The sequence below is a fragment of the Urocitellus parryii genome, chromosome 3, assembly GCF_045843805.1.
Source record: "Urocitellus parryii isolate mUroPar1 chromosome 3, mUroPar1.hap1, whole genome shotgun sequence".
NCBI lineage: Eukaryota > Metazoa > Chordata > Mammalia > Rodentia > Sciuridae > Urocitellus > Urocitellus parryii.
This window is the reverse complement of record NC_135533.1, coordinates 151,577,419-151,720,664: the sequence shown is the minus strand read 5'-3', so window position 1 is coordinate 151,720,664 and position 143,246 is coordinate 151,577,419. Positions and strand designations below refer to the sequence as shown.

Genomic DNA, 143,246 nt, shown 5'->3' with positions numbered 1-143,246 from the left:
GCTTGCCTAGCACGGGTGGGACCCGGGTTCAATCCTCAGCACCACATAAAAAAAAATAAAGGCATTGTGTTGTGTCCATCTACACCTAAAAAAAGCCCAGCCCCAGAGTTCAAACTTTTGATCTGACTTTTCACCACTGGGACAGCAAAGCACCTGAGTCAGAGCCGGACTTCAAAAAAAATCTCTGCAGTTTGGTGTGAACGTAAAACTAAACAGACTGTTGTGTGAGAAAATGCCCTCAATGAGGTGAGATATATAGAAAGGCAGAGAGAACAGTGGCCAAGGGCACAGAGCTGGGGCCATATGGGAAAAGTTCGAATCCAGTGTGGAAGCTGGGCGCACCTGAGAAGGCAAAACAAACACCCTGTGCCTTAGTTCCCTGTTTGGAGACGTGGAGATGTCTATCTGACCTATGTTATATTAAAAGGCTAACAATAATTAGGTACAGGCAAAGCTTTAAGAAAACAGGTGCTTCTGAAATGCACTAAAATACTCACTAAATGTCTGGAAGAAGGGGCTGGGGTTGTGACTCAGCAGTAGAGTGCTCGCCTAGCACAGGCAGAGCCCTGGGTTGAATCCCTGGCACCCCACATCAAAATAAATAAATAAAATCAAGGTATTGTGTCCAACTACAACTAATAAATAAATAAATAAAATGTCTGGATGATAAGCGAAATCTTTGATAGGGGTGGAACACAGACATGGCTACAGAGCAATGGAGGATTAAAGTCTGTTCTTCATCCTTCACACGGGAGTAATCTTTGTAGCTCGTGGAGAGCACCTCTTATTGCCTATGACCCCATGTCTTACCCAAGGGATAGGCAGAGCAGAGACTGTAACCCAAAATTTACCATTTAGGGAATTGGAACTAGGAGACTTTAGGTGATTTTCCCAGATTCACCACACTGATGGGTGATAGATCTGGGGCAGAAGTGGAAATGTTTCCCTTGGATGTTTTCCCTAGAGATCCCAGAACATCTGCATCCTCGAGTGGTGGCTTAAAACCATGAACCAAGAGCCCTTCTTTCTTACTCTCAAATCCTCCTACCCCAAGGTTTCCTAGTGAAGTCTGAAGCCCCGGAAGATCTGACTGAGCTAAAAGAAGTTGAAATCACAACTGTCTTTAGCTTTCATCCCTCACCTGAAATATGATCATTTCATCCAAATGAAGCCTCTCTGAAGGACAAGGGGGAGGTCCACTCTTGTGACCATCCTGCCCCAGCATCTTCTCGCTGTTAACTGCCAATCAGTGGACCTTCCTGATGAGCAGTTGACAACCCCGCGGCTCCCAGCCTCACTCAGATCTCGCAACATTCCAAACCAACTGCCACTTCTTGATGGCTGGTTAGAGAATTAACTTGCTTCCTTGTAATCACTCCCAAATGAGCGTATAATGCTTATTAATGGGTCAAGGGGCCCCCTGGACTGGTTCAGAGTAAGAAGTTGGCATGTGCCCATGTCTAGGGACTGTTGATCTAAGCCACTGTCTGAGTAGCTGGACAACTGCATGGCTGAGAACTTGCCCAGTGGCACCAGCTCTCATTGGGCAGATTCCTGCTCATGTGCTTCCCCATCCCCCACCAGATCCTGCAGGGCCAGCGGACAGAGTCTTATCTACCTTAGAGTGGGCCAACCACAACCATAGTCTGTCAATCCCACCCCACTACCCTCCCAGAGGACCACCCAGGATTTGGGATTTTGATGTCTATGTTCAGAAGAGTTTGGCCTTTAATTCTCCTTTTGTAGGACATCTATTGCCAGATATAGCATCTAGAGTCTCCTGATCTGATAAAGCAGTTGGGTGTGAGTCCTGGCATTTCATTCTCTTAAAAAAATGTCTATGAAATTGACATTAGAAAATGTACATTTTTCTAAGTTAGGAAGCTATTTAAGGCAACCAGCTGATGGAAGAATGAAAAATCCAAATGGGGAATGATAATACAAAATCATAAAACACACTTCAAAATCAGTAGAGAAACCAGAGTGGGGGAATGAAAGCAATAGATTGAGTAGGAGCTAGCGGGCCCATTAGAAGAAACGGCCTTCAAAAGCTCAATGGTGGTATACCTCTGCATCAGCAGTTCAGGTTTCCCATCTTGGAGGACGCTGGGTAAGAACCTGACAACCATCAAACTCCTCTCAAGTTTGAACCTCCTCAGATCACAGATTGACAGAATGGAAGGCAAGATACGCATCCCCAATTGCCAGGGCAACAGGTTCTCACAGGACTTTTAGAGTGAGCACACAGCATGCTATCCAGGATGCTGCTCCTCTGCTATCTAGACAAGTATATTTTACAATGCCTGGTGTGTTGTGTAAGGGAGCATGTTCTGCTTAAAAACCTGAATCCCAGACCCACACATTTTATCCTCTATATATGAAAACAAGTTAAGTGAGCAAATATTACTTCCCCACCACAAATATTTTCCTGGATCATAAAAGCCCATGGTACAAGGGAGTCAAATCTAACATATTGAGAGCCAAAAGCAATTCCATTCCAGATTTGAAATACCAACCATACACATTTCCCCCTATTCCTGAATCTCCAGAAATTTCTTGATGGAAAAAATGTAGACTCTTCTTTCTTTTTTTCTTTACAAATTGAGCTGAAAAACATGTAAATGTAGCTGGGGTTAAAGCTCAGTTGTAGAGTGCTTAACTAGCACAGGTTAGGCCCTGGGTTTGGTCCCCAGAATCTCAAAAAAAAAAAAAAAAAGGAAACTCATTTAATTTGATTACAAACAAAGACATAATTGTATCCCTTATATCAGAAGAGCCATCCTTTCTCACAAATGACAGGAGGATCTCTAAAAAACTCATAAAATCAGTATGGTAGATTTAATCTAATATAGAGTGATGGCAATTTAATGGTATCTCCCTATTAAAGAAAAAGACACTATAAGGATTTGACTTAAGTCGATTCAGTGGGAGAAATATTACCAAACAAAATCTCTTCTCTGCTATAATTAAGTCAAAGTCTGAGTAGGTGAAGGAGGGGTGACAGGACAAGACCAGGGAGAGAAGAGTGAAGTCAACAATGAGAGACCCTGTTGTATCCCTGAGATAGGTCTTGAGCCCCTGTGGAAGCCCTGGAGGATGGTGCCCAGGAGATGACTCCACTCTGGTAGTAGAGTCTATTATGATCTTATTTCTTGGGTATCACTTGCAATGTCTTCTCCTTCATTTATAATTTTTGAGTTTTCTCTCAGTCTAGCTAAAGGTTTGTCAATTTTGTTTACCATTTCCAAAAAACAGTTTATTGTTTCATTGATCTTCTCTATAATCTTTCAAGTCTGTTTTATTTATTTTTGCTCTAATCATTACTTATTTCCTTCTGCTACCTTTGGGCCCAGTTTGGTCCTGCTTTTCTAGTTCCTTGAACTCTGCAGACAGGTTGATAGGTTGCTTATTTCCCTTTTTCTGAATCTTAGAACTGCTACTACTGATTCCCTAAATTGTTGCTGGGACTGGGGACTGAACTCTTGGGCGCTTTACCACTGAGCTAAGAGAGGCTTTGTCAGTTTTCATCAACTAGAGTCCCCGACCCGCAGTCTGCATTACTCAGCACGGCCAGAAGTGGCGCCAGGTGGCAGAGTAGCGCCTAGAGTGGGCGCTACTTCTGGCGAGGGGGCGTGGCCGCCCAGCCGTCTGGCCCTGATTGGCTTAGGCAGGCTTGGGGGCGGGGCCCTACGGGGCCGACGACTTCCACGCCTGTGTCTTTTGCTGCGGTGCTGGGGCAGGAACCCGGGCTCTCCCGCCTGCTGGGCACGCGCTCCACCACTGAGAGGCTTCGCTAGCCCTGCGCGCGTGTCTCTCTCGAGTGGTCTCTGCGAGGAGGCGGCGAGGGGCTCCTCAGCAGGGACTTCTGTGAGGTGCAGTCGACCGACACTTTTCAACGTGGTGGGCGGGGCTGTCTGTCGCTGGAGGTGTTCACGGGACGCATCGTCCTGTGCGCGGAGGAATGAAGACTCCCTTTCCCCAAGTCCCTGTCTAATGATCCTGATGGACTGGAGAGAAAGTGTCAGGGCCCAAGTAGGAGAAGGCGGAGGTTTGTCCGCCCTGGAACCGGCCTCCCAGGGCGGCCCCTGGGGATCCCAGTTCAGGTCTTAGGGCAGGTGCGTAACTCATTGAGCCCAAGGATTCCACGTGTCTGCTAATCCTTTGATCTGAGAATCTGAAAAGGATGAACTCACATTCGAGTCGGACAAATAGTGCTCCCTTTCAACAGGTGAATGTTTTCTTCATAAAGAAGTTTGTGCAGTATTTAAATTTGAGAAACTGCAGACACTGTTTCATATTTTATGAGTGATTGATGTTAGGATACGTGGTCACGGAAAATGATAGTTTTCTGATTGCATTCAAGTGTGCATGTAATTTCTGCTAGTTTTTGAGATGGCTACAAACCATAAAAATAGTTGTTTAAAAGAGTGTAGAGGGGCTGGGGTTGTGGCTCAGAGGTAGAGCATTCGCCTAGCATGCGTGAGGCACTGGGTTCAATTCTGAGCATCACATAAAATAAAATAAAGATATTGTGACTACCTATAACTAAAAAATAAATATTAAAAAGAGTGTAGAAAAAAGCAGAACAATATTATATGTTCCATTTCTATGAGATACCTGGAATACACAACTTTTATAGAGGCAAAAAGTAGATCAGAGGTCCCTGGGGGCTGGGGACAGAAGACGTGGACTGTCCAACAGCTATGGAGTTTCTGTTTGGGATGATGAAAACATTCTGGAAAGGAGGTCGTGATCACACAATGTTGTGAATGTACTTAATGCCACTGATGTGTACATTTGCAAATACTTAAAATGGTAAAATTTATATTAAGGACATTTTACCACAATAACAAAAGAAAAATTATCTGGTCAACATAATTTTGAGATTATATAAGAGATAAACTTTTTAAAGGGCTCAGAAAGGTTAAAAATAAAGGGATGTTGTAGCTGGGCACAGTGGCATGCACCTGTCATCCCAGCTACTTGGGGCAAGAGGAGGACAAGAGGATCCCTTGAACCCAGGAATTAGAGGCCATCCTCAGCAATATAGTAAGATCCCCGGCTCAAAAAAAAAACAAAGAAAGAATAAATAAAGAGATGCAAAACTGTGGAATAAGCAGATACAAGACAAAATGTAGCTGGTGTAGTTGTAGGAATGTCAAATAGCTAAGTGAGTAGAGTGCTTGCCTTGCCTGCACCAGGCTCTGGGTTCAATCCCCCTGCACCACAAAATAAATAAATAAATAAATAAATAAATAAATAAATAAATAAATAAAATAAGGAGTAACAACCATTAATAAAAACAAAAGCAGAATAATAATCCCCCCTTATCTATAAAGAATATTTCCCCAAGAGGATGCCATAAATCTCAGATACTGTTGAACCCTATGTATACTATGACTTTTCCTATATATACATACCTAAATTAGGTTCAATTTAAAAATGAGGCATAGTAAGAAATTAACCATAATAACTTACCTAAGAAACCCCAGAATATGAATTTTTTTTTCTTTCCTTATTGAGAACTTTCACCTTTTAACTTAAAGAAGCACTTTGTGACTTCTCTTTGGTATGTCCAAATTGTCAGCGTCCTTACTCTTGTGCTTTGGGGCCATTATTAAGTAAAATGAGGGTTACTTGAACACAAGCACTGAGATGCCTCCATAGTTCATCTGATAATTGAAATGGCTACTTGGTAGGTGGTATAATAAACAGTGTAGATTCATATCCTTTTCAAAGGAATGATTTATGTCCTGGTCAGGGCAGAGCAGGATGGCATAAGATTTTATCACATACTCAAAATAGCATTTATTTCTGGAATTTGGTACATAATATTTTTAGACCCTGGTTGAGCTCAGGCAATTGAAATCTTGGAAAGCAAAACCAAGAATAAAATGAGACTACGTAATGTATCTTCATTAAAGAAATTTTGGAATGAAAATAAGTATAAGGTATAAGAATGAAAAAAGTATAAGAAATCTCTGTATAAAGACAAACACTGTTAACATGTTCACAAGTATTTTTTTAATATTTTCCTTTTTTGTTTCCCTAGTAGGAAATAACTGTTTTTTGTATTCCAGTACCAAATTAATAACATATGATAATGATAGAGAAATTTGGACAATGTTGAAGAGTAAAAAAGAGGAAATAGAAACCAGCCTGATATCTAGAGATAATCCTATTATTTCAGATATATTCTTCCAGATGTTTTGATGCACACAAAAAAATACAAATTTAGTATAAGTGGGATCATATGAAGAAGATGTGGAAAACAAGGAACACTTTTATACTGTTAGTAGGACTGTAAATTCATGCAACCACTATGGAAATTGGTATGGAGGCTCATCAAAAGACCAGGGATGAAACCACCATATAACCCCTATATATACCACTTAGTTCTAAAGAATTAAAGTCATCAGGGCTGGGGTTGTGGCTCAGTGGTAAAGCGCTTGCCTAGCTCATGCAAGGACCTGGGTTCGATCCTCAGCACCACATAAAAATAAATAAATAAAAATAAAGGTATTGTGTCCAACTACAACTAAAAAATAAATTAAAAAAGAATTAAAGTCATGATGCTACACTGATACACGCATATTCATCTTTATAGCAGCACAATTCACAATAGCCAAATATGGAACCAGCCTAGGTGTCTAACAATGAAAGATGGATTAAGAAAATGTCATATATATATATATATATATATATATATATATACACACACACACACATATATATGCACATGTATATATATACACATATGTATATAGGCATATATATATATATATATATATATACACACACACACACACACACACACATGTACACACAAAGGAGATTTACTCAGCCATAAAGAAGAGTGAAATTATGTCATTTGGAGAAAAATGGGTGGAATTGACAGCAGTATGTTACATTAAATAAGCCAAACTCAGAAAGTCAAGGGTTATATGTTTTCTCTCATATGTGGAAGCCAGAGAGAAAAAAGGAAAAGAAAGGTGCCGCAGTCCGGCTGAAGCATTTTGATGAAGCAAGGAATGGGAAGCTAGTGCACAGTCATATGAAGACATCTGTTGACAAAAAGTTACTAATTTATCAATTCTGTCATTACCTGAAACTAAAGGTCCTGGAAGATTAGTATGAGCTCCTATGTGTCCTATGAAACATGGGTATTTTCACATTAGCACTGCCTTCTGTAAATTATGAAATAATTCAATTAACTCTTGTGATGAAGTATACCCAATAACTGAAGTTTCAATAGTTTTGGTAACTCCGACTGCATATAAGCTGTCAGAATAAATATTAATAGGCTCATTTGAAAAGTAATTTAAGGCACAAATCAGAGCTTGAAGCTCTGCTCTTTGGCCAGAAGTATAAGAAGTTTGTATTACCTTTGTGTGAACACGACTATAAAAACCTGCTTTACCTGAGCTAGAACCATCAGTGAACACCGATAAAGCTTCATCTATAGGATGTGCACGTACAATCTTTGGAAAAATAAGTGACGTTAATGATGCAAATTGGATAATCTTATCACGAGGATAATGGCTATCTATCTGGCCAGGAAAATCAGCAAAAGCTATCTTCCATGAGCTAGAAGTTTGAAAAAGCCAATTAGTCTGTTGAACAGAAAATGGAATAATTATGATATCAGGCTCAGATCCAATTAATTGTAAAATCCTAGTTCTACCTTTAATTACTAATTGAGCTATAGAATCATGAAAAGGAATTAATGTTTTTTGAGGGGAGTGGGATAAATAAATCCACTCAATAACTCCTAATCTTTGCCATATGGCTCCTGTTGGGGTATGCTCAGTTGGAAATATTAATAAATACACTATTTCTTTAGGATCAACTCTAGTAAGCTGTGCATTTTTAATTGCATATTCAACCCTCCTTAAAGTTGTTTTAGCTTCTAAGGTTAGCTGAAGTGGAGAGGTTGGAGAAGGATTTCCTTGTAATATCTGAAATAAAGGACTTAACTCAGAAGTAGTTAGTTTTAAGGATGGCCTCAGCCAATTAATATCTCCTAATAGCTTTTGAAAATCATTAAGGGTATGTAACTCCTTAACTCTTATCTGAAGATTTTGAGGACAGATTGTACGTCCTTGAATTATCTGACCTAGATATTGAAAAGAAGGTACCTTTTGAATTTTTTGAGGAGCGATGCATAAACCCATTGCTGTAAGCGAAGCCTCTAACTGAGTAAAAATTTCTGAAAATACCTCTGGATTAGCATGAGCCAATAATATATCATCCATAGAATGAATAATATACGCATCAGGAAAGCTATTTCTTATGGGATCTATCGCCTGGTTGACATATTTTTGGCACAGGGTAGGACTATTACGCATTCCCTGGGGGAGTACTTTCCAGCAATATCTTTTAACAGGTTCTTTAAAATTAATTGCTGGAACAATGAAGGCAAATCTTTCACAATCTCCAGGATGTAACCTTATAGAGAAAAAACAGTCTTTTAAATCTATTACCATCAAGCTATAGTCTAAAGGGATGGCTGTGGGGGAGGGAAGTCCTGGCTATAATGATCCCATAGGCCGAATTGCATGATTTATTGCCCTTAAATCCTGTAGCAATCTCCAATTTCCTGACTTTTTCTTAATAACAAAAATAGGTGTGTTCCCAGGACTAAGTGTTGGTTCTATGTGACCAGCCTTAAGTTGTTCCTCAACTAACCTATGAATTATTTTAAGTTTTTCCCCTGAGATGGGCCACTGAGAAATCCATATAGGCTTCTCTGTGAGCCAGGTGATTCTTTCAGCTATCTTAGGAATTGGGGAAGTACTCAGGGCCCCTAGTAAAAATTTTGGCTTGGAGCATTTACTAATCTTTGTCGTGGAGACTGGTTTGTAAACAGATACTCTCCCTGAAGGGTCTCCTTATCATCTCCAGGAAAATACCTCTGATTAACTTCCTCAACTGACCTTATAGAATTTGGAGTAACTAATAACAATCCCATTTTGGCTAAAATATCCCTTCCCCATAGGTTAGCTGGTAAAGACTCTAACACATAAGGCTTAAAGACTCCACTGTTTCCATCGGAATCTTCCCAACGGAGATAGTTGGCACTTTGCGCAGGCTGTGAAATCTGTCCTATTCCCTCTAGATTAGCTGGTGCTACATGTAAGGGCCAGTTCCTAGGCCAGAATCTACTAGAAAAGACCGAGATGTCAGCTCCTGTGTCTAGAATCCCTAGGAACTTTTTATTATTAATTTTAAGTTCTAATAAAGGGCATTCTTGTCACACTAACTGCAACCAGTACACTCTGTCCAGTGGTTTAGAAACTGAATTTTCTAGTGGGCGTTTCTCTGAATCACAGGGCAATAAAATCAATTGGGCAAATGCATCCTTTGGAGTGAGCCTTAGGGCATAATTGGACCTTGCAGTAACATTTAATTGTCCTTTAAAATTTGAATCTATCACACCAGGTATCACCTCAATGGCTCCCTTTAAATTATTACGTCCCAAAATTAAACCTATAGTATTATCAGGAAGCGGCCCAAAAATCCCAGTAGGGATTTGTTTTGGTCCTGATTCAGGATTCAATTCAACTGTCATTGAAGGTCCTAAGAAAACTGTCTGCGATCTCTGTTGCGGTAAAAATCGCAGGCTGTCCTGGTCGGCGCCAGTGACGTCACACTGTGCGACCTCTCCTCTAATTCCCCGTATTGTTGCTTGGCCCGGGGAGGGGCCGACCAGAAGTTTTTTGCCCTCCCGCTAGGAGGAAATGACGGCGAGAAGGCGGGCTGATTCTCGCCATCTTGATCCGCCACGTGGGGTTGAGTCCTGCAATATGTATTATCATCAGTAGATGGAGCCCTGAACTTAAAATTGCACATGCGACATTTGCGCACAAAATGGTTATTTTTCCCCGCAAACATAGCATCTCCCGTGGGGCTTTCGTAGGAAATCTTGAGGCTTTAACGTTTCTTTTAGTGCCGCAGCTAGGGCTACTGTCTGCAAATGGGTAGAGTCTATGTCAGAACATAAGCGGATAAACTCAGAAACTGTCCCTTTTTTACGGTGTGGCCTAACAACGTCCTGAAAATACTTATTCGCATTTTCAAGTGCCAATTGCGTAACAATAAACTCACATGCCCCCGGGTCTCCGATCGACCTGTTTGTGGTCTGGTACAATCGAGCTGTGAAATCTGAGTACAGTTCACTTGCACCTTGCCTGATTTGGGTAAGAACTAAATTGGATTGGTCTTTAGAGACAATCTGCTTCCAGGCACATTTCGCACAATCAGTTATTTGATCGTATATTACAAATTCATAATTTAACTGTCTTTCTAAATCAGCAAATTCACATGTTCCTAAAAACATTTCTACCGGCGTCTGTAAATTTTGTCTTCTATTTCTTTCTGCCTGTTCAGTACAAAAATCAGTCCAATAAGTACGCCAAAGTAAGAAATATCCTCCACTCAAACAAGATCTAGCTAAGGAAATCCAATCACTAGGCAGGAGGGTCTGGGAGCAAATATTACCTATCAGGCTCTGTACAAAAGGCGTATTCGGACCATATGTCTCACATGCACTTTTTAGTTCCTTAATGGTTTTAAATGGGATTACAGCATGAACCCTAACCCTCTGATCTTGCTCATTAACTTGCTCAAAAACTGGAAAAAGTTTAAAACCGCTAGTATCTTCCCCAGCTTCCTGTGCTTTCTTAATACCTCGCTGGAACTGGGTAAGAAAAGTCATTGTTAATTCAGAGTACCTGTTAAATTTTGTCCTTTTAGCAGGTAATGGCCAAATTCAAATAGCCTGGGCAGGCAGTGTTAAACACAGCCTGTTAAAATTTCTCTGTAAGTCCTGAATTTCAACGTCTGATTCTTCTCCCTCGGACTGCGAGTCATGGGTAGACTCTGCACTGTCGCCATTTTGAAATTGGGCTTCTAAGCCACGTGGTGGAGAAGAACTCTGTGCCCCTCTAAGAATCTCTTCCGGATTTTCCTCTCCAGGAAGATCGTCTATCTCTTCTGGAGGACCTTCTAGGACTGCGGAGGTTTCTCCTCTATGACCTTCTTCTCTATAATCTCCCTGTGGGCTAGCCTGATCCTGCAAGTTTAAAGTCACATTCTTAATCTTTGGTTTAGCCCCTAGAGCCTTTGTTTTTAAACGGTTCAAGGGAAAGGGAATTAACTTAGCCTCAGGTGGATTTTCCATTTGAATAGACCTAATAGCTCTTTGAATGCCTTTTAATAGGTCTTCAGGGGGCCACGAACTCTGCCCCATATATTCGAAAAGACAAACTTCCAGAGCCGTCCAAGTTTTCTGAATATTTTCTATGCCTCCAGGTAATTCATTAGAAAGACAAACTTTTTGTAACTTCCTTCCTAGTTTCTCCCAAGTAAGTAAATTTAGAGACTCTTGTTCACAAAACCAAGGGCAAAATTCGCCTGCAGTCTTTAAGAATTGTAATAACTGAGCTTTCTTTATCTGTTTTCCTTTCTGATTAATTATAGTGTCTAAAATAGTCAGATACATTTCCTTATCCATAGAAGTTGAATTTCCCATTTTAATTAATTTAACGTCTCTTTCCTTCAATATCTCCAGGTACATTTGTGACCCAAATTGTCACCACTTCCTTTATCTTTATAGCGCGCTCCCACTCAATCTAGCTAATCTAGAATGCCCCACGTTGGGCGCCAAATTCCACCATGCGACCAGCGCACTGGTTTCATTAAAGAGGTTCTTGGCATAAAGTTAGCTAGTGAGATCGTAATAAAACACACAGACTCAGTTACCTTTTTCTATGACCAGGTCCGAGACGGCTCCCCCTCTGGCTCCCACCTCAAACCACCCGGTAGGGCAGCAAGGATTACTCAGGGCTAGAAGGAGAGAGAGAGAGGGAGCATGCCAGGGAGTAGCCTTTTATTGGGGAACAAGAAATTCAGGGGAGAATTCCATCCAATGAAGGTTGAGGAGGGCAGCACTCCAAGGTCAGGGTCAGTGATTGGCCCCCGGGGTCAGTGGTCAGTCACACCCCCCACATGGACAGGCTCTCACACCAGGAGAGGGTCGGGAAAGCTCTGACACAGTTTAGCCAGAGCACCTCAGACCCAAACCGGGAGTTTCCCAGTCACGTGTGAGAATGGCTCCCCACACCTGGGTTTCCATCAACACATGCCCTAACTGCTCTTGGTTCCACTGGGGTGCCTTCTTCCCTTAGTAATTTACTTCTCACCCCTTCCATATTTTTATCACAAAGACAATACAATACACCAAGACAAAACAAGACACAAACATACTGTATCAATCCTCTCCATTTTCTCGAAATGGCCATTTTTCCTCTCCCCCTATCTGCCTAGGGACGAGCAGATTTGCTCCTGTCTTATCTATGGACGGGCAGCTTTTTTTCGTCACTTACCCCCAAATGTCCCAGGGCTCCCCGTACGGGCCACCATCTGCCGCAGTCCGGCTACAGCAAACTAACCGGGGGGTGACGAGAAACTTGTGTAGATTGATACAGCAGGAGTGGGAGCCGTTTATTGTAGGACAACAGAGGTATTTATACATTCCATACAGCTTATCTTAATTAACATAAACTAGATACATCAGTCAACCAATAAGGAATCTCCACACTTAATGGCTCGCTGGCATTACTTCACAAACCACTCCCTCTGGCAAAATGCCAGGCGCCATCCAGACTTGTTTACAGACTCTAACATTTGCCAGGCACCATCCTGACTTGTTTACAGACCCTAACAGAAAGGTAGGCAGAAATCTTATGAAAATTAAAGAGAGATAGGTAGAGTAGGGGGAAAGGACCAGGAGGAAGAGATGGAAAGGGGGAATAGTGGGGAGTGATATTGGCCAGATTATATTGTTATATTGTGTGCATGGTGACTATGTAACAACAAACCCCAATAATTATACCATTATGTACAATTGTAATGCACCAATTAAAAAAAGATGGAAAAAATAAATTAGGGGCTGGGGTTGTGGCTCAGCGGTAGAGAGCTCACCTTGAACATGCTGGGCCCTGGGTTCCATCCTCAGCACCACATAAAAATAAATAAACGAAATAGAGATATTGTGTCCAACTACAACTAAAAAATAAATGTTAATAGGATCCTATTTCAGTGTACTAGAGCAGGCATAGAAAAACACTACATGGGGCTGGGGATGTGGCTCAAGTGCTTGCCTGGCATGCGTGTGGCCCGGGTTTGATCCTCAGCACCACATACAAACAAACATGTTGTGTCCGCCAAAAACTAGAAAATAAATATTGAAAAATTCTCTCTCTCTCTCTCTCTCTCTCTCTCTCCCTCTCTCTCTCTTAAAGAAAAACACTACATGATCTCACTTATAAATGTAATCTAAAAAAATCAGACTTATAAGAGTAAAATGGTAGTTACTGGTGGAGAAGATGTTGGTAAAAGACAAAACTTTAATTAGGAGGAATAGTTTGCCACTGATCATTGCCTTGATATTAGAGAAAGAATTCAAAATTTGAAAGGACAGTAACTGGAGAGCCTGTTGCTTGAGTAAATTCCAGCAGTGACTTACCGACCTTAGTACTCAACCCCTAGCTAGTACTCAACCCCTAGCACCCAGATTTGTGTCTGAGGTCACAGAAGACAAACCAGGGTTCAAAGTCCGACTGGGTCTAACTGACTCCTTTCCCCAGAAGGAGAAATAGGAACCCTGGTGCTTGAGCCAAAGGACTGAGTGAGACAGAGAGAGGTGAACCCCACAACCACACCGTAACCTTGACCTCCCTCCTGCCATGTCCAGGCCACTCCAGTAAGCTGTATCTCTCTTTCAACTGGCTTTGCCAAATTTTTAGACTCAAAGGAGTGTGAAGCCCAGCACTGTTGACATAGAACAGAAGACACCCTTAGTCTCTGTTAGTATGTACAAACAGATGCATAACCTTACTCCAAACCTCCGGTTCTCAGTAGAGGATGTGCATAGTTAACCCAGCAGTGAGTTTCTGGCGGGGCAACATTTACACCAGGCATGAGTATCATCTCATTTATCCCTTACAGCATCCTTCCCAAGCAGGATCTGTGGTTATATCCATTTTAGAGAAAAGAAAACCAAGTCCCAGAGAAGTCAAGTCACCTTGTCAGAAAGTAACAGGGTAAGTACTTGAAGTTCACTTTCTAACATCTCAGCTCTGGATTCCATGTTTATAACCACTTCGTTCTAAATATTGCTTAGGGCAGTGTAGGGTAGAGAAAGAGGAAAATACTTTCTAAAAGGAAAATTTGAAGCATGTAGTAATGAAATTGATGGTGTCCGGCAGCTTTCCAGACCCTGGAATAGATACAGAAAAACTGTAACTTCAAGACACATAATCCAGCGGGTGATCACTTGCTTGCCAATTCCTGATGCATGTCAAATATCTCATTTAACTCCTCAAGTCTGGGATTTAATGTATCCTTTAGTCACTCCTTCAGTGAAGGAGTCAACTCTATTCATCATGATCTTGAGGCAAAGACAGTACCGGACACATCCTCTAAGGAAATTCTGAATGCCCAGCAGGAGCAAAAATCAGCGTAATTTTTGATGTGTTCCAAGTAGCTGTGCTCAAGTGACTAAGGACAAAAGTTGCTGAGCTGATGGTTTTAAAATTAGGATGTTGATGTAACTAAATTCGACCCTGTTACAGACCAAAAGAGCATAAATGTGGTTCTTTCTGAGGGGAAAAAATGGAAAAAGACAATCTTAGTTACCAATTAAGAAGGCAAATGGTTCAGAAAAGTATAGCTGCTTCCCTGCTGTTAATGTAGGTGAAAATACACAGCTTGCAGCTATAATTTAAATATAGAACATCTTTAAAAGCCAGTGTCTTCTCATCCTCTGACACTCTGTATCCAGGGTTTTAACATTTTTAAAATATGAAGACAAGTACCTGATGCATCCTCTAAGGAACTACTCAACACCCAGCAACATCAGAAATCAGGGTAATTTCTTCAAATACCGTTGCCCTTGACCCGCCGTCTCCATGGGCATGAATGAGCCTTTTCACACAAAGGACACGAGGGCTGTATGGAATTCTGATTCATGTCAGCTGGTGGTACAAGGGATACCTAAATGCAGTATGGAAAACTAAGGACGTGAGAAGGAGGGATTGAAAGCGAGGATGATCGAGTCCTCCTTCAGGCAAAGCAAAAGGACAATAGTTGAAGCAGCGATTTCCTTTGATGAGATGGTTCAACTCAAGTTTTTACAACTCTCTCATGTCAGGATCTTTTTGGGTGAAAATCAGAGCCACCCAATCAACTAATAAGCTAAAGCAAAAACTAAATTGATTGGCTCATGTGACTTCAATGCCTGGCCCAAGAGTGTGAGGCTAGATGCTCAGTGTCATCAGACTTTGTGCCATGTTATCTTCTGATCCCTTGTACCTCTTTGCTTCTGTATTGGCTCAATGGGTGGCAAAGATGGCCCTTAACAACTTAGGCAGAAAAAATATCCTCCTCAAGAGCTGTGGAAAAAGGCCTAGAGATACCTCTCATGGGTCCAACTTTGGTCACATGTTCTGTCCTGAACCAATGCTGCAGTCAGAGGGATGGAAAATGCAGGTTGGCCAGGTGCAGATCATATGCACACCCCCAGAGCAAAGGCATGAGGACCCCATAGGCTGGGAGGAAGGGGTGCTTTCCCACTGGTCACCAGCTATAGCTGGAGGAAGAGGGAACAGGTTCCGGGCATCCAAAACCTGACAGCGTCAGCTCTGTGGTGATGATGAGATGTCTGGAGCTTTCTCTAGCACCACTGAGCTTTCTCCTGGTGGTCACTTGTTGCCCAGTACTCCTTCTGTATCTTCTCCTGGCTCCTGGTGGTATCTTCAACATTCCTAAGGCTGAAGTTCATTCTGAAGGTGACTCACCCCACATACAGACACAATCTCCCCCTTTCACTCCCTAAAGCACTCTTAATCTAAGGTGTTGTACATAATCCCCTTTTACCAAACTTTTGGGGTTAAGATGGATTTGGAATTATAACAGCATAGGAAGCCACAGAAACCCAGATACCAGGTATCACTGACTGTCCATCCTGTGAGCCTCCTGATATCTTGATGCTGGATTTGGCCTCCTCCCTTCTCTTCTCCCATCTCTGATATCATCCTCTCTCAAGGCCCTCACCACATGTCTCTTATTATATACCAGGTAAAAATCAGTATTACACACAATAAAAATGTGGAATAATTTAGCTGTCTTTAACTTTCTGTTCCAGACTGTGTTCTGGGCTTTGCCTTTATAACTGAAAAATCTGCTAAAAGTATTTTCCTATGGGCTGGGGCTGTAACTCGGTGGCAGAGCATTTGCCTAGCATGCATGAGGCACTGGGTTCGACCCTCAGCACCACATAAAAAATAAATTATTTAATAAATAAAGGTAGCATGTCCATCTACAACAAAAAATATTTTTTAAAAAACTATTTTTCTAAGCCACAGTTACAAACCATTTCTTTCCTAAGTTAAAATTGGCACCTCTGAAGTAACTCAAATCCATAAAGAAATACCATTCCATACCCAATATGATGGCTATAACTTGAGAAGAAAAAAATAAAAACAAGTCTTGACAAAGGATATGGAGAAACTGGAACACACATGCATTGCTGGAGGGAGTGTAAAGTGCTACAGTCACTGTGGAAAACAGAAGTTGAGATATAGAACTACCACATGACCAGCAATTCCACTCCTGGGTATATATTTCAAAGAATTGAAAACAGGGGCTCTAACAGATATTTATATGCCAGCGCTCACTGCAGCATCATTCACAGTAACCACCCAAGGGCCCATTAGTAGTTGAATGGATAAACAAGATACGTATGTGCACATAGCAGAATAATATTTAGCCACAAAAGGAGCGAACCTTTTACATATGCAACAACATGAATGGACCTTGAAAACATGCTTAGTGAAATATGCCAATCATAGAAGAATGAATATATATGATACCACTTATACAAAGCACTGAGAATAGTCAAATTCATAGACACAGAAAAAGAAGTTTCTAGAGATTGAGGGTAAGGAGGAAGAGTTATTGTTTAATAGAGGGTTTTTCTTGGCAATAATGAAAGGTTTTAGGTCTAGATAGTGGTGATAGTCACACAGCGTTGTGAATGTATTTCATGTATTTGATGCCATTGAATTGTTTGCTTACAACTAATGAAAATGTAATGTTTTATATATTTATTTAACATTAACTAATTAATTAATTGGAAGCTACCACATGACCAGATTCTCCATTTTTTCTTTTGTTTCTATAGAAAAAAAACTATAAATGGGAGTATGTCTCCTGAAATGTTGTAACCTGAATATAAGTCCCTCAGTCTGTAGTCATGCAATTATTCATTGCACAAGAGTTTATTGAGCACCTACTGTGTGTAAAACACATGCCAGCTTGAACATGGGAAGAGAAGGGTAGAGAGGTGAGTGAGTCCTAGATTATGCTCTGAAGGTAGGGTCGCCAGATTGAGCAAATAAAAAATATGGAATATGTTACCCCATGCAAATCTTTGGGATGTACCTTTACTAAACGTTTTTTATTGTTTATCTGAATTTCAAATATGGATGTCCTGCAACCCTGATAGAGGGAATTTATTGTCCAGTTAGGGAGATAAGGGTTGTTCTGAAATCACCAAAATGCAAGGTATAATGAACCAAGCATCAAAAGATCAAGAGCGATGAGAATTTTGTAGCCAAGATTATTATATTTAATTCTGAGTGGTCCACTCTGTTGGCAGTGTGCAAACATATGTGAAGTTCATAAGTGGAGAAAACAGGCTGTTTTTTAAAATATATTATGCTTATATTTTTAATATCTTTATTTTATTTATTTATTTCTCTATTTCTATGTGGTGCTGAGGATGGAACTCAGGGGCTCACACGTGCTAGGCGAGTGCTCTACTGCTGTGCCACAGCCACAGCCACAGCCACAGCCACAGCCACAGCCCCTCCTTCAACCCTTTTTGACAAACATGTTTCTCTTTTACTTCCTCAACATTATTGCTTCACATCCACTCAACACATATTTGAAGATATGCTGTATTGTAGGCATTGCTCTGGCACTGAGGACAGAGTAGTGAACCCGATGTTGTCTCTCCCTTTGTGGGGTTCAGAGGTAAGAGAGGTAGACAATGACAACAGAAAAAAATGAGAGAATAAAATGCAGACAGTGGTGAAAACTAGACAGAGTGACTGCAGGGCTTTGAGGTTTGAGGCATGGGCACCCTAAGGAGTGCTTCAGGCAGAGGCCTGCTGGGTACAGTTCTCAAGAAAGAGCACTGTAAGTAAATCACACTGCATGACTTTTCTGTTCCCACCTCAACATTTTTGAGGTGGGAACAGAAAGGTCATGCAGTGTGCTTCCATATAACACATTTTCTTTAAACAACTGCTTATCCTCCTATGTCTCTTTTGCACATCCTTTAATTGAAGGGAATTTGAGAAATAGTTCAATGATGGGCAGCACACGAAAGAAAAGAAATCGAGGCATCTCAATAAGACACAAACTATTTGACTACATGACTTCTAGGGTCCATTCCAAACCCAGTTTTCTAAGGCATATTTCCCCAAACAAACAAACAAAAATGAGAGCTAACATGTAAGCCACTTACACTGTGTGATGTCAACTACAAGCATTTTCTTAATTCAGTCCTCTAACAGAGGTCAATTCTCTTATCATCCTCATTTTCTAGATACAGGCACTGAGGCTCAGAGAGGTGAGCACTGTGCTCACTTAACTACTAATGCTTAGGTGTTACTCTGCTCCACGACTTGCTTCTACTTTTAAACACATTAGAACCCAGCATGAAATAACTGAGCTGCCAGGAAACATCCCAAAGAAGTTAAAGAGGGTCCTAATCTTGTCTAAAGAGAACCATTCTCCATCCTCCTCTCAGACGGAGGTTCTTTTAGTGCCCTACATTCCACCAGTTCCCAGGACCAGATCTCACAAAGCTATTCCACCAGTCTGATGGGAATTGCCTCCCTGATGTGTAAATTCAGTACCCTGTTGTTTATTTCTCTTTATAGCATCCATTGCCATTTTGAATTATATAATTCTCTTTGTGATCCTTGATGATCTGCCTTCCTAACTAGACTAAAAGTTACATCAGGACACGGAAGTGGTAAGCACTTAATTTTTCTTTTCGGTACTAGGGATTAAACCCAGGGCCCTGTTGCATGCTAGGCAAATGCTCTACCACTGAGCTACATTCCCAATCCAGTTTTAAAATAAATATATAAATGAAGACCTGTGATATCTCATGCATTTGGGTGTAACTAGTTAGAGTTGGCAGAACGCTTTCCATTATCTTTTTTGCATGGCTTGTGTTTTGTGAGGTAGATAGTACTAATCCTACCACAAGTCAAGCCTGAACAATGACAGGAGACAGTGTGTGAACTGGAAAAGCCTCCAGTTTGAGAATGTATAATAACGGGGTCAAGTTCTAGCGCTGCCACTTACAATATGTAGCCTTGGGGCAAACACTGTACGCGCAGTGTCTGCGTTTGTTCAGCAAACATCCATTGCACATCCTGTGCTACTCTTCTCTCTGCGATAGAGCAGTGAGCAAGAACAAAACCTCTGCCTCCTGGACTTTACATTCTAGAGTGGATGGCAGGAATATCACAAAATGTACATCAAGTGTAAAAGGTAAATGGTGGTGAGTTTAAGGACTCTGGGGATGAAAGAAGGAGGGTAGGAGTGTGCATTCTGAGGCAGAGGGAGGGTTGCAGAGTTAGCTAAGGACTCCCTCAGGTGGCATCTGTAAAATGGGAACTCTATTTTTCAGGTCTGGTGGAGATTTAGTAAGAAAAGGCATGGATTGGTACACACACAGACTTCCATTCAGAATGGACCTAAGAGACTCTTGCAGCCCAACGCACGAGGCGACGTGGGTCCCGGAGGATCGGTAAAGACAGTGGAATGATGCCGGGAACGGTAGATTGATCCGTGCGGAAAATTTGCCTGGGCGGAACGTTAATCCATAGGGAACCCTTGCAGGTTGGGAACAGTAGCCTGGAGGTACTGTCACCCTAGCAACGACACGCGCCGGGCGGATGCAGGCAGCGGAAAGCGGGCCGCGGCTCGAAGCAAGGGCGGGACTTACGGCGGAAGTGGCCTCTTTACCACTAGTGCCGCGGAAGATGCTGCGTTCGGTGTGGCTGTGGCTGGGTCTGGGCCTGTGCAGCCTCTTGCTGGGGCAGGCGAAGGCCCCAAGCCCAGTGGAGCCGTCGGAGCGGAGCCGGCCGTATGCGGTGCTGCGCGGACAGAACCTAGGTGAGCAGCCGCGGGCGACAGGCGGTGGGTCGCACTTCCGCTTCTGCAGCTTCCGTCCACAGGAACCTGCCACACAGGGTGGGAGGTGCGTGAGGGCCCCGGGGCAGGTGGGGGCTCTCAGGAGCCTCGAGACCCTGTCTCCGAAGGCCTGATGCTCAGCACAAGGCCCGGTAACTTGTTATTTTCCCGGAATATGCTGGTTGTGCCTAAATGAACCGGAATCGACAACAGCCTGCGTCCCAGCCTGAGCCCCCTCCTGTGTGGTTGCGAGGGCTAGGCAACGAGGCGCGTCCTAAACCCCTGAGCACCCTGCGGGATTTCTTAGCCTGGACACTACTGACATGTTGGATCAAAAGATTCTTTCTCAGGTGGAGGGAGCTACCCTGAACACTGTAGGTTGTTTAGCAATACCCCCACCCTTTACCCTGTGGATGCCAATAGCCCACCCTGTTTAGATCATCGAAACGTTTCCAGTGGTTACCAGTGACCTCTGGGTGAACATCCCCAGCGCTGAGACTAGTGCTGTAGATCAGCACTCCTCGGAGGATGGTCTGCAATCTAGGTTATCTTCAAAGAGATGACTGCAGAAATTGAGTGTTTCAGAACTTAACACCGTGATGTTGTAACATCCCAGCAAGTGGAGACCAGTTCTAGGTATCTCTGACCTGAAACGCTTCGCAGGTGAAGGGAGTTGTAGGTCTGGGCCATAAAGCATAAAAACTAGTCCTTTACCATTGGTAGTACCAGAAACATGGCCCTAGACAATCCTGTGCAGTGGGTATTTTTACCTAATTTTACAGACAAGGAAAAGACACAGAGGTTGGATGACTTGTGTAAGCTTATGTAGCTTATAAACATACATGGAAACCCAAACCTGTGCCATGTTGCTGATCTTTACAATAGTAACAGTGCTTATTATATGTCCAGCAGTTTGTTGAGCACTTTTTTATTTGGCCCTCAACCTTTTTAAGTGGGTGTCATTTGTCCCATTTGATGGATGCAGAAAACCATGCTCCCTTATGGGAACTGACCATAAGAATGGAGTGAAATAGTCTAATAGGTTCTGTCTGGAGCTGCCAGTCAGATAACTGATTACATGGAAAGTGCAGAGAGAGGTGGTGAGCAGGAGAATCAATCAAGCCCCAGATGGATCAGTAGTTGTCCCAATGGACATTGTATACCTCACAACACATGCTTTTAAGCTGTTTTTAATTTATTTTAAGTAGATTTCCATCCCCCATTCCAATCCTCAGAATTTCTGATTGGAGTTTAAATTTTTTAGATACCTTCTAAATTCAAGAAAATGGCTTGAGCAGAATAAGACGGTTTTGAATCTAATTACAGTCGGAATTTTAGGAACTTGGTATTCAAGACTTTTGAAAATTGAGACAGGTGTTTAGGAAACAAGGGCTATTTGAGATATGACATTTAGCTCACATAAGATTTAGATTTTGTTTAATAAAGACATTAAAGTTACTTGTGACCTTTTGGAGTTACGGCACACTGTCTTTGTCATCTCTTCCACCCTTCTTCTTTCCCTCACTCACCTAAAAAGATGACCTTCCCATGCAATAATTGGGTTAAGTGTGGATGATGATGGGGCACTGGGGGAAATACTCTGAAGTTACTGTTTCGAAGAAAACTGGTGAAATGTTGGTTTTCCAGAGGAACAGTAACTTGATTGGAAAACAACCATGGTTAGGCCCCAGCTGGAATTTGAGTTGGGCCCACTTACTTACAAGCACATATAAATATACTTGCTTATTAATGGTAATAGCATTTTGAATGCTTCCTAAGATCTCTGTTATTGAAACACGGTTGCACATCACTGCTGCTGTTGAGTAAACCCTCTGGCAGGTGACTGGTTAATATTTTAAAGCACAGGTCCTTATCATCCTGTACCAGCAAAGCTCAACTTGAGTAAATCGTTGTAGATCCCACTTCTCACCTGAGCACCTTGAAAATTTTAGTTGTGAACTTTATTCTCAAAAACATAATAGGTTTGTGCAGTTGGTTAATTGCTTCTTTGGTGAGAAGATCCTGGTCAAGACAATATTAAGAGACTGAAATATTTTATTCTTTACTGAATTTCCAGGTCTTACTAGTGGCTTTCCAGACATAGTTGGGCTCCCTGCACCTGTTACCTGTCTGTAGTCAGATGGTTCTCCACACAGCAGCAAGAGGGATCTTTTCCCCAGCAAAATCAGAGCATGTCTCCCTTCGCCTTCAGTCCTCCTGAAGCTCCTCTTTAAATTTTGGGGGGGGAGTCCTTATTTTCTTCATGGGCTCCAGGGCCCTATGTAAACTGGCTTCAGCCTTCCTGTCTGGCCTCTTTCCTTTCTCTCTTTACTCCTTCATATTTGTCTCCTTTTCTTCTGGCCCTTCTCTGATCCTTGGGAGGGCAATGCTCTCCCTGCAGAGCTGCACACAGCTGCTCCTTCCTGTTATCAGGGGCTCAGCTTGTGTGTCACCTTTGAGCTTCCTCCTCTACCTTACCTGCTGTTGCCCACCATCCCATCACCTTCACAGCACGGTTTTCTTCACAGCTTATCAAGGTATGTGAAAGGCTTTTACTTATGTCTCACAGCACAAGGGTTTCTTCACAGCTCTCTCCCCTCCTCCTGGCACAGTGCCTGGCAGTAAGTGGCATTTGAAAAATCATAGTCAACAAATGCATGAATTGCAGAATCTGTGTGCCCTTAGGAGTAACATATTTTCTCTTTGCAGTGTTGATGGGAACCATTTTCAGCATCCTGCTGGTGACCGTCATCCTTATGGCATTTTGTGTCTACAAGCCCATTCGGCGTCGATAACAGCCAAGAAGCGAGTTCCGCCACAAACTTTTGGGAACAGGATAAGTTGTGTTGCACATGGGCCAATGGAGAAGTTGGAATCAGAACTTTTCTATTTGGAAATGACCTTTGGTCATTTGGTAAAAGCTAAATGGTTTAGAAAAAAAATCTACTAGTGATTTTTTTCCCCTAACATCCTAATGCAAGTAATTTGGCTGCTGAGCTGCTTCTTGATGTTTCTTTTTATGTCTGACTGTACTTGTAAAAGACCTGATGCTCCAAGGTTCAGGGCAAAGATGGAGTATTCGCAAGAAAGAAAACATGGTAACCCTGTACCCATAAGAACCACACTGGAAAGGACTAACCATTAATGCTTGAAATAGTAGTAAAGAGGAAGGCTTAACCTGTAAAGACACTGCGTGCACTAGAGCCATCTGCTCACAGCAGATTAAGAATCACAATTTTCATTATACTGAGTTGACTTAGAATGCCCTGGTTGCAAAGCAGTGTCCACTGTAGGGAACTTGAGCCTGTGACTCTCTACCTGCATCCAACTCTGTATGTGGATGTCCCCCAATGAAGTCAGGGTCGCATCAGGTAGGCCTATTACTGTATGCACCCTTGGCATAGAAAGCTCTGGGATTGGACTGGAAGTGTTTAGCTGGACCCTCAGGAAAAGAACTCCATCCTGTTCAGACACAGTGACCCCTTTGTTTAGTACTTAAGTCTTTCCAGCCCTAAAACTTGTGTTAGCTTTTCAGATGGGGAACCGAGACTCAGCAGGAGGGTTACCCTGTTCAGCCCTGGGTATGGGGGGGCTCAACCAAGAAGTACATTTCCACTGTGGGCTGCTGTGTGTTTACATAAATTCAATCTCAGTTTTGAAAATGCTGAGATTAGTTAGTTTGCACTGCTGGTAAACTGGATTTTTTTACCCCTGTTGAAATGATACTTCCACACTTATAGACTGGTTATTAGTATTTATTTTAAAGGTGCTAGATTTAATTTTGTTATGAAGTTGAAATGCTTATCTTGTGCTTTATTTAGCACAGCACTGATATTTTCTTTTTTCAACAACCTACACTTAATGTGAAATAACTGATGAGGCATACTGTAACAATGAGACCTAAGGACTTTGTTTAACCTTGTAACATTGAGCCATTGAGATGTTCTTTGTTCTGTACTTTTGAGCAAACTGTCAATTAAAATGAAAGCCAAACCCTATGTGCTGTTTTACTCTTGGTAATTATTTCCCAAGTGTTAAAGTGCAGGTAGGGGTGTGTGTGGGTGGGTGTGGGTGTGTTTGTATGAACCTGATTTCTTAAGGAAGCACTGAGAAGTAGAATTTTAAATTCATGTGAAACAACTTATTGCCACTAGACAAAGGTACTAATTTTAAAAAACTGAACCATGTACTTCAGGGTCAAGATTTAACAGTTCTCACCTTTTTGGTTTTGATTTCTACTTTGACTGACTGTACAGGTACTTAGAAGGTATTTTTAATGTTCAAATGTATGCGTTTTACCGAGGATTTAAAATTCAAACTTTATGACTTTGTGGTTAGAAAATGTGATCTGAATACTGCTAATTTCTTGGAAAAAAATTGATTTAGGTTTCTGATCTCCGTGGTGACCTTAGGAAAATTAATTCTAATATTCTGTATCTGTTAGATCAAGTTTATTTACAGCCTTTTGCTTTATGTTATCTTAGTGGGGTTTTTCCCTTAATGTTTATTTATTTATTCATTATTTTTATGTGGTGCAGTATTGATGGAAATTCAAAGTCCAACCTTGACCTATGTCTAGAAATAGGTAGGCATGGGTTAAGACTGACGTCCAGTCGAGAAAAGTATAATACACGAATAGTACCCAAGAGTCCTCAGACCTCAATCAGCACTGAAAGGCTTCTGAATCTCAACTTTTAAGAAGTTTATTTAGTGTTTGCTAACATTTTCTATTGGTGCAGGCTTACCAAGGGTTCATCTGGCTACACAGGTAGTATTCTGAGAATGGTTTAGTTATGTGGTCTAGGGTTGACAATACCTCCAGAGATGAAGACTAGGGAAGTAATCTGTTTGAAAGTACTAGTTGGCTAGTCTTGATTGCATAAAAGTCAAAAACCCAGGGCCTCACACATGCTAGGTGAGCGCTCTCCCTGAGCCACAACCCCAGCCCTTATCTTAGTGGATTTTTTAATTCATTTCATCTACTTAATCTATCGATCACCAAGAAAGATTTTAAAGTATCACAAAATGGAAGTCCATTTTTTTAAATTTTCCTTTGATTAACCAATTAATGCCTACTTTATGCATTTGAGACTGTGTTTCAGTAAATGTAATAATCTTAAAGAAAAAAAAGGAAAGTAGGCCATAATCAACTCTCAGGCTGGATCCAGGTAAGGCTTGGATTCTTGTCCCATCTCCAATTATAAACAGACTTAACCTCTCTAGAGCCTCAACTTTCTAATCTGTAAAGTGGTGATATACACACTCTCTTAATTATTGTAAAAATCCAATGATGTGAAAAATAATACAAATGGAGGAAGAATCACCACAGCTGGACCATCCCATAGAAGTCCTAGGTTACTGACTGAGGAAGAAGGGGGTGGGACACAGAGACTGGCATTTACAAGAGTCCAGTCCTAGGAATACACAACCATTACCATCTCATCTGGAAGAACATCTTCAAATACTGCTATGATGTTCATTGCCATTTTTAGAATTTTAAAATGAAACAGTAAAAACTTGTCAAACAATTAAATCTTGTGACTTGCTTTTCACTTAGAATTACCACTCATCTGTTCCAGTTTTCTGAAACAACTGTACAATAATGATATTCCACACACAAATCCAAGACCCAGTCTGCATTCATGTTCCAGTTTCATCATCTGTATCAACAAAATAATCTTTGCAGAAAGAGGCCTTTTGTAGAGGGATTCAAAAATATTAATTCTGGGGGAGAAAATTATCCCCAAAACTTTTATGCAGTCAAGACTAGCCAACTAGTACTTTCAAACAGATTACTTCCCTAGTCTTCATCTCTGAAGGTATGCTTGTCAACCCTAAACCACATAACTAAACCATTCTCAGAATACTACCTGTGTAGCCAGATGAACCCTTGGTTACCCTGCACCAATAAGAAAATGTTAGCAAACACTAAATAAACTTCTTAAAGTTGAGATTCAGAAGCCTCTCAGTGCCGATTGAGGTCTGAAGACTCTTGGGTACTATTCATGTATTATACTTTTCTCAATTGGATCTCAATCTTAACCCACACCTAGCCTATTTCTAGACATAGGTCAAGGTTGGACTTTTGAGTTCCCATCACCAGTCACTTGTAATTTTCATAGCCCATCTTTTTTAATGCCATCTGTGGTCAGCAGGAGGCTAGAAAATTTACCTTTCCTTTCGATATTGAGAACAGACTTTTCTATTTCTTTGACACCTCACATCATGTGCAGTGTGACAGGCTTCTTTATGGAACAGAAAGTCTTAGAAACTTAAAAGTTGCTTAGTTAAAGTTTCTGCTGATATTGGGTCATTCAAACTTGAATGAACCTAGAGTTTAAAAAAAAAGAAAAATAAAACTATTGTTACATCATCTGATCATCCTTCTATCAACTATTGTTAAATCATCCATCCACTTGACCTAAGAAGACTCATTTTCTTTTCTTCACAGTGCTCTCATGGCTCAGTGGATTGGTATCTACTTTCCCACAAAAGCAAAGCAGCTTTTTCACATCCTCCCAGAAATATCAAAGCCTCATTTCCAGAACCCAAACAGTTTTTACTGGCCGTAAACTACCTTTTTTGATTTAGTAAAACGTATTAAGTGTAAGATGAGTCTGGAAGCCCTAAGTATCATCTGAATGTGTAAAAATAGCCTCCAAAGCACACCAGGGAAGGAGTGTTCAGCGGGCCCTCCTGTCCTCCTCCAGAGCCAGTGCACCTGGGGACACTGCTGCAGGGCTGGCTGAGCAATCCAATGTGCATGCTTTTCCTTTTCATCTGGAACAAGTTGTGTGGCACATTTGGTGTGTGTGAATTGGTAGGAAGGCTGACAGAAGTGTGCCATCTTGTCATGGTATACAACCGAGCAACTTGTTCCAGTGACAAGAAGACAATGCAAAAAAAGAGAGACAAGACTCAGGGCTGGGGTTGTGGCTCAGTGGCAGAGTGCTTGCTTCGCACATGTGTGGTACTGGGTTTGATCCTCAGCACCACATAAAAATAAACAAACACAATGTGTCCATCTATAACTTAAAAAAATGTTTTAAAAAAGAGACAAGACTCAGACTGAATAGGATACTGGATGAGCATCCTCTACAGAAGCAGTCTTTATTTGCATTTTAAGAGAACACATAGGAAAAACGCTTTGACAGGTTGACATGTTGCTCAGTCCCTTTTTAAGTGACTTCCTAGGGAGAAAGTCAAAAGACTTTGGGAAGCAGAGCAATGGAATGCAAACACAGAAATTGCCTACGATTCACCTTAGTGAGTAAATGACGTGGCCTAACTAGAGCCATTCCCAAAAAGTGTCTTCGCTCACAGTAAATGCCAAGTAAACAAAACGCCAAGCTGCATATGAAACAAAAGTGAGGTTGCCTGTACTGGCCTCGTGTGCAGAAAAGGAATTTTGGTCAGACCGTGACAAAAAGGCAGATGGCAATATGGAATTAAAAGCACAATTCGTTGTGTGTAGAAACCTTCTACTGGCAACACTAACTAGGATACAGACATTAACTGGAACGGTAGTATGTTTCTCTTCCTATCCTGAAAGAAGCGCAACAGGAAATAGGTGTGGAACAGAGGAGGATATTGTTTACCAGGTTATTTCAGTGCAGCCTGTGGGAATAAATACATGGGCCAGAGGGAGAGGTGCCCTCAGCTGTATTCCCCAGGGGTCTGTCTGTTATGCGATGGGTATTTACAGGAGGGTTAGACAAAATAGTTAACTACTAAAGGTATCCAAAAAAGGCCTGAGAAAATCTGGTTAAAATGTATAACCTTGTATTGCTACTGATGGGAGTAGTCATTTTTTTATATCTTTTAAAAATAATAAAAAGATTCTGTTAAAAAATATATTTATCCAGAAAGATGTTGATTTGAACTCTAAAAAGCAACATGGAATCCCTTTTTCCCTTTTGAGTGAAGAACCATTTGAGCGCTACATTAACTCCCTTTCTAATTTCAAATCCATCCCTATCCTTTGGGTGACATGTGGCCCGTTTTTCCTAAGTGTCTTTCTGGAAATTCTTACCAGACGAGGTGCAGAAGTCACCCTGGTTTAGTTCTCTGCTGTTCTGATACTGTGGCCAGCTCCCCCAGTTCAAGAACGAGCCATGGCTTCCTCTAGCAGCTCCTTCAGGGACAGGATTAGCTGCCTTTGATTTAGCCTGGAGGATCCTGCTCTCAAAGGAGCTGCCTTTACAAATTCAAATCAGATCCCTCAATACATGGAGTGAGGTGGTTTCAAACTATTAGTGATTTTTAAGGCTAAGGCAACATCCGTGGTCATCTGTATATCTTAATTTGATGCAAATAGTTAACCATAATCTAAAATAGATCCTGTACATATCTCCTCTTTAACTTTAGCTGGGGATGGAAGGAATGGAATAAGGTGGAGATGGAGGAGGAATAATGACAATGTTCTAGAAACCCTATATATAAAGGTAAAAATAAAGAATAGATCCGCACAACCCATTTCTTTGGTGAACAGTAAAGAAGGTCTCAGATTCTCATAAACCACTCTACAGAGGCTGCTGCTGCTGCTGCCGCTCTCGTATATAAAAGCACCCTGACTCTGCAATAACTTGTTTTGTTATCACTCCTTGATAAAAATCTATCTACAGACCTGCAGGGATTGGGTTTTTGTCTAAAGCTGGTAGTAAAAATGTGACCTGCAAGCCATACAACTAATGGAAAGTGACGATGTTCTTCTCCCCTTAGCCTGGAGATGGGGCCTGCCAATCCCCAACTCTTCTCCACTCTGGGGAATGTCCTGGATGGGCCTGGTAGTCCCTGGTCCTGCACTTCTGTGTAAAGAAGGGGCAGCTGTCATCTGCAGAAGTGTAGGTCCTCAGCCCTGAGGCCTCAGTTGACACAGCACTAATGTGCAGCCCAGAGCCTCTGCTTTGTGCAGCCCACGGGCAGCAAGGTCTACTTCTCAGTGAGTGACAGTTGTAAGACTTGCTGGAGCTCAGCCTCCTCCTCCTGGAGACGGAGCTCCTGCTCCTCCAGCTCTTTGGCAGAGAGCTCCATGGCCAGCTGCAAGTCACTGTCGAACCGGCTCGTGTCTCTCAGGGCATCTGCGCACAGGCCTTCTGTGCTGGTGAGGAGGCTCTCCTGGATAGCTCTGTGTTGGAAAAAGAGAGATGCTTACTACTAAGGTCATGGTGACAGCTGCATTTTGTAACTGCTTCCCAGGTTCATGCTGTGTTTTGTGTGCACAACGCCATCTTAACCTGAGGGGTGCCAGTGCTGAACACGGATGAGAAACCCAGTACTCAAAGAAGACTGCCTAAGCTTATCCAGCTACTAAGTGATGGGGCTGCAAATTAAATTTGAGTCTGTTGTGAGGCAAAACCCAGGTTCTCCCTAACAGTTTCTCATACATCCTTAAAGTATAAGAAAATGAATCAGTTTTTCCCTTAAAAAGTGCTTCTAATCATCTCTGTAGCTCTTACTCCAAGTGTGGTGATCTTTAACACTGTATAAACTTCCCACTGGAGAAACTTCCCCTGTGATCAGACGTTCATAGAGGATCAAACCAATCAGAAAACATTCCCTTGATCTTTTTTGCCAATGGCGCAGACCTGGGAACCAGTCGGCATTACCACCCCTTCCTGGAAAGGCACTGTCAAGGGTTCAGAGCTGGTTTAACGACTAACTGCCAAAGAGGAAGCAGCAGAGCTTACACATTGTCTCTCCTGCTAGGGGCTGGGCCATGCGTCTGCCTGCGTTATTAAGTGCCTTTGTCAACTTTGGTTTGACAAGAGCCACATCATTAAGACTCGTGTCAATTACCTCTCGTACTGGGCCTCATAGCTCTGTGTTGGGCTGATTCCTCCATTCGAAGCTGGTCCAGAAAGTTCCTAGCAAAATCAAACACAATTGACATGAATACCTCTTAGAAGGAATAGTTACCACACTGATAAGGAAACCAAAGCAGCAAGAAACAAAATTTTAAATATTTACATGCCTATTATTGGTAGTCTGGTGTGAAATACTGGCAGGGACTTGGGTTACCTCAATAATGACACCGAATGTCAGGTCACAACCGGTACCACCATGCAGTGCTACCCTGATGAACAACTACCACCATACTCTTCACAAAAATCAATCTAATGAAAACAGCTAAACTTTGGCAACATTTAAATGACCAAAGCAGGTTTTTAGGGCAGAAGACATAATTCAATATTTGTCGTATGGAACTTTGGCTACTCCCCTTGTCAAAATTTACGTCAATAAAGTTTCCATAGATACTGGGTTTGGAAAAGCTAATCCTACTTACAGAAGGGACAGAAGGAAGAGTGTGCTGGGCTGGCACTGAGGTTTGGGGCGGAGATCTACCAGGGAGCCTCCCAAGGGAACATGCCTGTTCTGGAATCTGGCCTTCAACCCAGCAGCCTCAGAAAACTGAATGGGTCTGTGAATTGGTCTATGGTGGTAGCAGGGGACGTGAAGGAGGGGACTCGGATTACTCAAGCTTAAGACTTGAGGATAAACCATAAAACCCCAAACCTCAATAAGCAGAGGTGCTAAAATGTGGGTACTACTCTCCAAGCTTAGCAGCCCCAGGAGGATGGGGCAGGGCCGCCTCACCAAAGAATTCCCAGCACACTCTGCAAATACCTGCTGAGAGCACATTGGGAGGAAAGAGAAAAGCAGCGACCAAACCAACGGACAGCAGGAGCCCACGGGTTCCATCAGAAGGTGGAAAAAGCAGACCAGACCCAGCAGAGAAGAGAGAGGACAGAAGGAGCCAATGATGGGGGAGGAGCTGAGGTTCAGACTGTCCCAAGCAGGTGAAGTCTGAAGACACCACCAACAGGACATAAGGCCACTATTCTTACCCAGGTCTCTCCTGTTCCTAGCTCCACTTTTTGCTAGAGAAGCAGAGTGTTTAAGGGGATGATGCCTCTCATGAGTCAAAAAATTTGCATACTTTAGAATCAAGAGCCATTTTCATCACCTACTTACTGGGGTACCACCACCCCATGTTGTCCTTTCTTGGGGAGGAGGTGGGGATTAAAAGCCCATTACTACCTTCATCTAAGTCTACTGATAAATAGTATCTCAGGAAAAAGACAATAGTGTAAGTTACCCTGAAATTACTGCTTCAATACTAGAAAATTATAAAGCACACCCTTAAATGTACATAATCATTAGTTACACAGGTGAACACAACAGAAAAAGGAAAGCCTCTCTGAAGGCACCTTGTGAGTGATGCTGACTGGGATTACATAGATGGTCTCGAATATGACGAGCTTTTGTAAAAGACCTGGTTTGTAGAACACTGAATGATCTGTGTGTATACTCGATGCACCAGACTTGCTATTTAGACCAAGTCTCTGGTGATAGCTGAAACCTGAGGGTAACACTTCCAAAGCCTTGTCATTTATCCTGCAAACTCACCGGGCTCCTGCTGGACTCCAAGAGGCTCTGCTGGATGGCAAACTGCATTATCTCATAATCTTCATCCTGCAAATGCACATTTCTGCCATTGTCTTGAATGTGATAAGATTCGGGAATTTCAAACACAGACTGATCAACCTCAAAATTGGTGACCTGGGAAGCTGAAACACAAAAGGCAACCATCCAGCGTCCAAGTTAATTATAACAACTTTCCAGTCAAACTCCGATGTGGGTAGGGAGTTTGTTTTGTTTTGGAGACAGGGTCTCACTATGTTGCTCAGGCTGGCCACAAACTGCTGGCCTCGAGCAGTGCTCTGGCCTCAGCCTTCCAAGTATCTGGGACTATAGGCACACACCACCATGCCAACTTAAAAAAAAATTTTTTTAATTAAATAAAAGAATGAAAGTATCAAAGTTGAATAATCAACGTTTGCTATTATGTAAAAGATTTTGAGAAAAAAATTATGACGATAAAAAATAACATAATGCACCTTTTTCTTTTGCCTTGATTTTAGCAAACAAATTAATGCAGTTATAAAAAATAAAATACAGCACAGTAGCACATGCCGGTGATCGAAGGGACTCAGGAGGCTGAGGCAGGAGGGTTGCAAGTTTGAGGCCAACATCAGCAACTTAGCAAGACCCTGTCTCAAAATAAAAAATAAAAAGGGCTAGAGATGTTAGCTCAGTGGGAAAGCGCCTCCGGGATCAATCCCAAGTAACAAAAAATTAAAAAAAAAATAGAAGACTACAGTATGAAAAGTGAAGATTTCTCTCCTTAATTCTATTTCCAAACTCCAGAGGTAACAAGGGTTTCCTTGTGTGTCCTTTGAGGATTGCGCTGTATGTATGTCTACATGGGAGTGTTTATGTGTCTTTATACAGAGAATCACACTAATGTGTTTTTCCTTTTAAAATAGGAAATATGGTAAACATATTAAAAAGGGAGTATATAAACTATCTAATAAACACTTAAAAATGACAACCATAAAACAAATGCCTGTGTCTCCTTCCCTAGCCTAAGACATGGAATACTGCCCATGTATATCCCAAGTGTACATCCCTTAATATCCCCTTCCTCCAACTGCAGTTTTCACTACCTTGCTCTTCTATGGAATTTTACTACATGTGCAAAATCTGAGTGGTTTGTTTAACCCATTTTCAACTTGACTTAAATGGAATCATACAGAATTATTCAAACTGGTTTTATTTTTCATTCAACACTATGTTTTTAAGTTTTGCTACACTTGGCTATAAATTTTTATTTTCACTACTGTATTTTATTCTGTTGTATTATATAACACAATTAGAACATTCTGTGATCTCATGACATCTATGTAGTTTTCAGATTTTCACTATTGTAAGCAATTCTGTTGGCCATTACTGGGGGTCTCCAGATGCCCATATGAATGAGTTTATCTGGGGTAGATACCTAAAAATTGTTAGATCATAGAGTGTCACATCTTAATTTACTAATTAATGCCAGGTGTTGTTTTTTTCAAGAAAGTATTCCAATTTACACTTCCTGCCAAAATATTACCCAACTTTACTGCCACATGGGAGTATAAAATTGTATATTATTGTTCACTCTACAACTTTTTTAATTTCAAATTTTAAGTTATGTACACTAAAATGCTTCATCAGACTGGTAGACTAAAAGGAGAAAAACCATATGACCACCTCAATAGTTGGAGAAAAAGCATTTAATAAAAATCAATTAACAATGGTAAAAACCCTCAATATTTTGAGGTATTGATCCCCAATACCTCAAAACCACAACAGAACAAAAACAACTCTCAACAAACTAAGGATACAAATGGAGAATCTCCTTAACCTACTCAAGGACATCTACAAAGAAACCTACAACTAATATACTTAATAATGAAACAACCCTTGCTCCACTAAAGTCAGGGACAAGGCAAGGATGTCCATTCTTACCACTCTTATTCAACACTGTACTGGATGTCCTAGCCAGTCTGACAAAGCAAGAAAAAGAAATAAACGGCTTAAAGAATGGCAGGGAAGAATTATAACTGTATTTATTCACAGACAAAATGATCATGTACATAAGAAATTCTAAGGAATCTACAAAAAAAACTACCAGAAGTCAAGTAAATTCAGTAATGTTACATGATAACAGGTCAAAATTTAAAAATCAATTTCTATATAATATAACTGAACAAAATAATAAAACAGATCCATTTATAATAGTATCCCAAATATGAATTGGATTGACGCAAAGGAACATGAGGAAATAAATAATGGAGGCACCTAGGAATGCTCTCTGTCTTGACTGTGGTGATGTCCAGATACACATTCATTCAAATCCACTTTAAATGGGAGCATTAGACTGTACAGACATCACTCTTAATAAAGCTGATTTTTAAGAATATACAGTCTTTTTAATACAAGTGGGGTCGTACATATTCTACAAGTCATTGTTTCATTTAATTTAAACTAAATCTAATTTTTCTTATCCAACAGAGATTTACTTCACAAGATAGCCCCATTTCAAATTGAATAATTAATTTAATGACTAATATTGAACTTCTTTTAATCACAAAACAACTTTGCTTTCTTACCTGAATCAGCCTGAGTCCCTTCATTTTGAGTTTCTTCAGCAGTGCTGCAACCATTAACATTTCCAAAAGTAATCCGTGCATTTAAGACGTGAAACAAGGGAATTTCTATAAAAAGTAAAAATTCTTATAAATAAACTTCTTGAGAAGAATACTGAAAGCATTCCCTTACTATGTCCTTACTAACTGGTACTATGCCAAGCACTTCTTACCATTATGATTTCACTGAAACCTCCTAACAACATACAGGGAAAACAGTAGATTCAGAGTTAAGCATTTTCTTCTCGATCACAGCGATTAAGTGACTGACCAGATGTCAGGAATGTTAAAATTCCTCACAAATAACATAGATTATATAAAACATTATACATACTAGTTCAGGCCCTAAAATATATTTATGTTATCAAAGGATCTTGGTGTCAATTATCTTAAGTAATTATCAAATTTGAAGTTTCACTTACAGTTGACATTAACACAATGAATTCTTCCATGTCTTTTTAATCTGTCAGCACCATATATAAATTGAACTGATGGTTGGAGATCTCCAAATTTTGATATGTAAAATGAACTTATTAGCATCATGACACTTCTTTAAATCAAATCAAACCAGAGAATAATTCAGATCCCTGCATTATGTTTATTGTGTGCTACCCTGTACCAAATGTGCTCCAGTTCTGTGATTCTGTCATCCACAAAAATGGGCAGAACTTACAAGTGTTCCTGAGTTTTATTTAATGATACCTATTTTAACAGGAAATCCAGGTGGGAATTCCAGCTTGATGAAATCTCTCAGTCTTGCAAAATGAGCACTAGTTCGAGCCATGAGGTCAATGATAGGAATGACCTGCTCCACCAGGGAGAGGGGAAACTCTTCGCACATCCACAGCATTGCTTTAAACCTGTAGAATTCGATCAAAGAAATACTGAGGCCAGGGCTGGGGTTGTAGCTCAGTGGTAAAGCACTTGCCTTGCACGCACGAGGCCCTGAGTTCAATCCTCAGCACCACATAAAAATAAATAAATAAAAATAAAGATATTGTGTCCATCTACAACTAAAAAAAAAAAAAAAAAGAAATACTAAGGCTACCTCCACCACGTGGGGAGAGCACTTTATTGCTATGCAGTAAGCTAGACAACACCAGCCTCCTTATTCCACATTCTTCCCCATTATCTCTTTTTTTTAAAAATTTACTTATTTGTTTATTTTAATTAGGTATATATGACAGCAGAATGCATTTTGATTTGTTGTATACAATTGCAGCACAACTTTTCATTTCTCTGGTTGTACACAACAGACGTAGCATCACACCTTATGTGCAGCCATACATGTACTGAGGGTAATGATGTCCATCTCATTCCACCATCTTTCATGCCCCTATGCCTCCTCCCCACCCCACCCTGCCCTTTACCCAGTCAAAGTTCCTCCATTTTTTCTCTGCCCCCCCCATTATCTCTTAATTCAGAACTACTGAGGGACTGGACCCACGAGGAATTCAGATCACCCTGGAATTGGGCAATGGGGAAAATTGTCTATATTACAACCTACTCTTACAGTAGCCTTAACTGATAATAAGCATGAAGAAATTGATAGCTGATGGAAATAATTTCATTTGATTGGCCAAGATTTGTTCATAATAAAAAAATTAAATAAGAAAAAATAATTCTTTTTCTCTTTTCTTTTTTGGTACTGGGGATGGAACCCAAAGGCACTTTACCACTGAGCTACATCCCCAGCCCTTTTTATTTTTTTATTTTGGGACAGAATCTCTCTAAATTTCCCAGGATGACCTCAAATTTACGATCCTTCTTCCTCAGCCTCCCAAGTAGCTAGTTTTACAGTGTGCACCACTGCACCCAGCAGAAAGAATTCCTATATCTACTCTATAGTCCATTTGGAAAAGGGACAATCTACAGTTAGTTTTCATCAGACAAAGTAATTTAAAAATTCTTTTGAAAGGAAAGGACAGAGGAATGACAACCTAACACCATAAAACAGCACCTCTGAGAAAAATCCATCAGTTCAAAGTAGCAACCAAATCATTCTTACTTTTGTGTTCTAATTGTCAGCTCTTTTGGCCTTCCAATATCCCTGTCTTTCAGATCAAACTCTTCACTGAAGTACTCTTCAGGCGTGATGGCCGTGGGGTTGTTTGCAGTGGCACACTCTGTGGTGAGGTCCTGCTGAGCCAGAATTCAGGAGAGTCAGAAGTGCCAAGTAATACAGGTTTCCACCGAGTGTACCAGGTCTCTGAGGCAGACATGTTAACCAACTACAGATCAAGAGGTTCCAGTCATTAACCTTTTAAAATTAAGTTACTGCATGGAACAAGAAAGTCTATAAAGATATTACCATGGCAAGTCTAATGTTTCCCAACTTTAAATTTTTCTCTATTCTCCTCCTGCTTATGAAAAGAAAAGAGAGAGGGAGATAGAATATCTGAAAGTGTGTACAACATGAAAGACTTGAAATTGAAGTGCTAGTTCTATCATTCTTGAGTTTCATCACTGGAAAGAAAATTTATTCTTTTTTTTTTTTTTGGAACCTCACCCAGTAACACAGATTGTACCAACTGCACATAGTTTATTGTGAGGAACAAATCAGAAAATGTTTGTTAAGATGCTCTATTACAATACAGTCCCAAATCCTTTTTTAAGTGCCATTTTAATAGAAAGGACCATAGTTTATACTGGATGAGTGACTGCAAAAGCGAGAGCAAGAACACCTGATTTCTATACTCTTAGCCCTCCTCCAAAACCTTTATTTTCAAGGACTCCCTCATCTAATTCTCATCCAAAATTATACCTCCAATTCCAACTTGAGAGTTCTCTAACATTTCTGAAGAGAGCAGCCTAATCAGGATCCATCACAAGCACACATAATGTGTTTTTTTTTTTTTTTCATTAAACTGAGCTGAAAGCATGTGGCTTCAACTTACCCCTTGAGCACCAAACTGGTGTTCCACAGTTCCCAGCAGAGATTCCAGTGGATTCCTGTCCGCTGCAGAGGGAGGGAATGTTTAATGTCTAATATTACAATTGACTATGACTATAGAAAAAGTTCCTTATCATATTTTAATGTTTTGGATCCAAACTACCTGCATTAGGAAACCCATTTATAGTCAGGCTGATAAAAATCATCCATAACTCTAATTTATCCTTTACAGAACATGTTTTATTAAGATCACTAAACCAAGAATTCAGCAGAATAGTAGAAAAAATTGAGCAGAATAGTAGAAAGAGTTGTGATTTAAGAGTGAGCCAGATCTGGATTCTAATCCCGCCTTGGTCACTCACTGCCATGTGTTCTGGGCCTTAGTTTCCTGTCAAATTGAGCAATGGGCACAGTCATGGTGGTGCTGGTGGTAAGCGGCAACCACATGCTTACCACATGCTGCACGTGCCGTACTAAAGGTTTGCACGTGGCTGCTCATCTCATTCTTCTCAATAACTGAAAAAGGACCAGTATCCCCCTCATTTTACTACCAAGAAAATTTAGGCATGGAGCATGTGTAACTTCACAAGGCCACAGAGCTGACAGAGTCAGGATGTGGCAACTGTTTGGCTCAGAACCCAGGTTCCATCCAAATCTTTCATTGCAATAGTTAAGACTAAATCACTTATTCCCAAGATACTATTCTCCCACATCCTTATCTACATTTTTTGGCTGAATATAACAATTGTTCATCATAATACATAAACAAACCCTCATGAATGGCTTTAATTACAGCTGAGACAACTACGGGGAAACACTCCAAGAATGAGTCAGTCTCAGGAAATTTTCATAAAAAAGAAGTCTGGCTTAGGATTAGCATGTCCAGATCACATTACTGCAAACTTAACAGAACAAACAAAGGCTCTCTCTAGAGTGAAAAATACAAGGAAAAAGAGAAGAAGAAAACCAAAGAGGCAGGAGGGTGGCGGTGATTACCTTTGTACCTCTTCTTTTCCTCCTCAGTCAGATGTTCTGTGCGTATTTTGGTTATCACATTCACATTGTTTACTGTGTAGACCTTGAGAGATGTGTGCAAAAGAAAATAGTGACACAGGGAATCAAATCTCAAAAAATAAGCACAGCAAGAGCAAGAATGCTGAAGCCAAAAAAAAAAAATCTAGCAAAATAAAAATGATAAATGGTTAACAATCATTAGGAACCTTTAAAGAAAATATATAACTACCAACTTAGAAATGCATCAGCAGATACTTTCCATATTTGACAGTTTAACACCGAGGAGTGAACAGCGACAGTCTGCATCTTCCTACTTGGCCTTCTTGTTGCTAAACAGTCTCAAATGTCCTGCAACTAGGATTCCCACCTGGGCTCCTACTGTACTAAAGTACCCAAATCTGACTCCCAAACTCCCACTGATCTGTGGTAATCTGCCAGTACTGCCTTAAAGGAAAGGAAAGAACACAGGTTCTCTAGACCTGCGAGAGGCAGGGAAAACCAGCAAATCACTACTGGAAAGGTATTCTGTGTACTGACAAAATATACACATAAATCCGTTTTATAACTGCCAGAGGAAATGCTGTTAACAGGAATGACTGAGGAAAATCAAATATAACAGTTAACAGACAATTAACTGTAGATGCCATGTGTGGATTCCCAACATTGAAAGCTGCAGAAAGTACACTCAGCACCAGAATGACTATTTCTAAATGCATCTTGCTGAGCATGACATAAGCTTTCTCTGCTCACTCAGAGGCCACCAGAGGACCTTGCAGCACCTGGCACCATCCCCACAAGCCATCAGTCCCTCTGTACTGCAAAACTAAGGGAAGGCCAGCAAACAGCCTTCCTTCCAGCTGACAAAAGGCCAGATGACTCAACAGACAATCATCTCCGCCATTACAGCGCTTTAAAGTCACTGATGTCATGCAAATAGGCTGTGAGCCTTTGGTTACAATTAGGCTGATTTTTTTTAAAATAGAGGCTTAGAATCAGCTAAAGACATAAGTTAAAAAAGAAAAAAATACAAGTAATAGAGACACAAAAGCTATCATGATTTTTTAAAAAAAGCACTCAGGTTATTTTAAAAAATGAAAAAGCATGTGAAATCTAATCCCTTTTCTTTTCTTTTTTCGAAGCATTAATGACTAGCTTGTCCTTCCCACTGGGACAACTGGTACCTATACTCATTTCTCTACAACATTGTTTCTCTTTGGCATAGCTACAGACCTCCTCAGAACATGCTATCCCTTTTTCTGAAAGTCGATAAAACAAACATCCAAGTGAGAGACACATTAAACAGTATTTAATCCCCAGAGGACCTTCATGGCACAGATGCATGAAAAAAATCTGAACAGACTCCTCATTTGCATAGAAGCTAAATAGCTATATTAAATCTTATTTTAAGAGTTTCCTTTTACCTTTGCTTCGTAACCATTAACAACTTCTGCTTTATCTGTCCTCCAGCCCCAGAATCCGGATTTAGTTCTGATAAAAAGTGAACACCACAAATTTCTACATGTACAATATGCCATTCAGATTTATCCCTGCAGCCTTTACAGTTTTTCCCCCAGCTTAAGTTAGTGAAGGACACTTGGAAATCATAGTCCTATTGTCCACAAAGGATGCTATCAATGACAGATGGCTTAAACACCCCCATCCCCCACCCACAGTTATTAATCAATTTGCCTCACTCCAGGCGCAAACAGCCTCTGTTCTTGGCTTCTTTACAAAAACTGCCAGCATAGAAGACAAGGGTGGTGACATTTATTGAACAGCTGTCCTAAAGAAGTGAGTGGAGATGACCAGCATTCAAGGACTTGCCACAAGGAGATATCTGGGTCAGAGCCTTTATCTGGGTCATCCTAACTATGAGTATGAGCAGAAGCTCTGTCTGCATTAGCAGCCACATCTCCATCGAGGAATCTTAAAACAGTGAAGCACAGAGCATTCTGCTCTTTGGAGGAACGTGGATGGGCAGGAACTCATCACTGCAGCGAGCTGCTTGGAGAAGCCATTAGAGCTGTGAAACGGCCTGTGTATCACACATTCTATCTGGCCCAGTACAACAGGGGCAAAGGACGTTAAGAATGGCTTTGCAGCCCAGCTGTTGACTCCAGTCTATGGAATTTCTTCTAAAGTAGCCCAGCATTCCAGGGGCAGCTGCAGCATTGGTTTCACACCCAGAAACCCAGTTATTCAACTTTGTACTCCTGGGAAGGGGCGTTTAGGGACCAGGAAGAGCCAAGAGGTTCTAATTCTTCTTCCAAGCAGCTTTTTGCCTGGGAAATGCTACCATTCAGAGGGGACCCCTGAGCAGCCCTGCCGTTTGTCTAGGACATCACATCCTAGCTCTACTTGGCCCTGTGCCTTCTCTGACCCCTAGTGAAGCAGGACATTGTGCAGGAAGCTCAGGGAACAGGCAGGTTATCCAAGTCACAAAGAACATATGTGGTCATTTACATTTTGTGTTTTCAGTCTGCTTTCCTCCTAATGAGATTTGGTAATTGACAACAGCTATCAAATTTGTCAGATGGAACATAATGGGATGTACGTGTGTATTTTAGCCCAACACAGGAGGAGGGACCAGGCTTCAAGATTCCTCTTGCTGTCTACAATTAGTGAAAAATGACCCCAGCAGGGATGGACAGGAATCCTAAAGGGATTACCCCAAATGCTAGCTCTAACTTACACTTCAGAAACAAAATAACAGTCACAGGACAGGGGACAGGCGCTATACCTGACTGATTCATGAACCACTATAATTGAAAAATCAAGATATTTCTTTCAATTAACTAATTCAACCCTTGGTTCCTCATCTTTACGATGTCACTTGACGTCTGAGGTGGGAAATCACTGCTCCCTGGCACACAGTCCTCTGAGGGAGTAAAGAGTGACACCGTCTGCTCCACCTCATCCTTCAGGTGTCTGAGAAGATGGAGCTGCGCTGTGCCCTGGAGGACCACAAGCTCTGCAGTCATGCACATCTACTCTGAGCGTCCTGACTCCCACTGCCCACTCTGACAGCAGTTTAGTTAATGAACTCAGTGGCTCTGCCTGATTTAAAACCAAGATTCTAATAACTCCTGGGCCTGGTTGACCCTGCAGCTCAGGCTTCTGAAGATGACAGAATCCCTGCTTCCCTCTCGTGCCCTTTCCATCTCTGCACATCTCCCCTGAAATAACCACACCAAAGGCCACTTGGCAGGCACTGTGGATTGGTGATCCTTCCACAATCTGAAGGAAAGCTCTGAAGGTGGCAGGGAATGTTTTATTTGAGGTGGGAAGAGCAGAATCTTTCAAAGAGAAAAATCCAAAGGGCAACCAGAGCACATGCTGCAGGCCAAAAATTCTTCAAGCATCAAGTCTTGAGTAACAGACTAGAAGAAAGAAATGGAGGAAAGTAACTATCATAAAATGGGAGAAAGCCACGCCTTCCACACTCAATCCATGAACACTCACAACTCAAGTTAGAAGGAGCTGAGCAGACTTTTCATATTAGCAAACCGCACACTCAAGAGTGGTTCAAATCCTTGCTCGATGCCTGACAAGCTCACTGATCACCATAAAAAAGCAGCTCCTTCCAGGAGCCCCCACTCAGCAGCCCACTATCAGCTGTGAAGGAGACTTGGCTTGGAAGGTCTGAGAACCCTGTGACCATGCTGTACACAGTGTACCTTCCTCCTCAGTACAAGTGGAATGGCTATCCCTTCTCATCTGTACTGGGGGGAGGGGGGGGGTAAAGCCAGTAACTGCCACACTCCCTTCAGAAATCACACTTCATGATAAACAATGACTCCAGCAACTCCACTAATGAGCTACTTTAGACACAATGGCTCTTAGTCACAGACTTTACACACTCCAACTCAAGACTCATTCATTTTCTTCTTTCAGCTAAGGAAACAGAAAAGCAGAGATAAGGCTACTTGCCCAAAGCCACAGTGATTTATCACTGCTGAAGCACGAATCTCTCCCACTCTCTTCTCAGGGGCTGTGGTGATGAAGGCAGCCTCCTCTACACCTGGGGTCACGAACACCCTGAACTGAAGGTACCCTCCTGTTTGCAGAGGCTCATGCTGAAGCCTAGAGATACCTTTCCAACACTCTTCCAAGTAAAGTTATCACCAGTCCCTAAACCCTACTGTCCTAGGACAACAACAGCTATCAATGGTGAGACTGGTACCAGGACGCTGGTGAGGGGACTTCCCTGCCTCAGGGGATAGTCCTACCAACTATGGGCTCCTACCAACACAGAAGAGTTGCTGGACACCACACAGGCTGCACATTCTGGTTTTTCTTTCTGCTATTGATACCCTAATTCCACAGCCTAATCGAAATTAGAAATTTTTTGACTAAACAGAAATCTCTTAGTTTATTAACTATTTTTTTAATTGGAAATGAAGAAAAGAAAAATTTTAAGAGGACAGTGAACATATTCATGAAGAGAATATAACACCTAAATCCAGGATAATAGTGTCCATTTTAGCTCTGGTTAAGCTACTTTGTTTTGCAGAGAGCTGGATGTGACATCCTAGGCAAACACTAAAGGCTCTTGTGGGCTCCCTCAGCTCAGTGTGTTCCACAGTAAAGACACTGTGACGGCTTCTACCTCCCCTACACTTCAATGTCCTCCATTCCCTCTGTGGGACCCAGACCTAGATAAACAGGAATGGTGCTCTCATCTGGATTAATGAAGACACAGACCTATCTAGAGAATTTTTTCCATAGAGTCTGGAAAAGAATTTAATCCCCTCCAAACTCTTGCTCCAAACTATCAGGCCTTACATGCAGAAAAAAGAACCATACTTAACTATATGGCATGTGTAAATCTGACTAGCTAAAATCAGTACAACAAAATTCAATACTGGGTCAATTCAACTTCCTGAAACTCAGAGCTCCACACTTTATAATTAAAGAGTTGTGGATCCAAAAATACTAAAAAATAAAATAAGATCCAACTAAAATCTACTAGGCAGGGCCCATAATAGAACATGAAGACACTTTCCCAAGACTTAACCAATGCTGAACTATAAAAATGACAGGCAAGGTAGGATACATCCACTACCGTTTATATTTGGTTAGCAATCAATCTTAAAACCCACTAGTGTTATTACATCATATGAGAAAAAAATCCTAATCTGTCTATAATTTCCAATTAACACATACATGTCACTAAAGATGGCAGCACAGGAATTAGACATTAAAATTTGGAGTCTAAATTCATACCTTTCAAAAGCAATGTTTTTAGTATCGAGGCTGGTGTTAATGACTGGGCTTGTGAGCCGCCTCTCAACTTCCCTGCTTTTAGGCTTCATCAAATCCAGAGTGAGGCGCTCCATTTCTTGGGAAAGATCAAAATGTTCAGAGGTGACCACTTTGTCATCGTGGTTGACTTCCATCAACTCTGCCCAATTGTCTGTTAATAGAAACAAAGACATAACTAAGGGCAATGCAAGGAAGAGGCACAAAAAAGGATGGCCGTGTATTACATGTATGATCAAGGCTGGGGCTGGGGCTGGGGCTCAAAGGCTCGGTGGTAGCGCGCTCACCTTGCCTGCAAGCACCACATAAAGATAAATAAAGATATTGTGTTCATCTACAACTAAAAAGTATTTTTTAAAAACGTATTATCAGGGCTGGGGTTGTGGCTTAGTGGTAGAATGCTCATGTGGCATGCTTGAGGCACTGAGTTCGATCCTCAGCACCTCGTAAATGTAAAATAAGGATATTGTGTCCATTGAAAACTAAAAAAGTAAATAAATATTTTTTTAAAATGTATCATCGGGGCTGGGGATGTGGCTCAAGCAGTAGCGTGCTCGCCTGGCATGCGTGTGGCCTGGGTTTGATCCTCAGCACCACATACAAATAAAGATTTTGTGTCCGCCGATAACTAAAAAATAAATATTAAAAAATTCCCTCCCTCTCTCTCTCTCTTTAAAAAAAAAAATGTATCATCATTCACTTTTTCCTCCCAGATGCTATCTGATAAAACCTAACCTAAAGAGTAATGATTATCAATTACTTACTGGCACTGGGATTATCTGGCCAGCTTTCCACAACTCCTAGGTGTCTCCAGGCCATCTTCCCCAAAGACATAGATTTTTTAAATAACTTGCTTTCTTTATTAGGAACACATTTTGTCTATGATCTTTATAAAATACATTATTACGGAATTAGTATAAACTATTTGTGTATCCCATTGGGTGATCCTCCATTAGAAGGAGGATCGGGCCTCATTATAGAGGGAATATAAAGAGACTCAAGACAGGAGGCTTGCACTCAAAGCCTTGAGCTGTCCCACAGGTCAGAAGGGTTAACTGGTGCATGACAAATCACATGTGCAAGAGAACTAGCCAGACAAGAACTAAGAGGGATGGAGAGCTGAATACTTAATAAGAATAACCAAAAACACAGGTCCCAGATAGGATCAGACAGATTAGGCACAGGAATATGAACACATTTTGATGGTGAGAAATCACTGTAATTTTAGCTCAAGCAGTGATTATTACAATGGAATCACTTACCTTCTCCCTTAAATATAAAACTACGCCTCCCTCTTATCCAGCTCATGTTTTCAAATCCCAGCAATGTGATATCAACACGCAGTTTGGCACCACTTTTCCAAATTCGACAGACATCATTAGGGCATATTCTGGAAACCAAGGGCACTGGAGGAGAGAAGTGTACTACTGAGAAAACCTAAGGGCCAAGCAGAACACCCAGGCCAAGAATTCAGGATTATGACTTTAATAAAAGGAGAGGAGTGGCAAGATTGTGACTGCTAAATAGAACTAGATTTCTTGCCCCTGTATCCCACTTATTATATAAGAAGTCACCTTTAAAAATAAAATAAAAATGGGCTGGGCATGGTGGTGCACACCTGTAATCCCAGAAACTCAGGAGGCTGAGGCAGGAGAATCACAAATTCAAAGCCAGTCTCAACAACTTAGCAAGGCCCTAAGGAATTTAGTAAGACCCTATTTCAAAATAAAATAAAAAATAAAAAGGCTGGTGATGTGACTCAGTGGGGTTAACTGCTCCTGGGTTCAATAAAAAAAATAAAATAATAACAGTAAATTAAAATTGGCCAGGCACTGTAATGCACATCTGTAATCCAAGTGACGAGAGACTGAGGTAGGAGGATCACAAATTCAAGGTCAGCCATAGCAATTTAGTAAGGCCCTCAGCAATTTAGTGAGATCCTGTCTCAAAATTTTAAAAAAGGGGGCCTGGGGGTGGGGGTGGGGATGTAGCTTCATGATAAAGCACCCCTGGGTTAAATCTCCAATGCCAAATAAACAAACAAATATGGAGGTGTGGAGGTGCAGCTCAATGGTAGAGTGTGTGCTTAGCATGCACAAGGCCCTCAGTTCAATCCCAACACCAAAAAAAAAAAGGAAAAGAAAAAAATTAAATTAAAAATAAATAAAATAATGGACCTTCTGTTCCATTGTTGAAAAAACTCTAAATGAATATCTCAAGAGTATTCTCAATTCCAAAGTGAACTCCACTTACTGACCCCCACCAGGGCTATTGAGTAGGTCCATCTGGCCTTTCTCACACATGTGCTACTCCTGCCAGATGGACTCGGCCTTCCATATTGACATATCCTCCATTCAAAATATCAAATGTCTAAAACGTATCACTCTTCAACAAAACCTGAAATCAGAATGGCTATCTGTATGAGAAAAGAATCCCTTAGTTTCTCAAAACAATCCCATCCTCTTCCTTTATATACTTTTTACCTCACTTACATGTTTCATTACAAATAGAACTTTTTGCCTGGAAAAAAAAAAAAGTCTAGAAATGAAAATAGATGAAATCCTGGGAGTTTGGAGTTACTGTTAATGGACAGACAAGAAGTAAAAGTAGAACATCTATGAAAACATACACCCAATTGCCTTATATAATATTCTGGAGAAATATATCCATTGGGTGAAACACACACCATTCCAATATTTGCCTCATCTTCTTCCCTAGAGTAAGTTTGAAAGAATCAAGCTGAACCACATATAGAAATGAGTAAGTAAATTATGCAAGTAAATTATCCAAAATTACTAAAATTTTAGCATTTTATAGTGACATGTTAAAAACTAATAAGATGGCTGCGCTGGTTGATGTCTCCCCTCAATTCCCTAATACCCAAGCCACATATGTTGCTCAGCTGGGGACAGCGGCAGCCTATCCCCACTGATGCTTTCTCAGTCTGCTTGCTGGCCAGCAGGGAACCTGGGTGCCCATGCTACCAGGGCACCCTCTGAGGCACAGTGGTCTGGGACTACACCCAGAAGAATGAGCCGCAGGAGCACATTGAATCCTGGCCCAGTCTTGCTTGGCTTCCCCTGCAAGCAGTTTGGGCATCAGAGAAGCAACTGCAAAGAGATTCTGAATTCCCTCAAATACATCTAACCTGGTGATGGGTTCTAGCCCAATTTCACTCTAGTGGACAAATGTGAGGTGAATGACACCAGGTGCACCCACTTTCCACACTCCTGTGGGAGGCCCTGCCGGTGTAGAGCCATGACTCCACTGCCCTCAGGACCAATCCTGGTTCATCATGTGGTCTCTGGTTTGCCACAATGACATTGCCTGGAACTTTTGAGTAGTTCCTGGTGGGTCCTGCCACTGTGCCAGTGTAGAGGCATAGCTGCAGAACTTGAATCATCAACATCCAGCCTGACAGCAAAGCTGTGCTGTCTCAGTGGCCCAACCATGCCTAGGGCAACCCTCCTATTCTGACTTTGCAGATGCCTGCTGCTTTTTTTTTTTTTTTTTTTTGCGAGGAGGCAGGGTGGGGAGGGTTACTAGGGATTAAACTCAGAGGTACTCAGCCACTGAGCCACATCAGCCCTTTTTTATTTTGAGACAGGTCTCACTGAGTTGCTTAGCACCCCACTTTTGCTGAGGCTGGCTTTGAATTCGTGATCCTCCTGCCTCAGCCCCCTGAGCTGCTGGGATTAGAGGCCTGCACCACCACACCTGGCTGCCTGCTGCTTTCTGTGAGGCTCTCATCCATGACATCACTTCCATAGGAAGTAGATTTCCCCTCCACTTAACTTGCATGGAGAACCACTTGATTTCCAGGAAAATCCCCTTACATGGGTACTAGTCCTGTCCATCTCCTCTTCCTCTCTGCCTAGACTAAAGTGATTTCCTCCACTAATGAAGTGCTAAATGCCACAAAATAAATAAATAAATATTAAAAACTTAAATAAAAACAAATAAGATAACTTGGCTTGGTTGAACATGCCTGTCATCCCAACTACCAGGGAGGCTGAGGTAGGAGCATTGCTTAAGCCTAGGAATTCAAGGCCAGCCTGGGCATGACGGAGAGACCCTATCTCTTTAAAAAAAAAAGAAAAGAAAAATAACTAATAACATAGATAAATGAAAGGAGAAGCAAATGTCCATATACTATCTGTGTACATGTTTGGGGGCAAAAGTCTAATGCTTGGGAATAAAGACTGGAAGGAAAACAAAAGGGGGCTAGAGGTGACCATTATTCCTTATTTTTCTGTATGCATTTCCTGGATCTGATTTTTTTAAAAATACGTAACTTTTACAAAGGAAAAATAAACCTAAACACAGGTACTGTAAATATGGAAACAAAAATAAATTATAAGCCCATAGTCACTCACCCCAGCTGGTGAATTCCCATTTCATCTGCACATAGAAATCCGGAGCCTGAGGACAGACAAAGGGTTAAAATAGATGACCTTTGGCACTATAAACCAAACACGAGCACAGCAAGGGTTAAGATGGCTTTTTAAAAAATTAAGGAAGAATGGAGAAAATAAGAAAAAACAAAGTACAAATCCACTGAAATTTTATATTCAAGCCATTACTTTTTATCTTGATATAAAATGTATCCATACAGTTAAGAATATTAACAGCAATGAAGTTGGAAGGGAATACAAGTCAAATCTGATTTGGGGGTTCAGTCAGCCTCCCAACAATTATAGAAAGATGGGCTCAGGTACTGCAAGACATCACTTCCATAGGAAGTAGATTTTTCCCTCCACTTAACTGAAGATTTTGCCCTAATTTTCTCTTAAATTTTTAGAATTAGGCTTTTTGAAGTTCTATACCAGCAGAGCAGCCTGTTTAGAGTTCTTTTCTTAGGAAATCCAACAGTTATCACTCAAGAAGAGAAATATTACGATTCCAGGTATGTTATTTGTTTACTTGTGCCCTCACAAGTCCAGGTTTTGCTGTGGTTTTTACAGACACACAGGGCAGGAAAGCTGTGAATCTACCCTGGAATCGTAAAACCAGCCAGGATTCAATGAGAGGCACGGACAACCTCCAAGAGTGGATAAGCAAGGCTGGCACAAGTTATTAAGGAGACACTGTTAAAAAACAGGTCAACAACAGCCTCTGGTGCCACTAACGACAGGAGGCACCTGTAGTTATTGTCTATAACCTCAAGCAGAGAATATAAATACATTCGGTCCACTGCTGTGAATCAATACAGGTGAAAAAAGTAAATCCTTTACAGTGAATTTTTTAAATGAAAGAAGATTCCACATTAAATAATTAGTCATTTTCTGCCCTTGTCAAATCAGCAAATGATGTTGTTCTTCCTACAGTTAGTTAAAATAAATTCATGTGATCCTTGCACACTCCTAAATTTACATTTCTTTAATATTTATGTTTTAGTTGTAGTTGGACACAATACGTTTATTTTATTTATTTATATGTGGTGCTGAGGATCAAACCCAGGGCCTCACACACGTTTTAGGCAAGTACTCTACCGCTGAGCCACAACCCCAGCCCAATACATCTATTCTTAAAACAATGCATACAACCACTTCATACTTTATGGGAAGTTTATTTGTTGTACATGAAAATAAATATATTGGTCATGACTTAGGTTCATATCAATGAAAAAAATTTTAAAGAGTGCTCAAATAGGAGCCAGGTGTGGTGACACATTCCTGTAATCCCAGCAGCTTGGGAGGCTGAGGCAGAAGAATCTCAAGTTCAAACCCAGCCTCAGCAACTTAACGAGGCCCTAAGCAACTCAGCAAGACCCTGTGTCTAATAAAATATTAAAATGGGGCTGGAGATGTGGTTCAATGGTTAAACACCCCTGGGTTCAATTCCTGGTACCAAAAAAAAAAAAAAAAAGTACTCAAATAGTGAACAACGATTATCTTATAACAAAGTTTTTCCTTTTTTCAAGAAATGTGCTTTACCCAAAGTTGTAAAGCTAATTTAACTAGCAAACATCTTAGGAGATATTTGAGAGAACTCAACTCTGTGCTTAATTTGAGAATGAATAATGTTGAAAACTGAACCACTGCGACTTTCTTGTTTCCTACTACCCTGGGAATACAGCACATGGTTGACTGATAAGATGGTTCTTTCAAATAACAAGTATTATCTGAAGAATGGCAACCATCATCCAAAACAACCCAGGAGCCTAGCAGGAATATTTTTTAAGAAAGGCATGAGAGTCAGAGAGCTCATAAATTTGACTCATAAGCCAGATAAACTTCCCCAAAGCCAGGAACTGTAAATAAATTGAGGCAATAGATTAGAAGTTGCAAAATACTAATGTCTAGAAATGACAAGAGTGGCAAGGAGAAGTGGCACACAGACCTCCAGGCCTTAGCAAGCCTGAAAATGCCTGCACAGTAACCAACGCTCATTCTGCTCCTCAGGTCACCTCTGCACAGGGCGCTGCTGCTTTTAAGCACCTAGACAAATTGACTGTGTTTGATGTCCGTTTTCCTTAGTTATAATTTCAAAATAGCACTTAAAAAGATAATCCCAGTGACCTAGAAGCCCCCACACTTCCACAAGTTGGACAGGCAATCAAAATATCATATTTGCTATCCATGAAACTCTTCAGGAAGATACATAACAATGTCAAACTGTCCCAAGACTGCACCAGCGTGGTGCTAAACCATGTACGGCCTGGCTGGTTTTATGGATACCTCGAGAATTTTATGTAGCAGTTCAGGAACTCCCTCAAGGGCCATGGACGTGTTGTGGTAGTCTCGATGTTGAAGAACTGTATACACCATCTCAGGGTCACCAGTGCTCACCGCCTCATGTAAAACTGGGAAACAAAAGAGTGAAACTTAACCACTGAGTATCCTCATACTTTCTGACAAATCCCAAAGCCCATTTATCTATATGGATCAAAGACCAATATTGCTTCAAAGAAAGAATGAGGCTGCAGTCCAACAGAGGTATGACCATGACTTCTGATGGCTGGCTCATCACTAAAGAGAAGCAGACGGGGCACACTAAGCCTGCTGATCAAACCTCTCCTCCTCTCCACTCCCTGCGCTCTTGCCACCGGTTCTGAAGTCCTAATAGTGTTTCCTGAGAGCTAGCTTTCCCTGTGGTTACATGTAGAGCTAGCAGGAGGACTTGCACTTGTGAGTATTTTTGCTTAGTCAACAGAAAATTACTCTGATAATAAGAGAGCTTGCAAACACCAAAATGACAGGATTTTAACAAAAGAGCCTATTTCTACCAATAATTGCTTTTTTTCTTTTTCCCTACCCTACTGGACTCAGTGGAGTCCCCACCATACTCAAAGGGCAAAACTGGCCTCCACACTCAACTTGGTGGGCAAGGTTTGCATGAAGGCTGTCTCTGGAAGAGGAGTCGAGTCTCTATGCAACAGACCAGCCAGCCAGCATCTCTGGCTCCCATCTGCTCCCATCCCCCATCCCTCCCAAGAAGGATACAGCTGACTCAAAGGAAAATCATGATTGAAACTAGTGTTTTTCAAAAAGAGAAACTGAAATGAGTGACTTTAAATTATTTTACAAGTATACTTGCCTGTCCATCCTTGGCCATTTTCTTTGGTCACATCTGCTTTATGCCGGAGCAAGACTCGAGCAGATTCCAAATGGCCCAAAGAAACTGCAAGGTGTAATAATGTTCGACCTCGTGGATCCAGAGCCTCCACATTCTGTGAAGTAAACACTGGTATTTATAAATTGAATGCATAAGAATATGAAAATGAGAGATACATTAAGTATAAAAAGGAGAAAACAATATTTATACATTAATTACAGAAATACATAAAAAGGTATGTTTGCATGTGAGCACAGTTGAAATATGAATTTGAGGACTATAAAGATAATAGTTCAAGTTCCTTTTTTAATTAAAAAATGTTTTAAGCAATGAGTTCCTTTCTCTATAAAGTTAAGTGCCTAATAAATAAGAATGATTAGGCCTCAGACCACCAAACCCAACCTAAGTTCTAAATAGCACTCCAGTTAAGCCTAAAAAAGGCTAGGGACTTTGATGAAATGCAAGCACCCTGTGACACAGAACATGGGGGATTTCTCAAGCACATATCAGCATTCAGGTCTAGAACAGGAAGTGCAGGACGTTAATCAAAACTGAAAGTACAAAAGATAATTCGGGTCAGAATAAAATTACATTGTGTAGCTGGACTGGCACCAAAACACCTCTCTCATGATTGCATACTGAGTTCTAAGTGCCCTGAAGTCACACACAATATCCAGCAGCACCTGGCAAGGAGTATGACTTGCCAGGGACCCGCACACGTGTGTGCTGCATCCCCTGGAAGGTTTCTTCTCTGTGACAGACATACACATTTGGCCTCGACCTCTTCATTCCTGCTCAGCTATTGAAGCCCGCCTTTCAGAAATGCTTCAGGTCGCCAGAGCCAAGCAGCAGTTTCTCTGGCATGAGTCTCCGACTGAGCACTGCCTGCAAAACGGGGCTCTGAAAGTTCTTCCAAGGACACAATGAACTGCCATGGGACTTTCGGAATGTAAAACCTTTCGGAACACCATAACACTTCTTAGGGAATGTGCTTTATCTTGATTTGAGATGCTAGTTGTTGTACAGGCACTAACTTCAGTCTCCAAAGACACACACCACACGCCACTGAGGAAGGGAGGCGAAATGGAACTGTGGGTAAATAACCATAATCCAACAACTATGGAACCTCCCAAGTTTGCTAAAATTATATCATAGCTATTGTGTAGCACAAGAACTATTGTCGCAGAATAATAGAAGCAGCTGAAAACATTCTGCTAGCTGAACACGGGGCTTGAGAGACAAATCCCAGACTTCAGTGTCCTCCCAGGTGCTAAAATACAATAGTCCCCCCCCTTCTGCATGGGGGACATGTTCTAAGACACCAGTGGACTCACGAAACAGAGGACAGTACTTGGTTCTATACGTACCACGGGGTTTTTTTTTATATTGTTTTAGTTGTAGATTTATGTGGTGCTGAGCCATAGCCCCACCCCATACCATGTTTTTTTTTCCTACATACATACATATGTCAAAATCAAGAATTTGCAGACAGGGGTGTAGCTCAGTGGCAGAGCACTTGCCTGGCAGTGCAAGGTCTTAGGTTTCATCCCCGGCATCACAAAACAAACAAACAAGAATTTTCACCTCTACACTTAATGGAAGCACTTTAGAGCTTTTCTTTGGCATATCTGAGTTGCCAACATTAATGCTCTTGTTGTGCTATGGAGCCATTATTAAGTAAAGCAAGGGTTACTTGAACGTAAGCACTGTAATACTGCCCCCCAATAGTGGATCTGATAACAAACGTGGCTATTAAGTGATTAATGGGCAGGTAGCACATACATCGTGGATACACTGAACAATTCGGTGATTCACATCAGAGTAGAATGGTGTGAGATTTCACCCTGCTACTTAGAATGGCATGCAATTTAAAACATATGAATTGCTTATTTCTGGAATGTTCCATTAAATATTTACAGAGTGTGCAAACCATGGGTAAGTAAAATTTCAGAAAGTAAAACCCTGGAAAAGGAGGGACTACTGTACCAAAAAGCCTTCTGGAACATGGTCCATAACACTGTCCCATCATTCCCTGACTTTTGCTAAGGGATGGCTTGTCTATCACAACAAAGAGATTGAGAGTTCTAAAAGGCAGAGTCCAAGCATTATATTTCTTAGCTTCTGTCACCCTACACACTAACTTGCATTAAATAATTGTTTTCTTAAAATAACAAGACTATGAACTTATGAACTATGTTTAGCAAGAAAGAAATAATTAGCAAAGTCATTACCTTCCTACACTTCTATTATATAAACCAGTATTCAAATTCAGTCTACATGAGAGGTGCTAGGTTTGGCACACTGCCTGCCACATAGGAGGGGCTTACCAACATTTATCACATGAAAAAAGAAATTCTACTTACTGCAATTCACATTCCAGGATGAAAGTAACAAATAAACTAAGGATTAACACTCAAACTGCTAGACAACTCTCAGATACGATGCATAAAATAAAATCCAGATATTTATTAAATCGTTAACTTTGTTCTACCTTGGACCACAGGGGGAAATGTATGCATAAGCCAAAGAGCTTTGTATGCCTGATTATAATTCTTCAGAGCCTCCTCCTGTGTCTGCCTCACTTGAAATGAGAGAGGCAGGGAAGAAATATATTATGGTGACAATGTGATTTTTTTAAAAACTGTTGTAAAGCTGAGCGTGGTGACGCAGCTACCAGCTACTCAGGAGGCTGTAATTCCAGCTACTCAGGAGACTGAGGCAGGAGGAATACAAATTTCAGGTCAGCCTCCACAAGTTAGGGAGACACTGTCTCTAAATTTTTTTTTTTAAATGCAGTGGTGCAGACTTTCAATCTCAGCAACTTGCAAAGCTGATGCAGAAAGACAACAAACTCAAGGCTAGCCTCAGCAACTTAGTGAGATTCTGTCTCAAAATAAAAAATTAAAAAAGGACTAGAAATGTAGTAACGTGGCTCAGTGATTAAGTGTCCCTGGGTTCAATCTCTGTTACAAAAAAAAAAAGGGGGGGAAAGGATGCTGAGAATGTAGCTCAGTGGTAGAGCACTAGCCTAGCATGCACAAGGCGCTGAGTTCATTCTCCATTACTGCAAAAAACAGTTGAAATAGTGGGGAAAAAACAACAAAGCCAAAAGTTGGTCCTTTAAAAAGATCAACAAAATTGACAAATATTTAGTTAGATTGACCAAGAAAAAAAGAACTCATTTTACTAAACTCAGGAATGAAAGGAGGAATATTATTATCAACTCTACATAAATTTAAAAAAGGTTATAAAGGAATACTATGAACATGCCAACAAATTTGATAACTTAGGTAAAAAAAAGAAATTCCTATACAGACACAAACCAGCAAAACTGATACAGAATAGAAAATCCAAATAAATTCATAATGAGATTAAATGCAAAATTTAAAAACTCCTACCCAAATGAGTTACAGTAGATGGGGTAGAGAGAGATGATGGGAGGGGAGGGGAGGTGGGGATGGGAAGGGGATAGGAAAGGCAGCAGAATACAACAGACACTAGTATGGCAGTATGTATAAACGTGGATGTGTAATCAATGTAATCCTGCAATCTGTACACGTGGTAAAAATAAGAATTCATACCCCATTTGAATCAAATGTATGATATAAGATATGTGAAGATCATTGTAATGTTTTGAGAACCAATTAAAAAAAATAATTCCTACCCTCTCCCCTCAAAAAAAAGACAGGCCTAGATGGCTTCACTGTTGAATTGTATCAAATATTTTAAAAATTAATACCAATTATTCACCAATTCTTTAAAGACTCAGAAGAGGAAGGGAAACTTTCCTATCTATTATATGAGCCCAAATTTATCAATCTGTCATGAAAAAAATTTATCAATCTCTCATAAACACAGATGCAAAATTTTTTCAAAAACACACTAGCAAGCATATTAAAAGGTTAACCATTGTATACTATAACCAAGGGAGATTTAGCTTATAATTGCAAGATTGGTTTATATTATAATTACAATATACCTGTCAATAAAATAAAACAAAAACCACATGATTGTCAACAGATAGAGAAAAGGTATTGACAAAATCCAATATCCCTTTAAAAAAAAACAAAAAAATGCACAACTCTCAACACTCTGGAAATAAAAGGCAGATCCTCAAAGAACACCTATAAAAACCCAGAGATAACAGCATACTTGAAGGAGTGGAATACTGATGTTTCCCTCTAAAATAAGGAACAAGACAAGGATATCCTCTTTCAACACTTTTAACACTGTCTGAGGGCAACAAAGCAAGAAAAAGAAATAAAAAGCATCTAGATTTAAAAGAAGTAAAAGTATTTCTATTCATAGACTACCTAATCTTGTACACAGAAAATCCAAAGATTCCTTTCTGTGTACATTTTTTGTTAACTAAAAAACAAATCAATGAATTCAGCAACACTGCAGGATATAAGATTAACATATGAAAATCAATTGTATTTCTATATACTTGTAGTGAACTCAAGAACAAAATTAATAATTATGATACACTTGTGATGGCATCAAAAAGAAAAAACAGAAATAATTAAACAAAAAAATATGAAGCTGAATATCATAAAGCATTGCTGAAAAAGAATATAAGAAAAATTGAAACAAATGTAAAAGCACCCTATGTTCATGGTTCAGAAATATTTATTATTAAGATGACGGGGCTGGGGTTATGGCTCAGTGGTAGAGCGCTTGCCTAGCATGTGTGAGGCACTGGGTTCGATTCTCAGCACCATGTATAAATAAATAAAATGAAGATCCACTGGCAACTAAAAAATATTTTTTAAAAAATGACAATACTCTCCAAACTAAGGTGGAGTTCAATTCAATTCCTATCAAAATCCCAGTTGTCTTTTTGCAGAAATTAACAAATTGATCCTAAAATTCATATGGAAATTCAAGGAACCCAGAATATTCATCAAAAAAAGAAAAGTTCAAGGATTTTTATTTCCCAAGTTTAAAATTTATTCCACAAAGTTACAGCAATAAGGACAGTGTGGTACTGGCATAAGGACAGACATTTTCTCAATGGAGTACAATTTAGGCGTCCTAAAATAAACCCACATATTTATGGTCAATCAATTTCAACAAGGGTGCCAAAATAATTCAGTGGGGGAAAACAGCAGTCCTTTCAACAAATGGTGCTTGATCAGCTGGACATTCAAATGCAAAAGACTGAAGTTTCTTCCGTTATACATGAAAATTGGCCCAAAATGGATCTTAAAATCCAAATATAAGAACTAAAATGATTTTTTTAATATTTATTTTTTAGCTTTAGGTGGACACAATATCTTTATTTTATTTTTATGTGGTGCTGAGGATCGAACCCAGTGCCTCACACATGTCAGGCAAGCGTGCTACTACTTGAGCCATATCCCCAGCCCCAGAGAACTAAAATGAATTTTTTAAAAAACTTTCAGAAGAAAATATAGGAGCATAGCTTCACAAACACAGGTTAGGCTGCCTTAGCTGTAACATCAAAAACATAGATCAGGTGATATGAACTGAATTGCATTCTGCTGTCATATATAACAAATTAGAACAAATTTTTCAAAAGCATTGATCAGTATAAAAGGAAAATGTATGATGATAGTATTTTTGGCAGGGAGGAGGCGGGGTGCTGGTGATTGAACCTAGGGCCTATGGCTCGGTTGGTAGAGTGCTTACCTTGTATGCACAAGGCCCTGGGTTCAATCCCCAGTACCACCACTCCCCAGCAAAAAAAAAAAAAAAAAAAAAGGAAAGGAAAATGTAGAAAAAATGAACTTAACAAAATTAAAAACTTTTATGCTTCAAATGATAACACAAAGAAAGCAAAAAGGCAACCCACAGAATGGGAGAAAAAAAAATGCACATTCTATATCGGATTATAAGAGCCCTTTCATATATTCTATCTAAAATATATGAAAGGGCTCTTATATATTCTATCTAGAATATATGGTAGGGCTCTTATAATTCAATAAAAAGTCAAATAACTCAATTTAAAAATGGGCAATGCATTTAAATAGACATTTCTCTGAAGATCAACATGTAAGTAGACAATAAGAACATGAAAAGATCTTTAACATCACAAATCATTAGGGAAATACAAATAAAAATCACCATGAGATACAATTTCACACCCACTATGGTTAAAACCTAAAAGACAGACAATAATAAGTGTTGCCAAGGACGTGGAGAAACTGGGACCTTTACACCCTGTTGGTGGGAATGTAAACTAGTGCAGCTACATATGATCCAGCAATTCCTCTCCAGCATTTATACACAAGAGAAATAAAAACATACACCATCTAAAAACTTATAAAGGAATATTCACAGAATTACTCATAATAACTAAAAAGTGAAAACAACCCAAATGTCCAAAGAACACAAAAAAATCCATACAATGGATTATTATTCAGTCATAAAATAGAATGAAGAACTAATACATGCCATAACATGGAAGAGCCTCCAAACACACAGCCTAAGGGAAAGAAACCAGACAGAAAAGGTCATATGTCACCTGATTTTATTCATACAAAATGTCTAAAATAGGCAAATCGACAAAGATTAGCAGTTACCTGGGGCTGAAGGGGCTGGCAGGAAATGGGGGCTGAGACTTCTTTTGGGGTGATGAAAATATTCTAGAATTGACAGTGGTGATGGCTGCACAATTCAGTGAACATACTAAAAATCACTAAATAGAATACTTTAAATGGGTAGATTGTCTGATAAGTGAATGATATCTTAATAAAGCTGCTGGAAGAAAACAGTAGTATTATATGTAATACATAAAATTAACCTATCATCTACATACTGTTTTGCTGCTTGACTAGTTGCTTAATTTCTCTTGAGCTCTGGTCTGCTAGCATATAAAATGAGAGCCAGAAATAAACACCCCCCCTTATAATTCTTTTGAGAGTAAAGGCTTAACTTGGCACTGTGCTTGACACTACAGTGCACACTAAGAAAAGTTAGCTCTTATTAGCATACACCCACACCATGGAGTTTCATATTAGCTGTCACTCTCTTCTTAAAAAACATTTGTTCAAATTTCATCACAGTAGCGGGGTTTAGGATCATCAACTAATGATACAGTTCAGACACAGGCTTTCAGAATTTAACTGGAATTCACTTTTAAAGATGACCATTTAGGTTTATCCATTTAAGTCTCTTCAGACACACCCTTTTAACTATGAACATTCAAAAGTCAAGGAATGAGGTGTCTATACATCTTCTTGCTTGCTAAGTGATACCCATGGACTTTTCTTACTCAAAAGCTTTCTCTACTATGCCACTGTCCTCCAAAAGGAGTAAATAACTAAGTATTGAGGATAGGCTGCAAAGCCAAACAGGGTACCCCTTCCTGCTTCCCCACCAGGCTCAGGTGAGTTATCAGCCCCTCCATACCCCTACCTAGCCTGCTGTAGGCTCTTCTTTTGGGGACCTCTGGCAAGAGGCTAAGGAGCCTTCCTTTCCCCCAACAGGGTAAACTCCCTCATTCCTCTTCACAGACAGACCCAGCCCCAGCCCTCCACCTCAACATCTCAAGTCAGCTGGGAAAAGGGATCCACAGGCCAGTTTCCTACGGTAAGCCTGAGTCCCCAATGCCCTACAGTCTACTTCTAAGCACTTCGTCTGGGATGTCTCCCCACTGGCACTGACTTGAATATATGCCCAGTGGTCTCATCTGGCCTGCCACAGGCTGTAAATGAGAACCCCACAGTGGTTCCCTGCTGGGTTCCAGGTATTGCTGATGCCTGGAACATTCTCTTCCTCCTGCCTGGATGCTATATTTTCACTTGCTGGCTTCCAAGGAGGGTATTGGAGTCTAACGTCAGGCCTTATCTGCCACCCTTCACCCCACTTGGTCCCAAAGTTTTCCCTATACTCCCTGCAATGCATGAACTCACCTTTGCATTTGTCCCCTCAAGCGATCCTGCAGTCCCCAGCATTGGTAAAAAGGCCAAAGGAGTTGAACAGAACACTCTAGCTAAATGACATAACCAGAACACAGTTTCCAATGTCAAGGCCCCACTGAACATTAAAGAGTGGATGGGTTAAGAGGCACTTTACTAAGTGCCTCTGCTGGACAAGCACTGGAGGCCTCAAACAATTGCATAGTTGGCAAAGTGACACCAACACCAGCTACTAGCAACACTGTGGGATTGTGGCTGAAATGTGCTCATCCTCTTCATCTGGATAAACTTGATTCTTTCTGTGCTGTAGAGGTTCCTGAAACAAATTAAACCCTTCCAGCTACCACTGTGCGATGCTTCAAGTCCCCCTATGTGATGGAAGGAATGAAGTAGATGGCAGAATCTCAACGGCAAACGAAACATTAAGGGAAACAGTAGGTTTTATTGCTGAGGTGAAAGGGAATTTTTCTCTTTTTAATTATGCAGCCAATACATGTTCCTTGTAGAAAAAAATAGAACACACTTAAAAGAAGCTAAATTCAAGGCTGGGACTACGGCTCAGCGGTAGCGCGCTTGCCTGCCATGTGTGAGGCGCTGGGTTCAGTTCTCAACACTGCATATAAATAAATAAATAAAGGTCTACCAACAACTCAAAAAAAAATTTTAAAGAATGTTTTAAAAAAAAGAGCTAAATTCCCAGGTTTATAAATGACAATTACAATTAAAAATAGTGGTAGCTACTCCAATTGGTACCGTTCCCATTTACTATGGGCCTGCACTTTCAAATCTGTTATCTTCCTTATTCTCCAGTTTTATTGAAAGAGCAGAGAGGTTAAGAATCCAGGATTTGAGCCAGGCGCAGTGGTGCATGCCTATAATCCCAGTGGCTCTGGAGGCTGAGGCAGGGGGATCACAAGTTCAAAGCCAACCTCAGCCACAGCAAGGCACTAAGACAGGGAAACCCTGTCTCTAAATAAAAATACAAAATAGGGCTGGGGATGTGGCTCAGTGGTTGAGTGCCCCTGAGTTCAATCCCCAGTACAAAAAAAAAAAAAAAAAAAAATACAGGATTTGGACAAACCCTGATTCAGACTAAGCCTCTCTTCACCTCGGTTGCCTCATTTATAAGGTGGGAATCATAGTAGCACCCACCCAGAGCTGGTGTGAGGATTAAATCTAAGATTACACATAAAACATCTCAGCGCAACACCTGATAAAACAGCAGGCTTTCAGCGTCCCCCATCTTAACAGGGGATAAAACGATTCAGCAAAGGTAACACACCCAAGCTCACAAATTAATCAGCATTCGTGGGGGGCCATTAACCCCCACTGCAGCTGGGTTACAGAAGCAGGTGGTTGTTTCATAATCAACAGACTCTGGATAAACAGGAGGGCAATAAAATATTTGCTGCTATGTATTTTAATGTAGTTTAATGATATTGATAATCCACTTCTTCACCCTGAACCAGTTATATAATTTGCAGGGCCCAATAAAAATAAAAATGCAAGGCACCCCTTATTCAAAATAGTCAAGCATTTCAAGACGGTGACAGCAGAGCATTGAACCACGCATGGAGAGGAGCTGTGCAACTGCCCTATCAGGGCCCTTCCAATGGCCAAGTTTCAAGACTGAAGTTGGATTATACTGACAGTCAACTAACTTTCCCAGTGGAGACCTGCCTTATGAATACATGTCAATTGTCTCCTCCTCAAATGGTGCACAATAATTCCTGAGAACCCAGTCAAAACCAAAGAATTTGCATGTATGAATATTCTTCCTGACCTCCATGACACTCAAGGGCATTGAGGACCCAAAGTTTACTTGGGGAAAGTCTGCGGCAAGATTTTAATTCCCAAGTTCTAGTCACAAATGTCCTAAGTTTTTTCAAGGTAAAAGACAAAAAACTTTCAGTAGACATTCTTATCATAGACTGCAGAGGAAAGAGATAACTTTGATACACTTAAAATTAAAAAACAGAGTTAGGTGCGTGGCCCATGCCTGAAATTCCAGCTACTCAGAAGGCTGAAGCAGGAGAATCACAAATTTGAGGCCAGCCTTAACAACTTGTCAAGCCCATTTCAAAAAAACAATAAAAAAGAGGGCTAGAGATATAGTTCATTAGTAGAGTGCCACTGGGTTAAATCCCTAGTACCACTTAAAAAAATAGATTATAAACCAAGACTTTGTTTAGACTTTTTTTATAAAAATTTAAACTTTTTACTTCACCTCCAATGAGTGTAGAGCACACTGTTTTCAGAAACTGGAATTGAAAGTGTGTGGTTTAATGATGATGACTCTTTTATGATACAGAATTTTCATTCGTGATAGGATCTTAATTCTGTGATTTTCTTTGTACTTTTTCTCTGCATTACATAATTGGGCAGCCACAATATTGAAAAGTGCAGATGCAAAAAGCAGACCCCTAAAAATCAGAACTGATTATTTTTAAAATGCCCCTCATGAGACTTAGAGCTAAAAGTAAAATGGTAGAGACTACCTCAGAGCCACATCTAGTAATAGGATATTAAATCATCAGGTATACTGGGATACCTAATGGTGAATCACTTTGTCTGGGAACATGTGTCATATCTCCTTAACTCTTAAATAGCTACTGTGTCATTTAATTAAGAATAATGACTCCTACAAAACTTTGTTCTGTCTGGAGTTCTTTTTTATCTTTTATTTTTATTTTTCATTTTACTGGGGAAGGAACCAGGGGTGCTCTACCACTGAGCTATATCCCAGATCTTTTTATTTCTTATTTTGAGGCAACGTCTCTCTAAATTGCCCAGAATGGCCTCAAACTTGTAATCCTCCTGCCTCAGCCTTCCCAGTAGGTGAGATTACAGGCATGTACCCAGCTGGAGTTCTTTTCTTAATTGAAAAAAGAGCAACTTTTGAATTCCAGTGGATGTTCAACCAACTTAAATATAGCAAATTGCAAGCATGCACTTAGCAGTAACTGTTCAAACATGGTAAGGCTGATCTTCCTCAATTCCTGCCAACAAAAAGAGGACCAATGCTCCTTTTCCTCTAAAATTTCTTGACAATTACAGGGTCAATTTTGAGGCATTCAAAAATTAGATCTTTAACACGCTGAATAAAATGAATGAAACCAACAAGAACAATTACACCAGATTGCAAAGGTAATTACAAATCCCTATCCTATTCACTAAATTTGTTGGTTTGTAACTTGAGGACACCAGAACTTCCTAAAATTGTCAGGATCCCTTAAAGAAAGATTTCTCAACTAAGACACAAATGACATTTGAAGCCAGATAATTCTGTTGTGGGTGGCTGTCTTGTGCATTGTAGGATTGGGCAGCCTGGCAGTCTCTGCCCACTAGATGCCAGTAGCACCCACTCCTCACAGATACCCAAAAATGTCTCCATACTTTCCCAAATGCCCCCCCCCCAGGAGCAAAGTCACCTCCAATTGAGAACCTCTGCTGTGAATAGATGGCAATAAATAAAAAAAAAAAAATTAAGGCACTTCGGAACAAGACGGAATTTTAAGGAGATCGAACACCAGGAATTCTCAAACTTTACTATGTATCAGTCTTTCTGGGGAGCTCGTTAAATGCTGATTCCCAGGCCGCGCCCAAGAACTATCAATATTGTCAAGTACTGGGTTCACCTACATCACTACCCACATCCTCATTCTATGGATAAATGAACGTGGACCTTAGAACGAAAATGCCTTGCCCAAGGTCACAGGGCAAGTTGGAGCCTGGACTATAAAACCAACCAAGCCCTTCTTCCCAAGGGTGGGTGGGGTAAGGGTGTGTGTGTTGTTCTTATGCCTTTGAGGCAACAGAGCTTAAAAATGGTAAAGGTGATGCATTCTAGAGCTACCCCCCCCCCAGTTAAAATTCCGGTATTAAGGGGGGGGGCAGCCTCAGGCAAAGCAAGTACTCTGAGAGCCTCAGTTTCCTTCTCTACTAAATGAAATAATAATAGTACCTACCTCCTAGCGTTATAGAAAAGGTCAAAAAGGATGACACACAAAATTCCCAGGGCCGGGCTGGGCCTGGCATTACAGAAAACACACGACACTTATCCTGTTATAATTACTGTCCCACGGCTGCAAAGCTGAAAGGGGCTGAGGGTCCCTGGAGGGAGAGCGCTGGAAATGGGCTCAGCAAGACCCAACGACCCCCCAACTCCTTCCGCCCCACAGCTCACCTGGCCCCGCAGCTCCTTCTCCAGCTGCCGGTAGTCGTTGTTCCAGACCAGGAGGTGCAGGGGGAAGTGACTGCTGGCGTCGCCGGTCGAGGACATGGCGAGGAGCCCGCGGCCGGGGTCTGGCCGTCCGCCAGGCAGAAGCCTCGGTCCCGGCGGGGTCTCCGCCGCCCGCCCGGCGGCCGGCAAGCGGAGAGAAGAGGAGGAGCGGGAGAGCGAGCGAGGGACGCGGTAGGCGGCTGGGCGGCCTAGCGGGCCGGGTGTGGGGCGCGTGAGGTCTGGGGGTCGCGGGCCGGGTCGGGGACCGGGTCGGCCGCGCCCACCCCGCGCCCCGCCGTGCTCGCGCCCGCACTGACAGCTCCCGAACCGACTTCTGCGGGCCGAACTGCCCCAAACAGGGAAGTGCGAGGGGCGTACCACCGCGCGCCGCGGCAGGAGGGGCCGAGGACAGGCAACGGGTCCGAGGTCCGCCAGGTCCCATCCACCTCCACGTCCACACCGCGAAACATAGTGACACACACAGAGTAGAGCTGCGGTTCTCTCCTTTGGCCTATGATCTCAGCGTGAGAAACTCTATCTCGCCGTTATCAGCCTCTCTCCCCCTGCTCCAGCGACTTGAGGTGGTTCGGCCCACAACTGGGCCTCTTCCATTGGCTCTACAGTCAGGGGGTGACGACAGGAGCCTGGATCAAACCATTCAGGCTACTGACTCCCTTGCAACCTTTTTGGACCGGGGCAGATCCTGCTACGATTGGTCAGAAGCCATTTTGGAAGTGGGCAACACCAAATAATTTTCAAGGAGTTACTACCAACCCTAGAGAGGTGGCTTGAGATGTTTGCATTGTAAGGGGCTAATTCTGTCTCCGGATTTCGTAACCTTGAAACATTTTGAGCTGGATAAATCTTTGTGTGGAGGTTATAAGATGCTTTGTGAGATACCGGGCAGCATCCTTGGCTTTTCTACCTACTAAATGTCAATAGCACTCCCCAAAACATGTCTCCAGATATTGCCAAATGTCCTCTGGGAAAGAAAAATCACCTCTAGTTGAGAATCACTGTTCTCTCTGAATTCCAAACCGGGTTATGACTCAAAGCTGCCTATAGTGGTGGTTTACTCCATTTACACACACACACACACACACACACACACACCCCACAGTGAATTGGACCCAGGCGTGCTCTACCACTGAGCAACAACGCCAACACTCCTTCCCTTTTAAAAACTTTTATTTCGAGACAGGATTCCACTAAGTTGCCAAGGCTGCAAGTGGTCTTGCAAACCTCCTCCCCAGCCTCCCCAGTTATAGGCATGGGGTTATAGGCATGCACCACTGTCTTAATGAAGAAACAATCACCATTTCTGCCCACCTGTCTACAACTAGATCACATAACTGGTCAAAGTTATTCAATGCATTCTGAAAACATTCCCTCTGTCTTCCTTGCCTATGTGCACGCAGCTTTTCAGATGCCTGCAGCAGCTGTTCAAAAATCCTGGCCTAATCCATTCTCCACACGTGTGGAGTGAAGCCCAGAAAATTTGTGAGTTGTTGAACCAAAACAGGACGCAAGAGCATCAGGATGACACCAGAAACTCTAATAGAGGGATGTGTAGGAATTACATGTTGATGTCCACATTACACATTTATCACAATGAAGAGAAGGACTTAACACCAGTGCTTCTGAGGCCTCTTTAGGAGTTGTTCTTTTAGAAGTCATGTGAAACTTGATCTTTTTTCTCTTCAACATCCCACGTTTATTGAACATTTCTCCTATCTCAGTCTGAAAATTTCACAGTGGCTGCAACCACATCTGTTTTGCTTACCAGATAACCAAAATAATACCTGGCCCACAACAGGCATCCAATATTTGATCAATGGAGATCATAGTTTTATGTTTACATGTACCACATAACAATAAACAGCCAATTACTATTAGAGTCACACCTGTTTTTTCCTTCATTCTGATTAACCTCACTTCATTGAATTCATCTCATGACATTCTGTGAATTACTCTAGATTAGCTATTATTTTCAAATTCCAAGTTTATGAAGAAAAAGCAGTAATTAGGGGCTGGGGTTGTGGCTCAGCGGTAGAGGACTCGCCTAGCACATGTGAGGCCCTGGATTCCATCCTCAGCACCACATTAAAATAAAGGTATTTTGTCCAACTACAATTAAAAAATATTTTTTTAAAAAAGCTACTAATTATTGAAGGCTTACTATGGAGCAGGCGTATCACATTTTCCCATAGCTTAATCCATTTCTCTAGCCAGCTAGTAAATATTTAGTTTTGCTGGTTACATACAAATTTTGTTACATATTCTTCTTTCCCATTCATTCTCATTCTCATTCATATTCCCTCTCCGACTCCCTCCCCTCCTCCCCCTCCTCTCCCCCCTCCCCCTCCCTCCTCCTCCCTCCTCCTCCCTCCCCCTCCTCTCCCCCCTCCCCCCTCTCCCTCCTCCTCCTATCCACCCTCCCCCTCCTCTCCCCCTCCCCCTCCCTCCTCCTCCTCTCCCCCCTCCTTCTTTCCAGCACCCCCACCCGCTTCTGTCCTACTGGGAATTGAACCCAAGGATATTTTATCACCTAGCTACACCAGAAGCAGGATCTTACTAAATTGCTCAGGGTGGCTTCCAACTTGTGACCCTCCTGTCTCGGCCTCCTGAGTTGCTGGGATTGCAGGCATGTGCTACCACACCTTATTTTTCTTTCTTCTTCTTTTTTTTTTTATGTAACAAAAAAAACCTTAGATGACGGGCTATACAAAAACATATTGTAGGCAACGCATTATCTACATTTTTAAAACAAAATTAATATTGCAGCCTACAGAAATTATCTAATATATCCTTATTTTACTTTTTTTTTTCTTTTGGCATAAGCTACCCTTAGTAGAACGTAAGCTCTATTAGGACCAAAAGTGCTATTCTCTTTGCTTACCGACTTTTCTCCAGTGCCTGGAACAGTGTGTGGAATATACATATTTCTTGACTACAGGAATGAATGATTGAACCTGATTTAACCATTTAATGCTTCAGGGAGGTCGTGGATACAGAGTTCTAATCATGAGATTTTGCTGATTCGACTGCTACTAATCAGTGCTGAGAGGAAGAGAATCTTTTCCAGAAAGGATGACGCAAATGCAAGAGGATTTTGGAGCAGGATAGAGGATGCTGGGGCAGGTACCTGCCCTTAATTGAGATGGCGACAAGGAAGACTGCCCTTTCCGGTCACATGACCTGCCAGTCGCAGAAGAGCCCCTCCCCGCGCTTGCGTGCTGCGCCGCGGCTGCGAGGCGCTGAGGGGAGAGGCGCCCGCCGCCAGCGCTGCTGAGGGGACCCGTTAGAGCGGAAGCGTCGCCGCCGCCGCCGCTGCCTTCGCGGTTCCCGGGCCCCTGGTTCCCGGCAGGTGGAGGCGGGAGCCATGTCGAAGAGGCTCCGGAGCAGCGACTTGTGCGCTGACTGCAGCGGGCCGGGTGAGTCGCACCGGCCGGGCCCGCTCCCCTACGCTCCCCTGGCCGGGACCCCTGTCCCGGAGCCGCCCCCTCGAGGCCGGCGAGTTCCAGAGATGGAATCCCGCATCCCGCGGCCGGGGTCGTAGCGAGCGGGGCCCCGGGGTGGCCTTGGAACCAGACCTGCCCGGGGCCTGTCAGCCAGGCGGGCGGGGGGCCGCCGCCCTCCGCTCCCTCCCTTCCCCTTCGCCCCCTTGTCCGGGTCCGGCCGGCGGCGGGGTTCGCGGCCGCTCCCCCGACAGGAAGGGGTTTGGGCAATCCACAGGAAGACCCGATTACAGAAGTAATGCGAGCGTCCTCCCGGCTGCGGCCCCCAGAGGCTGCAGGTGTCACCCCTCACCAGACCCCCGCCCCGCCAACCCAGGGTGGGCGACACTCCCAGCTCAGCTCTTGGACACTTGCCATAGGGTCTGGGTGGATGACGTCTCTGCTCCTGACATCCCGGCAGCCGCTCCACGGGTAGAATCTGCAGGTCTTGCACACACTACCAGCTCTTAGGAGTCAGTGCGAGTCTCAAGTTTGGAGATCCCAAGGGCCTAGGTTCACGCTGGATTTTGCCTCTGAATGACCTTGGACTGGTGACTTCACTTGTCCAAGGCTTGATTTCCTCATTTTGCTGATGAGAATAACCTGATGAGTACCATGCTCTCCGTTTAGGGAGATTCAGTGGTTCTTCTAAGAATCCTTTCATCTGAGCTGCTGCTTCTGTTTTTTCTTTTTTTTTTTTTTCCCCCTGTTATTCAGTTAAGAACCCTTGCAGTCCCCTAAAACTAGCGTGGAATTTCTAAATGGTACATGCATTACAGTTACCAGACACCCACACAGTCACTGGTAATATAAGCATATATGAGCACTAAGGCCCAAACCCTTCTCCCAACACATACTATTGAGATTTAAAAATCGGATCTGTTTTAGTAATTGGAACTCAATTGATTATTATATGTTGGTTTTGGTCCTTGGATTTAGCTACTTTGAGTTTGAAATAATTCAAATGCCAGATGATATATATATATATATATTTTTTTTTTTGGCTCCACAGGATCCGATTAGCAATCTTAAGTAAATCTTTGAAAACCAGTGGCTTTGCAACTGTTCCAATTTTCATCTTGTCACTTGAAACAAAGACTGATTTTAAATAGTATTGTGATAACTCAACCTTATATGGTTATTTCATGAGTTGGATAGTACAGGTGGTGTTTCCAATTTCCTTTGAAGATGGGAATGGAGGACTTTAAGAAGAGGATTTATACATCAAGTTTATACAGACTGTCATTTTCTCTAAAAATGTTAATTTGTTCCACTTCCTTCTTTTCTTGCACGTTTTCAGTCAAGCTTTCTGTGATCAGTTTGATTCACATGTGTCTGGCTTCAAACTTCCTCTTGAGATGCATATTGTTTGGTTCCTGATGGAGTATATGGGGCAAAAGCAAATTGCTCTTCTGTAGCCACTCTAAATACTATCTTGTATTTTTGCAGCATTTTGTGCATTTCAGAACATTTTTTCTTCCATTGTATCGTTTTAGTTGCCTTGAATACCAAACCTACAGAGACTTGAGTCATTTCCTTCCTGTTTTGAACATAATGAGGCTACCTTGAAGTGTTCTGTGAATTTGAACAGCTAGGGATTTGTGCTCCCTTTTCTACATGCCCTGGTGAAAGAGTTACCTACAGGATTAGGGAACCCTTTTGACAGTCTGATGAACACTAAGGCCTTCTCCCTGGAAAAATGTACCTATACTTACTCTTTCCCACAGAATTTACCTAAGTTGTCGGGGAGGATGCAGACATTTTCAAAGTCAATTTATAGTGACCATGGAGCCTAAGTTAAGCCCTGGCATCCAGATAAACTGGAAGGGTTTTATCCAACCTCATTACTACAAATTCAGTTTTAATTTTTCTAGGTTGTTAATATTCTGATATTCTTTCTGTGGGTTTTCTGATCCATGATGTTTAAAGAAGTACTCAAAAACCACAATTAGATGTTGTCTTGTTCCTGTTTAATTTCCTCCAAGAATACTGTGAATCCTCTGAATGATATGTGAAAACCAAAGCTCTGCTCTCAGCCTGTTGTGTCCTTAGTAGTGTTGTGTGATGAATCTTCAAAGGGATCTTTCATCTTGATGTTTCTGGTTTTTGCTGTTTAGAATAGCATAGTGGTACTGACACAGTTACACTTTGCTGAATTGTTGTATTTTACTTCTTTGTTTCTTTCATAGTGAACATTTAATTACAATAATATCCTTTTTTTTTTTTTTTTTGGTACCAGGGATTCACCCCAGGGGTGCTTACCCACTGAACCACATCCTCAGACCTTTTTATTTTATATTTTGAAACAGGGTCTCACTAAATTGCTTAGGGTCTCACCAAGTTGTCCAGGCTGGCTTTGAATTTGTGATCCTTCTGCCTCAACCCCCCAAAGTTGGTGGGATTATAGGTGTGTGCCAATGCACCCAGCAAGCATGTCTTCTTAAATATTGTTTTTTAGTGAATCTAGTTCATTTTAAATATATCATAGTCTTAAGTTGCCTAAAAACTGCTGAAATTTCTATTACAGTGGCACAGTATTTGTGTGAAACATTCGATGTTACAAGTATTTCAAATCAAAAACTTTTTCCAGTGATCATAAATTTCAGTGAGTTCTTTAAAATATTTGAATGATAATTAGAAAATAATTTAGAAAAGTTACAACAGCTAATATTTCTGAATACTTACCATAGGAGAGCTACTTTATATTCTCACACCCTGGAAATGTGTTTTATTCCCACCTCACCCATGGTGAGGATACTCAAGTAACTTGCCTGAGGTCATTGTGCAAGAAATGACAGTTATGGGGGTTCAAACCATGAATGTGTGCCTCCACAGCCAGCCCTCCTAACCACCACACTCTTTGGCTCCCAGTATTTGTCTTTGACTGGAATCCCATAACTTTTCTTTCTTTTTTTTTTTTTTTTGTTGGGACCGAGGATTGAACCCAGGGCCTGTGCATGCTAGGCAAGCACTCTGCCAACTAAGCTTATCCCCAGCCCCCTCCATAACTTTTTATTATATGGTTTTAAAGGGTTTGAATAAACTGTTAAAAATGGTAAAGATGATGTGTATGCATTTTAGAGGTTTTTGAGGACATTGAAGAATTTTAAAATAGAATCCTTAGACCAGACAGCTTGGGTGGCACCTGTTGTCACCCTATTGTGAATCTTTTGAAAGGTAGAGGTTTGTCTTTATTTGGGTTTTGGGTGTTCAGTTTACTTATGCAGATCCATCCTGCTTACTAAGTATGTATTACTTGTTGTTTGAAAGGATGTCTATTGAAGCTCTGTGGAATTTCAAAGAAAAAAAATATTAATACACACATCAAATATATTACTTATTTTTATCTTATTTTATTTTTGTCTCCGTAAAGCAGCTTCTTTTCTTTCAGATCACTTGCAAGCTTGGACTCAGTAGTTTGTTATAAACAACTAATGGATACCATAGAATATTTTCTATGGGAGGAGGCCAAATTTCCCTGTCCTTAGAACCCTAGCAATTCAGTACTCCTGTCACTCACAGCTTTCCATTAACTTGTAGACATGTTGATTTGTAGCAGTGCATTAGGACAGTAGTCATTTCATTTACTTTAGGTACCACTGTGTGGATAATTCACTGTCAAAATTATATTATCTTGCTCTTTGCAGAGATTCATCTGTACTCTCTCTGTTTGCTTTTCTTATGTTGAATGAAAGAGCTTCCAACTAAGATGGTAGATCCACATTAGGATTATAGATTATAGCCCTGAACCAGAAAGAAGGAAACTGTTCATTTAGGGCCCTTGGTGTCAGTTAACATTGTGCTTCATCAGCCAGGTAGGTAGTGTCATTGGGTGTGATTACCAGCACGATATGTTGACAAGCGTGCTAAAACAACAAAAATGGTTTGCTTTTCTGAAAAACCAAACATCATATATCTTTTGCCATTCTGTCATATAGCTACCAGCTAGTATTCTTGTCACTAAGATTTCATTATCTTTCCAGATCCTTCCTGGGCATCAGTAAATAGGGGAATTTTCATATGTGATGAGTGTTGCAGTGTCCATCGGAGTCTAGGGCGTCATATCTCCCAAGTAAGGCATCTGAAACACACACCGTGGCCTCCAACACTGCTTCAGGTAAGGGGTAAGAAGAACACAGTTTGTAATTTATGTTTTAGCAAATAAAATTTCTCAACTAAAATAAATGTTTATGTGTATATGTATATATGTGTGTATATATATAAATACACATACAGGGCTGGGGTTGTGGCTCTGCGGTAGAGGGCTGGCCTAGCACGGGTGAGGCACTGGGTTCTACTCTCAGCACCAAATAAAAATGAAATAATAATTGTATCCACCTATAACTAACAAAACAAATATTTTTTTAAAATAATAAATAAATAAATACACACACACACACACACATACATATATATATATATATTTTTAACCTGTGGATTTTGCCAAGTTGCCCAGGCTGGCCTGGAACTTTCAATCCCCCTGCCCCACCAACCCAAGTAGCTGGGGTAGCAGGCTTATGCCACTATGCATACTTTTTCTAGTATACTTCTTAAATCTTATAAAATGTTTGGATCATAATCCAATAGAGGTTTTTGCCCATTAATATAGAGTATAAGTACTCTCCATATTGAATTTATCATTTAAGATTGTTCCACTCCTAACATAAATCTTGTTCCAAAAGCTCAATTATAGATAGATAAAAATTAAAATTTTCTAGTAACATTTCACTGTTGACCTTCTAGATTATCCCCAGAAATTATTTTTAAATAACCCGTCTTTTCAACTACTACCATAAAGAATGTTTCCAAAAGCAGCTGCCTGAAAAACTTTTCATTACTTTACCTAATCCTGAGTACCTGCTAATATCTTTAGAACTTTTTTTTTTTCTTTAATAGGAGGACTGGGGTTCTTTAGAAATTTCTGAAGTGTCTTATTTACGTTTTTTGAAGCTGTCATTACTAATCAGACCAAATTAAGTTAATGTGTTTTGATTGCATGCCTAACACTTTATTGAATGTTAAGTGGGCTCTTTGTCTTATTTGGGGTCTGATGTCATGTTACATGTACTTTTATATGGGGTACACATTCTTCAAGTTCTCCTGGAACTTAAGATTAAGTGTGCTTTTTGCCTTCATTTGTCTTGAGTACACATCACTAAATCTGTGGCAGCTGCATAGCCCTTAAACTTGCTTGCACGAACCAAGGGGCACAAACAAATAGGTTTGGATCTCTGATGTGAAAATATCTCTATGAATATAAAAAGAAGATGGAAACATTTTAGGAGTCTGCTTTGAGATGAAATTGGGAGGTGTGAATTATTAATAATTTTTGCTTAGAAGTTTCCAGTAGCCCATTGTCCTATGAAAGGGATTGTATACTGTACCCAGGTCTGCGTTTACAAAGCCATACTATATTATAGAATCTGAATTAAGTTCAGAGATGAGTATTTTAATTAAAATGCCAGGGTTGATTCTAAAGCAATAATTCCCAAAATATGGACCATAGCCATCAGTGGTACTCAAGACAGATGTAGGTCATAATCCAATATGTATTTGTATAGTTGTGTTATGAGAAAACTGTAACTAACACATATACCATAATTATCAATATAAGTTTTGAAAATGAGCAGATTTAAAGAAAAATGTTGTGACTAGTGTAGCTAATATGTGGGTAAAATAGTATTTGTTCAGGCTTGGGAAACACTGCCCTAAAATGTTCCTCATCCCTCAATATATGACTAGAGTACAGTCAAACCCATTTAAAGATTTAACTGCCCTGCTGGTCAAAACTGGATCCTGAATACAGGTTCATCTTTCTCATTCTAAAATCAGAAAACAATAACATGAGTAATAATCAAAACATCTTAGTATATGTATAGGGGCTTTGTTTTCTACTTGTCACTGATTCTCTTCTAATATTTATGTAAAAAAATTAAAATATGATTTCATACTGCTTGATTTTAGATGGTTGAGACCTTATATAACAATGGTGCAAATTCTATATGGGAGCATTCTTTACTGGACCCTGCCTCCATTACGAGTGGAAGACGTAAAGCTAATCCACAGGATAAAGTACAGTGAGTGGAATGTTTATAAATACTTCTACTTCTTCATAACAAATGGGACCCACTAAATGGAGTCCAGCTATTTTTGATCAGCCTCCACCAGGGCAGTGCAGGAGGTAGTTACCCCAGTTGCACATAGGCTCTTTGCTGGTAGAAACTCAGAATGAGGCAGGTGGGGACCGTCTGTTTTGCATGATTACTGGACAGGAGTTAATGGTTACTCCAGTTGGAGACCATGACTTGGAGGCTATAGATGTAATCAAATTGAAACCTCAGCACTCAAGCAAGAGGCAAGCAGATCAGAAATCTATGCACTGGGCACCAGTCTGCCGTAGGCCTCACCTATAAGATGAGACTAAATGCCACTTCCTCCCTGGGTTGCAATCAATTGAGAAAATTACACAGAGAAGAAAACTGCTATAAAAAGCAGGTATTCTGCAGTCCCAGTCATTATGACTAATGTGTGTTTTCAGACTTCAGGTCTTGCTCCTGAAACTTATTTCAGCATTGTTCACTTAGTGGGGGATGTGGGCCACTTCCTCTCTTTTTACAGTGTAAAGAATGGGGAATGTTGTATCTGAACTGTGAATGAACTGTTTTCTTTTTTGTTTATGAACCAGTCCCAATAAAGCAGAATTCATCAGAGCCAAGTATCAGATGTTAGCGTTTGTCCACCGCTTACCCTGCCGGGATGATGATAGTGTGACTGCCAAAGATCTTAGTAAGGTGGGTCATAACCTTTTGAAAGTCCCTAAGAGATCTGGATGAGACAGCATATTGTTATTTTTGTAAGGGGGGCGCTCAAAAGGGAAAAAAAAACCTCATTTTTGTACATTAAATAATCAGTATCAGCTTTTTTTTATAATCAGTTTCATCTCTAATTTTTTTTTTTAAATACTGGGGATTCAACATTGAACCCAGAGCCACATCTCCAGACCTTTTTGTGTTTTATTTTGAGACAAGATCTCACTAAGTTGCTTGGGGCCTGCTAAGTTGCTGTGGGTGGCTTTGAATTTGTTATCTTCCTGCCTCAGCCTCCAGAGCTGCTGGAATTATAGTCTTGCCCCACCACGCCTAGCTTCATCTCTAATTTTAATTCGAGTGGAAGCCATTTATTGTAATGGGGTACAAAGGTAAAGGGGAGAAATAAGTATATGCAAAGCTATTTGTTTTCTCAATATGGTTTTTTTTTTTTAAGAGAGAGTGAGAGGGGGACAGAGAGAGAGAGAGAGAGAGAATTATTTATTTATTTTTTCTTAGTTCTCGGCGGACACAACATCTTTGTTTGTATGTGGTGCTGAGGATCGAACCCTGGCCGCACGCACGCCAGGCGAGCGCGCTACCGCTTGAGCCACATCCCCAGCCCTCAATATGGTTTTTAAACTGTATTTTGATAAATTTTTATTTATGTTTGGAATTGGAGCCATCTCAAAATTTGTTTCTAGAAGGGACTGAAAAAAATTTAAACCATTGTTTCTAATAAGTACTAGAAAAACATAGTAAAGACAGGGCTAACTTCCTCGGGTTTCCAGGTTGAGCAGTAAGAATGGTCTTCAGAAAATAGGGTGTGACCCAAAGTTGTAGCACACAGAATCGTTCATTATACTTGTGGAATGAGTGGATGGTTTTCTTTATGTGGCTTCAGCATGTTTTTGAGGGATGCCATAAGAAATGCACATCTGTATTCTCAAAACATTGTTTCTGACAAATCTCACTGCATGGAGCAGGGGCGATGATCACAGTTCAGAATATTAAATTTTGCATAGAAGTGTATAATTGTTACTTCCTCTAGTTAATAAGACTCAGGGGGTTTTCTTTTTAACCAGCTTTTCAAAAAAAATAAAGGTATTTGAATGGAGTGCTAGAGTAGTTTTTCCATTCCTATGATGAGGGTTATTGAATCTTAGAGCCTTTAAGGAAGTCAGCTCATCTTCTTACTGGTGATGAACTTTTCTGCAATAGTACAGAATTTTGTGTGTCACAGCCCTATTTACCACCCTGAGAGACTTCTGGAAATCATTGTGTATAAGCCAGGAATAGCATTGTGGAGGGGGTACAGTGTAAGGCAGAGTCCTGTAACTTGCATAGCATATCACTGAATCTTTACAATAACCTTGTCAATAGGTAGCATTATTCTCACTCCTTTTTTTTTTTTTTTTTTTTGGTACCAGGGATTGAACCCAAGGGTGCTTAACCATTAAGCCACATCCCCAACCCTTTTTATTTTGAGACAGGTTCTCACTAGGTTGCTTACATCCTCACTGAGTTGCCAAGGCTGGCTTTAAACTCTTAATCCTCCTTCCTCAGCCTCCCAAGCCTCTGTCTAGGATTATAGGTGTGTACCACCATGGCTGGCTATTATCACTGTTTTAAAGATGAGGAAACTGAGGGTCAACTTACTTAAGGAACTTTCTCAAAATCCTACAGGTTGAAGGGGCAAGAGATTGAAATTCAGGTCTGTCAGACTTCAAAGCCACATTCAACCATCCTCCTCATATTGTCTCTCACTCAGGTTCTGGTTTTGCCACTTGTTTGAATGAGTCCTGCATTTGGGCAGGTCAACCTGATCTACCCTCCAATTCAGGAATGGTTGTAACCAGCAAAGGGTACTGAGCCAAATAAAGATTATGTGTTATTAAAGCTGTGTATGTTAAAATAGTCTACCAGCTGCTCTACTATCTCATTCCTGGTGCTTTTGAAAATTCTTTTTTGTTTATGTGTTTTTCAGCAACTTCATTCAAGTGTGAGAACTGGAAATCTTGAAACCTGTCTGAGACTGTTGTCTTTAGGAGCCCAAGCCAATTTCTTTCATCCTGTAAGAAAACGTGAATTGCTTCAGATATTAAATTGAAACTGAATTGTATTCAAATAGCCTTTAGTTTGTCTAATTTGCTTTTCTGACAACTTTTTATTAATTATTCTTAGGAAAAAGGAAACACCCCACTCCATGTTGCCTCCAAAGCAGGGCAGATTTTACAGGCTGAATTATTGGCAGTATATGGAGCAGACCCAGGCACACATGATTCTAGTGGGAAAACTCCTGTTGATTATGCAAGGTAAGAAACTGGGATTCTTGGGCTGGGGCTGGGGCTGGGGCTCAGCGGTAGCACACTTGCCTGACATGTGTGAGGCCCTGAGTTCTATTCTCAGCACCACATATAAATAAATAAAATAAAGGTCCATCAGCTACTAAAAAAAAAAAAAAAGAAACAGATTCTTGACATTTCTCTGTGTGTTCGGTATGAGTCATGAGTTGTGTATGATTAATGTTTAGCCCCTTTGAAGATTTATATTCTATTATTTTGCAGAAAAAAGGCAAAAGAGTAGCCTGGCAAAATCAGGGAAGTGTAGAATCATAAAACTCATGTGCTTAGCTTCTAGTCTTTAACTTGGTCCTTTACCATGCCTGCTATTTGAGCCATAGTTAGAGTGCAAATCAGGTATCATGAATTAGAGACCCACTCTTTGTTTTATTTTGCAGTACCGGGGATTGAATGCAGGGGCACTCTATCACAGAGCTACACCCTCAGCCCTTTTTTTATTGTATTTTAAGATAGGGTCTTTTTTTTTTTTTTTTTTTTATTGGTTGTTCAAAACCTTACAAAGCTCTTGACATATCATATTTCAAACATTAGTTTCAAGTGAGTTATGAACTCCCATTTTTACCCCAAATACAGATTGCAGAATCACAGTTGCTGAGACTGACCTCAAACTTAGGATCCTCCTGTCTCAGCCTCCCAAGTAGCTGGGATTGCAGGCTTGTACCACCATACCTGTCTCAATTTTTTAATATTCTTAATCATTGCTTGAACTGAAAAGCAAATTTATGCATGCATATGTAATAAAACAAATGTAATAAATGTTTAGTTGTAATTTTTAGATAGAACATCTGAGTTCTCACTGTAAAATCCTTGTAATTTTTCTTTATTTAAAGGTTGTGAAAGGCTGAAAAACAAGTAATCCATCAGTTAGCCTTGAGTATCATTTAAATGATAGAAGATCAATCATCTTTCCTTCTTTTTTCAAATTTCTTTTATTAACTGCAAAGTGCCATACTTTGCTACATAGAGAGTAAATGAGGATAAATGAATAAACTCTGTCCTCCCAGAATTTATTGTCTCTTGGAAGAGATGATTTATAAGTATCTGAAAGAGTTCACTGAGGCAAAATAATATGTGATTCATTGGCAAAATGGACAATAGGTCTTAAAGAGCATATTTAAGTTTTCCTCATTGTGGCCCAAAAGATTAGGAAATTCCTTTAGTTAAAGAATGGGTTATATGTGGGCATGCAAATGAGGAACTACATTGATCCAGGGAAGGGGAAGGCAGAGTCAAGGTCTGGAGATGGGCAGACAGGCACATTCAGCACAGCTGGAGACTCTACTGAAGACATCCAGACACATGTGAGAATGACCACAGCAATACAATACTTCATCAGACCTGCAACTTCATTGATTCTACAGTGCATCATTACTTCATATGGCACTAAAAAAGAAAAAAGCTCTGCCAGTTAGATTATCACATACCATCGGTTATAGAATGTTTTGTGATTTACAGATTTTTTTAAAATGAGAAAAAATATGTGATGTAGGTGCCCTTCAACAGATGAATAGATAAAGAAAATGTGGTAAATATAGACAAGGGAATATTATTCTGCCATAAGGAAGAATGAAATTATGGCATTTGCCAGTAGATGGATGGATCTGGAAGCTATCGTGCTAATTGACATCAGCTGATGCTAAAAAAAAAAAAAAAGTCAAGGCCGGATGTTCTGTCTGATATGTGGATGCTCACACACAATAAAGGTGGGGAGAGAAGAGAAGTTCATTGGATTAGAAAAAGGGGAATGAAGGGAAGGGAGGGGCATGGGAATAGGAAAGACAGTAGAATGAATTGGACGTAACTTTCCTATGTTCATACATGAATACACGACCAGTGAAACTCCACATCATGTTCAACCACAAGAATGGGATTCGGATTAGGATAAGTTATACTCCTTGTAGGTACAGTATGTTAAAACACACTCTACTGTCACGTATTTCTAACAAAAGAACAAATTTTTAAAAAGTGAAACAAAAGAAATAGGCATGGTAAAAATAAATCAAAGATGTGTGGTAAGTTAGAGTATTTTATAATTTTTTTGAATAGTAGAAAAAGAAACTGGTTGAAACTAGATTTGATCTTTGAAGAGGGAAAGAGTCTGCACTAAGTACTTTATCATTTACTTTGGAATTTCCTCAGACAAACCTCACATATAATAGTCTTTCAATCTAATAATTTATTTATAAGTGTTGTTACTAAAAGGATTCCAAGTAGCTTCAATATTTATTTCATGACTGAAGAAAGGCAAAGGAAGAAAAAGATAAAAGTAGCTTAGATCTGAGCTTTGCATTTGGTTGGTTTGTCTCTGCCTAAATTGTAGCTCTAGAAGTGGTTTCTAGAGTCATCCAGAGGTAGACTGGCTGCCTCAGAATCATCCAAGGGAAAGACCTTCTTCAAAATATTGATGCCCAGGCCCATCCCAGTCTTATGATTCAGAATTTCCAAGGATGAGGTCTGGACATTGTATGTTTCTAGAAACTCTCCAATTAATTTTTTGGAACCTCTTTCTTTAAATCTTTCATGAGTCTTTGAATTTCCCATTAAGTATTCTGTTTTGTGTATTAATAAAGGAAATGGATAGTTCAAATTGTTTTATAAACAATTTATAAAAATAGGACTCAAAGTAGATCTTAACAATCTACCTCACCAAAAAAAAAGGTTGATTATTCTAAAAAGTCATGTTTGTTAAGCTGCTCAGGTATCTCAGGGGACGTCTTTGTACTTTCCTACTCTCCAGCCAGTGAATCCTGAGCGATATCAATGGTACTTTGTTTTCTCTTGGTAGGCAAGGAGGGCACCATGAGCTGGCAGAACGCCTTGTGGAAATACAGTACGAGCTAACAGACAGACTGGCCTTCTATCTCTGCGGCAGGAAACCTGGTGAGTGAAAGGCTAACGGCCTCACCACACCTCCACTCTGGAAGGTTCTGGGAAAACAAAACAGGACACTATTTTTTATGACCTCCTCTTCTTTAATGTCCTTCAGAAAATTGGGAGTAATTTCTTTATAGGAAAAGATGATGGTTGAATTTTCAGCTCTATGTAAAAGATACAAAGTTGGTTAAATCTCTTTGAACTTTTAGTTTGTAAAACTTCCTTTTAGCTCTGGAGAAGTGGCTTCTCCAGAATCAAAGAGCATAATCATCCCAGTGTTGAATGTGCTCCACAGTACTTGAATGTCATGGAACTAGCAAAGGAAGAGCAAAACAACAACTTTTATACTGATTTGAAGAATTCTGCTAAGGACAGAAAAAAGTCCAAAAGTGATTTTACCTGTATCTAATCATCTTATTTGTGATAGGGAACAGGGATCTGCAAACTATGTTCTGTAAACCAAACCCAGCCTGTCACCTGTTTCATTAAACTTCAATTGCAAGCCAGGCATGGTGGTGCATACCTGTAATCCCAACAACTCGGGAGGCTGAGGCAGGAGGATCGTGAATTCAAAGCCAGTCTCAGCAAAAGCAAGGCGCTAAGCAACTCAGTGAGACCCTGTCTCTAAATAAAATACAAAATAGGCCTGGGGATGTGGCTCAGTGGTTGAGTAACCCTGAGTTCAATCCCTAGTACCCACCCTCCCTGCCGAAAAAAAAGTTTAATTGCAAACTAGACGGACCAGCTCACTCACATCTTGTATGTGGCTGCTTTCACAGAACAATGGCAGAGTTGAATAGGATGTATTGTCACAGGACACCACAGAGCCTAAAATATTTACTGTTCAGAGCTGTGCATAGTTTGCCAATGCCTGATCATAATGTCCACATACATGTCCATGGTGGTTATCCACCCTGGTTGTTCAGTAGAGTTAAGAGCCCCTGGTGCAGTTTCACCACTGAGTAAGATGGAGTACACCCCATCCTGTCCCCTGGGGATTGGCACTAAAAACCCTGGACCAAATGCTCAGGGCAGCTCTCTAAGGACTCCGAAGAGTAAGTAAAATCCAAGTGGTGGATTAAGGAACTTGAAGTGCCATCAAGCTGGTATTGAGGGTCCTGTTTGTTTTACTTCTGATATGAGTGAGTGGCAACCTGAGACCTGGAACTGCATAATGAGTGCAAAGAAGCCCTCTCTTTCTGGTCTAAAGAGCAGTAAATGGGACTAAGAGTAGGGGATTCCCCTGGGGTTTTTTTCTTCTTTCCTTTTTCTGTTCCTTCCCATCCCAGGAGCAATCCTGTGGGTACACAGTTGCCTAAATGTCTGATAGAGGCATTAGGAAGTCTAGATTGCTCTTCTTTTTCTCCCCATTCTCTCACCCTGCCCCACAGGCAGAACCCAACCTGCTCTGCCTGCTAAAACAAAATGTTTACATTCTCCATAGAGTTTAAAGAAGGCCCAGAGTCTCACAACTTAATATTAAAAATATCCAAGTACCATCTGTAGAGACTGAACTGATGAAGAACCAAATCTCAGGAAAGCAGTCAATTTAGCAACCCCAAGGTGACGTAGGTGTTGAAATTATCACCTATTAAAGAAGCTGGTAAAACCATGCTCTAAAAAGGTAAGAGAACTCACTGAGTAGGCTTAATAGCAGCTGAGAGATATCAAAAAAAAAAAAGTGAGCAAACTGAAAATAAATTACTAGAAATTATCCAGTTTGAGCAATTGGAAAAGCAGTGGGAAGAAGAAAAACCTGAACAGAGCCTCAGAGACGAATCAAAAAGTACCAGAAGATCTGACATTGGTATCATTGGACTCCCAAAAAGAGATGAGAAAGACTGTTGTTCAGAAAAAAATATTTGACGAAATATTGGCCAAAAACTCTAAAAATTTGTCAAAGACACTTACAGGTTCAAGAGCCTCAACAAACCCCCAAGATGATGAACTGAAAGAAAGCCATGTTTGGAACTTCAAAACCAAACTGCAGAAAGCTAAGATTTTAGAGGAACCTTCTTGACTGCAGCCAGAAAAAAAAAAAAAAAATCCAACACACTTTAAAGCTTAAGCATCCCTCATCCAAACTATCTGGGACAGAAATGTTTTTGATTTTGGAAGCTTTTAGATTTGGGAATATTTGCATAGATTTCACCAATTAAGTATCTGTAATCAGAATGTCCCACAACACCAAACTTTTTGAACGTCATCCTTATTCTCATCAGAAACAATGAAGATGAGAAGAAAATGCAGAAATATTTTTAAAGCTCTGAGAGAAAGAAACTATTACTGGATGTTATAGAGCTCACCTGTAATCCCAGCAGCTTGGGAGGCTAAGAGAGAAGGATCACAAGTTCAAGGCCAGCCTCAGCAACTTAGTGGGGCCCTTCCTCAAAATAAAAATTAAAAGGACTGGGGGATGTAGTTCAATTGGACAGCACTCCTGGGTTCAGTCACCAGTACCAAAAAAGAAAAAAAAAAAAAAAAACTGTCAATCCAGAACTCTATATCCAATGCAAATGACCTTTTGAAGTCAAAATAAAGACATTCTAAGGTGAAGTAAAATAATAATTTATTGTGCTAACAGAAATTCTAGGGAATATTTTTTGGGTGGAAATGATACCAAAGAGCATCTTGGAACTTCAAGAATGAAAAAGATCAGCAGAAATAAGTACCAAGGTAATATAATGGATTGTGTTTTTCTCTTAAATTCTATAAGTACATGTGAGAGTTAAAAGACATGATTAGCAGGTAGATGTATAGAATATGTCAGTATCGTGCCACAGGAGGAAAAGGGAAAGAATAAAGAAATACGATGATAATATTTCTACATTGTACTTAAAATGGTAAAATATTATTTCTTAGTAGCCTGTGAGAAGTTAAGTAAATATATTGTAATCCCTAGCATAACCACTTAAAAGAGAAAAGTTGTCAAAAACTGTAAAGATAAACTAAAATGGAATGTTAGAAATTATTCGGATGGTCAAAAGATATTTTGATTGAAAATGTTTAACCCAGGCATGGTGGTGTATGGCTATCCTATAGTCCCAGCTACTTAGAAGGATGAGCTGGGAGGATTGCTTAAGCCCAGGAGTTCAAGACCAGCCTGGGCAACATACATAGCAAAATCCCTACCCCTACACCCACCCACCCCCCCGCCATAAAAAAAAAAAATTAAAAGGGGAAAACAGAAATCTGAGAATCAAGCAAAATAAATAATAAAATGATAGGCGTAAATCCAGATATAGCAATAATTACATTAATGTTCTAAATACACCAATTTAAAAAAAAAAGATTGAGCTATATGCTGTGTACAAGAAACCTGCTCTAAATATAATGATAAAATTAAATGCCAAAAGATGTACAAAAACATTCCATACAAACCATAAGTCAAAGACAGCTAGAGAGAATGTATTCATGTCAGACAAAGTAGACCTCAGATAGAAAGAACATAAAATGATGATCAAAGGGTCAGTTCACCAAGACATAAGTCTAAATTGTCCATAACCAGCAACAGAGCTTCCAGTTATATGAAGCAGACCTCAATAGAGCTGATAGAAAAGGACAGATCCACAAATATTGTTAGAGACTGAACAATAAGTAGAACTAGTGGGTAGAAAGACAGTAAGGATATAAATCTAAACCAAATGAAAGATCAACTCAATCTAATTGACATTCTTAGAATTCTGAACCCAACATCAGAATTCTGAACCCACACTTCAAGTATGCATTGAACATTTAAGAGGGGAAACCATATCCTAGGTCATAAAACAAAATTTAGCAAATCTAAAAGATTTAAAATACTACGAAATATATTTGCTGATCATAATGGAATTAAGCTAGAAAGGGATAATGAAAATAAAACTGTAATATCTCAGGTGCTTGGAAATTGAACAACATGCTTCTAAATAATCCATGTGTCTAAAAGAAAGTCTTGAGGGAAATCAGAAAATATTTTCAACTACATGACCTATCAAAATCTGTGGAATACAACAAAAATAATGCTTTAGAAAAATATTTTATAACCTTTAATTCTTGTATTAGAAAAGAAGAAAGGTCTATCAAAAGTTTCCCCCTGAAGAAACTAGAAAAAGATGAATAAAATAAACTCAAAGCAGGAAGAAAGCAAGAAATGATAAAGAGCATAAATCAGTGAAATCGAAAGAGGAAAGAAAGCAGAAAAATTAATGAGACCGAAAGCTGATTCTTTGAAAAGATCAGTAAAATTGATAAATGTCTAGCCATACTAGCAAAAAAGGAAGAATATACAGATGGGAATATCGATAAAATAAAACAAAATCAAACATTAGTAAGAAACAGGAACCAGAGATGTTGAACATTTTTTCATGTATTCGTTAGCCATTTGTATTTATTCTTTGGAGAAATATCTGCTAATTTGCCCACTTATTGATTGGGTTATTTGGAGGGTTTTTGGTGGTTTTTTTTTTTTTTTTTGAGTTCTTAATATATTTTGGATATTAATCCCCTGTCAGAAAAATAGCTGGCAAAGATTTGTTTTCATCCTGGGGGATCTGTTACCACCATCTTGTTTCCTTTGCTGTGCAGAAGCTTTTTAATTTGAGACCATCCAATGTATTGATTCGCAGTTTTATTTCTTGAGTTTTAGGAGTCTTATTCAGGAAGAATGGTGCCTGACCATTGCGTTAGTTTTCTTCTAACTGCGGTTCCATTATTTTTGGTCTAATTCCTAGGTGTTTGATCCTCTTTGAATTGATCTTTGGTGCAGGTTGAGAGAGCAAGTTCTTTACACATGGATATCCGTTTTCTCAGCACCATTTGTTTAAAAGGCTATCTTTTCTCCAACCTATATTTTTAACACTTTGTCAAGAATCAGATGATGGGGACCAGCATTGTGGCTCAGTGGTAGAGCACTTGCCTAGCATGTGTGAGGCACTGGGTTCAATTCTTAGCACCACATAAAAAATAAACAAAATAAAGGTATTAAAAAAAAAGAATCAGATGACTATCTCTGGGATTTGTCGCTGTCTTCTATTCTACTGGTCTTCATGGCTATTTTTATGCCAGTACCAGGCTGTTTTGATTAATGTAGCTTCTTAGCAATCAGGGAAGTGCAAACCAAAACTGCATTGAGATTTCCTTTCACTCCAGTTAACATGGCAATCATCAAGAACACAAATTGCAATAATTGCTGGCAAGGATGTGGAGAAAGCTACACTTCTGTATTGTTGTTAGGTCTGAAGATTAGTATAACCACTTTGGAAAGCAGTATGGAGATTCCTCAGAAGATTGGAATTAGAACCACTATATGACCCAGCTGTCCCACTCCTGGGTATTTATCCAAAAGAACTGAAATTAGCATAGGCTATATAACTATATAACTGAAACATGCATACCAGTGTTCATAACAGCACAATTCACAATGGACAAGTTATGGAACCAGCCTCAGTGCCCAAAAACAGGCGAATGGATAAAGAAAATGTCACCTATATATTCACAATAGAGTTTTATTCAGCCGTAAAGAAGCATGAACTTGAGCTGGGAATGTGGCTCAGTGGTAGAGCCTTGCCTAGTGTGTACAAGACCCTGGGTTCAATCCCCAGCACTACAACAAAAAGAAGAAGAAGAATGATATAATGGCATTTGCCGATAAATGAATGGAACTATAGAATATCATGCCAAGTGAAATAAGAAACTCAAGAGTGAGATGTTTTCTCTTATGTGTAGAAGCTAGAGAAAAATAAGGAGTTTTTAAGAAGGAGATCTCATGAAAATAGAATGGAAGAAGAAGGAGAGAGAGGGAGGAGGAGGGATGGGAAAGGGAGGAACCATGGAATAAAATTGAACAAACTATGCTATGTGCATGTATGAATGTATCACAATAAATTCTACTTTTATGTACAGTGTATCAATTTAAAAAAACAAATAAGTGGAAGGAAGTTCAGTAGATAAAGGAAGGGGATCAGGTAAAGGGGGGAAGGGAAAGAGGAAGTACTGGGGATTGAAAGGGAGCAAATTGTGTTATATGCATCTATGGATATGTCAAAATATACCACACTACTATGTATAGCTGTAATGTCCTAATAAATGCATTAGCAAAATTAAAAAAAAAATAGACTGGGAATATAGCTCACAGTGGAAGGCTTTATCAAAATTGAACACTTACTCTGAGAAAACTTGTGGTTGAGAGAATGAAAAAAACAAGCCACAGTCTGGAAGAAAATATTTGGAAATCACATATTCAATAAGAAATATGTATCTAAGGGATAGGATGTGTAAGCCCAGAATTTTTTCCCAGCCCACAAACAAAATGAAAGAACTTGTATTTAGAATGTTTAAAGCACTCTTAAAACTCAATAGTAAGGGGCTGGGGATGTGGCTCAAGTGGTAGCGCGCTCGCCTGGCATGAGCAGGGCACTGGGTTCGATCCTCAGCACCGCAAAAAATAAAATAAAGATATTGTGTCCACCAAAAACTAAAAAATAAATATTAAAAAATTCTCTCTCTCTCTTAAAAAAAAAAACTCAATAGTAAGAAAAAAAACAGCCCAATAAAAACTTGGGCAGAGACAGATGTGGTAGCACATACCTGCAGTCCCAGTACTTTGGAAGCTGAGACAGTACCAGCCTTAAGAACACAGACACCAGGAGAAAGGAGAGAAACTTGGGCAAAGATAGTATGTAGGTGGCAAAGAGATAAGCACAAAGAAATAAGCTCAGAATCATTAGCCAATTGGGAAATGTAAATTAAGACCACAATGTGGTCCCACAGCATACTTATTAGAATGACTAAAATTTTTAAAACAAAGTAACCTAAAATTGACAATACAAGTGTTGGGAAAGAGCTAGAGCAACCATAACTCTCGTAGGTTGCTGTTTGGAATACAGAATGATAGAGCTAGCCCCGTGTAGTGGCACATGCCTGCAGTCCCAACAACTCAGGCAGGATGATCTCAAATTCAAGGCCAGCCTGGGCATCTTAGTAAGAACCCATCTCAAAATAAAATAAATTTTTAAGAGGGCTGGATATGTAGCTCAGCAGTAGAGTGGCTCTGGGTTCAATCTCTAGCACCACACACACAATAAAAGAGCTATTCTGGGAAAAAGTCTAGTGGCTTCTTACCCTGTTAAACACACATTTACCATATAACCTAGCAGTCCCTTCCTAGGTATTTACTCAAGAAAAATACAACTTACACAAAAGCCTGTGTAGATGCCTATAACAGCTTTATTTGTTGGAATGTGGACCAGCATCCTCCAAAGCTAGAATAGGACCAAGTCAGTCAGCATCTTGGGAGATGGAATTTCTCTCTGAGTCTGCAAAGGCCACCTGCCCAAGCCCTGTCTTCAATAATGTGAAGAAGCTACCAAAGCTCACTGAAGCACCAGGGTCCCACACAGTGAAGTGATAGAAGCCTGCTGTGAGCTAATTCTACCCCCTCAGCATTCCTCCACAGCTCAGGACCATCGCTCACCCTGGGGTGAACAAGCCTAAGGTTTACAGTGAGCATTGTCTTCTACTGGGTGTCTAGACCTGCACACCAAGGAAAACAAGACTGTATCCTCCGTACCACCCATGTCCTCAGGAATTTATAGCCAATCCGGCAACTTCTTTTCCCCACATGATTCATAATTACAAAAAAAATGCTAATTGTGAAGCTTATATTGAGAAAATAATGGTGGTATTCCTTTATAGATCCTATTCATATTTTATATGACCAAAACTTTGGTTTTTGTTTCAGATCACAAAAACGGACAGCACTTTATAATACCTCAAATGGCAGACAGGTAAGACCCTCAAAAGATCAATCAATTGTACCTGCCCCCAGTATTTCCTCGGTAATATAGTATTTAAATATATCATATTTTTGTGTTTAACAAAGCCCATACATTTTTCTCTTTTATGGCTATACAATTTGGAAATAAGACGTCTGTAAGTAAACCACCTATCAAACTTTAGTTCAAAAGAGCACAGTAACAAATTTACTGATAAGGAAATTGGAGTCAGTGTCACTGTTTTACACAGTTGTGATAGTACATTGTGTCAACAGATCATATTCACAAAATATTTTTGTACCATTAGAGATGATATTCTTTTTCTATAACTCGGGTCGGCAAACTTTATCAAGGTCCCCTTGCAGCTTCTGTTGCAACCCCTCAACTCTGCCATTTTAGATGAAAGCATCTGGGGACACTAAATGAATGGGCATGTCTGTCTAAGAAAAATTTTTTCCAGGCACTGGAATTTGAATTTCATATAATTTTCATATTTTATGAAATGTTGTTCTTCCTTTTTTTTTAATCCCCCAATCATTTAAAAATATAAAAAAAGCATTCTTAACTCATGGGCTAAGCAAAAAGTAGGCCTTAATCTGTCGACCCCTGATTTGTAATTAGTTTGTTGCTTACAGGGATGAACCTTAAGCCCTATTTAGCCAGTTACCTTTGCACAAATGCTGTCAAGAGTTATGAAATGATTAACTGCTGTTCCAGATGTAATTTTGCCATTCCAGTTTTTCATATTTTCGTTTTTCATATTTTCTTCAATCTTGCCTTTTCTTTTTTTTTTTTTTTTTTTTTTAGTAATTCAAAAATTATAGCTGGGCATGGTGTCACATGCCTGTAACCCCAGTGACTCCAGACACTGAGGCAAGACTGAAAGTTTGAGGCCAGCCTCAGCAACTTAGCCAGGCCCTAGGCTACTTCATGAGACTCTATCTCTAAGAAAGAAAAAGGGCTGGGTATATAGCTCAGTGGTTAAGCACCCCTGGGTTAAATCTCTAGTACCAAAAAGATAATAATTGTGACTCCTCACATAATAAGGACCTGGAAATTAACCTGACAGTAGCTTTTGTCATTTAGTTGGTGGGTGATTTTTTTCTCTTTATCATATATGATATGACTACTGTACTTCTGAAATGAATCACTCTGACATGTTGTTTTGGTTTCCTCACGAACTCTTTTGGGCCATAGAATGCTTGACTCAGTGTGTCCGTGAACTATAACTAATATTTTCATCCCTTGGGTATCTTAATCTACAGAGCTCACAAACATGGTTCTATTTATTTGCTTATTAGTTTTGTACATTTTCTTAGCAGCCTGGATTTGTCTGAATTGGCAAAAGCTGCTAAGAAGAAACTTCAGTCTGTGAGTATCTCTTTACTGTGAACCCGGTGTGGGAATCAGTGTATTCTGCCAATACCTGTTCTCAGTCCAAGTTACCCACTGCATCAGATTACTTTATTTCATACTTTCAGATGATAAATTAGAAGCAGACCATTGAGTATGTAGCAATGAAGACCGAAAGTACATCTAGTTCAGTATATCTAGTTCATAGGCTCTGCTTCAAATATCCCCATTTTTCTGTCATGTTGAGAACTAAAGACAGGGCCTGTGACATTAGGAAGTTGTTTCTCCTTGTGAAAGTTGCCTAGTTCTCATGTAAATGAGTAAGTGGGCACCCTTCCTGGAGTTTTGTCTAGCCGTGCTGGATGCCAGGGAATGACAAAATCTGGTGCTGGCCTGCTGGTGAGTTTGCAGGTTCACTCACTGCCATGGTGGTGACTCTCTCACCCATCCTGTGCCATTCATCAGAGGTTTTCAGATTCGTGCTTCAAAGCTGGTGGTCCAGACCCACTGTGTCCTGACAGCTCGTGGAGCCCCACGGGTCATAGCCTCACTGTGATCAGTGTGTGTGTTTGCAGCTGGCCCAGCCAGCCGTAGTCAGGTCCCCTGGAGACTGACTTCTCTGGGAACCATTTCCCCTGGTCCAGCTGCCTCAAGGGGAGCCTCCCAGCTATTTTAACCCCAGACTCTACTCTACTCTTGACCTCCTCTCATTGCTCTCTGAATCAGACTCTTAACTTCTTTTCATAACCTTGAAGGGCATCTTCCAACTCACCTTTCAGACCTTGCCCTGGTCCCGTGTGTGTGTGTGTGTGTGTGTGTGTGTGTGTGTGTGTGTGTGTGTGTTTTCACACTCTCTGAGACCAAGAGCTGCTGTATTCGCGTCCTCTTCTGAGGCCCTCTGTTGCCCACGTGTCTACCCCGCGCGGCTCCCCTGCCTTTCTCATTCGAGGAGCTGGAGTCTGACCACCTCCCCAGCGTGGGCAGCAGCCTTCCCAAAGCCCAGCTCTGAAACTGCAGCTTCCCTATTTGTGACTTCCTCCTATTCCCCTTCTCAGAGAAGACCCTTTTCTAGAACCTCATATAACATTAAGTATTAAATATTACAGAAAATGAACCTTTCCTTACTAGTACTTAACTGTATTATGAAATAAATGTGTTTTATGCAATTTGTTTGGCGTCTCTGTGTTCTATATCTACGGTTTTGTGTGTCTGTGTGTTTTACTGCCTTTCTTAAAGAGACCATGTATTAAGATGATATGCTTTGAAGTCAGCACCAAGTATTTTGTGCTTTCCTTTTAATTGTTCATAATAGATGAGCAGATTTTTATTGAAACTAATTTAAACCTAGATAAACCCCAGATTCCCTTTGACTCTCTTGCATTTGCTCAGCTAGAAGCTGCATGAAAGCTAAAGTTGTATCTAATATCCTGCACACAGCGTTAAGCTTGGAAGTAACATAGTAGAGCTCTCGTGAACTTGGTCTGTGAGTCAGGTGGGTCAGGTTCACTTCTCTGCAAGGCAAGGTGCTGTAGCCTCCCAGTGCCTTGGTGTCCTTCCCCAGAAGAGGGAGGCAGTGCTCAGCAGAGCTGCTCAGGAAGGGTTGCTGCTCCTCTTGCCTGTGGACCCTGCCCTGCCGGCTCCTCGCAGGTGCTGCTCTTACCTGGACCGGGTCACCATTTGTTCCTTCTCTCCTTTCCTCCCTCCCTCCCTCATTTCTTCCTTCTTTCCCCTCCCTTTTTCTCCCTTTCATTTTCCTCCCTACCATCCTCTCTTCTTTCTTTCTCTTTACCTCCCTCTCTCCCTAATGAAAAACAAAGATCAGTATTTTCCTGAATTAGTAAATGTTAACATTTTGGTAGACTTAAACCTGGATCTCAGATCCGGCACTTAGTGGCTTTTGACTTTAGGCAAGCTACTAACTTCTATGCCTCAGTTTCTTTGTTGTAAAATGGGACAATAGCAAACCCTATCTTCATGGAGGTGTTTTAAGTATTAAATAGGACGCTGTTAGCACAGTACCTGGAATGTGAGCCCTTAGTCAGTGTTGACCGTGTTGACCAGTGCTGTTGTTGTTAGTGATAGCAATAATGATAAGGCCTGTAGTCCTTTGGAGGAAGAGATGAGTGTTTATCAAGCAAGTTCAAGCTCCCAACCCTTCATTTTCTTATCTAGCAGCAGGCTTTCAGGGTTTATTTTTAATGTAACTACAGTGTGACCATGCTAGAGGTATTGAAAATAGAGGGGAGAATCACCCTCAGTCCCTGTAAGTGAACTCAGGCTCAGTGTTTTGGTGTATTTCTTTCAAGTCTTATTTCATGTGTATCACACTTTTGTCTCCTGCTTTTTTCACTCAACAATGTATCATATACCTTTCACTATTCCTTCCTGTGAGGTGTCTGTGGGAGGCATTTTAAATTGCTGCACAGAAGACCTTCAGGTCGGTTAGTGAGTGGATGTTCCTGAGCCCCTGCCAAGTATCTGGTACTGCTTCAGGATGTGAGGAGGATGGTTGGCAATGTAACAAATTGAGCATCTGCCCTCACAGAGCAGGGAAGAGTCACAACTGCCAAGTGCCAGAGTGAGTTTCCTGAGGTAGAAAGTGCGGAGACAGCCAGTGCCACCTGTCAGGGGTCTAACCTCATCTGAGTTGGAAAGACCTTGATTGTCCTCCCTGTCCCTGCAGCCAGTAAGGCCCCTCAGCCTATGGTGATTGTGTTGTGAGCTGACACTGCTCAGAGTATTGATGAGTCAGGTGGTGTTTTGTCAGGGACACTCGGCCCTGGGGTTGAAGGACTGCTCCCAGCAAGACAGCCAAGAGACCTCACCCCGTTCTGGTTGGAGTTTTTGTGCAGTGGTGCAGATTATCCTGTCAAAGGGCATGTTTTCACCTCTTAATCCTCCCAGGGGTTTAGGAGCCCTTACATTTTGGGGAAATGACAAATGCTGTCAAGATGGAAGACACTCATAGGAGCTCCCCAAGGAGAGTAGAGGACTGGGTCCACCTCTGAGCGCGAGATTAGCCACCTCTAACCTTTTCGTAGCAGCGACCCTGCCGGGTGTCATAGAGTAGTGAGGCTGCTGCAGGAGGCAGATGCTTCTAGAGGCTCTGTACAATTGTGGCATGTTGTCTGTGTAACAGGGCATTTGCTAGGCCCTGGCTTTGAATAAGACATTGGAGATAAAAGGGTGAATAAGTCACAGTCCCCTCTCGTCCTCCTGGTGTTAATCGTTGTCCCTTGTGTTCCTGATATTTTTACTTTCAGCTAAGTAATCATTTGTTTGAAGAACTTGCCATGGATGTGTACGATGAAGTTGACAGGCGAGAGACTGATGCAGGTGACTTAACATGTGCCTTTATCTACTAAGCTTCTGTTATCAGTGGGCAGTGACAAGCTGCCAGCCTCAGTGTTTTACTTGCCCAATTTCTACTGTCCTGATAACTCGTGTGTCGACGTGTACCTTTGCGTGTGTTGGCTTCAGAGTGTGCTTCCCTAAGTCTCCCTAGTAACGCGTGAGCCGTGCCTCCCAGCAGAGCAGTGGCACCCCAGATGTGATGAGATTCTGTCTCTGGCTCTTTCCTCTGGCTAGTCTGGCTTGCCACGCAAAACCACAGCACCCTGGTAACCGAGACAACTGTCGTCCCCTTTCTTCCGGTCAATCCCGAGTATTCATCAACACGAAACCAGGCAAGTAGCTCAGTTTAAAAAATAATTAGAGGTATTATTTGGGGAATGGCTGATGTCATGGTGTTTGATATTTCCAGGATGAGTATCTTAAGTGTTTTTTGATTGATTAAAATTGTCCTTTTTATGCATAAACACACAATTCACAACGCCCTAAGAACCAGTTGCAGTAGTGCATAACTGTGATCCCAGCAACTCCGGAGGCTGAGGCAGGAGGATCAAAAGTTCAAAGCCAGCCTCAGTGACTTAGCGAGAGCCTGTCTCAAAAAGGGCTGGGGCTGGGCGCAGTGGCACACACCTGTGATCCCAGTGGCTCCGGAGGCTAAGACAGGAGGATCACGAGTTCAAAGCCAGCCTCAGTAATCGCAAGGCACTAAGCAACTCAGTGAGACCCTGTCTCTAAATAAAATACAAAATAGGGCTGGGGATGGGGCTCAGTGGTTGAGTGCCCCTGAGTTCAATCCCCAATACCAAAAAAAAGGCAGGGGGGTAGGTGGTCTCAGAATGTAGCTCAGTGGTAGAGCATTCCTACAAGATGTAAATAGCTGACTAGAAAAAAATATGAAACAATTCACAGAAGAAATAGAAATGGCTCATGAAGAAATCTTTAGCCCTACTAGTAATTGAAGCAAGCAGGCCAAACGCAGATTAGCCAAATGTATAATGAAGATCCTCTGAGTTGGCAATGTGGGATGAGCTTGATCATGCTACAGATAGGATTTAAAGTTGCTGTAAACTTTAGAAATAAGCAGTTTGCTTACCAGTTTCTCACAAGACTCAAAATTAAGCATATCCTTTTACAGAGGAATTCTTCATTTGGGAAAATATCTTAGTAAAATTAAAATATATTTACACACAATAATTTTCATCAAATCACTATATATATAAATGTAGAGCATTAAAAGTAGTTTCAGCCTCCATCAAGAGGAGAAGCAGTGAGTAAATGAGGAAGGTGTTTCAGTGTTTATGATTAGTGGCTATAAATAAAGATAGAGCCCCCACATCTGGACCACAACTATATCTTGAAATTTAGAAATTTTCCTTCAAACTGATTTTCCACTACTCTGTCTACTTCAAAACTAAATCATTAGGGGCTGGGGATGTGGCTCAAGTGGTAGCACGCTCGCCTGGCGTTCGTGCGGCCCCGGTTCGATCCTCAGCACCACATACCAACAAAGATGTTGTGTCTGCCGAGAACTAAAAAATAAATATTAAAAATTCTCTCTCTCTCTCTCTCTTTCTCTCCTCTCTCACTCTCTCTTTAAAAAAAAAAAAACTAAATCATTAGTGGAAGAAAAGCATTAAGTGGAACCATTTTATTTGTTTAGGTAGGTAGGTAGGTAGGCAAGTGGTCCTGGGGACTGAAAACAAGGCCTCGAGCATGCTAGGCAAGTGCTCTACTACTGAGCTGCATCCCCAGCTAAACCCATTGTATTCTTGTTCACAAAAACAAATATGTATTGTGAGAATTTAAATGTAAACTTTTTTATATAAATGGTTTTAACCTAGTCTCATGGAAAATACTAATGTTTTGATTTGATTATGGCTATGATTGATTATGCTTTGATTGGGCTGGAAGATTTTTGCAGAATCCTGTCAGTAGTCTGACTAGTTTGGGATAGCTGTTCATGTCTACATTTTTACAGTGGGGAATATTTCCAATTATCTTCTCACCCTTAGGGCAGACAGAAATTAGCTCGGTTTAATGCCCATGAGTTTGCCACACTGGTAATTGACATTCTCAGTGATGCCAAGAGGAGACAGCAGGGCAGTCCTCTCTCTGGTTCAAAAGGTAAGCATCTCACCTCCAACTGTGTGCTTTTGGGGCCTTGTAAGACTCAGGGGTTAAATTTTACATTGTGGGCTGGGGTTGTGGCTCAGTGGAAGAGTGCTTGCCTAACATGTGTGAGTACTGCATTCAGTTCTCAGCATCATGTATAAGAAAATAAAGGTCCATCAACAACCAAAGCATAGTTTTTTTTAAAATTTTACATTGTAAATGAATCAAAGCAGTCATTGACACATAGCTTGCAATCTTATAAGTTTTATTGGTAATACAGTATGATAAGAAGTTCAGCCCCGGTGAATTAACGGTATTTAAAAATTATCAACTATTTCATATTTACCTTAAGTATGATTTTTTTCTTTTGGAGTCACTTACTTTACCTATAAAAATGTACCCTGAAATTAACCCAAGAGTTTAACTTAAATCTTACTAAGGATATAAGAAATGAAACTCTTCTAATTAAATGATATCTCATCTATTACTGCTTATCTCCAAAACTGAGTTCTAAAAATTAAAGTTCTAAAATTAAAATGTGTTGCTGTCAGTTTTAAATGTCTGCAGTGAGAAGTTTATGATTCAAAATTATGAAGAGAACACTGACCATCTGTTTCCAGAGTGCCCTGTCAGATCTCACGCAGTAGCTCAGGGCCTGTCTCTGCACTTGGGATCTGCTTCCTCTGCAGCCCATTACTGTGTGTTGCTGCTGCCTGTAATTATAGAAATTATGCTTTTCTTATTGTAAGGCATTTAAACAAAAAGGTATGTACCATAAAAATTAAGTTTCTAGCCAGTATCACATTCACCAAAGATAGGAATCATTATCCAACAACATTTTGTTCTTTCCTCTTGCTTATTCAGGAGTTTGATTTTATCAGGTCACCCAGGAATAAAGACGTTCTAAAAAGGTGTATTCAGTTTTGGTGAAGGTGCAGTGCCAAGAGTTTGCATAAATTCGAAGTCTGAAAAATGTGCCTACACTAATTGAAGGGAAATAATCAGAAATGTTATATGTATGTTATGTATGACACCCAACTTAACTGTCTAAATAATCATCAGTAGAGAGTGATTGGTTACATATTTGAATGGTATACAAACATCTTTTTTGTAGAGACTATGGAATAAAGGAATAAATATTTAAAGGTTTAGTATAATCCCAGTTTTGTAAGGAAAACATTTATATGCATACATATGTGCAAGTGTATACCACATGTTAATTAATACACACACAATTGATCTTCGTCTGCACAGTCCATATTTGCAAATTCATCTTTATTTGTAACCCCCAAATTAACTACTTGAAGCACCTCGAGGTCATTCTCAAACATATGCTGAGTGGCAAAAAACTTCAAACATCTAAAACACACTCCTGGCTGAGGTGGAGCCAGGCAACTCCTTGCCTCCTGTTTCATGCCATATTCTTCACATTTTTGTGCTTTTTGTGTGTGGGGGGGGGGGGTTGCTTTTAAAAAATAGCCTGGATGGGGACTGGGGTTATGGCTCAGTGGTAGAGTGCTCACCTAGCATGAGTGAGGCACTGGGTTCAATCCTTAGTACCACATAAAAATAAGATTTAAAAAAAAAAAAAAACAATAGCCCGGATGCCTAATATTTTAAATATAGTGCCAGGTGCCTATTATCTCAGCGGCTAGGGAGGCTGAGACAGGAGGATCGTGAGTTCAAAGCCAGCCTCAGCAACTTAACAAGGTCCTGAGCTACTCAGTGAGATCCTGTCTCAAAATAAAAAAAAGGTTGTGGCTCATTGGTTAAGTGCCTCTGGGTTCAATCCTTGGTAACAACAAAAAAAAGTAGCCCTTAAGCATAGTGCCAAGGGTGCTATCTAGTGTTCTAAGGACAAGGAGGTTTACTTAGTTAGGGTTGGGATGTAGCTCTGAGGTAGAGCACTTGTCTACCACATGTGAGACCCTGGTTTCCATCCCAGCACTGAAAAACATTAAAAGGAGGAGGCTGAGATGTGCCTTCCAGAGAAAACGATGCTCAGTGAGTATTGTCCTAGAAGGACTTAGAGTGCTGGTGGTCAGAGGTTCAGTGTTACGACTCAACAGTGTGTATTAAATAAGATAAACACACAAAACAAAACTGTGTGTTGATCAGTTGGTGAAAATGTGACCAGAGGCTCACAAGGCCCTAAGCCTGTCTTTCCCGTGGGAGCAGAGGTTTGGTGTTGGCTCAGTGTTCACAGCAGCTTTCTAGAACTTAACTACTGAGATTAACAAGAATTGACTGTGTGCATATGTAGAAAACAGACATGAAAGAGAGAAATTAGCATGTAATGATGACCATGAGTAATTTCTGTCCTCTTTGTTCACTGGTTTCCAATTCTTTATTTTGAGTCTTTTTATCGTTTTGGGTACTGGGGATTGAAGCCAGGGGTGCCTTAATACAGCTATACCCCCAGTCCCTTCTATCTAACTATCTGTTTATTATTTAGTTATTTATTTACTTTGAGACAGGGTCCTGCTAAGTTGCTTAGGGCCTTGCTAAGGTGCTAAGACTGGCCTTAAACTTCTGATCTTCCTGTCTCGGCCTCCCAAGTTGCTGGGATTATAGGTATACACCACCACATCTGGCTTCTATGTTGAATCTTTATTACTTCTGTAATCACATATATTTATGAGTTTTTAAATATTAATTTAAAAAATTAAAATAGAACCTGGTTCTCTTAAGAAACTGTAATCCATTGCCCAGATACCAACCCTCAGGATATCTGGATTAAAACATTAGTAGTCAGAGGTGAGCCTGAGTCGCCTGAGAGAAACAGGAAAGACCTGGGTAGTCTGTGAGATGAGATTTTTTTATTCAAATATGTCAAAGCCTCTAGATCGTCCCTGCCCCTCCCCATGGAATCAACACTCCTAATAGTGCATACATGGCTGTCTACTGGGTCCACTCTCTCCCTGCCCCTTCCTTAGATTCTGGTGACTAACTGCCAGTGTTTTGAGCACCTAGTTTCCAGGTTCTAGTTTCACAGTTTACTTTCAGTTTTACCTTGTGGACATGTTGCAAGTGGAATCAAATCATATTACATTATTTTACATCTTTATGGTCTGGAGCCACGCCTGGGCATCCGCCTCCTCAACCTGGCAGTTCCTTCCTAAGCTTCCCTAATTTGCCCACCTTGGGCCCCTAAATCAGATGAATGCTTGAGGCCCTCATGCATCTGCCCATGAGGTGGATCGTTTTCTCTGCTGTCCCTCTATTGGTCTAAACATAATGTTACCATTCTGCTATTTTCTTTCAGACCTTTAAATGGCTAAGCCAAAAAGTCATCCCAGTAATTTTTTGGAAGGGAAAAAATGTTCTGAGAGGCTGGGGTTGTGGCTCAGTAGTAGAGCACTTGCCTTGCATGTGTGAGGCACTGGGTTCGATCCTCAGCACCACATATAAATAAATAAAGGTACTGTGTCCATCTACAACTAAAAAACAGTTTAAAAAAAATGTTTTGAGCCTGAAGTAAATTATTTGCTTCTCTTAATAGACAATGTGGAGCTCATACTGAAAACAATCAATAACCAGCACAGTATTGAGAGTCAAGACAATGACCAGCCAGACTATGACAGTGTGGCATCTGATGAAGACACAGATTTGGAAACCACAGCAAGCAAGGCAAACCGGCAGAAGGTGAGAGGACATGCCTGATGCAGTAGGGCAGATATGTTTGTTTTACATACCTTCCTCCTGCAGAACTGCCTACCATGTCAGGCAAAGGCGAGCCCTACCAGAGGTGCTGTAGAGGTAAAGTCAGGTTCACTCTCAGCTCAGGTCAAGTGAAGGTGACACAAGGTCAATGGCTGTAGAACAGGGTCCTTTTTCCCTTAGCCAAGAACCGAGTCACAGCTTCGCTGCTGTCGTGACTTGAGGAAGCTTATGAGGCGGGCGTTTATTGAGAGCCTTCTCAGGATCATAACTCTCCCAGACAAGTCCTAGTTTCTGTCCCATGAGGATGATGCTGCCTGGGAGGAGTAATCACTGCAGTAAAATGACAAAGCAACAAGTGTCAGGCCAAACAGGAGCAAAGCCGAGGGGGGAGAGGAGAGATCCAGTGCTGAGGACGCTTTGTTCCTGGCATGAACCTAAGACCCAGGAGGGGCGTGAGCCAGACCAGGCAGGATGCTGAGCAAAGAGAAAGTAGACCTGGGGTGTCTGCAGGAAAGCTGCTCACAAGAGGGGACTGTCTAAAAGAGCGGGACTCAGAGCTGCAGCAGGAGGAATGTGACACCCAGACTGAAGAGCCAAGGCCTCCCGGGCAGTCCAGAGCCTTGGAAACTTTAGGTAGGAAGGAGGACAAAGGTCAGAGGGTGGAGAGAGAACCCAGTTAGGATGCTCCTGAAGAAGTCCAAATGGGCTGATGGGAGATGCCTCAGCACCTAGGCTAGAAGAGTCTCAGGGGGAGATACTGAGGCACCAGAGTGTGAGCTGGAGGAGAGGACCACAGGATCCTGGGTAGTCCAGTCACTGGTGAATCCCCAGGACTGGCCCTCAGAGATCTTCTGCAGACACTGAGAATGCATGAATAGGAAAGTAGACAGGAAGGGTCTAGAAGTTCAAAGAGGGAAGATGGACTTACAGAACATGTGTCTGGAGTCTTCTGTCTTCCATGACTGAGAATTGTAGTGCCATTGGCAGATGGAGATGACACCTCTGCCAGACTGTCCAAAAGCTGCCAGTTCCCTGAGTGAAAGCCAAGGCCATGATGGGACCCTCCAGGACAGGCTCTCTGTTGACCAGCAGGCTCCCACCCCTCCGCCTCCCACACCTGCTTCCTCTAGCTGAGCTCTGCTGCCAGCTGGAAGCTCTCCCTCCAGACACCATCTGACTGATTCCTCACCTGCTCAGGCTCTACTCAAAGGCTTACCTCAGCTCCCTGATGTGCAGCCCACCTGCACCCCTACTTCAGCTCCTGCACCCTGCCATGCTCCATTTTGTCTGTTTCTACAGCACTAATCACCTTCAATCGTACTGTATATTTACTTATTTTTATTTTTTCCCTCTGTCATGTGGCTGGCTGGGATGTAAACACCATGGAAGCAGGAATCTTTGTCTTATTTTCTTTTCTGATACATCCCAAGCACTTAGAAATTGCCTATGTTCAATAAAAAGTGTTGGAATGAATGAATTAATGAAAGAATGGATAAAAAAAGAAAATGACAGGGCTGGGTTGTGACCCAGTGGTAAAGCGCTTGCCTAGTATGGGTGAGGCACTGGGTTCCATCCTCAGCACCATAGAAAAATAAAATAAAGGTATTATGTCCACCTACAACTAAAAGTTAAATGTTTAAAAAAAAAAAGAAGAAAATGACAGAGTAAGAGAAACGTATGCAAGACAGGACAAACCTCCTCAGACAGTCAAAGTAGCCCCACTGACTGCTCCATTAGAAAATACTGACTTAAAAAATTTTTGAGTATCACAGTGACCCTACTTTTGTGTTTCAGTTTTACATTTCTCTCAGAAGCCTTGATTTGGTTTAATTTTGCAATTCAGTTGGCATGGCCAGAATTGGACATTCTTTAGCTGTTAGTCTTTAATGTTATCATCATCTCAGATTGTGAACATTTTCCCCAATTTATTTTTAGAGCCTAGATTCAGATTTATCAGATGGACCAGTCACTGTACAGGAATTTATGGAGGTCAAAAACGCTCTAGTGGCTTCTGAGGCCAAGATACAACAGCTAATGAAGGTGAATAACAACTTGAGTGACGAGCTGAGAATTATGCAGAAAAAGGTAACATGTCAATAAATGACAGGATGGTTGACTCTCTAATCCCATAGTATAAAGAAGAATCCCAGGCACCATGCTTGATCAGAGGGAAGGAAAACAGTTACTGTAACAGACCTAGAAATCTTGGGGCCAAGCTGTCTTTTTGGAAGCAGGATGTGTTTACATATTTGAACCGAAATAGCTCTCATTAGGAGTACGGCCAGAGAAAATTCCCCAAGTAGAAGAATCCTAACACCTGGTGTGTGCTTCTTCGGTATCTGGATCCTCTGCTTGGGTTTGATTCTTTCTATTGCTGGTCCTATAGAGTACTCACACCATGGAGATGGAGCAGGCCAAAATCCTGGACAGATGTGTATGTTTGTCCACAGGTTAGTCCCAGCCCACCCCAGCCTGACAGTCCTCCCCCAGATCCCTACCTTATTTGCAGCATCCTCAGAGCCTAGAGGAGAGCCTGCCACAGCGTAGGTTCTCATTAAATAAAAGAACACACTCACTCCATGTACCAGCAAGAACTGTGTACTAGAAAGAGATAATCCCATCAGTTCAGAATTTTCTCATTCCTTACCTTTTGAGAGAATCAGAACCATATGAATACAATAATCTCTAAAGGAGTCTGGCCAATAGTAGCAAAGCATTCACTGAAGAGGGGGCTCGCACATGTAATTCTTTACGAGGAGGCCAAGAGAAGGAAATGGAAAAGTTCCATGTTGCCCAGACTTCATGGGTATTGCTCCCATCATCCAGTTCTCTTCAAAAAAATGACATTTTAATGCTTCCCTTAAATAGAAACTATTAAAAGCAGACTATAATCTGTCTTTTACTGTCATTAAGGAATAATGTTGCAGATTTATTTTCAAGACTTGGTCACAAGGTGTATTTCATTTTGGCTGGGTGCTTTTCAGTGGCTTCCTAAAGGAAGGCCTACGACTCAATCCTCGCTAGGGAAGTAAGCTGCTGTGTACCTTCTCTGGGGTTTGATCTAGGATTCTCTTGGTGTTGAGTTTGGGGACATTTTTTGAGAACTTTGGAAATCAGTGGCTCTGATAACCTACGGTGCAGGGAGCGAAAACACCTGCAGATCAGTTTGCCTTTAAACACAGACACTGCTCTGTACCTCCCAGCAATGTGGGCTGGGGAGCAGCTGTGACTGAGACAGACCAGGAGCCCCTTTGCTGTAACACGCAAGACTTGCACTTCCTCTTGCCTTTTCTGAAATAAGATTTGTTTAATTGATTATAGTTTGTCCCATTAATCAGACTAATAATTTTCTTGAGATTACTTTTTCTAAAACATTCCTAACATTGACATTGTAATTCAGTCTTCCAAGCATCACCTGTTTTATTCTATAATGTTCCTTTTGGTATTTGTTGAAATCACCAGAGATAACTTTGTTATCTCTGAGAACAAATGTCTTGAGCTTCTTTAAGAAATGCAGAGTGGAATTACTTGCTATTACTCATTGATTATCTCTTCAATTCTTAGAAATGCTTTTGATTTCTGAAACTGTTCAATTATCTTCAACTTTTTATTTCCTGCTGTACTCCTTCCAAACAAAAATTGGAGCCTGATTCTTACTAAGATAAACTTCATCAAATTTATCCAAGGACATCTCTCTAAATACAGAGCACTAAAATTTTTTTAATTAAAACCAGAAACGTGCTCATCTCAAAACACATTCCAGCAAAATCTAAGCTGGATGTTTCACAGGCATGAACAGTGTTAGATAAATTATCTGATTTCAAGGCCCAGTCTGTGAAAACTCTTAATAGAGGCTTTTCACATAGGCAAACACTCGAAGTCATGTTTGGGACATGAGTCCTTATGCTGATCATTCTTTGGACCTTGACTACTCAGGTCACAGGTTCTTCAATAAGTAGTTCTGACAGGTGCCTCAAGCCTATCTGTACCCCAGAATGTAAGGCTTTCCCGTAGCTGCTTGTCACCTTGCAAATGTCTCTTGTTGGAAAGAAGATTGCAAATACAAGTTACCCCCTCAAAGACTTTGTGGTGTAGAAGCAGTCTGTCACTCCATGGCTTGTACTTCAAGGAGGCTGAGAAGGAATGGCCTTCCTGTGCCAGTTAGCCACACTATCACAGAGGTTTGGCACTGCTAATACCAAGGTGTGGAATCTGTTTTATTTTAAATCTAGGCGAAATTTTTTCTTTATTGAGTTGACAAAGTAGCATGATTTTTATCTGATCTTTCACATTTAACAGTTGCTTGGAAAGGATGCTAATTAATGAAGAGGAGCAGCCACTATTGGTGTGTTTTTCCCAGATCGGTGCTTTATAAATAGAAATTGAAAGTAACTCCTCCTAGCACTGCATGGGTTGCTATTGGAAGAGTAAGGATCTTCTGATGCAGAGACAGTTGCTTATGAACTTTAACCCTGGCACTGGAAGGGAATTTGGTCAGATTTTACAGTCTCTGTCAAAGAGTAGACAGCTGAACTTGTACTACACCCTGCTTATAAAATGTCGTGGAGGATGAAGGCGCACCAGAGGGGAAGGACCTTGTGCAGGATGGCCACGGTTATTTGTGTTTAAACTGCCAGATGCTAAAGAGCCCCAGGATTCCTTGCTGATCCCCTAACCATGAAGCAGCCTGCGTGTGAGGAGTGGAGAGAGCATTTGGGGTCTCCAGTGACAGTGTCTAACTAGAATGGGGTGGTGCCAGGCAGCTTAGCATGTTCAAAGCCAGCCCCACCATGCTCGTGGTTTTTGGGTCACAAAGACAAAGGAGAGAAAGGCCAAATACTCCAGCCCCAGCCGAATGATGACCGATGACCAAGAAGCGAGCGAGTGTGCTACGTGGAGCATTCCTTCCTATGAAGAGGCTAACGGTCCCATAGGTTTCCAGTTTGCTATGTTGACATATCACAAAGAAAACTTAACCATAATCCAGTTCCCTCTGACTTTTTTTAAAAAGTGCTGAATTGTTTGGAATATCAAGAGTATTATTATTATATAATAAAAACTTGTTGATCATGATTTTTCTCGTTGGCTTCTTGGAAAGCAGTAGCTGATCTGATTTTTTGTAAGCTGAGCCTCCCTGTCTTCTTGCTTTGCAGAGCAACTCTAGTTACCTTTGTGCTGCTTCCATGGTGTCTGCTGTCATTTTTGGCATTGGCAATTGCTCAGGGCTCATTTGAAAGCAAGTTACTTCAGTGATGTTCTAATGGTCTCAAGCTCTTGGCTGAACCAACCTTAAAATAATCCAAAGTACAGCTTGCCTGCAAACATGTCCCAGCCCCGCTATCACAGATTTTAAGTAGTGAGGTGATTAGTTTTTAAAAAGCCCAGATTGCAACTTTTCCACATTCAGAAATTAAACCATTCAATTAACTGCATGATGAAGTAAGTTGATTGCATTTCACTCATTCTGGAAGAAAAAGTCCTTGTTTGTGGTTGCCTTTTACTTTGAATCCAGCTAGTCCTTTTTGTTCTTATTGTTTAGATCTGGTATCGTGTTCTTTCACTTGATGTTTGCTTTGTCTGCTTGCTATGGAAAAACACAGTCCCTCTGCTAAACATTTCTTTCAGCTTCAAACACTCCAGAGTGAGAATTCGAACCTCAGGAAACAGGCCACAACCAATGTATATCAGGTGCAAACTGGTTCTGAGTACCCAGACACTTCCAACCACTCTTCCTTAAAGCGACGTCCGTCTGCCCGGGGCAGTAGGCCCATGTCCATGTACGAGACGGGATCAGGTCAGAAACCATATCTCCCAATGGGAGAAGCAAATCACCCTGAGGAGAGCAGAACAAGACTCCAGCCCTTCCCTGCACACGTAAGTAGCACCGCTGGCGCTTCCATTGTTCCTTCTGCATGGCCTGACTGCTCTGTTCCTTCTTCTGAACCCACAGATTTTTGTGCCTCTGCTTGGCCAAGCTGGGCTCTGAGAGTCGGCTTTGTGTTTGCTGTGTGAATGTGTCCACCATGGGTGGGTGCGGTGTTCCCGCAGCACACAGGACCATAGACTGAAAGTTTTCTGGTCCAGCTGCGGATTTGGGCTCTTGCTCAGCTCCCACTCCCCTTTCCTCCTCATTTCCATGATACATTTCCCAGTCAGTTCCTGTTGGAACCTTTTGTGTAAAGCTTCCTTCCTTCCTTCCCCACTTGCAAAAACAAAAGCAAAGGGTAAAGGTCACTAGCAGAGGTGTCATCTTTGCAGTAGACAGGGTCGAGCCTCTTTATCTCTGGAGCCTGAGGAGGAAAGATGCCTTTTTGGCTGCTCCCTCATGAGCAGGTGGCACCTGTGGCCAGTACACCAGCCAAGTGCAGAAGACCCCAGGCTCTGCAGCCTGTCCACTGGCTCACAGGCTCCCTGCACCTTCGTTGTGAGGCTCTGCATCCTGCTCCTCCCCTTCCCACCAGAAGTGTGGCCTTGTCCTCTCCTCAAACTTAATTATTATAAGAACTCTTCGTCCACCTTAAAACTGTTGAATTCCAAAGACTATATTCTATATCAGAGGTCTGACAATCTCATTTTGCAATGAGATAAGAATTGTGTTTTGAGGTTTACAAAAGTTATTTGTCTTTTGGATAAATTTATTTTTTAAAAAATCCAGGTTTGGGGTCTGGGGATGTGGCTCAATGGTAGAGTGTTTGCCTGGCATGCGTGAGGACCTCAGTTTGATTCCCCAGAACTGCCAAAAAAAACTGTTACAGAAGTTTTGAACTTTATACATTGCTTTCTTTGGAGACTAATATTTATCGTTTTGAACATCCAGTTATAATTTCTTCAGTCAAAACATATAGGAGTTCCAAAAAAAAAATCTCAAGAGTAAATGCAAAGCAAAGGATACAGTCTAGTAAATTAAATCCTAATTTAATTGTGTTAAATTGCACAGTGGTAAAATGGCAATGTTGTTATATATAATTGAGTCCATTATTTCATCTTGAAGTTGTTTGAGTTTAAAACTCTAAGGCAATTGATTTGATACATTTAGTGTAAAGGAATGCTGTTGAACTTATTTCTTTATAACTGGAAAAAAATGGGGAAAAGCAACCTTTGTTAGCTTTCACAGTGTACTTTCCTATTTTAGAAAAGAAGGTAAGGAAGTCATATTATTGCAGAAGCTCTGTGATTGCAGTGTCAAGGTTAGAGTAATGGCGTGGACCACTTACAGTCATGTATGTAGTCCCTTATTTCATTCATATTAGTCCTGATTGAAAGACACGTTTGGTTTTGACAATCCATTAGAAATAACTATTGGCAAATGTGACACAAATGCGAAGTCTTCTTTTCCCATACGGAAAAAAAGTAGTCCTTTAAATTCAGAGTAATTTCTAGGAGGTGTTCCATCAGGGGATTCCACACCTCGGGGGCGTGGCTTTGGGCTGTCACCTAGAGTTCAGGACTCACCTCACATAGGATGTTGTCTTCTAGGACTCTTTTCCTGAAGCCAGGGAAGGCGGTTGGGTTTGTTTGTTTTGTGTTTTCCCGAGTGTGTTTCTCTTTCCCCTTCTAGATCGGGAGGAGTGCGCTTGTGACCTCCTCTTCATCTCTGCCTTCCTTCCCCTCCACACTTTCCTGGTCAAGGGACGAAAGCACCCGAAGGGTTAAGTACACTCTGAATGGTCTGCTCTGGAGGAGGGACAGTGCTCCTGGGCGCTTTGTGCTTGGGCGCTGGCCCTCTTGTCCCCGTCCCCTGCTAACTACCCTCTGTCCTGCATGAGGCAGTGCTGGCTTCCCTCCTGGTTTCCCACAGTGCAGCGGGCACGCGCACTCACGCACACGTACATGCACGCATATCGTGGAGAGGCAGCCTCCCTCTTGTCTAACTTCACATTGCTCACTTTCACATCATGTTTAACAGTTCAAAAATCACTCTACATCATTTATTCTGAGCATACTGTCTTTTTAAATAATCATAGAATTAGCTGGCTGCTGGTTAAATATTGTAATAGGGCACATCTGTCCAATTTATTCGGAGCTGTTGTTAACAGATTAAAACTGTTCCATTTGGACTGGCATGAAAACTTTAAACTGCTGGCATATTTTATGTCAGCACTATACTTTACAAACCAAGGTTTACAGACCCTGCATCCTAAACCAGAATTGTAACACTTGGCATCCAGAGAGGGTACAGGTAGCTGTTAGCAGATAGCTGTTCACCTATGCTGGTTGGTCGGACCCAGGCCGCTGGTGTGTAGTTTACATTCCCAAGAGCGGAACATGATCCAGGTAAGAGCCTTTTAGTACAGCCAGGCAGCAGGTATTCAGCATCTCTTTTTACCCATTCTTTTGGTAAGTCAGTTATAAGCAGCATAGTCCCTGTTCCCAAAGGCTCTGTTAGTTTAAAAAAAAAATATCTTTTTCATGTACTAAGAGAACATGACTGCAGCAAGTACTCACCTGGAGAAGCCCTGAACAGAGCCCAAGTTTGAAGACCTGCATTCAGATTCTGGCTCAGTCTTTTTTTTCAGTAAAGGATACTGTAGAAAAGGTGAAATGATCGATCGAAGGTATCAGTGAGCCTGGGAATTTGTGAAATTTACACTGAGCCTTTGTCCATTCCCTTATACCCAGGAACGATGGAGAAGTTTCTGTCCACTGTCAGTGGCATGTAACTAGCTAAGGCCCTTTTGAAATTCCTTATTGTACTTTTGAAGTTATGTATTAAAAATAATTCTTGAGGGGCTCGGGTTGTGGCTCAGTGAGTGATAGAGCACTTGCCTGGCATGTGTGAGGCCCTGGTTTCGATCCTCAGCACTGCATTTAAATAAACAAATAAAATAAAAGATCCGTTTACAACTTAAAAAAAAAAAAGAATTCTTGATTCATCATACTCAAAGTCTTCTGAGCAGTCCTGAAATTGATTTGTAATGTTGTTATTCCTGTAAAAAATTAAAAGACAGCAAAATAGTAATGAAATATCTCATCTGAAATTTTGTAAGAGTCAAGTAAACCTCTTTCATCCACTGTGAAATTTTGTGGGTTTAGAAAATGTTTGTGTTGGTTTTTTTGTTTGTTTGTTTGTTTTATATGGGTTGCTTCAGAAATCATTGCAAACACTGCTTGGTGAGAGACAGTTTTATACAAAATTAACAGTGAGGTCATTTATACTGACCACCTAGTTGTTCATGACAGCTTCATTGTAGGTTTAGATATTCATGACATGTCTTTATTCAGAGAGAACTGTAAATCTCTTAAATAAACTGAACCAGCACCAGCTATAAGATAACTTTTCTATTAACAGCTTTGAGAGAGCAACACTTAACCAATGGCTCTTGGCTCTGCATGTTCACAATAATTCTCATAAAATTAAATGGCTACATTGAAACCTGTTTGCTTTTGTTGACAACGATGAAGGACATAATGCGTAAGTAACTGATTTCCCCGTGTGTGGTGGTTTCTATACTTGAGGAACATTTCCTGAGGACATTTAGTGGGTATGTGAGTCATTACTCCTCTAAAATGTTTAAATGAAACTTGGTACTGTTGATCATTGTGGATAAAGTATTTGATCTGTAACTATCAAATTTACATCAAGGAAGTCAAAAAGATCCATTATAAAAAGTGTGATTTTTCTGGGTTTAATTTTATTTTACTCTTTCCACTAGAGAAGCTCTGGATGAACAACAACTCCTCCTCCTCCTCCTCCTCCTCCTCCTCCTCCTCCTTATCCTCATCCTCCTCATCTTCCTCCTCCTCATCCTCCTCATCTTCCTCCTCCTCATCCTTATCCTCCTCATCCTCCTCATCTTCCTCCTTATCCTCCTCCTCATCTTCCTCCTTCTCCTCCTCATCCTTATCCTCCTCATCCTCCTCATCTTCCTCCTTATCCTCCTCCTCATCTTCCTCCTTCTCCTCATCTTCCTCATCCTCCTCATCCTCATTTTCCTCTTCCTCATCCTCATCCTCCTCCTCCTCTTCTACTGGAGTTTGAACCCAGGGCCTCATACATGCTAGGCAAAAACTCTACCATTGAGCTACATCTGCAGCCTTTTTTTTTATTTTATTTTGAGACAAGCTCTTACTAAGTTGCCAGGCTGGCCTTGAACTTGTGATCCTACTGTCTGGGCCTCCTGAATAGCTGAGATTATGAGCGTGCACTACTGTGCCTGGCTTAACTTACTCTCCAGTAGCTATGCTTTGGATGAAGGTACAAGTCTGCATGTGTTCAAGCATACAGTCACATTTTATTGCAGCATCAATAAAATTTCTCAGTCATATGTTTTGATTAACTTGAATGAAACTCAGGGTATATAGCTGGAAGTAGCTCGTACTTGCATTTTGTAAGGTAATCAGTTTAAGATTTGAATAGCTTACATCAATTTCTGTTAGATAAAGAAATCCTCAAACGTTATGAAGAAAAGCATTCCAAGGGAAATTAGCTTTCACTAAACATCCTGGAACTAACACAGACCCCTTCTAAGGTGTGTGGTCCAGTCCCCTTCACATTTTGTCACCCTGGAGTGCACTGTATTTAGTGGTGCTACCATTTTTTCTTAGAACATTTCCAAGACTCCTCCTTTAAATCTACATTCCGTTTTTTCATCTCTACAACTACACCAAATCTCTATATTTTAAGGGGCAGATACTTTTGGAAACAAAATTGGTTTAAAACCAAATGTCAAACTGGGTTATCCATTTTGGTTCACAAACAACATGTGGGTATAAACTAATAATGCCAGTTTTCTCAGGTGGCTCATAAAAACCATCTTTGAAGGCAACTCTTGGAGAGCAGCAACAGCTATCTGAGTGCAGGCATGGAAGGTTGGAAATTCCTGTAGCAGGATATGGGGGCCTGGGCTCTTGGTCCTGTTTCTCAAGAGCCTCCGTGTCCTTGGGTAGGTCAGCTGTCTTTTTTGGCCCTTCATTTTCTCTTCTGGTGTGAAACCATCAGATCTTCTGCCCATAACTTCCAGCACTGAAAGTCTGCAATCGTATAAATGCTGGCATGTTTGCTTATTGACTGCATCCATTATATTATGAATTTCATATTCCTTTGAGAACTAAATGAGACAGTCTTGCATATCTGTGTCAGCTTAGTTTGTGGAACTGTTTGTGGAGAAAGAAAACATTTCTGAATCCACTGTTCATTTTTACTAAATTTCAGTAAAGAGTTGGCTCCTGTCCCAAATGAGGTGTAGGTGTGAAGGCCACATAGACTCACAGGTAATTGATTCCCTAGGTAGACTCCAAAGTGTCCTGTGTTCTGCACTAATGGGGGTCTCCTATTCTTTCCTGTAGGCTTCCAGGCTGGAGAAGCAGAACAGCACACCTGAGAGTGACTATGACAACACTCCCAATGACACGGAGCCAGATGACACAGGGTACATCTGAGGGAAGAGTGTGCTGGGGGTGGGCTCTCAAGGACCAGCGACTGGCAGGCCTTGGCCATCTGCATCCCTTATGCCTATTTTCAAAGCTGTAGGTCTTAAGATACTCAGGCACAGACTCGCAGTTTACAGGTTTCAATTCACATTATTGCCACAGGGGCTTTTACCAGCTGGTATCTGCTCTGTGCTTAAAATCAATGGTTTACTTCAGTGTTAAGTTGACAGTACCTAAGGAGTTGGCTCTGCAGGGATTCTAATGCCACACACCCCAGGTATTCCCTCCCTCTCCCTCTGCACCCATCTGCCTGGGTCCTGGCTTCCGGTCTGAGGGCAGAAGGAAGTAGCGTCTAGGTGAGCTGACAGGATGAAGTGGAGCCTCCCCTGTTTCTGCAAACAGATGAAGGAAACCACAAAATCTGCCTGCCTGTGTGTTCAGCCGGTGCACAAGAGGCGGCTCCTGGAAACTGAAGCAGCCAATATGTGCCTGTCCTGTTTAGCCACATCCTCACTGTTCACAGGTCAAGCCGAAAGGGAAGGCAAAGGAGTATGGTGTGGCCAGGCGAGTGCTCAATGCCAGATCCACCAGAGTCCCACATGGCCCCAAGCCCCACGCTCCCCAGCACCGAGGATGTTATCCGCAAGACTGAACAGATCACCAAAAACATACAGGAGCTCCTGAGAGCGGCCCAGGAAAATAAACATGACAGGTGAGCGGGCTAGAGTCCTGCACTGGAAGGACGTGTGTTCATGCTCTGAAAGGGACAAGAGGGACACAGGGAGCCCTGAAAGGGAATTGCTTCTACCTTGTGACTTTAAGGTAGTTGAAAACTCAACAAAAAAGTGTAGGTTTGGTTTGGGGGTTTTGTCTTTTGTTTGCTTATTTTTCAACACATTATCAAACTCTCTGAAAATAAATGCCTCCAGAAATAAAGCTGCAGTCAGTGTACCGGGGCAGCAGTCCTGATTATTGATGCAGAGGGGAAGAAGCTGCCTCCAGACCTTCCATTGATTCTTCTGGCCTCTGCTGCTCCAAAGTCACCCTCCACTAGGGGCAAGGTTACCCAGGCCAGCAGTGTCCCGAGAGGGACCTGATTTCTTACCTCTTACCTGGCTCTCCTGTGTGTGCGTATGTACACTTGTAAGATTACTTCTACTGAGTAGCTGAGCCTTTTGTTCTCTGAGAATTCTGGTGGTTGTGAACTGTTTTGCGTAATGTTCTGGTTTCCCTCCGCAGGCGGGATTAGACAGACACACTCATAAAACATTGTTTAGCAGCTTCCCACCAGGTTTGAGAAAATAGCAGAAATTCTTCAATCCCAAGAACAGTCTCATGCATTAGGTCAGCAGAGCTGAGGATGCAGAGAAGTCCTCCTGACCCCTGCGAGGAATAGCACCGCTCCTTCCTCTTCTTCACCACAGCCTACCTGTGACCCTCCCCTGTGCCCCTGACACTGCTGGGCCACCTCCCCTTTCTCTACCTTTTTTCTTTTTTATGCAGCTCACACTTCTCCCAGTAGCACTGTTTCCCACTGGAGAAGAAAAGAACAGTGTGTTTATTGAAAGATAAGAGCTTTCCTTCCTGGGTGGGCTGCTGCAAGCTCCTTGAGAAAAAGAGGAACCTGTCTTTCCTCAGCTTCCTTTTACAGAAGCCACGGAGCTGTGTGGCTTCCTGCTTTCCCAGGTGCTTGCCCTTCACGTGTTACAAGCACACAGTCCCTTTGCCTGGGGCTACAGTCTTGGCAGTGAGTAACCCTGTCTTGTAGAGTGAAGTGACCTGCAGCCTCCCACGGCACAGTCTTGACAGTGTTTCAAGTAATCATGACACAAACCGACTCCTTCCCCAGTCCCCCAACCCCATTTATCAGTGTTCTCCACTTTTAGTTTCCTCCAGTGCAGAAGTGCTGTGCTGGTATTTCTAACTAAAAATGTGCTTACATCGTATTGCTTTCTTTAGTAGTTGTCAAAAATATAAATATCTGCCCTGAGGCCGTTTCTGGCTTCAGAAATTTCAATATGGTGCTTGGTTCTTTTTGTTAAGATGTACAAATCCATTCAACACATTTCAGGATCTGATCTCTTTATTTTAAGACCATGAGAGAATGATGCAGAGATTTTAATCATTAACTTATGCTTTGGGTTTAAACTGGAATTGGTCTAAAGAATTCATACTTTATAAACCGTTTCGTGTTCTGTTAAAGTCTCTGGCTACTCCTATATCCAAGACGCTTCCGTTTGCAGCCTGGCGCTGTACTAATGAAACCTAAGCCTTTTTTGGTGGTTTCTCCTTTTGCCAGTCTGTTGCTCACCTCATCTCAGGTAGACCTTGCAGCCACTTTGAGGCTCTCTCCTGGTTCTCTGGGCCCAGCAAGCTCCCCTCAGCCCCTGACCTCCTGCTGCCTAGTGCTGTCTCCTGGGCCTGCAAGTCCCACTTCCCCTTTAGTTCTTCTCTCTTTGACACGCACATGTTCGTGCACCCGGGGATTCAAACAGATCATGTACAGAAGCTTTTATCTATTTTTTTTTTGAAAGATACCAATCTGATACTGTGAACATAAACTCCCTCAGACACAGGAGGATGACCTCCTCACTCAAATGTGCCTGCCTGTTGTGCGTGTGGCTTGTCAAGGATGTCCCAGGGGTGAATTGTGTCTCAAAATGAAACCCTAACCAGCAAAGCATAAAACTCTAGGTGTGGTTCTCAGCTGCAGGGATATTATTGGGAACATTCTTGAGTGACAGAAATGATTGCTGTGGATGTGGCTCTTCCCATAGGACCAGGGAGGCTGTTGTCCCTTCACATTTGCAAGTTAACTCCTTATTCATTGGCATTTTTGTTTATTGGTATATCATATATGGTTCTAATTGTTCTAAAAAATAGAAGACCAGGCATGGTGGTGCACGCCTGTAATCCCAGCAATGCAGGAGACTGAGGCAGGAGGATTGCAAGTTAAGCCAGCTTCAGCAACTTAGTGAGGGCTTGAGAAACTTAGTGAAACCCTGTCTCAAAATTAAAAATAAAGAAGGACTGGAGATGTGGCTCAGTGGTAAGGAACCCCAGGGTTCAATCCCCAGTACCAGGAAAAAAGAAAAATTAAAGTCAGGATTTTCAATTTGAAGGCATGTTTAGATATATAAACCATTTTCTTGACGTAATTAAAACAATCTTTCTTTTCTGGGGGGGTAGGGATACCTGGTATTGAACCCAGGGTCATTTAACCACTGAGCCACATACCCAGCCCTTTTTTATATTTTATTTAGAGACAGGATCTTGCTGAGTTGCCAAGTGCCTCACTAAGTTGCTGAGGCTGGCTTTGAACTCATGATCCTCCTGCCTCAGCCTCCCGAGCCGCTGGGATTACAGGCATGCACCACCATGCCTGGTGTAGGCAGTCTTAATTAAAATAGTTTTGATAGTAAATGTCTTACAAAGGAGAAACAGAGATTGCTTATATCATCTTTATTCAAAAGCCAGCTCCCTGGGTTCTTCTGACAGCCAGCCACACCCATCTGTGGCAGTGTCTCTTAACATACTAAGCATTTCTCCAAAAGTGCTTCTCTCATACCCAGCATCACTCCTGCGCTGTGGATCAGTCCTCAAAGACACAAGCCCAGGCTCAGTGGCAGTGTCGTATCTAACAACCGTCACTCAACCTCATCAATTTTGTTTTGCTTCTTTTTTCTTCCATGCTGGGATTAAACCTAGGACCTTGTTCGTGCTCAGCACATGCTTGCCTGCTGAGCCACCACGGCTGTATTTGTCCTTGTGCATACTGCAGTGGTACACTCCTTAGAATGCAAACTTAACATTTTTTTTAAGATACGAAACTGGCCTCATCTGTTGCTTGCCAGAGTACTAAAAAAAAAAAAAGAATCCTAGGTAAAAACAGTCTTAACTCTTTCCTTTCTCATCACAAGAAGTCAGATTACTGTTCACGGCTGGAAAGAGTCTTGCCATAAGGTTGATGTGAATCTGTGGCCAGCGGGTTTGAGCTCAGTCCTCCTCTGACCTCTGTGGGATCTGGACCTGTCTTCCTCTCTGGGGTGCAGCTTTCTCATTCGGAAAGTGTGTGTGATAAAATTCCAGTCTCTAAGGCGACAGGGAATGTCAAGTGAGTCTCTAGCCCTGGAAGGCCAGGCAGCCAGACAGCATGGAAGAAAGGGTGAGGGTGGCAGATGGGGTGTGTGCTGTTTTCTTAGAGCTCATCAAAATACGAGAAAGTGCTGACAGTGTAATAGCATTTTATCAGAGACAAGCACATGGTGACTTCATGACAAAGTAGATGAGTGTCTGAATGGTATATGAGGCAGACCTCAGTGTTTTCTCTTTATCCAAAGTGAAAGATACGCGTCCCTAACAATTCAGATGGATTTGAGTGAAAGGGATTTAGAAGGGCCCACTGATGAAATGGCCTTGGATACTGAAGTAGGAGCTCCGATTATAACTTTAAGGAATTTGTCTCAGTCCTTTATTTTTTACCTTTGTAGATTTTGGCATGGAAATCCTTGTTTCTCTTTCTAGAAATAAGGGAAAGGAAACATTCAAGAAGTAAAGGATGAACTTGAGGTATAAATGGCTTTTATCCTGTTTTCTGGCTTCTCCTGGCCAGTAGTATATGTTGCCACATTTCACAATTAGAGACTATTTTTACAGATTGACTGAACTTTCACCAGAGGACCGAGACCCCACTTTATAACCTTGTGCCTTCTGTTGGTGTAGGATGCTCGGCGGCGTTGTCAAAGAAATGTACATGGAACCTCTCTGGTCCCTGAGAATTGTCTGCCTCCAGATCATTTTGAAAGTCTTTGAATAACCTCTTCACTATTTTGCAGTTATATTCCCTGCTCAGAGAGGATACATGTAGCTGTTACAGAAATGGCAGCATTATTCCCCAAAGTAAGTCACTTTCTACTCACTTGCTTCAGATGTTTTTTTGGTTTTGGTTTTGGTTTTGGTTTTTTTTGGTACTAGGGATTGAACTCAGGGGCACTCAACCACTGAGCCACATCCCCAGCCCCTATTATTGTTTATTTAGAGACAGGGTCTCACTGAGTTGCTTAGGGCCTGGCTAAGTTGCTGAGGTTGGATTTGAACTCGCAATCCTCCTGCCTCAGCCTCCTGAGCCGCTGGGATGACAAGTGTGCACCCCAGTGCCCAGCTAGATCCTTTTAATTGCACTGCAAGAAATTTCTTTATGATCTTCATGTCATATTAACCATTTTGTAACCTGTAGAATTTTTAAAATATGCAGTCACATTGTGTTTTGGACTATTTTCATTCTACATAAATATTGATTTTAATAAGACAAGGATATAGAAGTCAAGGCAGACTATTAACAGAATAAAATTTTATCTGGAATCTGTCACTGCAGGAGTTAATATTTTTAAAACAATCTCAGAACAGCCCACACTACTAAAATCACCCTGCGTGCACTTAACGCCTGGAGTCAAGGCAGTTCTGCATCTTCTGCTCCAGGGGCTGCGGGGCTTATAGCGTTTAAAGTACCCTGTTGAAGGACTGGGGCTGGGGCTCAGCAGTAGAGCGCTCGCCTAGCACGGGCGGGACCTGGGTTCGATCCTCAGCACCACATAAAAATAAATTAATTAATTAAAGATATTGTGTCCAACTACAATTAAAAATAAATTGAAAAAAAAAAAATAAAGAACCCTGTTAAGAAGTGAACAACCAATCAATGGGCCTCTGGCCAGATGGAACAGCCAGAGGGCTTTCCAGGCCTGTTTGTCCCTTGCTGGTGGGTGCCTAGCATGCAGTCCCTGGTGACCGGCTGTGGTTTTTCTGTTTAGAAACCCAAATCTGACATGGTGAGAACCTCCCTTCGCCTGCTGACATCCAGCGCCTACCGGCTCCAGTCAGAGTGCAAGAAGGCCCTCCCGGGGGACTCGGGCTCACCCACGGACGTCCAGCTGGTCACGCAGCAGGTCATCCAGTGTGCCTACGACATTGCCAAGGCCGCCAAGCAGCTGGTCACCATCACCACCAAAGAGAACAACAACTGAACAGTGGAGTGCTGCCCTTTCTTTTTTCTAGACTTTTAAAAGTCCAATTCAAATTTAGACATGGAACTCCAGATTTTTACAAAAACATTTAACGATGATTTAAAACTTTTTAAAAGAAAACTCAGTGTTATTTTTGCATGTTTTCTAACAAATTTTCAACTATTAATTTAACCCACTTGCCTTATTTCATGCCTGTTTGCCCGTTTAGTTTCTGATGTCCCGTTGTGTTGTTGGTGACTGTGAGACCATGATCATACACATCCAAAAGTACTTTCATTGTTCAAAATTCGTTAAAATCCCTTTAAGCTCCCTACCTGTACGTAAGATAAGTGAGATTTTTTTTTAGTAAAACATTTTCTTGAGAGAGTTGGATCAAAAAAAAAAAAAAAAAGTGAACACCACCTGTTTCCCTATCAAGCATCGTGCAATAAGTGGATTTTCCAACCAACTGCAAAACAAGTTCAAGTTTGGGGTATCTTAAGTTTGGGGTATCTCCAAGCATGTATGTAGAGAAAGGACTTTGCCATGTTCTAAATTAGTGTTAACAACCTCGTGTAGGAGGGAACAAGGAATTGCCTGTGTCTGTTTTATCGTGTCTGAATGTTCTGTTATTTAATTTTTTGTCTTTATTTTCTATCTGTTTATATTTTACCATTATTCTGAAGTCTTCTTACAGTCAGATAAAGCATTCACCTTCCACACCGTGTCCCATGTGGCCATGTTCAGGAAGGAGCACTACCCATTGTCACCCATCATCAAGTACTCTGCCTTACCCCAAACCACGCGGCTCATTCAGAACGTGCGGCAAAGACAAGCATCAGTTTAACAAGCCATAACTAACTTTGTTCCACCTACTCAGATGTCACTGCCACAAACTGACACTGTATGTCCCTTTCATCCACACCTTGGTTCTCCTTTCCCGCCGACAGCTTCCTCACATGAGCAGCTTCACGCGTCCCATCCTCTGTCAGGACCTCCTCTAAGGTAAGGTGAACGTCATCCAAGTCAGCGTCTCCCCCTTCACCTCACTGGCACTTAGACGCCAGCTCTCAAGAATTCCTGGCAGGGCCCAGTGGCGGAGCACATGCAGGTTTTATCCCCAGCACCACCAAAAAAAAGAAAAAAGGAAAGGACTTTCTTCGAGTGCTCCTAGGAAAGGAGCTGCTGAAGTCTAGAACATGCTGCGGCTCAAGAGCCCGCTCTGGGCAGCAGTTCCTGTGGGGGGCGGCTCGTCAGTGACCGACCTGAAGTACCCGTGAATGCAGTGGGCCAGAGCACAGCAGAGGCCTGAAGAGGGACAGCGGGACCCATGGCCACCCAGGCAGGGACAGCTGCTCCCCCACCACACTCATCACCAGTAGAAAAGTGGGCCTGGTGTGGCCAGAGCTTTTTTTGTGCCACAAGAGGCACCAGAAATCTGGATTTTTTTGGTGCCAACTCTCCAATTAGAAATGTTGACAGCCAATCCAGACACATCCACAGGCGGCTACTCCCAGGTGAGCTGCGGGCTTACGGCCTCTACCCGGAGCTATAAACTTGAAACGGGAGCTCCTGGCTTTTCCTGGCCTCTGAGCCTGACCCAGAAGGTGGTGGTCCCACCCTCTGATGTTGCCCTCTTTTTACCCATACGTTCTGTGCCATGGTGATCATACCTGAGGAAGTCAAGTGATTAAAGTACAAGTCACCTCGCATGCTGACCGGGGCTGTTTTCACAGAACCAACTCCCATACTTTTACCCCTTGACCTATGCTGTCCTGGAAGCAGTGTCACTATGGTGCTTTGGGGTTTGCTACATCATGGCCTGTGGACACCTTTGGTTCGCTGCAGTGTGAACAGCACAGGAAAAGGGTTCACGTCTCTGAAGTCTTCTTGCTTACTGTCTGCACATCCCTAAGTGCCACAGGAGTGCTGGATGCTCAGCAGATGCCTTCTAAAAGGGGCCCCCTGTCTGAGCCCCAGTGCTGGCTGACCCCCTCTGTGTGCTTCATGGACTTGCAAATACCTGCTGCTCCCAGGCTCCCATCATCCTTGGGAAAGACCCAGTGGCCTGCTGAGCTGGTACCCATGGCTCCCAGGGAGAACAGGTCTCCGTAGAGTCGTCTGCAGGAAGTGAAGTGGTGACTTCCCTTGAACACTCGGGATCTGCAGCAGTTGTCTTTATACCCTAGAGAGTGGAGGATTGTGGGACCAACAAAGTATTTCCAGCTGTGAGAATACCACCTGGAGAGCTGGCTCAGTGACCCCCAGTGCCAGACCCTGGACAGAGGCTCCCAAGTGCAGTGACAGGCAGTAGCAGGAGAGCCCCAAGTTACCCTCCTCATGAGGTTCCCTTGTGTGAGACCTCTGTTCCTCTGTTCCTAGCGCCAGAGTTCTCTGTTCCTGTTGGCAAACCGCACCTTGTCTGCGCACTTGTCCTGGCCATTTTTTGCACATGGATTCCACAGCCTTTCACGAGTCATGTCTGCAACCTGAAGTGTTTCTTCGCCCTTATTCTCAACTCTCCCTCCCCGCCTGTGCACCCCGCTTCCCTGAAGCCAACAGGACAGAGTTGCACTTTATGAACAAGCACTTGTGCTAAGCAGGAGGAAGCAGCTCCACCCCCAAGCCCCGCTCCTTGCACTGAAATCATCTTCCAGCTGGGAATGCAGATAGTTCTTATTTGCCAAAGAACAATGGATTGGGCCCAAAGATCAAATACAGCATTTCATGAAATTGGAACTAGAAGTGCACAACTTGGGAGCTGCTACCCAGTTCCCCAGGCGACTTCAGTCGCAGAACTCAGAGTGAAACTAGCATGGTTTTACCCTCGACAGCACCCGTGAGCTTCCCAATAGTAGGATTTTGTTTTCCTCCTTGTCCTGGTTGAAGCTGACCTTTGTTCTTACAAAAGAAAATGCTGCATAGGAAAAAAATGAGATGCCTTTTATTCAAATGTGTTTTCTCTGTGTCCCTCATGACTGTGCTTACTTCTCATTTTTACTGTACATCCTATTCCTGTAATTATTGTACCCTTCACGTGTTGTAAAATCGTTTTGGGATTTGTGCCTGCTAGTTATGCAATAAACAGGCTTATCTATAAATGTCTTGTGGTCACGCTGTGCTTTCTGCCAGTTAGAAATAGAATTTCCAAATATTCGTAGAAGCATGGAGAGAGTTGTTCTCACATAACACCGTCTTTAAAGACCAGATTTTTCTTCCTCTGTTCTTATTAGCAAATAGCTTTCTTAAAAAAAAACTCTAGCCAAGCACAGTGGCACACACCTATACCCCAGCAACTCATGAGGGTGAGGCAGGAGAATCACAAGTTCCAGGCCATCCTGGGTGACTTAGCAAGACCCTGATTCAAAATTAAAAGGGCTGTGGTACTGCATTTGCTTAATATCTAGAGACCCTGGATCCAATCCCCAGTACGACAAAAGAAAAGGATATCCTGCATCAATTTTCTTGGTTTCTCCCTTGCTCTATTGTTTTGGGGTGGGGGTGGGTTGTTTGTTTTATTGAGATAGGGTCTTGCTACGGTGCCCAGGTTGGCCTCTAATTCCTGGGCTCAAATCATCCTCCCGCCTCAGCCTCCAGAGGAGCCAGGTCTAAGGCATTAAGGTCCTGGTTCCAGGCTGTCTCTCCCTCTGGGGATAGCCTGCATTGTGCTCTCAATATGGATCTGTTTTCCTAATAAACCTCTCTGTACTGGGGGAGGGAGATCCTAGTTCCAGGAATCTTTCATGATGTATTTTCTCCTTAAAATTTCTAACTTTTAGGTCCACCAAAGCCAGCCCAGCATGGATGCCCTGTCCTTTTCCCAACAGGTGATCAGGTAGAGGGATTAGTTCATCTCTTGAGGCCCCCAGTCAGTTTTCACTTTCAGAGGAAGGCCCCGCGCGTAGGTTCACACGGGTCTGCTATACCTTACATCAGGCAGAGACTTACACCTGGGTTCCGCAGGGCCAGCCAGTTGTCCTCTGGACAGGTGACTTGAGACACTCTTTCCGGACAAGAGAAAGGGGTGGGGTAAGGGCGACCATCTTGGGGACGTTTTCCAAGGAGGCAGTCTGGAGAAGTGGAGCATGGTCGCTGTGGAGGTCCCGGAACCACCGGGCTGGAGGCTCCCACCCAGGAGGCCCTTGGAGCAGGGCTTCCTGAGGAGGTCACTAGCCCCACCTCCCAGCCGGAGCCGCAGGGGCCTGGGAACAGGTGTTTCTGGCCTCTGGGGCCAAGAGGCTTCGGTGGGCCTCTTCCCGGCCCCACCACACCGCCCGCCTCTGCCTTGAACATGGTTTCCTAACGCGCTTCAGTCTGAGCTGCGCTCACTGCAGGTCGCCACTCAGGATGTCACCTCCACCTGCTTCCTCGCCATGCCTTGGGAGGAGGAGAGCTGGCCTGCACCCCACGGATGAGGGAATTGCCCACAGCCCAGGGGAGGCGGCGGTGTCTGCCTGTCCCTATTTTCTCGTTTTTTTGCCAAGTCACTACCTTAACCAAGGAATGGCAGAGAATGTGGCCTCCTGGGGTGGGGATGCCGGGTGGGCTGGTTTCCTGCAGCAGCCTCAGGGCCCTTCCCCTCTAGTCCAGAGGAGGCAGGTGGGCAGCTAAGGCCACATCTCAACAAGGGGCCCTGTCAGCCTGAGTCCAAATCCCTGCGACCCTCCAGCGGGAGGCTGCATCCCTCAATTGCTGGCACCTGGACCTCTCCAGTATGGAGTGGCCAACTAGCAGGACAGACCAAGGCCTCTGTCCACCTGCTCAAGACACAGAAGTATCCTGCATCCACGAGGCTGTGCCCAGGCCACCCCACAGGCCACCTCACCACCCCACCAGAGACATTTGGTGACCAGAGGAGGGACCTGCTTGCTACCCAGCAGTCAAGGTGCATAAGACTGTCCAGGAGCCAGTCTTAGTGAACTACACTCTTGAGGGTCCACACTGCTGCCAACTGACTTTGGCTCCTCTTGGCCAGAAGCCAGAGCCACCCAGATACAGGCCGTCCATCCACTTCACATGTACAGGTCACACCACAAACTAGGTCTGGAAGGAAGAGCCACTGGAGGTCAGAGGCCGCATGGACTCTCAGCTCACCCTCCATCCACCCACAACGTCTGTCACTGCCCCAGGCCCCTGCTGGGCACATCACAGCCCAGATGCCCCCTCTCTGCCCAGGTCACAAACCATTTAGCCCCATTTCTCTCCCCAGTGCAGCTACTCTCCAAGGACCCTGGTGCCTCTTCCTCCTCCAAAATCCCTCTCTTCACCCCTTCCAACACCTTGCCCTCTGGGCCCCACAGCCCCACCGTGACCTGCGTGCCACTGTCTCTCCCTTTTGGAAGCCCAGATAATCACCACTCACCTGGCCTTGGCCTCCTCCCTGGGCGTGGTCCTGTAAGCCCTCTCTCTGGCCCCAATACCTCACAGACAGGGAAGTTTTAAATCTGACTTGGTCTTGCAGATGCACCCATCAGACTAACAGTGGCCTCTTCCTCCCCTTAACTGCCTGGCTGTCCCCCTCTTAAGCCAGCCTTTCCCTGGGACCTATTTGGTAGTTTGCAGATGGGGAAGCTGAGACTCAGCCAGACAGCCAGGTAGCGACAGAGCCGGGCAGAGCTCTGAGCCTGTGCTCTGAACGCCAGGGCTCTACGTGCACAGTGGACGTCCCAGATGAGGATGGCAGACCTCCAGGAACTAGGAGGGGCGAGGGACCTTGGCTGAGGCTCAGCAGGAAGGAGGGCCAGACCAGAGCCTGTGGTCCCCACCTCCTTCGCACTGCTTCTGGGGGGAATGTGGAGCTGAGCTAAGATGCAGCCTCTGCCCAGCCCGCCCCGGCTCAGGTTCCACTTGCTTTAGGAAAAGGCTTAACTGCTTGGGCAGTTGGGTCTGTTTTTTCTATTTTTTCACAAATATTTTTCATCTTTTCTATTTGTTTTAAACCAAGATATTCAGGAACCATTGCTCAACCAGGCCCTGATCTTTCTGTGGTGGTTGCCCAGTTCAAGGGCAGGAATGATACGAGGACCTCACAGATTTCCACAGCTCAGTGACTGAGGGGGCAGCCCTGTGCCTGCTGCGGGGAGAGGAGGGCTCCCTCCAGGACAGACGCCTCCCTTCAGTAGAGGGAGCCTCTGACCCAGAACTGGAGAAAGAGGCGTGAGTCTGACCTGCTTCTGATTGAGACAGTGAAAGTCCTGCCCAAGTCCAGCAGCAGGGCCATGATTCAGTCCACCACTGGCAGGTCACTTCCTGCGGGGAGGCATCGTCTTGGCGGGAATAGTGAGGGCTTCTGAGCTCTGTGTTCCCCGCACTTCATCTTCCCACACCCTCGAGTCTCTGCTGTCAATTCAGATGAGGGACTGCGCCCAGAGAGCGGTCACTAGGCTGCTACACCTGGGCCTCCAGATGGAACCCACAGATGGTCCTTTGCCCCACCTTCTCTGTGGCTCACATGTTCATACACCCCTTACTGAAAGTCTTGACGTGTCTGCAGAATGACAGAGTGGCCACTCGTGTGCCGACTACCAGGTAAGGAAACAGAAGATGGCCATGGGCCCTCCTTCCCCTAGACCTCGTGTGTCCCCAATTTAAAAGCGTACTTTCCCGTTTTTGAAACATGCCCGTTCCCTCAGGACGCCTTCTCTTTGCTCTCAATGTCCTAAGATTCAGTCGGGACACTGTGTGGTTCATGCTCAATGCTGCTTGGTATCCACTGAATGAACACACGAGCACTTCTGACTCTTGAGTAAAACTGTTTGACATCTGTATCTCAGTACACGTGGAAATACACCTCTATAGGGTATACACCTAGGAGGGGGCCTCGGGGTCAGGGTGTGCATCTCCAAAGCTCACAGTCTTTACAGGTTTTCAAAATCTTGGTCCAGCAGCATGAAGAACCCCAATGCGCCACACCCTCCCCAGCACTGGTGTAACGGCCACCTTCATTGGGCTGACACGGTGGGCTTGCTAGTGGGATCTACCCCACTGCAGTGTTTTGTTTCGCTGGGGACTAAAGCCGGGCCCTTGTGCAAGTCAGAAGAGCGCTGTACCCTGGGGCCCTTGCTGCAGTTTTAATTTACATTCTCTGGTTGATGATACGGTTACCTGCTTTTCCATGTTTTTAGCCTTTTTGATTTCCTCTTTGGTGAAGTACCTGTTGGGGTGTACACTCAGTCTTCAATTGGGTTCTTTTAAGAAAAAGATTATTCGTAGTTTTTTAAATGTCCTGAACATTAACATATCCCCTGGTAGATTTCTGTGTTACAAACATCCTTATTCTGAGGTCAATTTTCTTCCTCTGAGGTATCTTGAAGATAAGCCTTCTTAATATAGTCCTATTTGCCAATCTTTCTCAAGAAACCTTCCCTACACTTTTTTCACTTTCAAATAATAGGATCCTGTTCCCTCAAATTCCCATGATGGCCACACCTGACTATAACACAAAATCAGAATCAGGACATTGACACTGGTACAACTACAGGCCTCAGCACCTGTGTGTGTGTGTGTGTGTGTGTGTGTGTGTGTGTGTGTGTATGTGTCCACCCACAACCCAGGAAGGACCTTACCCATACTAGGCAAGTGCTCTACCACTGAGCTACCTCCTTGGCCCCACTTTATTTTTAAAATATCATTTTCCTTGAGTTCAAAAGCTATAGATGTTCTCTAGAAAATATAGAAAAGCATCCCAGATGAAAATTACCATTTATACTGTTAGAAATAAACACTTGGTAGGCTGGGGTTGTGGCTCTGTGTTAGAGCACTTGCCTAGCATGTGAGGCACTGGGTTCAATTCTCAGCATATAAATAAAGGTTGATCCACAACACACACACACGTGAAGGGGAAATAACCACATGGTAGCACTATTTCCTTAAAAATGGAATTATGAAAATAACTACTTTTGAACACCTTTTAACCTAGCTGAGCAAGAATGTCTCCAGAACTTGGGTTTGGAAGCTCTCCATCCTAATTCAAGGTGTGCATAACATCCCAAACCCAGAAGCCTCCTGTCTTAGACATCCAGGTCAGCAGGGTCTGCAACCCGAACCAACGCAGTGAGCAAGGTCTTTGCCCCAGTGTTTTCCCTGTTCCTCGGGCCTGGTCCCAGGCAGCCTTCTAGAGAGCCAGACACTACAGGCCGTGTAGGCCAGGGTAGGCCCAGTACTGGCCCTAGGCATCATGGGAGGGTGCTCAAGACGGCGAATGACTTTCATTTCAGATACTTTTGTAAAAAATCTCTGGTTGCAGAATGAAGAAGAGATGGGGTAAACAGAAGTCAGTAGAAGCCACAAAAGGTGGTGACAAGAGGGGTGAAGATGGACTCAGACTCCAGGTCAGTAGCAGAACTCGGCTGTAGGTCCATGGCTTGTACAGCTGGCAGGACAGTGTCACCAGTCACTTCTCTGAGAATATACTTGGGAGAAGAGCCCTGCCTGGGGCCTTAGGGATGGGAGTCTGGCTCGTCTGGTGAGTTCTGGGAGTGGAGGCTCCGGGACACAGCGGGCAGCACACGGTGTGGTGGTGATGCAGGAGTTACTGACTCAGAGGGGGCCTGGAAGGGGCTCCTCGCTTCACCTGAAAGGGACTGGGAGGCGGAGAGGCCTGGGGCTAAAGGCTGGCACTCTTTGGGTTACAAATGGCAGAAGCTCAAACTGCAAAAGGACCCCACACTGGGCTGGGGATGTGGCTCAAGCAGTAGTGCGCTCGCCTGGCATGCGTGCGGCCCGGGTTCGATCCTCAGCACCACATACAGAGATGTTGTGTCTGCCGAAAACTAAAAAATAAATATTAAAAAATTCTCTCCTTTAAAAAAAAAGGACCCCACTGGTGTCAGCAACAGAAGGATCAAGAAACATCTGGATGAACTGGAAACCCGAGTTGGTGGGGCAGCCACTCAGGTGCAGTGTCTGTCCCAGGAGCCACAGGTCAGTGGCACAGTCCACCATACCACACCGCTCAGGCAATCTCTCACCAACCTCACTCCTCCATGAATGTTTCTGTACAGAAATGGAGGCCTGGTGTTTAGGGAAAAATAAACAAAAAGGAGCTGTAGTCTTTCTGCTTGGCTAGGCAAAGTAAGATGAGGAAAGGGTACCGAAGCAGCTAGAAGGCAGTCCACGTCCTGAACCAAGACTCTTCGTCACTTGCAGAACGGCGATGATGCTGAAAGAGGTCCACTCCCAGCTTCAAGATCACCTGGCACTAGAAGTTATGTGCAGAGGTTTAGAAAAAGGTTTTTTGTTTTTTTTTTTTGGGGGGGGGGTGGATAGTACTGGGGATTGAACCCAGGGGCGCTTAACAACTGAGCCACATCCCCAACCTGTTTTTGTATTTTATTTAGAGACGGGGTCTCCCTGAGTTGTTGAGGCTGGCTTTGAACTCGGGATCCTCCTGCCTCAGCTTCCCGAGCTGTTGGGATTACAAACATGTGCCACTGCACCCGGCTTAGAAAAGTTTTTAATAGGAAAAAAACAAAGTCAAACAAATGAGAATAAAGAAAATTTACACAATCAACTACATATAGGAGTGAAAATATAGAAACCGCAGCTACATGTTTAAAAAAAATCACATGCATCCATCCTCTGAAGTAGGTACAGTGTTTTGGGGTGATCACAACATTAGGTCATAAAGTGAATGCCTCTCTAGAAGGAAGACACTGCAGTCACAACTCCACATGGCTTCATGGCTGAGTCGGTCAAGACCACTGGGAAGCGTAACGCCATGGTTTCACAGGTGTCACACGGTTTTAAGGTGATGCCCTGGGCTGGAGCAAAGCGCTGTGGTAGGGCACGTGCTTAGCATGTGCGAGGCCCTAGGTTCAACCCCGAGCACTCGCTTAAAAAAAAAAAAAAAAGAAAAAGATGCCATTTTTTTTTTTTTTTTGGTGGTGCTGGGGATTGAACCCAGGGCCTTCCTTGTGCAATGTGAGGCAAGCGCTCTACCAACTGAGCTATACCCCCAGTCCCAAAATGCCATATAAATAAATAAACAGATAGATAAAGAATAAAGACTTTTAGGTTATTCTTCAGATTCTGCTAAAGGTCGATTTCACTGACAACTACCTAAAAAATCCAGGTGATAAAAATTCATTGTATGGGGCTGGGGATGTGGCTCAGGCGGTAGCGCGCTCGCCTGGCATGCGTGTGACCCGGGTTCAATCCTCAGCACCACATACAAACAAAGATGTTGTGTCTGCTGAGAACTGAAAAATAAATATTAAAAAAAAAATTCTCTCTCTCCCCCTCTCCTCTTTAAAAAAAAAAAAAAAAAAATTCATTGTATCCATTGAGAATCTGCTGGTGCCGGGTGTACTTATTGCACAAACGGCCTTTTCAACCCCAGGAGTTGCAACTGGCTCTGTGCCTGCCAGTCGTGTGTGCTCATCTGTGTCCTATTTCAGTATCAGTGTTCTTGTTCAGCTTTGTCCCTTGCCCAGACCCAGCATCAACCATCCCTAGAGAGAATGTGTGCTGAATGAGGAGCAGAGAGAAAAGCCGCCATTTCTAGAGAGCTGCAAGAATCGCTTCGTGTCACTAATGGCTTCAGCGCCATCCTGTATAGAAGGAATTGACCTTTAGCAGAATCTGAAGAATAACCTAGAAGTCTTTACTTCTTTCTATCTTGCAGTGCTGGGGACCAAAGCCGAGGCCTCGAGAATGCTAGGTAAGTGCTCGACCACTGAGCTACATTCTCAGCCCTAGAAATCATTAATTTTAATTAGGAAAAAAAGGTACTTTAAAACAATAAAATCAATATACAGTCACGCACCACATAACTGAGGTGTGGGTCAGCGGCGACTGCACACCCAAGGCAAGGCGGCAGAGCCTCGGTGGGTGGCCAACTAGTTTAGGTGAGTACCATTGGCCAGCGATGAGACTGCGTGACACTTTCCTCACAGGCGTCCCCGTCACCGGGTGGTATCTGACTATGCACAGCTACAGTCACAACCCTAACCCATATGCAGTAAGAGGTGCAGGAGATGACAGGGACAGCAAGACGCTGGAAAGTCCAGATTTACAAAATAGGTATTTTAGTCCAGTTTAGTGAAGAAGTATTTAAATATATTAGGAAGAGCCAATGTGACAGAATTGTAATGCTAATGAGGAAGATGACGCCAGGCTTCAAAAATAATGAAAGATTTGTTCAGTAAAAATCTGAAGACCTATTTACCAGGAATTCTGTCCAGATCAGGTCTCTATGGGAACTCGGCATATGATTGCTAATAACTTTCTGCAGTTCCCAAGGAAACTTAAAGGGAGAACACAATCCTGTGACAAGAAAAATGAATATGACCAATAAATGATCAGTCACAGAAAACATCCAGACCTGTGGGAGAGGTGGGTTAGATCTGTAAAGAGCCACGAGCAACGCACTGTGCAGTGATAAATAAGAGCAACAGGGACAAAGCCTGGAGTGGCGCTGTCAAGCAGGGCTTTATGTCACAATTAATGAACATCTGGGGGATAAAGATGAGCAAGCAGGACACGAGCGGCGCTCAGGGGCCACTCCTGGAGAACCCAGGACACAGGATGAACATCGGGTTCAGGATGCAGTCTGCAGCTCAATTTGTTTTCACAACATAATGGAAGGGAGAGGAAATGTGACCTGAGAGTCAGAAATATTTCAAGAAACTCTGGTTTTTAATAACCATAGAAAAATAGCCAATAATTAGTTGTCATTTCCTGAGCCATGGAACCTTGAATACAATGTCATGAAAATGACTTCTCAGAGGAAGAGAATGGAAAAAATACCAGTCATAAAAATATGATCATTACTACAAGGAACTGTAGCTATGGTAGAGAGAAATCTGGGACTATGTCACACTGACACAACAGCGGGAGAAGAGGGGGCCGGGTCTGTGGTCTGAGTCCATCTGGTTTCTTCATGTTCAGCCCCTTTCTCTGGGCACAAAAATCCCAGGTGGCTGTGTGAAACGGAGACCTTCCCCAGACACTAGAGGCCCTGAGGGTCAGGGCCCTGCCTTTAAAGACCAGTCAGCCAGGGGACCGTCTGGGGTTCTTTTGCAGGGTCAGCAACACACGCTGTGATCACTGCCCTGCAGACACACTCTGCAGAAATTCTCCCAAAACACTTCCTGGAGGAGGAAGACTCATTTCTCACCACCTTTCCAGAAGCATTCAGAGACCGTCAGACTGTTGGAAGGTCCTAATTATTCCTAGTTCTTTGCTTCCCAAATATAAAAGATGTGCTCCTTTCGGGCTACTAAATTCATAAACCTTGAAATAAACTGCACCAAGACCTGTAAGTTTGTTTTCAATACAACAGTTAAATTTAAATGACAATTTTAAAGTATGGGGTTGGGGATTTGGCCCGTGGCAGAGTGCTTGCCTAGCATGTGCAACGCCCTGGCTAGTCTTCTCTGGAGTTGACACAGGGGAGACGAGAAACCACATATCCTGTTATGAAATACGACTTGTACCTCTCAGTATTGATCCAGAACCTTAAGTTATTTATGAATACAAGAGTACCGTGAACGGGAGCTGTGAGAGGCTCTTGGATGAGAAAGGCAGAAGAGGGCGTCACACCAGGGTTCTGCACATCCACGCCGGGGAACGCCAGGCCCTTCAATTGCCCTTGACCACACACCTGAGCATGCAGAACTCAACTCCCGGTGTTGCCTTGAACCCTGAGCAGAGCCAAACACTGTAGAACTACCTGGCAGCTTCGGGTCAAAGAACTCAGCACCATTCTTCTCTGTGCCTACAGTACCAGCAAAGTTAGTCCCAAGCAATTCTGGGATGTCCGTAGGCCTGAGGGAAGAAAGCAGGCAGGAGACCATCAGATCAACAGTCTCTGGAAGATGGGAAGTAGACTCATTTCAATTAGAGCTGGTTTTTACTTACAGTTGAAAGAGCTCTGACCTGAGCCCTTAAAGAAGGCCCTCTAGAAGCTGCCATTCCTGTGCTCTGTGAAACCCTGGTCCTCCTCCCCGACCCCTGCCCACCCCTGCCTCCAAGCCCTTTGCAGATGAGGGCCTGCACCAACTCTGTCGCGCTCAGTTCTATCTGACCATGAAGCAGACAGTCCTCTTTCTTTGCAGCAGGTGTCCACGGGGGTGCCCCTTAGAGTACCAGAGGCCTGGGTGGCCCCAGGAAAGGCAGGCAGTGCCCTCCCTTAGTCAGTTCCCACAAGCAGGTACTGTCCATAGGGGTCACTCAAGTACAGCAAGAGACAGGAGGGAGGGGAAGAGAGGATCAGGCAGGGGGAAGAGGCCAGCAGGGGGTCTCCTGGTCACCTGGCTACTGAGCAGGTGCAACTTGGCCCCACTGTCTCCTCTCACCAGCTGTGGCCACAGCTCTTTAGACTGTGTTTTGTCCCCAAACAGGGTGGACAGGCACACAGCTCCCAGTCCGGACCCTGTCTTTGGGATGCAGCAGCAGGAGCCATAGAAAAATCACCTAGAGGACTGCTGGGCCCAACCAAGGACGGAAAGAGACCATCAGACGCTGACCAGTCAGGAGAGAGATCAGGGAGGAGGACCAGGGAAGACCCGGGGACAGGGAGGACAGAGCAAGCACAGGGCTCAGTGGTCCACACCTGGCAGGCTCCTACCTTGGGCCGGTAGCCCTGCTCGGCCATGATCTTCGCCTCCTGCTGCAACAGAGCGTCAGAGAGCTGCTCTGCCTGCCTGGTCTCCGCCTCTTCCTCCTCCGCCTGCTGGTCCTCTTCCCATGCCCGCAGCTGGCGCTCTGCCACCTGGGCACCAAGAATAAAGTCACCGGAGAAAAGGCCCATGGGTGAGAGCCCTGGGAGAGAAAGCCTGTGGTCCTACCCAGGCTGCGGGTCAGAGCTAAGGAACAATGATGGCAAATGCCAGGAAAAGGGAATGGGACTCAGGGGATGGAAAAAGCCATCTGTGTGGGGCTATGGACCTGGTAAAAAATTCTGGACAGGCTGTGTGTGTAGGAGAATGTTCTGGGTTAGACATCAGGTACCAAAGAGAGACCTGTAGTCCAGTAAGCCAGCTGCTTCCAGATGAAGACAGCACAAAGAAACAGGGATGTCACCTGGTCCCCACCAGAGATGAGGGACCTGCAGGAGTGAACCCCAGCCCACCAGGCTTCTGCTGGAACTCAACAGCCAGAGTGGGCGGGCAACGGACCAAGCCAAGGGTCTCTAGATTCTGTCCCATGGATGCAGAACCCGGGCAGGGCCTGCTGCCTCAGGCTCCTGGCAGAGATGCTACTGCCCTCAACATCAGCCCCACCTGGGCCTCCAACTCCTGCTTCCTGGCTGACTTCAGTTCTTCACTCTCCTCTCTCGCTTGGCGGGCCGACTCTCTTGCCTCCTCGAGATTCTGAATGAGTTGCTCCCTGTGTCTGAGGGATTCCTCTTGGGCCCGTCGGTTCTGTTCAATCTTTTCTTGTATCTGTTGTTGCCTCCCCATCAGAACCTATCCTCAGGAGAGGAAGAGGAGGATTTGAATCTCATGACACCTGTCGTCCTACAAGCCCCAGACAGGCTGCGGCTGCCTCAAGATCCAGCCTAATCCTCAGACCCCACCTTAACCCAGATGGAGGACTCAGGCCCAGCCATGGGTCCAGCCAGACCAGTGCTGGCCATGTTTGCCAGGTACAAGGGCATTTCCCACCCTCTCCTCACACCCAGATGCAGGCTCGGTGCCAGAGACATCCCAAAGAGTTTGACTAGAGCCCATTCCCCAGACCAGGGAAAGCGAACAGTAACAGGCGTTTTCTGGGCTCTGAAATAAAGAAAGAAAGAAGCCACATAGATGACTAGGGACAACCTGGTCAGCCTAAGCTTGGATTCAAATCGACTTCTCCACGCAGCAGAAACCAGAGGACTTCTGTGTGGGAGACTGGGCCCCAGAGCAACGTCACGTCCCGCCACAGGCCCAGGCCACAGCCAAGACTCAGTGACCAGGAAGCCACCACACACACACACACACACACACACACACACACACACACACACAGCTCTACTCTCTTCAAGGACACATGAAGTGGCCACAACCAAGAGGAGAATTTAAATGGAGAAAATCAGAGCCACTGGGGAATATTTAGTACTCACAAATGAAAAATCACCAACTGTGACCCAATTTCCCAGGGATTAAAAATGTGGCATACTGCAGGCACAAGGTGCGACCTTGCATTCTGAACCACTTTCAAGTGTTTTCCTCTGTGATTTAGCTTTACTCCCAGGACTATCTGTTGGGTCAATGGGAAGGAACTACTAGGCAATTAATGGAAAGTAAGAGAGACCTCTATTTTTTGTATCTAGGTATTGGCATATCCACATCTCCTGAGGCATATCTGCTCCTGAGGGTGATGACAGCGATGAGGATGATGTGAACACTGATGTCTAGAGGGTCAGCAATTGAGAACCAGGTAGATCCCTTCACCCCAAAAGAGATCCTAAAGTCAATGACTTGAAGAAATCAGATCCCAAATATCCTGGAGGGAGAAGTGGGAGAACCTCTCAGTATGTCCATGATTGAAGTTCAAACAGAAGCCATCTGCCAAAAACGAATGGCAGGCTGATGGGACGACTGGATTAAGCATCAGTTCTTTTAAAAGGGCATCCTGGGGCTGAGGCTGGGGCTGAGGGGTAGAGCACTTGCCTAGCATGTTCAAGGCCCTGGGTTCAATTCTCAACACTGCATATAAATTAAAAAATTAAATAAAGGTCCACCAACAATTAAAAAAAAAGGGCCTCCTTGAGGTGAACAGCAAAGGAACCACAATGGGAAATTCCTTAAAGAAAAATTCATTGACTTAAAAAAAGAAAAATACCTTTGATGCAGGAAGAGTACCCATGATGGGTGTACCTTCCACACATGCTCTCTGGTGAGTTTCTGGTGACCCACCCAGGGAAAACACCCAGAGCAGGGAGAGCCTCCCACAGGTGCTCCACGCAGCATTCCTTATCATGACTCAAAGTTAGAAAGCAACACAATGTCCACAGAGGGAAAAGGAAAGCCAACCAGGGTGCACCTCGTGAGGACGCCATCAACATGACACTTACCAGATGAACTAGTAGGTCGAAACTGGAAATCAAGTAGCACAGTATTTACAAAACAATTTAAAAAACAAAACAAAAAAATGACCTATGCAGGCAAGACGCCCTGCACAGAAACAGGAGAGTGGAAGGAGCCAAGCGGCCGTGGCTGGGGGGTGGGGGCGGGGACGCTCTGCCCCGACTTTTCAATTGAGTTTTTCTGTACTTCTGAATTTCTAATAAGCCTGTATGACTTTTACAATGCTTTTTAAAGCCCACTTAAAATAACCAGAGACTATGCCCAGAACGCGTGGCAGGATCATTATACGACGGCCGACTCCAGACACTGCCAGGACCAGTGGCCGGGCGAGCCCCCGCAGCTGGGATTACCTCAGTCATCAGCCTGTCCCGCGCGCTCTGCTCCCGGACCCACTCTGCTTCTCTCTTCTCCCACATCTCTTTGGCCTCCTCCCTGGGCAAACACAAGCGGACGACAGAGGCTTCACACCACTACAGAAAGCTCTAGTGCTGACCTGCACTGCAGCCATCTAACATGAATAAGACCATCAGGACATGGAGACGGGAGAGCACCACCGTACCCAAGCAAGCCCTGTCACCCTACATCTGGGGTCACAGCTGGCTCACCCTGGTGCAGGCAAATGACTCCCACCCACATCCACGTGGGCAGTGGGAATAGGGTTCCTCTGGGTGGAATGGGCTGGCTGAGAAATAAACAGCGAAAAAAACACAAAACACAGAAAGTAGTTTCAAAAGAGGGGACAGGGCGGGCAAGCTGACCATGATGGAGCTTCTGGACAAAGATGGAGTCCAAGCCTGCTTTATTTACATCAGGAAACATCAAAGTCCTTCCACAGAATGTTCTTCACCAAAACAGGATGAAGGTGAGCTGTCCAGTTCCTCACGGGATATGCCCATCTCAGTTCTATATGAGGAACTTTCTAGCAGAGCAAAGGAAAAGGTCAAGTGCACTGGGCCATCTATTACTGGGGGAGAACCACGGAAAGTTCCTTCCCTGGCTTCCAAGCCCTGAGAAGGTCGTCATGTATTTCACGGATGGCTTCCCACAAATGACCTCCTCTAGTATCCATGTCCTGCACACCTGCAACTCAGCTGGAGGTTAGGATCCAGGAACAGGAGGGCTGTAAAGCACTCAGCACAGTGTCTGGCACCCAGGAAGTGCTCAGTGCACGCTGCATATTATTAAGTTATTTCAATTTACTAGCTTAATTTTTAGGTTTCAAAGCCAGGTGTGGTAGGACACACCTATAGCCTGAGCTACTTGGGCTAAGATAAGAGGATTGCTTGAGCCCTGTAGTTTGAAACAACACAGCACGGCCTCATCTCAAAAAGAGGTGGGTGTGTACATACACGTACGTATGCATGAGTATATGACACAGGTATGAGGTTTGACGTATATCACATATGATGCATTATATATACATACGGACATACAAGTCTCAGGCCCATTTTTATAGACTCAAGAAGCATTCAACATTTCCATAATCTATAACAATTTCCTTTCAGATTTCTAAGATTTAAAATGAACACATCATTACTTTGAATCCTAATAATTTCAGGGAAACATGCCCACAAGGGAAAGGCCAAATTAACAGGGACTAATGCTTCAAAGAAGAAAGTGGAGGCAGGCACAATGGCACGCACACACCTGTGATCCCAGCAGTTCAGGAGGCAGAGGCAGGAGGACTACAAGTTGGAGGCCAGCCTGGGCAATTTAACAAGCCCACCTCAAAATAAAAAGGGGCTGGGGCTGGGGCTCTGCGGTAGCGTACTTGCCTGGCACGTGTGAAGCACTGGGTTCGATTCTCAGCACCACGTATAAATTAAATAAAGGCCTATTAACAATCTAAATAAATAAATAAATAGAAAGTAAGAAAGGCTGGGAGTGTAGCTCAGTGGTAGAGCACCCCTGGGTTTAATACATACACACACACACACACACACACACACCAAAGGTGGCCCTTTGATGATCTAAGGGACATTTTTTTCAAGGTCCTAGAGCAGGGAGCAGGAACATAAGCCTAGGCAGCTGCCACCTCTCACCTCAACAGCATCTGCAGCTCTGCCTCCCGCGTCCTCTCGAGCTGCAGCTGCTCCTCGATGACCTGCTTCATCCAGGCCACGTCAGCCAGGGCCTGCTCCCGCCTGGCCAGGTGCATGCGCTGGGCCTCGTCCTCCTTCTCCAGGAGGGCCTGCAGGATGCGCCTGTCTGCCTCCTAGAGGAAGCAGGTGCAGCAATGGACGCCTGGCCAGAGCCCAGGTGCAGCCCCCTGAGCTCCGCTCCCACAGGGACGCGTCCCCTCCCCCACCCCTTCCCCACAAGCTGCCGGTAGCAGAGGGAGACTCCACATTCCCAAGACGGAGAAGGGAAGATGCTGGACTGTTTCCAGAAGACATCACGGGTAACCAGGAGGGGCGGTTCAGACAGTGTGGTGCCCTGGTCCAGCCGTACAATAGGCCATCCCCTGCCCAGGGGCACCGGGTCATTCTCGGGTCTTCTCTCTCACACTGAAGCTGCAGGGAGCAGTGTACGCGTTTTTTTGCGCATCTCTCACTGCAGTTCATGTTCGCAGAAGTGGAATTGCTGCCTAAAAGCAGAGTCCCCTCTCCACCACCTTGTGCCACCATAAGCCCTTGGACATAGGGACAGCACAGCTTTTTAGAACATAATTTGGCAGCAATTCCACTTTTAAGAATATCGAGCACAGTGACACGAACACCAAGGCTGTGCACGCACCACTACTGCAGGTCCAACGCAGGAGGCGGCCCATGCCCCGCAGGGGGGCAGCATACACAGGAGAGACTTTTGAGTCCCAATAAGCTGCCCCGACAGAGAAGGCCGGGAGGGTGTGGAACGCTGGGCCAACCAACCTTTGCTCATGGGGGGCTCGGTAAAGAACCTAAAAGGAACCACTGAGCAGCTACAATAAAAAAGCCACGCTCAGTCTAAATATGCGGCTCTTTTTAAAGTTATGTATGTACTACTGAGTATGCTAAAGAATGCAACCTCAATCGTATTCAAAAACAGCCAAAGAAAAAAGCACCCAACTCTTTATAGGTATGTGTATCTAGACAAACAGGCACCAAATGGCCATCCTGGGGGAGGGGCAGCACAGGAGGAATCTGTGCTGTTTAGGTTTTCTTTAGTTGTTGTTGTTTAAACAATAGTTTCACTGAAATATAATTTTTGTGGGGTTTTTTGGTATTGAGAATTGACCAGGCACGCTTTACCACTGAGCCACATTCTCAGCACTTTTTAACTTTCCATTTTGAGACAGGGTCTCATTAAGTTGTTGAGGCCGGCCTCACACTTGTGATTCTCCTACCTCAGCCTGCTGAGCAGCTGGGATTACAGGTATGTGCCACCAAGCCCAGTCCTGGAAATATAATTTGATGTTCTGATACATATGTACATGTTAAATAATTACTACAACCGAGCTATTAACACACATAACCTCACAGTTACCTTTTCCTGTGGTGAGAACACTACTTTCTTGACAAATATTTTTTTTCTAGGTGGTGCTAAGAACTGAACATTGGATCTCATGCACGTCAAACCTATGCCCTAACTCTGTGCTGCACCCTCAGATTTCAAATCACAGCAGCAGTATTCTGAGCTATAATCCCCAAACTGTTCATTAGATTCATTCTGTCACTAGAGCCAGGCATGCTGGCATATGCCCCTAATGCTCCTAATCTCCTAATCCTAAGGAGGCTGAGGCAGGAGGATCACATTTGAAACCAGACTGGGAAAGACCCTGTCTCAAAAAAATAAAAAGGACTGGGGCTGTCGCTCAGTGGCAGAGCACTGCTGGGTTCACTCCCCAGTACTGCAGGAAAAAAAAACTAAACAAAACAGGAAGTACGTATCCTTTGACCAGCATCTCCCCATTCCCCACCCCTCATTTTATTTTAAATTCTTAAGAGAATGCAAGTGTCTACTGAGCAGTGGAAGATATTTTTCAAAAAAGGGTGGAAAAATGCCAAGACATCCACTCAGACTCACCAGTTCCTGTTTGATCTGCTGGGTGCGTCGGTTGAGCTGTGCATTGTACTGATGTCTCAAAAAACGCCTATAAATGACAAACCGTGGGCTGCCTTCAGTACTTTGCAAACAATAGAATAGGGAAGAGACAACTGCTCACTCAGGCAACATCCTCTAGTGGATGGAGAGGATGGGTTCCAGGGACCCCAGTGTGAGTCTGTGGATGTAAGAGGCTGCCTGCCTGGACCAGAGCAGGGTTCCCCACACGCACCCCAACTCTGCCTTCCGCCGGAAGGCTGCCATCTGCCTCCTCTCTTCCTCCAGCCTCTCCAGTTCCCACCGTTGCTTCAGAAGATTCTCCTGCTCCTTCTTCAGTTTGGTTGCCTGCAGTTTTAAGGGTAAAGCCAATGAAATCATGGCAAGCAAATCTTCCACGATTTCTCCTCTCCATTTTTGGCAGGAACTACACAGCATGGCCTGCCCCCATGGCTCACAATCCCCTCCACCTCTGGGGTTCAGCCCCTTTCTCAGCTTAACTTGTCCACTGGTTCCATCTCCACTGAGTCACTTCCTGCAAGCGTTTTTTTCTGGCCCCTTGAACTTCCTGTGCTGTCCACACTTACTGTACCTTAACAGCTGCTTCCCCACCTGACTAGCAACCACATGAGGCCAGGGGTGAGGACCTTGTGCAGGCTCTACTCTCACATCCAGAATTTGTGGTGGGCACAAAGTATCCAGGCATTAAAACATTCAGGCAAGGAAAAGGAAGAGGACAGAAGGTCAAAGGAGATGGGGCCTCCCTACATGTGAAGGGGAAGATCCAGCCCCCTCAGAGTTCTCAGCACAGTATCCTCAAAAGACAGGCTTCGAGACCCCCAAGACCCAAGACCAGCTACCAGCAGAAAGCCGTGTGCTACCTCATCCAACTGAGTCATGTCTGCTTAGCACACGGGAAACCCACATTCTAAGACTCCCTGAGTCGGCTACTGCATCTAGGAGAACAGGTATTATCTCTGGTTGGCTAATGTTCTAGAATCGAGGCACACAACCTCAGAGCATGGAGGACCTGGATGGGAGTACATGGGAAGGGAACACCGTCTGCGGCTGCACTGCCTGGATTTGCCCCACCCAGCCACCTGAGGACCTGTGTCCTAGGCCCGTTTCTCACTCACCTCCATCTCCTTCAGCTTCAGCTCCTCCATCTGCCGACACAGCGCCTCCGCGTGCAGCTTATCCTCCAGGTGCCTCCGCTCCTCCTTGGCTCTCAGCCGCTCCATTGCTTCCCTCCGAGCTATTTCGTATTCATTTTCATAGCGTCTGTTCTCTTGCTCTTTGGTGGCTTCCTCCTGCAAGAAGCCACATTAACCTGATGGCCAACACTTGTGACATGCAGCCCCGTGGGTCTTTATAATATGAATTTTATCAAAACAAACTCCAGCAACAATAAACGCCCTTAAAGACACACGTGCCACCTTCCACCCATTAGCCCTGATCACCTGGCCTGCACCTCGTCACCAAATCAATAATAAAAACAGGAAGAAGATCCAGAGACAAAGACACTCTCAACCACCACACACGTGGCTATTTCCAGAGTCACATACTACACCTGTTTTTTTTCTTCTTTCTGTGTTTCCCAAGAGTTTATCACATGCTTCTTGTGAAGGTCCAACTCAATCTGAGGATAAGAAGGGGACAATATTAGTTTCCTCCTTGGCTTATGTGACACATACTACTGCTGGGAACAGTTTTTGGTACCTTCCATGCCACCCACTGGAACATGATCATGACTTCTGTCTATGAGGCCTGAGTGGCTTGGTAAGGGCGCGTGGGAGGCTCTGACATAGGCCGAAAGCTGGTCAATTAGAAAACCAAGGACCAGGTGCTTCTAAACCAAACTCCAGCATTGAAACAAAGTAACAGAAACTCTTTGTCAGTGGGGCAGAGAAGGAAGCAAGCCCACAAACACTGAGTAGAAATACAAAAGCCACCTCTGGCTGGCCTCAAGTGCCAGGCCCCCAGGCTCTGAGAGACAGCTGGATGGGGCAGACCCTGGGAGCCCACCATGAGCTTGTTCCCCAAAACTTCTTCTGCAAAGTAATAACTGTGAAAACAGGTGCTCCCTCTATCAAATGATGCAACAAGCAGGTCCAACAAGTCAATAAGAGATATGGGCTTAGAGAATCTTCTGGATTAGAAAAGGAATGTGACACTCTGTCCAAAACCTTTCATTTGGAAATTATTAAAGTTTAAATTCTCCCACCAACACTGTGAACACTGTGATGAACTGAATGTTGTCAATAACTTTTCTGAGTACATGACTTCACCCACGAAGCTGACAGACGGCATGAAGAAGGGTCCTCCCACAGGTAATGCTAACCACATGACACTCAAAAGCACTTAGAAACTCCATAGCAACCGGCAACTCATAAGTGTGACTAGAAATGAAGTAATAGTGCCAAATGTGCTCAAAACCATTAAGTTGACATAAACAAATATCACTCATCACTGGGATCAACTTCCTTCACCCAGTCTCTGCTGAATGATGCCACCAAGCCAAGATGCCACCCTTTCTCCCTGTCACCAGGTCCTGCAGATTCAACTACCTGTCTCCTGTCATCCCAGTCCAGGCTTTCAGCATCCCCCAGCTGGGCTACGCAGCAGCCCCTTCAACACCCTCCTCTGGCCTGCCTCAACACCCTCCTCTGGTCCTGGTAAAGCACTCTGGGTATCCCCAGGGCCTCCAGGGGACTGTCGGGGACTGTCTGACTCTGTCTGCCTCACCAGCCTCATCTCCTGGAGGCTCCCACTTCTAATGTGATGTCCCAGCCTCTTGCAGCCCTTGGACTTACTCTGTTCTCAGAACTCAGGCCTGATTCTCACCGTCACCTCTACTAGAAGGTTCTTCTCTCACACTGATACGGTCGAGTTAGGACCCCTCCACCACACTAACTCCTCTAGGATGCCTCCTCAACCCCTGAACAGGGCGCTCCCACCACCACCTGCCCAGTTCCCTGTAGCCTGCTCTGAACAAGCTGTTCACTGGCTCCCACACTGGCCAGCAAGCTCCTTAAGGGCAAGGACCACACCCCAAGCAGCAGACCATGCAGCAGTGTTGAATAAACACATATTAAAACAACCAAATGAACTGCTGATGTGCACCAGGTTTCCAACCCGGTACACTCTTCAGGAGCTGGAGATTCTCTCCCATTTCAACCCAGAACAAGACGCATGGTAAAAAAAAAAATTTTTAAATCTGGCTTCATAATTTTATCTACTCAGGTAAATCAGTGGATTACCTCTCGGAGTTTCGGGTTGTTCTTTTTCCAGTGTTCATACAAAAGTTGTTCAGCAATCTGAAAACACAAAAGGGGAAGTCTGATGTTGCTTTTTCAATCCACTCATATTCTGAATGATACACAATGGAAGTCAGCTCAGGCCCAAGATGTCCTCCCACTTATGAGATGTCACCGCACCCATCATTCAAATCCACCCGACCTGCACCTACAGCACTGGGAGCCAGGCATCCAAGCAGAATGGATAGCTGTGACAAGTGACGCTTACGGTGGTGATGAAGGGGGCCAAAATCTGATGCCACAGATGGGTTCTTTCTAGGGGGTCCCAAATATACAGCAGGCTATGAGCAGACTGGGGCTCACCATTCCACAACTGCTTTGGAAGTTAAAATACAGCAGTCCCAGACCTTTGTGGAACCACAGAACTGGAATTAGGAAAGAGGAATCAGCTGTCATCTTTTAAGGGGCCAAAGAGAGGAATGCTCCCTGCACAAGAATGGAGGGGGCACTCTTCCAGGCTGGCTCTGGAGGTAACCGCCATCTCATCAGACCAGAGCTCCCAGGAGTGAGTGACCCCATGTCACTACACTGACAGGTGGGGATGCTCCTACTCCTCCACAGCCTCCTAAGAGCTATGACAGTTACCAGTTTCCTCTGTTCTTCTTGGGCAGATTTCAGATTCCCATGCCGCTCCCGGATTCTTCGTTCCCGCAAGTCCATGCTCAGCCTCAGCTCTTCCAGTTCCCTGACCAGCAGGTCCTGTTCCTCCAGCATAAGCTGCCGGAGTCTGTCTCGACGCGCTTCCAGACTCTTCCTCTTCTCCTCCTTCATCTTCTCTCGCTGGTAGGCATGCATGCTGGGTAAGAAGAGACCCATGAAACATCAATCGTGCTACAGCCCCAGGTGGCATGCTCTACTCCACCATGTGGGAGGAGAGACTGAGGCACACACAACAATGACACAGGAAGGTGCTCTAAGCCAAGGTGAAGAGAGCAGGTCACAGAACAAGATGCATATTGGAAAGTCTTGTTTTTGCAAAAAGAAAACATAATGGACGTATATACACACGTGATAGTAGTAATAGCTAATTTTTTGAGCAATTATTATGTGCCAGGTAATATACACATGGGAGTTTTTACATTATTTATCACTTGAATCCTTATGAAGTAGGTTTGGTTTGGGCTTCACTTTAATCATAATCAGCCAGGCGTGGAGGAGCACACTTGTAATCCTAGCCAAATCTGAGGCCAGCCTGGACAACTTAGTAAGACCCTGTCTCAAAATAACTAAATAAAATAACTGATGAGGAAACTGAGGCTTATTCATGCAACAATGACACAGCCAGGCTTTTCAAGGTCTGACTCTAAATCTTGGGCTTTTAACCTCCATGTTTTTATGATTATTCTATAAAATGGGCTGTATCTGTGTATGTACTTTAACACAAAAAGGGAAAAATATGGAAGGATATGTACCAGACTGTTGACTATGTTTCTCTCTGGGATGTGGGTAGAATTCCAGATTCTACCATATGTCCACTTCTGTATCATTTTATCTTTTCCAGTGCAAATGCATTACCTCAATGCTGATTTTTTTTCCCAATTTCCAGCTTATAAAATATACCACATGGGTCATCCATGCTGTCGGGCAAATCTCAAGAAAACATGCCATCAAACCACACTCCCCTGGCCCTTAAGGTCACATCCCCTGACCAATAAGTGCCACCCCTCACCTCCATCTACTGCACCATTACCTCCGCAGGTAGGAAGCTTTGGAGCTCCATTCTGCCTGTTTGGAGGTATAGATGTCAGACTTCTGGAAATAATGGCTGTTCTGGTCCCACTGCTGCCTAAGCCGGGCTTCTTGTTCTCTCTGTCGCTGCCGAGTTGCCTGCTGATCCAGAAGCCTTCGGCTGCACCAGGAGGAGGGCAGCGTGGGGAGCGCCATCTAGGGGAACAGCAATGGCAGGAGAATGAGCCAACTGCACAGGCTCGGTCCACTGCCACAGACTGCTTATTGGTTCCAACATGCCTTAGCTCTGGTAAAGCCCAGGAAGAGCTAAGCCTGGGTGTAGCACCCCGGGCTACTATGTGGGACCCTGAAGAAACAGATGCATGGAGGAAATCAAGCTGCCTGGCAACAATGCTGGAGCCTTGAAAACAAAAGGTAGTCTCTGGTCGCCATTCCTCCACGAGCTGCCTCCCGTGCAGAGGGTGTGCAGAGCTTGAACGAGAACTTCTGGGGAGCATCGTCCTCCAGGTGCTAGGGGCACATAATCTTCATCCGTGGGTTAAATGTGGCCTGCTGCTACCCACGTATGGCCTGTCCTGAGAGGGGGGCAGGTCTAACGCACTCTGTCCTCGGTCCTGTAAAGCCGCCGTGGAGAAGCCTTTGCACCGAGTCAGCAGCTTCAGACTCCAGGCCCCCAGGCCGGGCGGTTTCCCTTAACAAACCACATCCCCCTCTCAGCTTCCAACACCCACATCTAACAAAAGCAGTTACAAAGTGTCACACCCAGCGCGCCAGCAGCAGAGAGAGGACCCGCCCCCAGGCGCCAGGGGCTCGAGTCGCGATTCCCCGCCCGGGTTCCTGCCCGCGCGGCGCCGCCTGCGGAGGGTCCTGCGGGACCCGGCCTACAGCGGGCTCCCCCGGACCAGCCCAACCTCCCGACTCACGTTCTCCTGTGCCCCAAAGTTTCCGAAGAGTCACCCGGCCCGAGCTCCCACATACCCGGACCAGGCCGGGCCAGTTGCGAGGGTTCCCCTTCCAGCCCGCGCTGCAGCAATGCCGGCCGTTTTCCGGCTTGTTGCCTGGGTAACGTTCTGGGCAACGGAACGCCACAAGGGCCAAGCCACCTCCGCGCGATCTTGGAATCGCGAAGAAAAAAAAAACTGTGTTCTTTTTCTTCTGACGCCCCCTTTTGGTAGGCGGGAGATCAGCAACAAACCTCGTTAGTCCACACGAAACCCAGCGTGGTGGTTACGTGGGTGGGATGAAGGTGAGGAGGAGCGTGCGGAAATCAAGGCTATACGATAGAAGAGGAGAATATGGCAGCGGTCCTCAAAGTCAGGTATGGTGGTGCACGCTAGGGCACCTCCCAGTGGCCAGAGAGGCTGAGGCAGGAGGATCACAAGTTCAAGGCCAGCCTCAGCAGTTAGGTAGACTCCCTTGTCTCAAAAAATACAGAGGGTTAGGGGTGTAGGGCAGTGGTAGAGCAGCCCTGGATTCAATCCCCAGTGCTGAAAAATAGTAAGGTTGACAGGGGCCCCTAAACATGGCTGCACAGGGGGAGCTTCTAAAAATCCACTTGCCTTTTTTTAAAAATCCAAATGCCCAGACCAAACGCGAAGCGAATCAGGCTTTCTGAGAGTGTCAGTATTGTTCCCAGTTCCCCAGGGGTATTCAGTGTGCAGCTGGGATGAAGAACTGCCAACCTAAAAGTTACAAGTTCCTGGTAACTTTCCATGGTAGTCTTAGACTGGATCAGGAGCTTTCGTTCTAGTTCATTCTACTCCTATGTTTCCTGTGTTTTATAACTCACATGACTTATTTTAGGTAGCAGCTATTTCATTAAAAACAATAGAAAGTAGGGCTGGGGGGTGTAGCTCATGTTCAAGCTCATGTTCAACTCACACCTTGCTACTTGCATGGTCCTGGACAGGTCTCGTCCTCTCTGTCCTCAGTTTCCTTGTCTCTGGAATAGCGTTAACAATTGTGCTGCTTTATGGGGCTGGGGATGTGGATCAAGCGGTAGCACGCTCGCCTGGCGTTCGTGCTGCCCGGGTTCGATCCTCAGCACCACATATAAAAAACAAAGACGTTGTATCCGCCGATAACTAAAAAATAAATATTAAAACTCTCTCTACTCTCTCACTCTCTCTTTAAAAAAAACAAAACAAAACAATTGTGCTGCTTTGTGGGTGGCTCTTGGGAGAGTAAATAAAGATGGAGCACTCACAGGGTCAGACCTACGGGCCCACAATCAGGAGACCCCCCCTCCCACCTCCCTTTAGTTATAAGGTTTCCTCAGGAGCTGACCTGCTCTGTGCTCGAGACTCCCCAAGGTGGCCCTGATCCTTGGCCAAGCTCACGGCCATTCTCACCTGTTGTATCCCCAGTGAACGAGGGAGACAGCTGCCCGCTCTGATCAGCACAGCAAGGAACACAATGTGTGTCTGTTGCCAGGCCCCGGGGAGCAGGGTAGGGACTTCCTGTGAATGGGGTCCGGGGAGACCTGGCTTTGCGTCCTGATTTTGTGTCTCTGGGCCTGTTTCCTCATCCACACAGTTGCCTACAGGACAGGAAAAGCTCCCCCAAGGGAGACTCAAGAGCCCCAGGCTCGACTGGCCTACCAGGGGGCGGCCATTCCCAAGCAGCCTGAGCCTAAAGGCCCCAGGTCATGGCCTCTGGACCTCTTCTGCTGGCTGGCCATCCTCCCTGACCACCCCACACAGCCAGTCCAACTTTTTAGCCTCAAGATTATACTGATGAAGCCTGAAGCTCATATATCTTTACAAGTACCTTTTCCTTCGTTCCTCACACACATACTGTGAAACATTTTATTGTACCCATTTTAGCCTCAGCTGAGCCTCAGAGAGGTGCCATTACTTGTCTGGGAAATCGCAGCTGCAAGGTCGCTGAGTCAAGATTTGAAGCCAGCTCCTCTGGTTCCAGAGCCTGGGCCCTCTCCATTACCATGTCCCTTCTGTATCCCCAATGTGTGGTGCATGATGGGAAATAAACATGTGTCAAGATTGGAAAAGTGAGTAGGTCCCCGTCTTTGCACTCTTTCCCCCACCCTTCTCGAAAATAAAAAAGGAAATGTGATGAAAGCAAGAAAAAAGAACAGGAACGAGCATATCTTGAAGACCTACTTGGTGCAGGATGCTTTCAGACACATTGCCTTGTTTAAGCCTCCCTCCTACATGGGAGGCAGGGGTTCCTGCTCCCCTGTTATAGATGAGAACACTGAGGCGCCAAGAGGTGAAGCAGCTCTCTTCAGATCACACAGCACAGACCAAGAAAGCCAAGACTAACACCCAATCGACGAAGCTTACGACCCCCTCTTCGGTCTGTTTTCCCAGAGGTTTCAGGAGTTTGTGTCCTGCAACCTGCAACTCTTCAAACTTCAACTTGAAACTCTTTTAAGAGGCCTGCAAAAGTGGACCAGCTGGGTGCCATCTAAGGAGGTCAGCAATGTTCAATATTTCATGACCGGCCAATGACTACGGCCCTTAGACAGCTGCAGGAAGCTGCTCTTGGACTTGTGTGCCTGATCGTCCAGCAAGGGAGGAGAAAACCGGGGAAGGAGGTGATGACATGAAAGTGGCCCTCCATCAGCTGAAATGTGACAGCACGGGAGGCCACACAACAGCCTCACTTAATTAGCAGGTGGCATTGCCAAGATGTGTTTACCTGCAGTGGGTTTTCTCAGCATCTCAACATCCACCACCCAGCTTAACTCTTTGGGCTCTGCCCTCCCAGAAAACCGAGAGGCAGACGCAACTGGGCTCAAAGATTGGCCACTGGGCTGCTGGCTTTGTGTTTTGATGATGACAATATTAACGAGAATCGCGTCCTGATTCCAATAAGTGTAAATATCCTAGAAAAAAAGTATAAGACGGCACTTGCTGAAAAGAGTGGCTAGGCACAGGAGCAGGAGTAGGGGTGATTTTCATT

General features: G+C 43.0%; 4 protein-coding genes and 2 non-coding genes across 21 annotated transcripts; 3 read left to right on the top strand and 3 right to left on the bottom strand.

The window, feature by feature from the left end:
- Nucleotides 1-20,119: 20,119 nt before the first annotated feature.
- On the top strand, nt 20,120-24,265 carry C3H12orf76 (chromosome 3 C12orf76 homolog). The gene is made up of 2 exons (XM_077795588.1): nt 20,120-20,262; nt 22,990-24,265. Exons 1-2 carry the CDS (start codon nt 20,130-20,132, stop codon nt 23,073-23,075), a joined length of 219 nt encoding a protein of 72 aa, XP_077651714.1. The 5' UTR covers nt 20,120-20,129; the 3' UTR covers nt 23,076-24,265.
- A 3,113-nt stretch (nt 24,266-27,378) lies between these two features.
- Nucleotides 27,379-63,525, bottom strand: Ankrd13a (ankyrin repeat domain 13A). Of its 2 annotated transcripts, none has more exons than XM_026409214.2 (15): nt 63,103-63,525; nt 51,016-51,148; nt 50,157-50,281; nt 47,853-47,898; nt 44,739-44,882; nt 43,441-43,630; nt 39,636-39,702; nt 38,197-38,278; nt 37,205-37,266; nt 36,316-36,449; nt 35,010-35,167; nt 34,272-34,376; nt 31,690-31,850; nt 30,079-30,146; nt 27,379-29,407 (listed from the first exon to the last, which is right to left on the bottom strand). In XM_026409214.2, the coding sequence occupies exons 1-15, from the start codon at nt 63,196-63,198 to the stop codon at nt 29,212-29,214; spliced, it is 1,767 nt and encodes a 588-aa protein (XP_026264999.1). In that variant the 5' UTR covers nt 63,199-63,525; the 3' UTR covers nt 27,379-29,211. The 2 variants fall into 2 exon arrangements, with proteins under 2 accessions (XP_026264999.1, XP_026265001.1); XM_026409216.2 differs by having other exon boundaries at nt 36,316-36,446; nt 63,103-63,524.
- On the top strand, nt 35,205-35,277 carry Trnaa-ugc (transfer RNA alanine (anticodon UGC)). The gene has a single exon. It is a non-coding gene; the product is annotated as a tRNA-Ala (tRNA).
- Nucleotides 63,526-66,395: 2,870 nt separating the features above from the next.
- On the top strand, nt 66,396-117,360 carry Git2 (GIT ArfGAP 2). Of its 13 annotated transcripts, none has more exons than XM_077796137.1 (20): nt 66,396-66,572; nt 70,619-70,752; nt 72,600-72,712; nt 73,321-73,426; nt 75,429-75,515; nt 75,626-75,756; nt 78,590-78,684; nt 86,396-86,441; nt 87,752-87,800; nt 91,046-91,118; nt 91,371-91,468; nt 93,146-93,257; nt 96,748-96,890; nt 98,844-98,948; nt 102,534-102,782; nt 104,467-104,556; nt 108,195-108,277; nt 108,802-108,990; nt 113,114-113,177; nt 114,086-117,360. In XM_077796137.1, exons 1-20 carry the CDS (start codon nt 66,521-66,523, stop codon nt 114,296-114,298), a joined length of 2,232 nt encoding a protein of 743 aa, XP_077652263.1. In that variant the 5' UTR covers nt 66,396-66,520; the 3' UTR covers nt 114,299-117,360. The 13 variants fall into 13 exon arrangements, with proteins under 13 accessions (XP_077652263.1, XP_026264966.2, XP_026264967.2 ...); XM_026409181.2 differs by having other exon boundaries at nt 98,844-98,993; XM_026409182.2 differs by having other exon boundaries at nt 87,749-87,800.
- A 6,441-nt stretch (nt 117,361-123,801) lies between these two features.
- Nucleotides 123,802-140,362, bottom strand: Tchp (trichoplein keratin filament binding). Of its 3 annotated transcripts, none has more exons than XM_026409204.2 (13): nt 140,298-140,362; nt 139,321-139,514; nt 138,216-138,426; nt 137,574-137,630; nt 135,884-135,952; nt 135,450-135,623; nt 134,549-134,661; nt 134,299-134,365; nt 132,336-132,508; nt 130,644-130,725; nt 128,503-128,688; nt 127,848-127,991; nt 123,802-127,045 (listed from the first exon to the last, which is right to left on the bottom strand). In XM_026409204.2, the coding sequence occupies exons 2-13, from the start codon at nt 139,512-139,514 to the stop codon at nt 127,013-127,015; spliced, it is 1,503 nt and encodes a 500-aa protein (XP_026264989.2). In that variant the 5' UTR covers nt 140,298-140,362; the 3' UTR covers nt 123,802-127,012. The 3 variants fall into 3 exon arrangements, with proteins under 3 accessions (XP_026264989.2, XP_026264988.2, XP_026264990.2); XM_026409203.2 differs by having other exon boundaries at nt 140,243-140,337; XM_026409205.2 differs by lacking the exon at nt 140,298-140,362 and having other exon boundaries at nt 139,300-139,378.
- On the bottom strand, nt 124,157-124,234 carry Trnav-cac (transfer RNA valine (anticodon CAC)). The gene has a single exon. It is a non-coding gene; the product is annotated as a tRNA-Val (tRNA).
- Nucleotides 140,363-143,246: the final 2,884 nt, after the last annotated feature.

What these genes read in the sequence shown, in the direction of transcription:
- C3H12orf76 (XM_077795588.1), top strand. Translation starts at nt 20,130, where the DNA reads ATGCTGCGTTCGGTGTGGCTGTGGCTGGGTCTGGGCCTGTGCAGCCTC. An exon ending in GCTGCGCGGACAGAACCTAG is followed by an intron (nt 20,263 to 22,989) that starts GTGAGCAGCCGC and finishes TTCTCTTTGCAG; the next exon opens with TGTTGATGGGAACCATTTTC.
- Ankrd13a (XM_026409214.2), bottom strand. Translation starts at nt 63,198, where the DNA reads ATGTCCTCGACCGGCGACGCCAGCAGTCACTTCCCCCTGCACCTCCTG. An exon ending in GGAAAAGAAGAGGTACAAAG is followed by an intron (nt 37,267 to 38,196) that starts GTAATCACCGCC and finishes CTCCCTCTGCAG; the next exon opens with CGGACAGGAATCCACTGGAA. An exon ending in ACCAGTTTGGTGCTCAAGGG is followed by an intron (nt 36,450 to 37,204) that starts GTAAGTTGAAGC and finishes ATTCTGGCTCAG; the next exon opens with CAGGACCTCACCACAGAGTG.
- Git2 (XM_026409180.2), top strand. Translation starts at nt 66,521, where the DNA reads ATGTCGAAGAGGCTCCGGAGCAGCGACTTGTGCGCTGACTGCAGCGGG. An exon ending in CGCTGACTGCAGCGGGCCGG is followed by an intron (nt 66,573 to 70,618) that starts GTGAGTCGCACC and finishes TTATCTTTCCAG; the next exon opens with ATCCTTCCTGGGCATCAGTA. An exon ending in AATCCACAGGATAAAGTACA is followed by an intron (nt 72,713 to 73,320) that starts GTGAGTGGAATG and finishes TTTATGAACCAG; the next exon opens with TCCCAATAAAGCAGAATTCA.
- Tchp (XM_026409204.2), bottom strand. Translation starts at nt 139,514, where the DNA reads ATGGCGCTCCCCACGCTGCCCTCCTCCTGGTGCAGCCGAAGGCTTCTG. An exon ending in AAAGCTTCCTACCTGCGGAG is followed by an intron (nt 138,427 to 139,320) that starts GTAATGGTGCAG and finishes CTTCTTACCCAG; the next exon opens with CATGCATGCCTACCAGCGAG. An exon ending in AGCAGGAGTTGGAGGCCCAG is followed by an intron (nt 127,992 to 128,502) that starts GTGGGGCTGATG and finishes CTTGGTGCCCAG; the next exon opens with GTGGCAGAGCGCCAGCTGCG.